The 131,449-nt window shown below is 49.0% G+C and overlaps 4 protein-coding genes across 10 annotated transcripts; all 4 read left to right on the forward strand.

The window, feature by feature from the left end:
- The first annotated feature begins 7,851 nt into the window (after positions 1 to 7,851).
- Positions 7,852 to 23,655, forward strand: CD79B (CD79b molecule). The gene is made up of 6 exons (XM_073325680.1): positions 7,852 to 8,006; positions 10,828 to 10,869; positions 14,682 to 14,993; positions 19,920 to 20,038; positions 21,581 to 21,622; positions 22,817 to 23,655. The coding sequence occupies exons 1-6, from the start codon at positions 7,913 to 7,915 to the stop codon at positions 22,913 to 22,915; spliced, it is 708 nt and encodes a 235-aa protein (XP_073181781.1). The 5' UTR covers positions 7,852 to 7,912; the 3' UTR covers positions 22,916 to 23,655.
- Positions 23,656 to 41,536: 17,881 nt separating this feature from the next.
- Positions 41,537 to 45,921, forward strand: LOC140903846 (somatotropin). The gene is made up of 4 exons (XM_073325736.1): positions 41,537 to 41,620; positions 42,442 to 42,558; positions 43,334 to 43,495; positions 45,513 to 45,921. The coding sequence occupies exons 1-4, from the start codon at positions 41,537 to 41,539 to the stop codon at positions 45,711 to 45,713; spliced, it is 564 nt and encodes a 187-aa protein (XP_073181837.1). The 3' UTR covers positions 45,714 to 45,921.
- A 958-nt stretch (positions 45,922 to 46,879) lies between these two features.
- RDM1 (RAD52 motif containing 1) lies at positions 46,880 to 69,717 on the forward strand. Of its 7 annotated transcripts, XR_012156348.1 has the most exons (8): positions 46,880 to 47,011; positions 52,899 to 53,078; positions 54,041 to 54,163; positions 55,058 to 55,220; positions 57,091 to 57,189; positions 57,542 to 57,670; positions 59,216 to 59,438; positions 59,817 to 60,408. XR_012156348.1 is itself a non-coding variant. In XM_073325728.1 (7 exons), the coding sequence occupies exons 1-7, from the start codon at positions 46,916 to 46,918 to the stop codon at positions 69,543 to 69,545; spliced, it is 861 nt and encodes a 286-aa protein (XP_073181829.1). In that variant the 5' UTR covers positions 46,880 to 46,915; the 3' UTR covers positions 69,546 to 69,717. The 7 variants fall into 7 exon arrangements, 6 of the variants coding, with proteins under 6 accessions (XP_073181829.1, XP_073181833.1, XP_073181834.1 ...); XM_073325728.1 differs by lacking the exons at positions 57,542 to 57,670; positions 59,216 to 59,438; positions 59,817 to 60,408 and adding exons at positions 65,194 to 65,282; positions 69,435 to 69,717; XM_073325732.1 differs by lacking the exons at positions 59,216 to 59,438; positions 59,817 to 60,408 and adding an exon at positions 65,194 to 65,282.
- A 50,432-nt stretch (positions 69,718 to 120,149) lies between these two features.
- Positions 120,150 to 126,930, forward strand: LOC140903743 (leucine-rich repeat-containing protein 37B-like). Its single transcript, XM_073325485.1, has 4 exons — positions 120,150 to 120,347; positions 120,440 to 120,544; positions 123,040 to 123,104; positions 126,810 to 126,930. Exons 1-4 carry the CDS (start codon positions 120,150 to 120,152, stop codon positions 126,928 to 126,930), a joined length of 489 nt encoding a protein of 162 aa, XP_073181586.1.
- The last annotated feature ends 4,519 nt before the right edge of the window (positions 126,931 to 131,449 follow it).

Here is a 131,449-nt window from a genome sequence, read left to right on the forward strand (position 1 = left end):
ATCTGATGAGGTTCAATAAGGATAAGTGCAGGGTCCTGCACTTAGGACGGAAGAACCCAATGCACAGCTACAGACTAGGGACCGAATGGCTAGGCAGCAGTTCTGCGGAAAAGGACCTAGGGGTGACAGTGGACGAGAAGCTGGATATGAGTCAGCAGTGTGCCCTTGTTGCCAAGAAGGCCAATGGCATTTTGGGATGTATAAGTAGGGGCATAGCGAGCAGATCGAGGAACGTGATCGTTCCCCTCTATTCGACATTGGTGAGGCCTCATCTGGAGTACTGTGTCCAGTTTTGGGCCCCACACTTCAAGAAGGATGTGGATAAATTGGAGAGAGTCCAGCGAAGGGCAACAAAAATGATTAGGGGACTGGAACACATGAGTTATGAGGAGAGGCTGAGGGAGCTGGGATTGTTTAGCCTGCAGAAGAGAAGAATGAGGGGGGATTTGATAGCTGCTTTCAACTACCTGAAAGGGGGTTCCAAAGAGGATGGCTCTAGACTGTTCTCAATGGTAGCAGATGACAGAACGAGGAGTAATGGTCTCAAGTTGCAGTGGGGGAGGTTTAGATTGGATATTAGGAAAAACTTTTTCACTAAGAGGGTGGTGAAACACTGGAATGCGTTACCTAGGGAGGTGGTAGAATCTCCTTCCTTAGAGGTTTTTAAGGTCAGGCTTGACAAAGCCCTGGCTGGGATGATTTAACTGGGAATTGGTCCTGCTTTGAGCAGGGGGTTGGACTAGATGACCTTCTGGGGTCCCTTCCAACCCTGATATTCTATGATTCTATGATTCTATGACATTGGTGAGGCCTCATCTGGAGTACTGTGTCCAGTTTTGGGCCCCACACTACAAGAAGGATGTGGAAAAATTGGAGAGAGTCCAGCGAAGGGCAACAAAAATTATTAGGGGTCTGGAATACATGACTTACGAGGAGAGGCTGAGGGAACTGGGATTGTTTAGTCTGCAGAAGAGAAGAATGAGGGGGGATTTGATAGCTGCTTTCAACTACCTGAGAGGTGGTTCCAGAGAGGATGGTTCTAGACTATTCTCAGTGGTAGAAGAGGACAGGACAAGGAGTAATGGTCTCAAGTTGCAGTGGGGGAGGTTTAGGTTAGATATTAGGAAAAAAAATTTCACTAGGAGGGTGGTGAAACACTGGAATGCGTTACCTAGGGAGGTGGTAGAATCTCCTTCCTTAGAAGTTTTAAGGTCAGGCTTGACAAAGCCCTGGCTGGGATGATTTAATTGGGGATTGGTCCTGCTTTGAGCAGGGGGTTGGACTAGATGACCCCCTGAGGTCCCTTCCAACCCTGATATTCTATGATTCTATGATTCTAAGGAGCTGGGGGAAGCTCGGGGAAGCTCAGGGGGGCTGTTTCAGGTATTGGGCAGGCAGCAAAGGCAAGGATGGCATGGGCTACACCTCAGCCAGCCCCTCCCAGATCTGTACCTTGGGGTGCTCAGTACAGGGGTCACGGGGAAGGTCTCGGTCTCTGCTGTGCAGGAGGCTGACGCGCCAATCCAGTGGGCCCGTCTGGCCTTAGACTCAGTGGCTGTAAGGATTCCTGTGGTAACCAGCGCTGACCCCCACCCTTGGGTGCCAAAATCCTCCTAGCTCTCCCACATGTACCCAGATCCTAATCCCTCCTCCCACAGCTGCCCAGACCCTCGGACTCCCCCTGGCATTCACTCCCGAGCCTCCATCTCCTACAGCCCAGCAGCCAAGTCCCTCTCAGCCCCGTCCAGCTTCTCATAGCCCCCCGCGTCTCCAGCAGTGAGCAGCCCAGATGTCTCCCACCCACTGAATCCTCATCAGTTGCTCGTTTGGGCAGCTCTGCGGGGAGTCCGACAACTGGGTCAGGACAGACCTAGGGTTGCCAGCGTGATAATATTTAAAAACTGGACACTCCAGTAGGACTGCTGGAACCTTTCCTGCCCTGAACCTTCCCCCAAGGCCCCACTCCAGCCCTGCCTCTTCCCCCAAAACCCAGCCCCTGCCCTGCCTCTTCCCCTGAGGCCCCGCCCCGTCCACTCCTCTTCCCCTCTCCCCCCATCGGTCAATGCTTTTCCCCTCCCACCCACTCCGCCCGGGTCAGGAGGGACTCACCAGCGGAGCCGTGGCTGGGAGCCACAACCACCCGACGCAAGTAGAAGGCAGCCCCGGCCGAGTAGGGGCTGAAGCAGATGATGACCCAGCGCCTCCCCCGCTTGAAGTAACCGGACTTTGGGTATCCAGTCAGTAGATCTGCCTGGACACTGCCAGGTCCCCTTTTTGACCGGACTTTCTGGCCAAAACTCGGGCACCTGACCACCCTAGGCAGAGCAAGTGTCTGTACTGGTCCAGTTCAGCCATGTCAGGCCAGGAGAGGGTCAGTGTGATGGGGGCACTGGGCATATTTCTGCCTGAAATGGGACAGGAGCAGGCCAAACCAACTTCACATGGGGTAGGATGCTCTTCCCATAATGCCACTGGCAGGACTGACCGGGAAGCCTCCTGATAAACAGATCCTGGTGAATTGTTTTCTTCTTTCAATGGCACAGCATGTCCCCTGGGGCCAGTGGCATTCAAGTTCAGAACAGAAGGCTCTGGAGCAAACCGTGTGGTGGGGTGGAGGATGCAGTCTTCTCTGTGTCACACTGCAGCTGCCAAAAGGACACAAGTGAAATCCAACTCCATGATGAATAGGCATGGCCCAGCAAAGGTCACATCTGCATACGCTGCCTGGAGCACAGAGACCTAAAGGGCAGGTAACACTGTGTTTCTTTCCACTGAAGACACAAACACACTCTCTTAGCTCTTGCAGTAAACAGCTAGGAGAACCCTGGGCTCACTCATGATCTGGGTGCCATCAAAATGGGCTAGGAAGGTCCAAACAACAAGGGAAAGCCCTGAAGAACTGCTCCAAGAATGAGAGCTTTTCTGAAGAATCCACAACCTCCCTGGGTGAGTCTCCCGGCGGGGGGCAGCATTCTCTGTTCAGTCACACAGGCTGCTTACAATAGATGGCTGGAAGCACTGCTCCGGTTGGCGAGGCAATGTGCACCACCTGGTATTTTTGTCATGGTGTCTCCTCTGCCCCAGACCACTTGTGCATCTCATGCGCTTGTTCAATCTTGTCTCGTGGATTGGACGCTCTTTGGAGCAGGGATTGTCACTGGTTCTATGTTTGCCCAGCGCAATGGGGCCCAAAACCGGTTGGTCTCTAGGAACTAGCATTATCTGAATGTTAAATAGTGTAAGCCCTGTGGCCAGAAACTCCAGACAGGAAAAAGCTCACTACTCCCTCTATTGATGAAGAAGGAAAAGTCATGCCATAAAGAACTTTGTTTGCATAAGCTATCTACTCACAATTCCTCTAGTGACACTCAGGGAGTCACCATAACTACACTTGAACTTGGATGTTGGGGGGCAGTGGTCTCCAAAAGAAGGCCAAAAGAAAAGAAAAGAGTTTTTACTTTATAATAAAAAGCTTTTAACTAAGGACCCAGAATTCTGCTCCAGAGTCAAGAGTGCTTTTTGGTTCTTCTGTGGGGACTTCACTGTGAGAGAAAAGGCAGGATGAGAACTTTGCTATGAGAGATGATACAATAAACAGCTATATAGTTACCCAGAGCTAGCACCTTAATAAGTCTGAGCTACTAAGGGTCAGGCAGTGACATCTCCAGACAAGCAGCCCCCTCAGGAATGAAGATGGACCTGCACAAAGAAACACGGACACTGCTATTTCCTGATCCCAAGCGTGCATGGTGCGGTGGGTGGGTGCAGTGGTGCAGCTACAGTAACTCCTCGCGTAACGCTGTAGTTATGTTCCTGAAAAATCCAACTTTAAGCAAAACAATGTTAAGCAAATCCCATTTCCCCATAAGAATTAATGTGAATAGGGGGGTTAGGTTCCAGGGAAAAATTTTCACCAGACAAAAGACTGTATTTTTATGTATATATATATATATATATATAGTGACAAAGTTCCTCCTCTGCCTTAGTGGGTCCTGCGCTTATTGGTGGATTTTCTCGCCTCAGAGGTTCACGGCAGCCCTCAGTTTGGACACTTTCGTGGCTCAGATCTGCCGTTCGCTCAGTTAGCCTCATCACTGGCCAGCATGAGGAAAGGAAGAAGAACAATGCCCGCAGTCTCTGCTGATCCACCTAGTGGATCGGGGAACAGGCCAGAGACCTTCCCCTCCGGTGGAACCCACAGTCCAGTTCAGCTCCTCCAGTATCAAGTAGGGAACTGGGGGGATGGAGGGATGGGGGGAACCCAGGCCCGCCCTTTACTCCGGGTTCCAGCCCAGGGCCCTGTGGATTGCAGCTGTCTACAGTGGCTCCTGGAACAGCTGCGTGACAGCTACAACTCCCTGGGCTACTTCCCCATGGCCTCCTCCCGACAATATATATACAGTACAAGTTTTAAACAAACAATTTAATACTGTACACAGCAATGATGATCGTGAAGCCTGGTTGAGGTGGTGGAGTCAGAGGGTGGAAGAAGGTGGGATGTTTCCCAGGGAATGCCTTGCTGCTAAATGATGAACTAGAACAGCTGAGCCCTCAAGAGTTAACACGTTGTTAATGTAGCCTCACACTCTACAAGGCAGCACAAATGGAGGAAGGGGAGGCAGCAGGGCAGACAGAGACAGAGACACCCTGTGTGTGAGAGAGAGAGAGAGAGATGTGCATTGCCCCTTTAAGTATGCTGACCCCACTCTATGTACACTGCCTTTTTAAGTAGATCAGCAAGTTGAGACAGTCCCTGCTGCCAGCACGCTCCCTCCGTCCTGAGCCCTGTCACGTGTCTCCCCCGGCTGTATGGAAATGGGGTAAGCGAGGGGCAGAAGCAGGGAAGAGGAGGACACCCTGACATTAGCCCCTCTGCACAGCAAGGAAGAGGCTCCCGGGAGCAGCACAGTGGGGGGAGGGACAGCTGAACTGCCGGCAATTGGAAGCCCGCTGGGCGGCTGCCGCAAGGGAACTTAGGGGAGCTGATGCGGGACTGCCAGTCCACCCTGGTTCCAAGCCCCCACCAGCTCACTCCAAGGGGCTGCTCTTCCTGCAAGCAGTGGACAAAGCAGGCGGCTGCCAAACGTTATAAGGGAGCATTGCGCAACTTTAAACGAGCATGTTCCCTAATTGATCAGCAACGTAACAACGATACATTAACCGGGACGACATTAAGTGAGGAGTTACTGAAAAGGACAATCATCTGGGGGATATTCTCATCGGCAGGTTACTGCTCAAAAGTTACTGGAAAGGGGGAGGGTATGTTGCTCTTATTTTGACCGCATGTTCTGTTGCTGTGTTTTCCCAAGTTCATGACTGTTCCCTTTCCTCTTGTCCAGATTTCCTCGTCTGCTCACAGTCCCAGAGAACTTGCAAGTGAAGACATTCTGCCTATCAAGGGTATCCACAGAGGGTCTAATTTCCCCAGGTTTCTGGGAGGGTTGGTTTAGTTATTTGTCCAGAGAGACCAGAGCTCTATTGAAACTGGCTGAGTGCTGCCGTTCCCCCCCAGGCAGGAGTGTTACCTGATAAAAAGAAAGAAGCACTTCAGAGCTATTTCCAGAGACCCCTCTTTCATTTCTATCGGGCCATATTCGGCTCACCTCGGAAGCGCTCCAGGGCTTTCCCAGAAGGTTCCGATGGATTAGAGACAGGAGGACTCTGCAGGATATCAGCGATTCCAGCCTGTATTTCACACCCACACGCAGCGGCGCGGCACAGTGGACACCCGTCAGAGACGGTGCATGGCTACAGCTGGTCAGAGGTTTTCCCGTGAAACATTCTTCCCTTGGAAAATATCAATTCACCAGCCTCAAGGCATTCTGTGGAAACGTGGATTCCCATGAAATTTCAGTGGAAAGCAGGCAGCTTTCCTGCCAGCTCAGCCATCTCCCCGAATCCTAGGCAGCCTGCCTGGTGGGCTTCCAGGCTCCCAGCAGCCTGCCCAATCTGGGGCTCTCAGGACTTCCAGTCTCCCCAGTTCCTGGGGCAGTTGGCTCCCTGTGTAGCCCCAACTCCCAGTTGATTGGTGGTTTACCAGGCGGGCTGCTGCAAGGCCAGGTGGGACTGGAAATTTTTGAATTCAAGCATCGGCCCCCCCTTGGCCATTGGGGCATCACATTTTTATAAAAGCCTTTGTTTAAATATTCCCCACGCACTGCAGCTGAATGCTGGTGCTGCTGTAACCTACCCCCAGAGGGGCACTCTGCCCAGGGGCTGCGTAGAGAGGTTGAGGGGTGTCAATCCCTCAGTCACCATGTGTAACACCACACCCCTGGGGGGCTGTCGGCGGCAGGCAGAGAACATGGGGCCTTGAGCCTTCACTGCCTGAGCTAAAAGCCCCCACTCTCTTAGCTAAAGCTGCAGCAGACTCCTCAAGGCCTGTAGGCCCCAGCCACCACTACAGGGGCCAGAGCCCCGCATGGAGTGGGCACAGGTCACACCCTGAGCTCGCCTAACCAGACGATCCAGCAGCAACTAGCACAAACATGAAATGACCCCTCCAGCCGCTGCAGAAAACGACACGTTACAGTGCACATGGGGTGGGAGCTGACCACCAGCACCTTTGGCGGCAGCGGGGAAGAGAGAAATTGTGGGATTGCCCTGCCCCCTGCGTTCCATCGGCACCGCATCAGTGCAGGGAAAGCCTGTGGCATTGGGGGGGGAGCTGTGCCTTTAAGGTCTGAGCTTCCCAAACAGAGGGTCTGGCCAGGGCGCTGGGAAGATCTTGTTGTTATGGACAGCCAATTGGAACCAGACCCAGAACAAAGCAGACCTAGGGCAAGCACTGAGCAATCACTTCACACCACAGGGCAAAGGCAGGGGGCATCAGAACTGGGGGTGCAACAATGCTCCCTGGCTTGAAGCAATAACAGCAACTAAATGCATGGCTTCAATCCCAGGCAGTGTTTGTGGTTTTGTTCGGGGCTTTCAGCACACCCCAGCAAAGGCCAGGCAGAAGTGCCACAAGTCTGTCTGAAACATGCGAAGCTGGAGAGGGAAGTGCCTGCCCAGTGCTGCGGGAGGTGGCTCAATGAATCCAGACTCATGCTGTTGCCTGCAGGAGGATCTGGCCCAAGGAATAGAATCATAGAATCATAGAATATCAGGGTTGGAAGGGACCCCTGAAGGTCATCTAGTCCAACCCCCTGCTCGAAGCAGGACCAATTCCCAGTTAAATCATCCCAGCCAGGGCTTTGTCAAGCCTGACCTTAAAAACCTCTAAGGAAGGAGATTCTACCACCTCCCTAGGTAACGCATTCCAGTGTTTCACCACCCTCCTAGTGAAAAAAGTTTTTCCTAATATCTAATCTAAACCTCCCCCACTGCAACTTGAAGGAGGCTACGCTTGTGTCACTTACACCTTTGTCGGTGTGCAAGGGTATGTCTGCACTGCAGTGGGAAGGTGTCCGTCCTAGCTGGAGGAGCCATACCCACGCTAGCTCTGATCAAGGTGCTAAACACAGATGTGTAGCATAGCGGCAGGAGGGGCTGGCCGCCCTGAGTCCTGATGGGCCCTCCCGTCGCTCCTGCCACCATGGAGACACTGTAGTGGTTAGTGCGTTAGCACAATCAACGCTAGCGTGGGCCGGGCTCCTTGACCTGGAAATCACACCTCCAGCTCGGGTGTACTGCGACCCGAAGGGAGACTTCTTTACACTCCCCTGCTCCTGCTGACACATCTCTGCATCTGGCCCAGGGGTGGGGAAGATGCACTCAGCTGCATAGCCACGGCCCACATCTGAGTCTGTGCTAAACCAAGCCCCTGGGGCTGTCCCGGCAGGGCCAGATTTACATCGACAGGAAAGTCCTGTCTTGCTTCGCCAAAGCGTTGTCATTTTTAGCACTAAAGAAGAAGCCAGTCGGAGAGTTAGCAGTGTTTCTGCAGCCGCAGCTCAAGGCCGGGGCGTTGATGTTTTCCTGCCATTTTATCTCAGAAATGGCTTCTCCTTGCAAGAGCCTGGCAGCTCTCCGCACCCAGCTCTGCCTGTTAGTCCTGATCACAGGTAGGGTTTTCACGTGTTCTTTAATCTTACCAGGGCTATCGGCTGGTGCCGTCAGCATTAACTCTTTATGGGAATTATTCCTAAATGCAGATTCTGCCAACAGAGTATTGAAATCTCTCCCATTGCACCCGGTCCTGGGTTGGAACACTGAAGAACTTCACCCAGAAACGGGATCTCAGCTATCACTCACTTGTTTCTAAGCTTTTCAGCCCAAATGCCTTCCATCTTTCAAATCATTTCAGCATCCGTTTGCACACAGCAAACATTTCCCAGGAAGGCAGGACCTGGATTTCACAGCACATGCAACAAGGCAGGAACTCTGGCTGCAGGGCTGCCCAGTACGGTGAGACCCCAGGGAAAGAAATCAATAGCCTAGGTGATGCCCTTGGCATGTCCAGGCTCTGCTTGGTTTCAGCCCTTTGTTCGCTAAGGCGATAGCCGCGTTTTCACTGTTGGGCTCTGCAGTTCTAACCCACAAAACAACCAGCCAGCAGAGAGAAGGCTGGTGCCCCAGTTTAGGTCCCTGGCTTAAGATGTGTGAGATCCTGCTTCAATTCCTTGCTGTGCTACAGGCATCCTGTGTGTCCTTGGCCAAGGTATGTCCGGTTTCTGTGTGTTCTGTACAAGGGGTCTGGAGCCCTGGCCTGCTTCCCAGGGTGGAGGCTAGAGCCCCTGAAGCTTGGGGGATGTTCAGATGCTGCGGTGATGGGAGCCAGGTAAGAGAAGCGAGACCCTGCCGAGTTTTTTCTTGGGAACCTTGCTAAGTATGCAGTGTGCCATCCCCCTTGTGCATAGAGCCGGAGCCCCTCCAGGGCTGGGAAATGCTGGGCAGCTACAACTTGCTGTCCAATGTGGCTGGTGTATTGAGCTCTTGCTGTTAGAAACCTGGAGTAGCAGTGCATGAGCACTGGGCAGCTGTTGCTTGAATTAACTGGAAGCCCCACTCTTCCCACAGAAGGAGGAGGTGACAGGTGGTTCGGGAACATTAATACACAGAGGCGTCCGCTCATACAAACTTTCACAAACAAGGTGAACAGCAGGGGCACAGCTATAGCCTGTCAACATTCACTTTCTATGATTAAACCATGACTATGAATTGTTATTACCGCAGCCGAAGGGGCAGGGAGCTGGCAGATAACCACGGAGCAAAGCTACATGTCATTTTGCACCTGACCACCCAGATCAATTTTCATAGAAATAGCAAAGGAGCGAGCCGGGCACTGGAGCGACTCAGTAAACAGAACAGCACTTCCTGCCCACCTGCCCCACGGGGGAAGTGGTGCAGCCGCTGTAGGATGTCGGGGGAGATGCTGGGTTGGGGCTGGCTAGCTCAGGTTGCAGGGCGCAGGTGCTTGGCTAGGGAGGAGAGTTGCGGGCTACTTTGGGAGTTGCTGGTGTAGGGCACAATTGCTGCTAGGAGTCCAAGGGTGTGTCTACACAGTGATAAAAAACCTGTGGCTCTGAGTCCAGGGCAGTTGATTCAGACTAGGGCTGTGGGGCTAAAAATAGCAGTGTAGATGGTGCGGCTCGGGCTGGAGCCCAAACACCTATGCTGCATTCTCTAGCCCTGCAGCCAGAGCCCCGTGAGCCCGAGTCAGCTGACCTGGGCCAGTCGCAGCCACGCTGTGGGTCTTTTATCACAGTGTCGCCATGCCCTGCATTCCAGTCCCACACCAGCCCCTCCTGGGGGACGCAGCCACGTTAATGATTTATTTACACAGTGCCCGCCAGGGCATTAGCACTTTGCACAACCAAGAGAGAGACTTGGCCTGGGCCCTAAAGAACTGAGTCTGTGCTTCTAAGTCAATTAAGCTAAACCAAATTCAGGCCACTTTAATTCTGAATAAGAGTGTCCACACAGGGATTAAATACGGTTTAACTAATTCACTGTAGAAGTTAATTTGGATTAACTTTGTGAGTGGCCCCATGTAGACAGGCCCTAAGACATACAAGGGGTGTGGGGTAAGGGTCATGGTAGGGAGACCAGGCAATTCCTGCCCTATGGGCTCCACTTATCTTGACGAGTCTGTTAAAGTTGGTTTTTGCAATGCTGGAGCTGTTGAAATAAGGCTGGAGCCAGACTCTAGAGAAGCTAGTGATGTGGGGTGCTTAGCTGGGCTCATGTGCTAATGGCTTTATCCTCACATCCCCCTGGGGGAGAAGGGCTCTCAGCCCTGGTTTACAGCTGGGGAGCCAAGGCCCAGACGGACTCAGTGACTTGCCCAAGGTCACGCAGTCTGTAGCAGAGCAGGAGACGGCTCCCAGTCTCCAAAGTCCCAGGCTAGTGGCTGAACCATCATGCTAGCCAGCCTATATCAACCCCAGCACGGTGCAGTCCTGAGTTCACTCAAGCCCCAGGCCTGGCCTGCGTCCCACCCTGAGTCTCAGCCCTGTGGCAGAGGACTGGAGCAGCTCCGCCCCGGGGCCGTGGCTGCTCAGTGCAGTGTGTGCTCACAGGTGTTAGCTAGTTAATGCTCAGGGCACCCGCTGAAGGTAGGTGAGCAAGGACTGTCCCCTTCCCAAACGCCAAAGCCAGCCAGTGAGTCAGTCCTGGAGCACACCTGACCCTCAGCCCCAGATGTGTTCCCCCAGCCCACGCTGCCTGCTGCCCCGGAGGAAGATTAGAGCCAGAATGTCTGGGAGAGTCAGGCCCCTGGCTCCCATAGCCCCTTGAGCCTCCAAATGCCAGTGACGTTTGCATGGTCCCTGCTGAGCCCGGGAATATCTGGCAGTGGAGGCTGCTTGCTGAGTGCTTCCAGAGAGACCTCTCTGTACTACACCAGCTCTGAGCTGCTTTTTCTGTTGTTCTCCTGTCTTTCAGGTGAGATCTCGGCCTCAAGAAACAACAGCCCGCGGAAGTCAGGTCAGTACAGCTGAATAATACTGTTACAGTGAATGCCCTCGTTTGTGACACTTGTGTTTTGCCTAGTGCACCTCTGAAAATGCAGCAAGGTTAAGAGAAAATGAGTGTCCCAGTGAAAATCCTCTAAAGCTGAAACTCAGCTGGTGGCTCCAACCTCTAGTCCCCAGCTGCAGCCACCTGGTGGACCCTAAGGGCCAGATCTTCCATTGGAGTGCTGCTTTACACCAGCTGAGGGTCTGACCCTCAGAGCTTGGGACTGGAGAGATTTGTCATTGCCTGGATCACTTTTATTCTGTTCTGCAACAGAGTGATTACACTGATGCAGTCCAGTGGAAAAGATGAAATGCTCTGCTACAAAGTACAGGACAGAAAAGCACCCAATCAAACGGAATTAGTAATGATCAAAAGTGATTTTAAAATACCCAGAATGACTGCTATAACACTACATGAAAACCACTCCTCGAGATATTTTGAGAGGATGAGTTAGCTAAGGTTCCTAGCTACTGCCTGTCTCTTTCCCATTATAGTAAATTCCCTATTTTATTCTTAAATATGTTTAATGCTTAAGCTGTTGCAAAAACTTATAACCCAAACCACTACCCATTTCTCTATTAACAATTTATAATCAATATGTTCCTTTTTGAATAGCCCTAATAATGTGAAAGCAATTCCCAGCCTCTGTAAAATTTGCATATTTTCCCTTACATTTCAGTTCCTTCAGCTCCACTTGTTGGTCACATGTGGACTTTGGCTACAGAATTTGCCATTTCCTTAGAGGAGGGGAACCACAGAAGACATTTGTATCTGAACCGGTTTTTGCTCTGAGACGGTGTTTACACGGGAAAGTTGCAACTATTTAACATAAATCTGTTCTTAATCCAATTTAATTAAATCGATGCAACCCCCTGTGTGGATGCTCTTATTTCAAGTTAAGGGACTGGCTTATTTTGGTTTAGCTTAAACCTGTTCCCCATTGACATAAGCAAAGCTGAAAAAAGCCACTGTACCAAAATAAGGATGTCTACAAGGGGTTTGCATTGGCTTAACTTTATCGGTTTAAATTCACTCCTTAGCTTAAATCAGTGCAACCTTCCCATGCAGACAAGCGATGAGACAGCCGCATTCATGAGTCTACATCTACTATGCTGCTGAGCAATGTTTGTACCAATGCATGCTGAGGAAATCAGGGCAGCTCGCCCAGAGTGCCTGGGGGACATGCACACAGAGCAGCATGGAGGACAACGCACTCTGGGCTGTCTGGCTCTCTGCCTGCGGAGTCGGGGGGAGGAAATTTTCTGGGGTACAGAAAATCTCCCTTCAGTTCCCATATCAGCCAGTGGTCTCCTGTATGCCCTCAGGCAAGTCACTTGCCTTGCCTCGCACCTGAGCTGCCCCTCTGTAAAATGGGGGTAAGAGTCCCAGCTCAGGGGTGTTGGGAGGCTAAGCTCTATTAGTGATTTGCTCTGGGTTTGTGCGGTGCCCAGGAGGGCCATGACTGGGGCTTCTAGATGCTACTAAAAAAAACACAGTGAGGGGAGCTGTGTAACTCCTGGCCACATAAGTTACACAGGCTGAGTTAGAGTCTCATCTGCATACTACCACTGCTACAGGCTGGCTACAGGAGGTCTGGCATGTGACTGGCAAGGGAGGCATGACTGGACTTTTCCCGGGGTGTTGATCCCAGGGCCAGCCTGGCTGGGGAGGGCAGATAACTACGGTAAGAACCAGAGACCCAGCTCTTTGTTCTGTGTTGGTACAGCAACACCTGGCACCATGCAGCCCCATGACTAGCCACAATGCAAATCAATAACAATGATCATAATAACAGAATTAGGGCCAATTCATATACCAGTGTTCCCTATGGTTCCTCTCCTCAGAGAAAATAAACACTGCAGTCCCAGTCAGCCTGGGACCGAAACGTCTTCAAGAGCTGCAGAGCTGCTCGTGAGCCAGGAATGCTGGGAACGAGCTCTGACAGATTGTTCTAGTTCCATTTAAGGATCGTCAAAGGGAACTGCAGTGCACATTTGAATGACTCGGGTTCTAGGCGGTGGTATCTTGCACCAAAGGACCCTTAATGAGACACACTCCATAACAGAGAACTGAGCTAAGACTACTGATGATAAACGTAACTTTATGGTGCTTTTCGTTTGATACTGTTTAAGGCTTAAGCTTTGTTCTGTTGGTAGTGTCCTGCGAGATATCACGGGGGCGAGTAATAGAGGTTTTTCCTCTCTAATGCAAGCTGCTCGCAGTTACTAATTTAGCTATTTGACTTTCTGTCTTTTCCAAATTATTTGTTGTTTTATAATTATGAAAGGCAGGAATAACTTGGAAGCGATAAAATCAAATAGCTAAATTAGCAACTGCAAGCAGCTTGCATTAGAAAGGAGAAGCCTCCTTGAGTGTTTCAAATGAGTAGTGGTTATTCATGATTTTCTGAAGCAGCTGAATTAAATGCTACTTATAAGGAATAATTGAATAAAAGTACAAGACTGTGTATATGTAACGCAGCAATTTAGTATTTAACTGCTAAAAATTCCTATGAATGGCTTCAGAATAAGCACAGAATGGATATATTTCTTCGCCACTTCATGGAAATGTAACCGTTGTGCAAACTGTAAATAATTAAACGTAGAGCTGGTCAAAAATTTTCCATTGAAAGTTTGTAATGGTGCTGTGCAGTGTAAGATGCAGTGAACACGAGTTAATTGTGCTGTGCAGTGCAGCGTGCAGTGCAGCATGCAGTGGGGTGTTCAGTGGCAGGGAGTTAATGGTGCTGTGCAGTATAAGATGCAGTGGACACGAGTTAATTGTGCTGTGCAGTGCAGCATGCAGTGCAGCATGCAGTGGGGTGTTCAGTGGCAGGGAGTTAATGGTGCTGTGCAGTGTAAGATGCAGTGAACATGAGTTAATTGTGCTGTGCAGTGCAGCATGCAGTGGGGTGTTCAGTGGCAGGGAGTTAATGGTGCTGTGCAGTGTAAGATGCAGTGAACACGAGTTAATTGTGCAGTGCAGTGCAGCGTGCAGTGCAGCATGCAGTGGGGTGTTCAGTGGCAGGGAGTTAATGGTGCTGTGCAGTGTAAGATGCAGTGGACACGAGTTAATTCTGCTGTGCAGTGCAGCATGCAGTGCAGCATGCAGTGCAGCATGCAGTGGGGTGTTCAGTGGCAGGGAGTTAATGGTGCTGTGCAGTGTAAGATGCAGTGGACACGAGTTAATTCTGCTGTGCAGTGCAGCATGCAGTGCAGCATGCAGTGGGGTGTTCAGTGGCAGGGAGTTAATGGTGCTGTGCAGTGTAAGATGCAGTGGACACGAGTTAATTGTGCTGTGCAGTGCAGCGTGCAGTGCAGCATGCAGTTGGGTGTTCAGTGGCAGGGAGTTAATGGTGCTGGGCAGTGTAATAGCAAGTATGTGTGGTGTGGGGGAGTCACATCAGTGGTCTTGTGAGAACCTCATGCACATCTTGACTTTCTTTGCATTTAAGGCCCTAACTGCCAAGAGTGCTGACAAGCTTTGGCACATGCCCTGTGCCTGATGCACACCCGAAGCTGGAGCTGTGCTTGGTGCACACAGAAGCAAAGCCACAGTTTGCACACGCACAGCATTGTAGTCCTTCTTATTGCATTTTATGTCAACCTACATTTCTGCATTCGGTGAGAGTTTGCCAGTCGTTTGCCAGGAAGCATGCTGTGTTAGTAGCCCTAGGATGATCCCTGTTAGCCCACAGGCATCACAGGGAACCACTGGAGGAGCTAATAAGATGCAATGTTATCAATTTACCTCCTGGCCTGGTTTTGTCTCCTCCTCAGATATGTTCTGTTCAAACTTCCGGCAGCACCCTCGTTACATAGCTGCCAAAAAGAACACCCAAGTTCACTTCATCTGCCATTCCCGCAACTCAGCCGATGTGCAGTGGTACAAAATGACTGGACATGACAAAACCCCCCAGATGATCAATATGAATGACCCGAGGGTGAACGAGAACAGGAGTGAGTCATTTGTAATGATCACCTTCAGCAAAATCCAGCCTGAAGACAACGGCATTTACTTGTGTGAAAATAAGAGCCTGGCTCGTGATCTGGGACGGATACGCACGTGTGGGAGTGAACTGAGAGTAATAGGTGAGATGTGCTATCACTGTCCCTGCCTAGCCCCAGCCACACACCCATCTGTCCCCATGCACACTCGTCTCTCTCTCTCTATCTATCCCTATACACACCCATCCATCTATCCCCATACACCCTATCTATCTATCTATCTCTTATGGATCTTTTCAAGTTTTCTACTTAAAACCTTTGGGCAGGATTTTCAGGGGCACCAAAGGGATGTTGGCATCTAGCTCCCACTCCAATGGGATCCCTTATGATTAAGGCTATGATTTTTTCAGGGAGGTCGACGAAGTCACGGAATCTGTGACTTAATGCATCCGATGAAGTGAGCTGTAGCTCACGAAAGCTTATGCTCAAATAAATTTGTTAGTCTCTAAGGTGCCACAAGTCCTCCTTTCCAGTCACCTCAGTGACTTCAGCCCATGGCGGCCAGGAGCTGCGGGGTAGTCCTGAAGCTCCTGACTGCCACAGGTGGCAGAGGGGACCCTGGCGCTCCAAGCGGCCCCCACACATAGGTGCGGGAAGTAGGGGTGCGGGGGGTGCTGCAGCACCCCCAGGTTTTATGCAGGATCCCAGGTGCCAGCTGAGCATGTGGGGTCCCAGCTGCTGGCCCCGCTCCCAGCCACGCACATGGGGTCCTGCATCATGGCTGCTGTCCCGGTGCCTGGGGGCCCTGGGCAGGATCCTGCTGTCCCACTCCTGGCTCCACACATGGGGTCCCAGCTTCCAGCACCACTCCTGGCCACATATGCAGGGTCCTGGCTGCCAGCCCCATGCATGGGGCTCCGGTACTGGCCCCGCCCCTGCCCCAAGCCTTGGCCCCCTTATCCCTGTCTTTGTCCCCCTCCCCTCCTGGAGCCACGGCCCTGCTCCTGCCCTCAGCTCTGGTGGGGGCGGGGCATGAGGTAAAAAGTTTGGGGATAGTTTTGCTGGTTTTCAGCACCTCCACTATAAAAAGCATTTCAGCACCACGGTCCCCGCAGCGGCCTAGCTGCTGCACGCAATGTGGGGACCCCGCAGCTGAGCTCTCCATTTTGTCATAGCGATTTTTAGTAAAAGTCATGGACAGACCACAGGCTTTTTTTACTAAAAACAGCCATGACAAAATCTTAGCCTTAATGATGGTGCTTTGAAAATCCCCGTCTGACCCATTTACACAGCAATACAGAACCCCCTGAACACATTAGCAGCCACGCAGCAAGAAGGGGCTGCGACCCACATCCCAACAGCAAAGGAGCCCTGCATCTGACGCCGGGTATGTCAGGCTGGGTTTGAATTTCAGTAATGCGTTAGGCTCTTCCCAACCCTGGTTAATTAAAGGGACCGTTTGGGTCTTCAGCCATTCCCATTGTGGCAATTGAGCCCCCAAGGTTCTTTGCATGTTTTCTGACTTATTTCAGCTCTCATTTCTTTCTCTCAAACCCCCTTCAGAATATGTTCTCGTTCAACCACAAGCTATTGGGCTAGATGCAGGAATCCATGGGTCAGTTTCTCTGGCTTGTATGATGCAGGAGGGCAGACTAGAGGATCTAATGGCCTTTCCTGCTCTTAAAATCTATGGATGTATGTGACTCTATGAATCTATGTGCTGGAAGCTATGAAACACAGGAACAAATGAGCAAACCATTGCTGCGACTCTCAGCTGTTTCGGGCAGGGACTGTGTCTGCCTCTATTTCTGTACAGCACCTTGCATAATGGGGCCAAGCAGGAATGAGGCCCATGTGCGCAATCCCAGGATACACAGGAAATGATAAGACTATTATCATTCCAGAAAGGTTGTGTAAAAAAGCCCCTTTTCACACTGTAAAATACAAGAAGTGCAGAGAACTCGCATTACGGGTGTGAATACTCACACTACAGGTCTAACTTACACCTACCAACCTGAGGACGTTCAGCCTGGAGCACCAGGTGTCTACCTGAGAACAGGCTGCTTACCCTGGAGAATGAAGGTGCCAGTCATCTCTGCAGGTCAATGGGGCAAGTACCATTGCTGGCACGTCCCCCATACTGTAAGCTCTTTAGGGCAGGGACCATCCCTCTGTTCTGCATTTGTTCAGCGCCTGGCACAATGGGGTCCTGGTCCATGATAGGAGCACCCAAGTGCTACCACAATCTTCTTCCTTTCTTGCCACTTCCCTATTTGGGGTTGGGGACTTTTATAGCCTTCTTCCAAAACTCGTGATTGTACGGCTGGCTGTCATGCAAATTGGTGTCTCTAACATCCGCTGATGTCTGCTCCACGTACCTAGTCTTTGGCCTCCTCCTTGCTCGTCTTCCATCCACAATCACTGCAAGAGTCACCCTACCAATAGCACTCCCAGATCTCCACTGGACACAACCACACCAACATATCCTAGCTTCCATCAACTTGTCCTCAATTGGGGCAATCCGCATTAGGTCCTTCACAACCTCATTTCATTTCCTATCATAGAATCATAGAACATCAGGGTTGGAAGGGACCTCAGGAGGTCATCTAGTCCAACCCCCTGCTCAAAGCAGGACCAAGCCCCAACTAAATCATCCCAGCCAGGGCTTTGTCAAGCCCGACCTTAAAAACTTCTAAGGAAGGAGATTCCACCACCTCCCTAGGTAACTCATTCCAGTGTTTCACCACCCTCCTAGTGAAAAAGTTTTTCCTAATATCCAACCTAAATCTCCCCCACTGTAACTTGAGACCATTACTCCATTACTATCACAGCATGTCCATCCATTTAACCATCTCAACATCTTCATTCCCATGGTAGGGAACATACTTCCCCGTAATTGGCCAAGTCTCTGTCCCCTACATGAGGATGGGTTGAATTGCAATGTTTATACACCCTACCTTTTAACTTGATTGCCATATTTTTATCACAGAGAACTGTGGTTAGCTCTTGCCATTCGCACCAACCAGCTAGTCACTCCCGCAATACAGGTAATAAATAAATGAATAGATTCCCCAGGCCAAGAGGGACCACTGTGATCATCCAGTCTGACCTCCCACATAACACGGGCCAGAGCACTGCCCCAAAATAACTCCTAGAGCAGATCTTGTAGAAAAACATCCAATCCTGATTTAAAAGCTGCCAGTGATAACCAGGACCCTTGGTAGGTTGTTCCAATGGTTAATTACTCTCACTGTTAAAAACGTGCCCCTTATTTCCAGGCGGAATCTGTCTAGCTTCAACTTTTCCACCCATTGGATCCTGTTAGACCTTTCTCTGCTAGATTGTCTATTACCAGGCATTTGGTCCCCATGTAGGTACTTACAGACTGTGATCAAGTCACCCTGAATCTTCTCTTTGTTAAGCTACATAGATTAGGCTTCTTGAGTCTATTGCTACAAGGCAGGTTTTCTAAACCTTTAGTCATTCTCATGGCTCCTCTCTGAACCCTCTCCAATTTTCAACATCCTCCTGGAATTGTGAACACCAGAACTGGACATGGTATTCCAGCCGTGGTCACACCAGTGCCAAATACAGAGGTAAAATAACCTGTCTGCTCCTACTCAGAATTACCTTGTGTATACAGCCCAGGATCCCATCAGCTCTTTTGGCCACAGTGTCACACTGGGAGTTCATGTTTAGCTGATTAACTACCATGACTCTCAAACCCTTTTCAGAGTCCCTGCTTCTCAGGGTAGCCCCCCTCCCCCATCCTGTAAGTATGGCCGACATTCTTTGTTCCTAGACGTGCACATTTACATTTAGCTGTATTAAAATGCATATGGTTTGTATGTGCCCAGCTTACCAAGTGATCCAACTCTGCTGAAGCAGTGCCCTGTCCCCATCATTATGTACCAGTCCCCATGTCATCTCAAACATCATCAGTGATGATTTTATGTTTTCTTCCAGGTCATTAATAGTATCATGGTAATTAGTGTAAGACCAAGAACCAATTCTTGCAGGACTCTGCTGGAAACACACCTGCTCGATGCTGATTCCCTGTTCACAGTTACATTTTGAGACCTATCAGTTACCCAGGTAATAGGGAACCCTAGCTCTCCTGGCCAATGGCTCTGTGACTGCCTCCAGTCGCTCACACTTCATGGTGCTGCCGTCACACACACATGGGAGTAGCATGCCCAAGGCACTGTGCTGAGGGGACAGCGCCTGCTTTATGTCGGTGCCAGGTCTCTGGTGCAGATACCACCAGTTCACCTGGAAGGCCAAGAAAAGTCATTTGGACACCTTGCACTTGTTGCCGTCCAAGCATGTCATGTTCAGAAAGAGCTGTTTGCTGCCCTGAGTGACCCATGACCTGGCTGCCCATGTGGTGGTGCTGACAAGGACCTTCCACTTGCAAGCCCAGCTCTATGTGGCATGGGGAGGCCGCTTGCTTTGCTCTCTGGGCAGCATTTCAGGGAGACGTTCCCCATCCCCAGAGCAGGGCTACCCATGGAGCTGGCCATCCCTCAGCACTCACAGATCATCTGCCATGCCCCCAGATCACAAGATGGGCTTAAAATCATGAGATTTTAAACTGGAGTTCTTTTTATTTCCCTTCTGGGTCTGGATCCTTTAGGGTTCATGTCTTCAGGCTTTTATCCATGACCAGGAGGGCATGTACTTACTTTTAAAAACAAACCAAGCAAACATAAAACCCCCCAAAGCTGACACTCTTATGTATTCACCTGACTCCCAGAGCTGGGATTAGCACCAAATATCATGAGACTCATGAGAAAATCGCAATAGCAGGTGACATTGCAGGCTAGTGGCTCCGTCCCACCCTTCAAAGTGGAGCCCTAAAAGTTCTTCACTTATTTAAGGCTAAAAGTCTGTGTCTTTATATCCCTATGTCAGATTATGAGTGCCCCCCATCCTGCCATGTTGCAGACAAACTGAGCTGGCTTCCTGCACTCGTGGAGAGCCAGACAGTGTTTTGGAAAGCACTCAGGACTTTAGGGCACCCAGTGGCAGCATTTTGGCAGGGATCACTATCTCCTGCCCCGTTTGTAGGTTTCAGCACCATTAAGCAGGTCCAGAGACGGAACAGCGTGAAAGACATCATCATCATGATCCAGACCATTCTCCTGGTCATCTTCGTGAGCGTCCCCATGCTCCTGCTCCTGGAGAAAGTGAGTATTGGGCGCCTCCTACTGAAATGTGCCTTGACCGCCCCACACTGCGAGGCATCTTGGAATGTCTCAGCACGACGTCTTGGGGGACCATGTTCCTAGGCCTGTCTGGGCACCGTCATCCCAGGCTCCCAGCCATCGCTCTGAGAACTGCTGAGAATGGGGAGAGGTCTCCTGTATTTCCTAAGGGGCGGGGAGCTAATGGCCCTGGAGCCAGGGCAGGCATATCGCCTTCGCTGGGGGGTATATAGCTGTGTCACAAGAGGCTTCATTTCCATGGTGTCTATTCAATCAATGCGCTCTTCCTGACAGCCTCCTCTGAGAAGTGGGTACCTGGGCTAGGTCCCCAAGACAATGCAAAAGATGGAGGAGGATAGCTAGTCCCTTCCACCCACTGCTTCGCAGCTGCGGGGGAGTTATACAGGATATTGCCATCTGGGCCCCACCCCAGCTGGCAGAGCCATGGAGGAACAGCAAGGGGTTGCACTGCCTCACCCTGGTGGCCCCTCGTGGCTGTCGAAAGGTGTAGGCCAGGGACGTCTACACTCCAGGGGCTACAGAGCCACAGCTACATCGCGGGAAGCCTGTAGTGTAGACACACCACAGTGACAGAAGCGGTTTTTCCGTCGCAGTGGGAACTCTACCTGACATGACGTTAGCATGACGGAAGCAGTCTGCTATCGATCTCGCTGCGGCTACACTGCGGGTTAGCCTGGCACCGCTGCGGCACTCAGCGGCTGTGGATTTGTCACATCCCGAGCACCGCAGCTATGTTGACCTGAGTTTTAAGTGTAGACCAGGCCTCAGGGTGGAACATCTATCTTCCTTTGCTTGGAGGAATAAAGCGTTTAGCCCCAGGGAGCCCTGGAAGCATCTGGAATGCCCCTGGGAAGCTCTGGGTCTAGTGGGTTAGGGGGATAGGGCAGAGATAGTGGGGAGAAGGGGGCAGAGTGAGGGCAGCCGGCTTCAGCAGTGTTACTGAGCATGCTCAGCCCATGTGAGCAAATCTGGGGGACGCATGACCCTGCATGCCCCCCCATGTGTCGCCTCTGATAGGGGTTCAGTGATGTCTCCTGGCTCTTCCAAGGGAAACTGTCATCAAGCGTCTGGGCACTGGCGGTGCATACCTCAGGCTTAGATCTGGGATGGGGCTGGCATGGCTGGGAGCGGAAGCAGGCCCCCGGTACCCAGGCTGCTCACTGTTATCCCTGGCACCTGGGTTGTTCTGAGGGCATCGCGTGGCTTAACCCGGGTTGGTTTACATCAAGGACTCAGTGTAAATCCAGGACATCGCAATAGGAGACACGCCCAGGCCATTCACACACAACCGTGCTGAGCGGGTCTGTTCTTGGACAGCCCCACTTCACCGAGGGCACAGCTGCTTGGCCATGCCCTGGTTTTACACCCACTTGGGACACCTTTGGGGGAAACATTTAACGACACAGACATTCTGATAGCAGCCCACGGAAGAGCCCAGAAATGGCAGGACACGGTGGTAAGGAATATCACTGTATTTACCCTGCGCTTCTCCCCTCCCACTAGGGTGACGGCAAGGCCAGCTCTGATGAGGACCATACCTACGAGGTAAGTTAACAATATCATGTTAATTAGGTTAATAGTAGTTAATATAATAGGAATATTTTTGAAGCAGTGAGCTGGGCAGGGCGGCTCATTTGTTAGGGGTTTCAGATGTACATTGCGAGCTGAAGGGGAGGAGGAGTGGATCTTTAAGACTGACGTCCTTTCTCCCAAGTGTGTGTTGTGTATTGGAAAAGTGGTGCTGAACAGTTTTTGGAGTGGGGGTGCTGAGCTGCACCACCACTTATCCCTGTCTGCACCCCTCACCGTTCCCTAGAGCTGGGACCGGGAGCAGGGCTGTGGCTCTGGGAGCGGGGCGGGACACAGACAGGGGTAAGGTGGCAGAGGCTGGGGCCACAGCTAGGAATGGGTGTGGAGCCCCTGGTGTGGGGCCAGCGGCTGGGCAGGACCCCCAGGGCCGGCAGTGGAGCCCCCGGGCATGGGGCCAGTGGCTGAGTGAAACCCCGGGCTGGCAGCCAGAACCCTGCATGCAGGTGCCAGCAGCCGGTCCCACCCCCGGGTGGTACCCTGGAGCTAGCGGCCGGGACACCACATGCGGGGCCAGCAGCTGTGCAGGGACATGGGCCGGCGGCCAGGACCCCAGGCAGCAGGGACCGGCGGCCGGTGGCCAGGACACTGGGCATAAAATCTGGGGGTGATGCAGCATCCCACGCACCCCTACTTCCCATGCCTATGTATTGGAGTTAAATAAATGCTAACAAAACCATGCAAAACTAAGCGTTTCAAACGGCCTGCCTCAAAATCCCCTCTCAGATGCAGCTCCCTGCCTTTTGGGCAATCATAGTGACACTAGTTCTCCGGTCATCCACAGAGTCGGCCAGGGTAGAGAAGGCCTGAATTTCTGTCTAAAATAAGCCGAGGGAAACAAATAAACCCTTTCAGGTTCTCTGTAAATCATGAAGGAGGAAAAAGAGGCACCAATCCATTATATCCCTGGGAATGAGCCTGAAGATGGCACTGCCAGGCCAGCCTTGGAGATGGGAGGGAGGGAGGGCTGGGGGCGAGGCGTCAGCTTTGGTAAAGCTCTTCTGCCAACTAACGTCACACTGAATTCCCAATTCTGCCCTAAGCTCAGTTTGTGCAGCAACAGGTGAGCCAAGGGAGGCGCCTGGGCATATCTCAGGGCCGAACCAGGTCTCTGGGAACGTTTCCTTCTCAGTGTCCCTCTTCTTTGCACAGGGCTTAGAGATCGAACAAACTGCCACCTACGAAGACATTGCACCTCTGCGGGATGTAAAAGCCAAGTGGACAGTTGGGGAGCATCCAGGCCAGGAGTGAGGGGCTCTGCACCCAGGCGACTTGCCTACCTTAGTGGCACAGCTTCTTGCACCCGCTGTGCCTGCGAGCTACCCACTGATGCCGGAGGGGATGGGATTCCTGGCTTCCTGCCATGGGCTGTGGCTGTTACAGACTGACGTGTGGCAGGAGCACATCACAAACTGCAACGAGATGATGGGACGCTGCCAGGAGCTCCCACCTCCCTGCCGCACGCAGCTGCCTCCCATGACTGTTAGTAGAGCTTGCTTGAGTTTTTGGTGTTATATATTCAGTGCTTGCTTTTCTGAGTCTGTACCCAGGTCTGGATGGGAACTGGCCAGGATGATTTTAGCCTGGAAGTTGCTGTTCTTATCTCAACCCACAAGCCCCTAGGTGCATGTACCGAAATTAGTAGCAAGCTGCCACTGACTGGCAGCAAACAGTGAGTTTACCTCAGCCTGAGTTAGGCAGCAAAAAGAAACTGGTACGTTTAAAGCAGCAAATCACTTGAATCTCTTAGGCCCTGGGCCTAGGAAGGAGAGACAGGTTTGCAGAGACAACACATTCACAGAGGGCTGGAATGTGATCGCTTTAGTCATGTTGAACCGAACCTTACACCACGCGTGAAGTTATTACAACTCCTTGTAGCAAGGTGCTACTCAGCAGGAATGAAGTTCTACCAAGTGTGAGTTAGGGCATCCCAGAAAAGTGTGGAAATTGTGGGATCAAAATGTCCAACTGCTTTTTAAAGTTTTAATAAACACAATAAATCAGTGTCCTGCTCATCCTGTTACCACCAGCCGGAGTCAGACTGGCTCCTTACTGCACAGTGCGGGGTGAGATGCACAGTCCAGGGGCTCTCTCATTGAGCCGCTTGTCTAGGTGCGTGGGCCATTATCATGATGCTGGGATCTCAGAGAGGTGCTGTACTAAGGAACACCAACGATTATTTCACATCAACTCACACACCAGAAGAGGTTTTCCATGGACCGGAGCATGGAACATTCCTTCAGTGCTAATAATAAGCCTGCTTAATGTCAATTAAAATTCACTGATTTCCTGCTCCGAGCAGCACTTTAGGCCCAGTCCTACGGTTTCTGCTGCACAGGCCTGTGACAGGTTGGGTCACAGAAACCCCCTTGGGACTGCCACCTGATGTGCTGAGACTGCCTCTGAGCCCGTTTTCCCTGGCAGCCTGGGACTCCGACACCCTGCCTGGCTGTGCCAGACACACTCGCCTGCTGCAACACGGACCCAGGTCTGAACCACATCCCCCAAAAGCTGCAGGCTTAACTGAAAACACCTTAAGAAGTGCTCCTGTCTCCAGCACCCAGATACCTAGTTCCCAGTGGGGTGCAAACCCCAAATAAAACTGTTTTACTCTGTATAAAGCTTATACAGGGTAAACTCATAAATTGTTCACCCTCTATAACACTGATAGAGAGATATGCATGGCTGTTTGCTCCCCCAGGAATTAATTACTTGCTCTGGGTTAATTAATAAGCAAAAAGTAATTTTATTAAATATAAAAAGTAGGATATTTTTTCATAGATGTTAAGGTCAGAAGGGACCATTATGATCATCTAGTCTCACAACGCAGGCCACAGAATCTCACCCACCCACTCCTGCGAAAAACCTCTCACCTATGTCTGAGCTATTGAAGTCCTCAAATCGTGGTTTAAAGACTTCAAGGAGCAGAGAATCCTCCAGCAAGTGACCTGTGCCCCATGCTACAGAGGAAGGCGAAAAACCTCCAGGGCCTCTTCCAATCTGCTCTGGGGAAAAATTCCTTCCCGACCCCAAATATGGCGATCAGCTAAACCCTGAGCATATGGGCAAGATTCACCAGCCAGATACCCAGGAAAGAATTTTCTGTAGTAACTCAGATCCCACCCCATCTAATATCCCATCACAGGGCATTGGGCCTATTTATCATGAATATTTAAAGATCAATTAATTGCCAAAATCATGTTATCCCATCATACCATCTCCTCCATAAACTTATTGAGTCGATTTAAGTGGTTCCAAGTAATAACAGTCAGAACGAAGTAAGTTACCAAGCAAAATAAAATAAAACACACAAATCTAAGCCTAATACAGTAGGAAACTAAATGCAGGTAAATCTCACCCTCAAAGATGTTCTAATAAGCTTCTTTGACAGACTAGACTCCTTCCTAGTCCGGGTCCAGCAATCACTCACACACCCGTAATAACTGTCCTTTGTTCCAGTTTCTTTCAGGCATCTCTTTGGAGTGGAGAGGCTATCTTTCAAGCCAGCTGAAGATAAAATGGAGGGGTTTCCAGGACCTTATATAGTCTTTCTCTTGTGGGTGGAAATCCCCTTTTTTCCTGTGTAAAATACCCTCCACAAGATGGAGTATGCAGTCACCTGGGCAAGTCACATGTCTATGAATGATTCGGCTTTTTGCAGGCCGACGCCATTGTTTACGTTAGTTTAAACATTCCCAGGAAAGCTCAGATGTGGATTGGCGTCTCCCAAAGTCCATTGTAGGTTAAGTGTTTCTTGACTGGGCACTTACTGAGAATAGTCCTTTCTCAAGAAGCTGAGAAAATGATTCACTGAGGCTACTTAGAATCAAAACACTTCAAGAAGTACATAGCCAATATTCATAACTTCAACTACAAAAATGATACACACATGCAGACAGCATAATCATAACCAGCAAACTACAACCTTCCCATAGACACCCCACTTGGCTTCCTCTGTACAAGACCTGGTGCAACCATAGGACCTTGGTTGCAACAATGATCTATATGATCACAATTCATGTCAATAACGTCACAGGACCTTCCATTGCAAGAGGAGAAATTTTACTGGGTGGAACGATACCAGCAAAATTTTGCATCTCGCTCACCTCCCCAGGCCCTTTAGGTTTGCCTGTACAGTCTGTTTAGAGCAGCTGCTCTTTGTAGCAGGGGCGTGTCTGTGAAGTGCCATGCAGGCTGGTGGGGCTGTATAGGCAGGGACCAAAATACAGTCGTGGGCACTGAGCTCTTATGAGACACATTCGAGCAGATGTTCCCCACACTGCACCAGTAAGATGCACACACCCATGCCAGTGATTTTGGAGGGGCTGGCTGGGAAGGGAGTGCTGGGCCTGTTTGCAGCTGCTTCTACAGGCTTTTGCTGCCAGGTGAGCCAGGAGGTCTCTAGCACCGCCTTGTATTCGTGGAGGGCCCAGCAGCCCTGGCCAGGAACAAAGCCTCGTTGACCTAGGTGCTATACCGACACATGGAAAGGACAGTGCCTGCCCCAAAGAACGACGAGGCACAAAAAGTAAATGGAACAAACCACTGACCTGGGACAGAGCGGGGGGGTCTGTCATCAGAATATACAATCCTTTGCTGGTCGCCTGCCAACCCTCATGGCCCATTTACCATCGGCTGCCAGCAGCAGTGAGGAGAGATCTGAAGGGAGACATGGCAGAGGCTTGTGGGATCTGGTCAGGGATGTTGCTTCCTGCACAAGGGGCAGTGCACAAGAGGCTGCAGAACTGCCGATGGGCGCATCAAAGAAGCAGCTGGTGTAGTGGAAGAGCAAAGGAAGTAAAGGAAGGCGGCGAGAGATGACATTTTACACAAGCAGGGGGATGGGCGAAGCTGTGCAGGGCCTTCCAAGTACGGCCCAGAAGCTTGTGTGTGAGACGCATGGATCAAGAGGGAGCAAGTGGGAGTCTCAAGGAGGGGTGTGACACAGCAGGGCAATGGGCCAGGAGGGTGACTGTAGCAGAATGGGCCGTATGAGGACCAGGCAGGTACCAGGGCGGTGGAGAAGAGGCTGCCCTGCTGCAGGCAGGAGGTGATGAGCGTTCTAGCCGCAGGACAGGAAAGGGTTGCTCTTCGGGAGGATCTGCAGGAAGAAGCTGTAGGATTTGGAGGCATCCTGGAAATTCTTGGCTGCATTTTCTCTCCAACGGCGCACATCCGCCCACAGCCAATACCTCGCTGTGGCTCTAAGGGATCCAAAGAGCTGCAGTTTCGGAAGCTTGTGCCTGGTTGCACTGAAGGGAGCTAAGCACCCGTCTGTGCTCTCCTAAGAACCTTTCCATGGGAGCCATTGCTATGTGGTTGTCCCAGAGAAGCTTTGTGATTGCAAACATGTATGGGGAGGCGGTGTCCAGGAGATGCAGCCCACCCCAGGGCAATTTCCACAACCCTTGCCTACAGAACTGACTGAAAACTGGCCTCCACTTTGGTGAGTTTGTTTTCAGCCTGGGGTAGGTCACGTGACAGAAAGTCCGGCTCTCAAGGCACGAGAAACCGAGTGTAACATTAAGCAGCTTTGGCTAAAGCATCTGGCCCTTTACACCGCCACCGTCTGTCGTTACTGCTCACTGTTGAAAGGGTCCTGGCCAGATGGTCCCATGCACACACTCCTCTCTTGGATTTACCCAGCACTTCCCAAATACAGCAGAGGTGAGGCTGCTGACACAGTATCTGGTTTCCACGGAATGGGGCTTCTGGCAGATGGGTGGACGATGTCTTATTTCTGGAGCACAGATTTTATATTAACAGAACAATAACATGCAAACAACCTGTAATTGCACCTGTACCCTATCTGTCAGCAGCTGCCCACAACAACAGTGTGTAACCCTCCCCCCTCAGACACATGGGCCACATGCTGCCTTTGCTGCTACCTGTGTGGCCCTGCGAACTACCGGACCGAGAACATCTGCCAGAGAAGCAACTAGAAAGCCGGAAGCAAATGGAGTCAGCCAGCCAGGGCCTGCTTTGCACAGTGCTGAGCACTCCAGGCTCCCAGCCTGGACAGACAGATGCTAGCTCTGCTCAAGTTAGAATTACAAACGGAAGCGTGGCCGTTGTGGCCCAGGCAGTGACAACAACTAGTCACCCGAGTACAAGCCCTCCTGACCCCCCGGGGCTGAGCTCTGGTGGCTAGCCCATACCGTCTCCCAGCTGCAATGGCCAGTGGAGCTGGCATGTGGCTGTCTGCCCGGTGTGAGAGGCACATGCCCAGCTGCGGTGCAGATGTACCCACTGAGGCCAGCTTGCACCTTCAGTGTCGAGAGTCAGGCCCCAGCTGCGCCCACTGGCCAGTAAACAGAGCATTTTCCCCTGGGCTTTCCCAGCACAATGTCTGCTTGGAGAGCAGAGGGTGGAGAGTTTGTCATTCAGAGCCTACCCCAGCCCCATTACCCAGCTGGGATCTTCGAGCCGGCTGCGGGGACGGCAGCACCAGCTGGAGAAAGGGGGGCTCTCCCCAGACAAGGGGCAGAGTGGAAACCTCGGGGCTGCAACGGCCCCACACTCACACATGCCATGATAAGGTACCCACAGGTCTGGGATACTGAGACGTGAGAGAACAGACTTGACCCAGCCCCAGTGTGAACAGCTAATAAGGCACGGACTGACCCCTGCTCACACCGCGGCTACGCTGTGCTAAAGCAGATCAAAACAGCACCCTGGCATGTGCGATCCCCAGGGGTGGGGGAGGGGAGGGTCCCTGCTCTGTGCAGTGCCCAGGCTGGGGGAGGGGAGGGTCCCTGCTCTGTGCAGTGCCCACGCTGGGGGAGGGGCAGGTCCCTGCTCTGTGCAGTGCCCAGGCTGGGGGAGGGGAGGGTCCCTGCTCTGTGCAGTGCCCACGCTGGGGGAGGGGAGGGTCCCTGCTCTGTGCAGTGCCCAGGCTGGGGGAGGGGAGGGTCCCTGCTCTGTGCAGTGCCCAGGCTGGGGGAGGGGCAGGTCCCTGCTCTGTGCAGTGCCCAGGCTGGGGGAGGGGAGGGTCCCTGCTCTGTGCAGTGCCCAGGCTGGGGGAGGGGAGGGTCCCTGCTCTGTGCAGTGCCCAGGCTGAGGGAGGGGAGGGTCCCTGCTCTGTGCAGTGCCCACGCTGGGGGAGGGGAGGGTCCCTGCTCTGTGCAGTGCCCAGGCTGGGGGAGGGGAGGGTCCCTGCCCTGTGCAGTGCCCAGGCTGGGGGAGGGGCAGGTCCCTGCTCTGTGCAGTGCCCAGGCTGGGGGAGGGGAGGGTCCCTGCTCTGTGCAGTGCCCAGGCTGAGGGAGGGGCAGGTCCCTGCCCTGTGCAGTGCCCAGGCTGGGGGAGGGGAGGGTCCCTGCCCTGTGCAGTGCCCAGGCTGGGGGAGGGGAGGGTCCCTGCTCTGTGCAGTACCCAGGGTGGGGGAGGGGAGGGTCCCTACTCTGTGCGATGCCCAGGAGTGCGAGGGGGGCAGGTGTGATGGGTTTCCCGGGGTGCAATCTAGAACTGGGGTACTGCTGAGCCCTCTGTATCACCAACCTGGACTCCCTCTCAGACTGTAATGCTGTGACACGCTACAATCCTCTCCAGGTCCTGCACTTGCACAGCCATCCACAGGTGGGCACACAACCAGCGGAGTTACATGAATGATCTCCGAGACACTCATGAACCAACAATAGAGAGGCTCCAGACAATACCCCCAGCTCCCCAGGCTAGGACCCCACACCTGTACCATCTTGCCCTGGTCAGAAGCCTGGCCAGTGTAAGTTTATTTCCCAGTCCGCCACAGGTAGTGATCAATGGCTCCATGTCTACTCGGCAGCCAGTATCAAGTGGAGTGCCCCAAGAGTCGGTCCTCGGGGCCGGTTTTGTTCTATATCTTCATTAATGATCTGGAGGATGGCGTGGATTGCACCCTCAGCAAGTTTGCAGATGACACTAAACTGAGAGGAGAGGTAGATACGCTGGAGGTTAGGGACATGATACAGAGGGACCTAGACAAATTGGAAGATTGGGTCAAAAGAAATTTCAACAAGGACAAGTGCAGAGTCCTGCACTTAGGACGGAAGAACCCAATGCACCGCTACAGACTAGGGACCAAGTGGCTCGGCAGCAGTTCTGCAGAAAAGGACCTAGGGGTGACAGTGGACGAGAAGCTGGATATGAGTCAGCAGTGTGCCCTTGTTGCCAAGAAGGCTAACGGCATTTTGGGCTGTATAAGTAGGGGCATTGCCAGCAGATCAAGGGATGTGATCGTCCCCCTCTATTCGGCATTGGTGAGGCTTCATCTGGAGTACTGTGTCCAATTTTTGGCCCCACACTACGAGAAGGATGTGGAAAAATTGGAAAACGTCCAGCGGAGGGCAACAAAAATGATTAGGGGACTGGAACACATGACTTATGAGGAGAGGCTGAGGGAACCGGGATTATTTAGTCTGCAGAAGAGAAGAGTGAGGGGGGATTTGATAGCTGCTTTCAACTACCTGAGAGGTGGTTCCAAGAGGATGGTTCTAGACTGTTCTCAGTGGTACCAGATGACAGAACGAGGAGTAATGGTCTCAAGTTGCAGTGGGGGAGGTTTAAGTTGGATATTAGGAAAATCTTTTTCACTAGGAGGGTGGTGAAGCACTGGAATGGGTTACCTAGGGAGGTGGTGGAATCTCCTTCCTTAGAGGTTTTTAAGGTCAGGCTTGACAAAGCCCTGGCTGGGATGATTTAGGTGGGGATTGGTCCTGCTTTGAGCAGGGGGTTGGACTAGATGACCTCCTGAGGTCCCTTCCAACCCTGAGATTCTATGATTCTAAAAAAGGAAGTGGAGGTGCACCAGCTTTTGTACACTGAGCAGATTCCCCAGGCACTTCAACCAAAACACACTGTTTTAAGTAAGATATAAAGCCAGGTTTATTAACTACAGAAAGAGATTTTTAGTGATTATAAGTAATAAATGTACAGATCAAAGTTAGTTACCTAAGAAATGAAAGTAAAACCGCAATCTGAATTCTATAAACTAGACAGGATTTGAATCAAGCAGTGTCTCACCCTGGTAGATGGTATAGTTCCTGAATATATAGGTTGGGATTCTCCTTTCCAGCCTGGGACCACCTCCCCCATTCAGCCTTTGTCCTCCGGAGGTGTTTCCAGGTGTTGAGTTGTGGGGGGAAGTGAGGCCAAATGATTAGGTCATTTCCCTCCTTTATAGGAGGAACTGTAGATCTTTTGCTAGGATTTGAGTCAAGCTATGTCCATTGTTTATGTGCTATCACTGAGAGGTTTTCATTGTACATAGAATCATAGAATATCAGGGTTGGAAGGGACCTCAGGAGGTCATCTAGTCCAACCCCCTGCTCAAAGCAGGACCAATCCCCAATTTTTGCCCCAGATCCCTAAATGGCCCCCTCAAGGATTGAACTCACAACCCTGGGTTTAGCAGGCCAAAGCTCAAACCACTGAGCTATCCCTCCCCCCCTACACAGCTCCTGTGATAGTCCTTGGTAGTGTGGATTCCCCTTAATGGGCCATCAGCAGCATCTGGCTGTTACATTATTGTACCTGAAGGGTTGGTTGTTGGTGTTCCCAACCTTACACCATATTTCAGTAACACACACATAGCAAAACTTCACATACAATGATAGCGCATATAATCCAACAGGATATTAATGTTCAACAGATCAAGACTTTTAGAATGATACCTCACAAGGCATACTTCGTAGCAAGTATATCATAATCATATCACCATGATAAATATGGGGGTGCCAGGGTGTTGATTTGGGTACAGAGTGTCACAGTGGGTCCCTGCTCTGTGCGATGCCCAAGGATGGGGGAGGGGCATACTCCAGCTCTGTGCAATGAGGGAGGGAGGGGGAGAGGAGGGTCCCTGCTCTGTGAGATGCACAGGGGTGGGGGAGGGCCAGTATCAGAACTTCTCAACATTGTTTTAACTCTATAGCTGAATTAGTCAGTAATTCGTTGTAATTAAACGGTCACTGGTTCACACACCCAGTAATTGAGCACTGACTGATTCTGTAATGTAGTATGTAAATACTACAAGTCACTTATGGATGGGCAAATTCTTTCACCCAGAGTCCAGCCTGGGATTTGCAAGGGCCCCAAAGGAGTTAGGCACACAGCTGCCTGTGCAGGGCAATGGGATTGGGTACCTGAATCCCTTAGGCCTTGTCTGTGCATCCAAGTTGCACCAGTTCAACTCAGTCATTTTAGAACTGGACTCAACAAGGCTGCTGTGAACGCTTTGCTCACTTCACATTGCGGGCATCCTGGAGCCATTGGTTTCACTGGGAAAGCTATGCTGAACTGAGGTGCTCTTCACCTGAGATAGGAGCATCCACTGGGAGCTGGTGCGGATCTGACTCAACCAGCCCAACCCTTTCTCACCTCCACGGGCTTCCTTCAGTCTTTCCTTCAGACTGGTGGGGCCAGACGCTCATTAACGTGCAGGCCCCTTCACACTCTCCAGCAGCCTCAAAGGATGTGTTACCTGGGATTAGCTAATTTGGGGTAGAACAGCAGCGAGGCTCAGCAACTCACTTCTGGCTCAAATTCAGCGCCAGGCTGCCCCACAGGTTTTGGCACGAGTTGCTAACCTGTGTTAAAAGCCAAGTTGCCGGGTCTTCACTTCTATTGTAACCTGGGCGCTAACCCAAGTTAAATACACAGCAGCTCTCTTTGCAGCGCAGACCTGCCCTTGCAGTGAGCGTACATGGCCCCGGGATGGCCTTTGCCATTCACCCTCACTGCAAAGATCTCGCTGCCCGCTCCCCACCTGCTAACTGGAAGCAACCTGAGGCAGGGCTGACTCTTCCTGTGTGTGCACAGCACCCTGCCCAGCGGGCCCTGTTCCCGGGAGGAGCCTGTAGTCGCTGCTGTCACACAAATATACTGCGCCCCCACCCACCAGCGTGCTAGAGTGTTGGGGGCAGGTCGGAAAGATGCAAGAGAGATTTTGCACTGACAGTTGCTTCACGGGCTGGGCTCGTTTCCTGCGACTCACTGAACCCAAACCATTTCTTTCCTGTTGTTTCACTTAGCAGGGCTAACTCTGTCCCTTCCGCAGGCAGGAAACAGAGAGAAACTGCAACACGCCCTGTGTGTGCAGCACATCCTGTGTGTGCAGTGCGGCATCGCTGGGGGAAGAGACAAGGAGCAGCCACCTGCCCGCTTCCCCCCAACCTGGGCCAGCAGGGGCCCAAAGCAGCCCAGGAGCCGCTAGGGCCTCTCTCCCATCCCCATCCCAGACACACCCTATCCGGAGCCTGGGGAGCGGATGGCACAGAACCTGCCTCAGGGTCACTAACGCCACACATTCAAAAACCCCGAGGATGGCTTACAAATCATGAGATTTTTAACAAGCAACGAATGTGGGGTTCCCCGTCTTCGCCTTGATTGTGGAGCCCTTAGGGGCCATGTTTTCATCCTTTTCTCCAGATCTGGAAGGGGGGTTCAATGAGATTCTCATGTGCTTACATCATTCCTGGACCTGCGGCTTTAAGAAAAACACTAAACAGCATGAGACTCATGCAAACTGCAAAAGCTCGCAGCAATGCCAGGGGGATCTGGCAGCAGTCCCTATACTTGGGTTGCCGATTACTTTCCATTAGAAAGGATTCTTGTCGCCTCTCCTTTGAGAAGCTCTCCCGCCTTCCTTGTTTGCAGCAAGTCTTTGATCCTCAGCCGGGGGACAGCCTTGGGACTCGTCTTTGTTTCATAAAATCCTGTTCTGCTATTGCTGAGATATAAACTGGAAAACAGCCTTTCTCAGGAAATTTTTGGCACCCCGCAAAAATAAGAACTAAATCCACATCCATTCAAGAGGGCTGGGCTCCTGCCTCCCCCAAAGCAGCAGCAGCAACATGCGCTGGGCTGGGCACAGCTGGGAGCTGCCAGACGAGCTGCAGTGCCGAGGCTGGAGAGAGAGCGGGACTGGAAACCTCCCCCAGGACCGAGCCCTTGGCCCCAGTGGCCCATTCCCACCCTCTTGGGATAACACAAGGGTCTGGAGTTCCCCCAGTTCTGGAAGTCAGGGGAGACAGAGAGCACAGTGAGCCAGCTCCCCCCCAGCCCCAACCAATCAACCACCTTTAGATCAAGCACCTGGGCCCAGCAGTCCATTCCCGCTGGAATAACCCCTTGCCTGGCCCCAGATAATGTAATCCTGTAGCCCCAGTGTGAGCAATCTGTGCGGAAATGCTGATGGCTCAGAGTTAAAACTCTGCTGATGATGCACAGTGAGGGGCTCATCACTGTGCATAACAGAATCTGGTTTTTCTTTGTAAAAAACCCCCTAGGATGTTGCCTGCAGTAAATCGACGTTACAAGACAGTTATTTCGGGTGCTTACAAGTTTGGAAATGCCAGCTGTACAGCTTCTGGTTGCTTGTACAGCCCTTGTTCTGCCCTTTGGGCGCACACACCCGGTACAGTCTATGATTACACGATCCCACACGGGTTTCCCATTGCACTCCTGCCTCATTCAATACCCAGGACACACGCACAAGGGGAAAGAATGAAGGTTGCATCAATCTGGCACTTCCAAGTGCTTGACTTAGCAACCTACAGAATGTCCTTGTAACGCAGGTCGCTGCCTTGGTGGTGTATTTTCAGTACACTGCCGCTGAGTGACCCCCACTGCGTGAAGTGCCATACACACACAGTTATGCTGGCTGGACTTCCCAGCGGGTTTCCTCTCCCCAGGAGCTGAGTCTTACCCAGCACCTGACAGCTGGGCAGGGCATCTCCTGTCCTACATGCACCTGACACAGCCTGACATCTGCAAACACACTCTGGAGTGGCAGGAGAAAAACACCCCCAGATGCTGCTGGCTCCAGAGTTACCAGATACGCGGTGGCACTTTCCCTGCCGGGGGCCCTGACATTTACTCTCTGACGTTGTCGCGCCTACAGGATACAAACACCGAGTGGCTTCCAGGAACACACCATACTCATCCTCCCAACAGTGTTTTTATTAACGAGCCTACGTCAAACCTTGCGTCCCTGGATCCAGCACCTGGGGGGCTGCTTGCCCTGGATGATGAGCCCAAAGGAGAGTTGGATCACATGTGGGGGTGCAGACCAAACCAGATGGCCCCCAGTGCTTTTGTCAGTAATGTCTGGTGGGCCCAGGACATTGCATGGGAGTGCCATGAGAAGGGCCCCAGTTCAATGGCCAGAAGCAGGGAAGACAGGGGCAGGGGGCCTGCAGGAGAGACCAAGAGAAGGGTGGCAAGAGATGGTGACTGCCATGCAGACCTTCTAACACCCCCCACCTCTCCGCTGCTCCCCCAGCTTCACCTGAATAGCAGAGGCACATGTAGATTCCCGTCCCCGCACTCTCTGAAATGAGGCCTAGCAGCTACTTTGACCAGCCACCTTCCCTCCCTCACTAGCCCTCTGTTTAGACTCAGTGAAATTTCACACTCATGGATGGAAGACTGGAAATTGCTTCTGAACTAGTCCTTTTTTCCCACTGAGCAAATACCAGGAAACCTGGGCAGACCCCCCTGCTGTGATGCCCCCAACACTCTGTATTCCTGATAACATGTCTTGCGCTGGGCTCTGGGAATTGCTTCGGGAAGAAGGAAGCTCACTGGCTGGTTTTGCCCTCAATTCACATTGCCTCCTGAAGAACAATGCGAGTCCGGCTGGCTGGGAGACTCCATCCCGCCCTGGCAGATGAAGACCTGGCCTCAGTTACTCATGTCTTCGTCACCTCTCGGCTGGACAGCAACAATGTCATATTCCTGGGCATGGAGACTTCTGCATGCAGAGAACTCCAACGAGCATCACACACTGCAACGCCTCCCCTCAGCCACACAGGCTACGTACGACCAGTCCGCCACTCTCCATGCTGGCTTCCCTACAAGAGCAAATCACAGTCAGATCCTCACGGCGCTCCATAGCCTAGGCCCAGGATATCTAAAAGGCTGCCTGAAACTCCGGGGTGAAGACTGTAGTCCACACCTTCACTCCTCTGGCCCAGTGGAACTCTCTACAACGAGAGTAAAGCTTATTTGTGCAGGAGACGGAACTTTCTGTCAGTACTGATGCAAGACTGTCAAGCGAACTCCCCCAGGAACTAAAGCCCATCGCAAACCTCCCCACCTTCTGTTCCAAGTGCATGGTACATTTCTTTGACCTGCCATCTCTTACAAACACACAGCAACAGATGTATTTCAGAACAAAAACAAATCAACAAAGAAACAAAACAAAACCGTCCTCCAGAAATCCAAAACACCCTACCAAAGCAAGACACTCCTCTGCCCCTCTTCTCCCCTGGGGAGAGGATGAGAGAACAAACAGCACATGACAGATGTTAGCCATGTCATTTCATGCACTACTGGAAGATGCTCAGATACAATGGTGATGAGCACAGTATCCCAAGCACTGATATAGACTAAAACAGAAGTCCCCATTTGCAGTGAAACTCAGTGCAGCTCCGCTACATAAATCCAAGGCTTTGTAACAGAATTTAGGTCTAAAGTGCTTTAGAATACCAGGGGCCTAACTAATAGGTTTTGGATCTGGTTTTGCAATGTACAGGGTGAACAATAGACAAGCACGTGGGGGGAAGCGGGGGCCCCTTTTGCTGGATCTGTCCCTCCATCCACACTGCCCATGTTTTAATACACAGTCATTCTGCTCTGGAGAGCGGCTGACGTGTTGTCCCAAGCAACAAATACTGCGCAGTATCCCATTTGCTTCTTCTGAAGGCTGCCTTGAGAAATCAGCTGTCCCTGTCAGGTCAGAGCAAGGTTTGCCCCATCCAGCTAGGAGGAGGGTACATTTTCTACACGGCACAGTGAACAATGTGGAGGATGAGTTACTCAGTGGTTGCTGAAATTGGGGATGAACATCTCTGTTAGATGACCTCTATTTACAATAAACAGAACATGGGGGGATCATTCAGTGCTAAATTTAGCACTAGGCAAACATCCATGATACACTTTACATTTATGTATAATACAATTCTGAGTAGGTAACACCATTGTGAACACCTGTGCATTTATGCATAGACCAATATGGCAGGGGGGAATGGTGTCTCACGTTCATGGGAACATGCATAAATATTACAATGACCCCCAGTATATAAGAATGGCTCAAAGGTTCCCACTATCAGCCTAGAAACATCCAGCTTCAAACAGCACCTGAGCAACTGCAACTTACCAAAGAGAAATGGCTTCAGGTACCTTTTTATATCTGAATTGTAAAGTACTGTGAACATCAGTGCAGGCTGGTGGGACCCAGTGCAGAGAGAGGACAGTATTGCCGTGTAAACTCAATGTCTATGGTAAAAGATGGGACTTTCAAACCCGATAAAGGAAATATGTTTTCACACAATGCGTAATTAGCTTGTGGAACTCACTGCCACAGGAAGATGTGGAGGCCAAGAATTTAGCAATTTTAAAAGGGGATTGGACATTTCTATGGACACAGGAATATCCAGAGTTATAATTTCTATTACTAACAAAAATTATGAAGGCATATTAAATCTGCTGCTTCAGGGCTTAAGCCAATCTCTCACTATTAGAGACCAGGACCTTTATGTGGGGGCAGATTATTTTGTACCTGCTAATGCAGGGTCCTTGCACCTTCCTCTGAAGCAGCTGGTGCTGGGCAGTGTTAGAGCCAGGATACTGGAACAGAGGGGCCTCAGGTCTGATCCCCCCTGGTGATTTCTGTGTTCCTAAGCAACAGGGAGGTTATCATTTTAATCACACAAGTCAGGAAGTTCTAAATTATGTTTTTTAAAGCTCAGCTCCATTGCACTAATCCTAAGGACCTTAGCCAATGTCGAGGGGGTTGTAAGCTTACTGGGGCAGGGATCATCTCTCCTGTGTTTGTACAGTGCCTGGCACAAGGAGGTCCTGGCCCATGACAGATAATAAAACAGCTGGTTTGCTGGGGCGTGTGGGTATGTTCAGAGGTGCTGGAGCAACCGGGCATAGCTGCCCCATCTATCACATCCACACCCCTGCTGCAGAGAAGCCTTGCTCCACCCCTTGCTGATCCCCAGCCCTGCAGCTGTGGGAGGTCAGCAGCATCTGGGATGAATACTGCCTGGCTCCATGCTGACCAAGATGGCTGATGGGGTAGGTCTGGCAGGTGGGGTGCAGGAGGCTCTCTCCCTTTCGTCAGCTCCTGTGCGGGAAGGGGCTCTCATTCAAGGAAGAGGCATGAAAGGGGAAGGAGGAGGGAAACTGCAGGAGACTAATAAGACTCATTTGCTCCACTCCTATCCCTCACCTTAAACTCATCTTCAGGCTCCTAAGGGTTAAACCCTGCTCCATATGTGCCAAGAGAGCCAATCTGGCAGTCTTAGAAGACAACGCTCGAGTGGGTGTTTTCCCCCTTTCATTAGCAACACGTATTTACTCCGATTCCAGGTGTTTTGTCTGGGAACATCCTTTGTTCTGGGCTCAGTGATACCTCATGTTCACTATGGTTCGGGATATACCCTTAGCTCTGCCCTGCCTCAGCCCCACTCTTCAAGTTTTATCTCCTTTCTCAAGCCATATACACTTTGTCTGGGCTGGATCTGCTGGGCTGGGGCCCTCCAGGTTCAGACGCCGGCTGATCTCAGATACAGGGAGAGTTGCCGGCTTTCCATGGCACTGCATTACTCTGCCCAGCAGAGTAGTTCAGTCTGCTGGGATGCTGGGATGCCTCTCTGGGAAATGGTTTGTGATGATCTGGGGTTTTGTCCGGTTTGAAGAGCCTGTGACAGTTTCAAAGGCGTGACTGACAGACACGAATGTGATCCCACATGAGGAAGCTGAGCCGTAGCAGTAGAGCAGGTGCTCTATGCTGGCTCACAAGACATCAGACCTCAGGCATCCCATTATTCTGACTACACCTTTATCACTCCACTTCAGTTCCGAGCTGCTTCTCAAGGCCCCTCTCTCAAGACCTCAGGGCTAAAAGCAATGCCTCATGCAACCTGGCAGACTAGAATCCCAGGGTACAAAGCAGCATGGACAGGTTTTGGGGATGGAAACGAAGGCTACAAATAACTGCCTGCTATTTTGCTCCTGCAGGTATTCTCACACGATTTAGATCACCCAGACGTCTGTGGCCACAATACGTGGAATAATCAATGGCTTGGGTGTCTAAGTGACACAAATTGTGGGGTCAAAATTGTGCCCCAAAATATTTGCACCTGAAAAAATGGCAGCTAGGTGAAGACCAACCTGTACATATGCGCATTAATCCCTGACTCAGGGAACTCATGAAATCTTTACCTGCTACAAAGTAGCTGGAACTGAAGCCAGTCCTCCGAATGACCAGTTTATGAAGCCTGGCTCTTGTCTCATTTGTTATTGTAAGGACTGTGCTCATTATTACCAAATATTAACAATGCAAGATTGCTCGGTAATTTCACTAACCCGAAAATGCTTGTATTTGTCCCTCACTTACTGTTCCCTTGCCCAAAGAAGCCATTTGAGACTCATGGTGTCGAGGGATGAGAATTTCCTCTTTTTTATGAGGAAATCCACACTCAGGTACACACTAGGAGAAAGGTGTGTTCTTCTCTGGTGTTAGCTAACACAAGGTAAAATCACAGTGAAACCATTGCTGTGTATAGTTTTCACATGCATTAGCAGGTTGAGAGAAACAGGATTAACATCTGTTAATCCTACAACTGGCTCGTCCTCACTAGGAGTTTACCTCATATTAGTCGCCAGCTGTTAGCTATACACCCTTCTTCTGAGTGCAGACAAGGCCTGATGGAGAAAATATTGGACACAGTGCGGGAGGGATGATGAAACCCCTTAGGTTTCATAGGGCCATGACGGCTCCTCCTCAGCTGGGAAAGAACAGCGGCTTACAGAAACAATGTCAGCTGCGTAAGACTCAAAGGGCTTTGGTGGGAGAGGGGCGAAGAGATTTTCAGTGTGTTTTGAGGAACTTTTGAACACAGTTAACATCCAATAAAACAAAAATATTGAGAAGAGGAATGTAGCCAGTGAGATGACAGCCAGGCTTTCAGGTCTGGTGCTCTAGGATTTGCCAGGGCCGAGATGCACTCCCCTGGAACCTGTACACATGATGTCAGGATCAATAAACATTTCTAAGCAGTAGTCTTTAGATCATTGATCAGACAGAAACATAGTTTATCCCAAAGCCCCAGTACCACCCACTGGCAACACCAACTCCCCTTTGCATCCATAATGCCTTAGTGTCACCCAGCTCCCACCTGTACCCAGAACTTCCAGCACCACCTACTGGCATCACCCACCTCACCTCGGAACCCATGACCTTCAGCACCATCCATTGGCATTAGACTTTGCACCTGGCACCACTCGCCAGCCTTACACCCCCCACACACACACCCACACACCTGCCCCAGCACCCAAGAACCTCATTAGAGCTGTTTCTGCTTGCCCTGGACAGGCACGGGTGAAAGAGACTGGCTTTATTTCTGCCCTTGGGGGGGAAGAAGAGGAGGTGGGTGTTTTTCTGGCTGCAATGCTGGGGAGTATGTGTCCACTGAAGCCTGTGATCGTAATGTGCAATCCACTCCACCCCTCGAACCAGTGTGTGCTCCAATAACAATTACAGAATGTCTTACATTTTCAAAGCACTGCCCCAATATTAACCAAACCTTCCCCAGTCCCCCAGGAAGATGTGTATCGGTAACCCAGCTGGCAAGGGGGAACTAGGACACAGAGATTAGGACCAAGACGTTTAAATCTGGCTGTCTAAAGTCAGGCATTGTAAATCCATATTGAGGCTCCTAAAGAAGCGCCCTGAATTTCAGGCATGCTGGGTGCTGCCACTGATTGCAGGGGAAGCTGTGGGGGCTCGGCCCTTCGGAGCCAGCCCACTCGTATTTAGGCGCCCATGTTTGAAAGTTTTGGCTTTCATCTCTCAAAGGCTGTTTCCCCATCTGTAAAATGGAGGCAAGGATTCTCTGCCCCTTTGTAAAGCACCAGGCGAGCCCTGGGTAAGGAGGAGGGCATGCTGGCTCAGCAACTCTGGAACAGAATTTCCACAGTCACCACAGAACAGGCCAGAGGGAGAGAGTGGGGGTGGGGGATGAGCATGAGAGAATCTTAAAAATACAAGAAAAGGTCTGTCTCTTGGCATTGTACTTGCATATTGGTGTCTAATCTGGTTTATTTTATGCAGAAATAACCTCATGGTAATACGAATGGGTAAGTACAATGAGTGCAAAGGCCAGGGTTCAGAAAAGAGCTACAAGAATGATTCGAGGTCTGGAAGACCGGCCTCTCAGTGAAAGATTCAGTCTGTTTAGTTTGTCCAAGAAAAGGCTAAAAGGTGACTTGATCCTGATCTGTAAAGATCTCCAGGAGGTGAAGATTTCTGGTCGTAGAGGGCTCTTTAATCCAACAGACAAGGCAGAACAAGAGCCAATGGATGGAAGCTGAAGCTGGATAAATTCAGACTAGAAATAAGGCGCACATTTGTAATGGCAAGGGTAATTAATCATGGGAACAGCTTATCCAGGGAGGTGGGGGATTCTCCGTCACTTGCTGTCAGTCAGTCAGGACTGGATGTCTTTTGGAGAGATACTCTTGAGCTCAACCAGAAGTTCTGGGCGTGATGCAGGAATCCCTGGTTGAGGTTGTTTGGCCTGTGCTACGCAGGAGTTGAAACAAGATGATCAGAATGGTCTTAAATGTATGAAGCAGTCACCAGCCGCCTCTTTGAACCCCAAGACACCATCAGCTTACCCTATGTGCCAGCCCTAGAAAGAACAAAGAGGATGAAAGGGGCTTCATTGTAGCCTTCCACCCCCCACCCCAACAGTAATTAGGACACTGCCCCCAGAATCACTGACACCTCCCCTTTCTTTTGCAGGGTCATATTTTTCTCCTCTGCTCTTTGCTGCAATCATCCTGGGGCTGCAGTGGCCCCGGGGGGCAGCAGCGTTCCCTGCCATGCCCCTCTCCAGTCTGTTTGCCAATGCCGTGCTGAGGGCCCAGCACCTCCACCTGCTGGCTGCTGACACATACAAAGAGTTTGTAAGTATCACAGGGTTGTGACATTGGACTCCCATGTTATTTGAAAATGGGATAATCTTTCCCCACAGACGCAGACATGTTCAGTTTGTGGAGTTCTCTCCAATCCTGGGCAGGGGTTCTGAACTCATTTATGTCCCAATCTCCATATTCCCGTGCATCTCTCATGTCCCCCACCTTCTCCCCACCTTTCCCAGCAACAACCATTAGTCTCCTTCCTGCACCCCAGTTCCCCCTCTTCCTCACATTCCCCTGCCCTTCCCCCATTTCTCTTTCTCATCTGCCACATTTGCTTGTCCCCTCATGGTGACCGGCATTACAGTCAGTTTCCAAAGCCCAGAGTGGCTCAGACACCTTCACTGAGGGGAACCTGGCGTCAATGCCCCTGGAAGCCATGGGAGATGACACATCTTTACAAGACTTACTGTGTCCAAGGAGTGTATAATTTACTTATGGAGCTGGCAGACCGTGGGCTTTCCAAAATTGTCTGGTTTTCTGCTACCTTAGCTTGCAGAAATACAAATGGGATTACATGTCCATGTCCTTCCTTTGAGAAGCTAAACTGAATACTGCATGTGTTATTCCATAGCACAGACCTAGTCAGAGGCTGATCTTTAGCCTCAGTAACTACTTGGCCAATATGCTGGCTCATCAATGGAATTGCATGCCATTTCCCACCTGCCAGCCCTTCACAGCATCTGTCACCTTTTCTTTCATTTTCCCACCTTGTTAACAGTACGGTTCAGCCTGGGGAGAAGGGTCCCAAGCCCCTTCCCAGGGCACTAGAAAGAGCAGTTCTCAGTATGTTTGCGATGTTTTCACAGGAACGGACCTATATTCCAGAGGAGCAGAGGCATTCCAATAAAATTTCCCAATCAGCATTTTGTTATTCAGAAACCATTCCGGCTCCCACAGGAAAAGATGATGCCCAGCAGAAATCAGTAAGTTCTCTTCACCTGGCAAATACATTCTGACAGCAGAGCCGCTTCTGAAAAGAGGGTTTCCAACGGGACTCTATATTGTCTGAGGTAGCTCCTTAGCGCCTGCCCAGTAAAACTATAGCTAAGCATGATGTGCTAAGCTAAAGAGGGCTGGGCCTGGACAGTACCTGAAGAGGAGACCTCTGAGGATCAAGTTCAGGTTACTGAATGAAGTAGTCAGCTGCACATTCCATCAAAGACAATACTAAATGCAGTGACCAAGCATGGTACTCGGGGGAGGTTGCTAACTTCCCAATGGGAGATAAAAGCAAGAGGCGCTTAGCCACTTGTGCTCATTAACCAGCCTGTGGCATTTTTCTGATCAGGAGTTGTTCCAGGTGTCCTGGCCAAATTCTAGTTTGGAGAATTCCAGTCTGTCTCTTTAAACTCCCCTTGTAGAATCATCAGGATTCCTCACTTCCTTTCCCAAGCTGTCACGTAGCATAGCTCTTAGCCACATTCCACTTCCTTTGAGGGTAAAGCAATTCCGGCATATGTAAGGTGCGTAAAATGCTCTGGGATGAAAGGTGCTTTATGAGAGACGCTGCTCTTTGCATCACCCTTTTCACCATGCGTGACCCTGGAGGGTACTGCATAGGGAGAGGACAGGCTTTAAGCACATCAGTGCTCCAGAGTTCCTTTCAGTCACATTCTGTTTTAGAGTGGAAAGCACATGCCTGTTGCTTAGAAGACACCTTTCCTGCAGAGCTCTGACCCCAATTTATTTTCATTTCAGGACATGGAGCTGCTTCGGTTTTCACTGATTCTCATTCAGTCCTGGTTAAACCCCGTGCAGTTCCTAAGCAGGGTGTTCACCAATAGCCTTGTGTTTGGCACCTCAGACAGAGTCTACGAAAAACTGAGGGACTTAGAAGAAGGTATCCAGGCTCTGATGAGGGTAAGCAGCAGCATGTGACATGGTTACAGAATCATATTGCTCTCCTGGACTCCAGCAGACAGAGCTTTCTTGGGGGCTGGCTCAAGACTATGGAATGAACTCGCCCAGGGACTAGGGACCATCCCAAACCTCCCCACTTCCCGCTCCAAATGCGAGGTGCATTTCTTTGACCTTCCTTCTCTAACATAAATATACGTGTAGACCAGTGTTTTCCCCAAGAAATAAAAGTATAGAGGCAGTGTTTGACTTTATACGGGGGGTTGGAAAATGACTAAATTAGCAACACTGTTAACTAGGGCAAAGAGTCCTGTGGCAGCTTATAGACTAACAGGCATATTGGAGCATAAGCTTTCGTGGGTGAATACCCACTTGGTCGGATGCATGCAGCGGAAATTTCCACAGGCAGGTATAAATATGCAAGCAAGAATCAGGCTAGGGCTAACGAGGTTAGTTCAATCAGGGAGGATGAGGCCCTCTTCTAGCAGTTGAGGTGTGAACACCAAGGGAGGAGAAACGGCTTTTGTAGTTGGCGAGCCAGCCACAGTCTTTGTTTAATCCTGAGCTGATGGTGTCCAGGCTGAGGCTGATGGTGGGTGGCATCTGTTGAAATTGTGGTGGAATTCTTCCAGGGTTTCCTTCCCATGGGTCCAGATGATGAAGATGTCATCAATGTAGCGTAGGCAGATCTACCGCAAACTCAGCCTGGGCTCTGAGGCCCAGATCTGTAAGAATACTTAGGTGCCCAAAGATACAGACAGCAGCTGAGTGGGATTTTCAGAAGTGTCTTGGGAGTCCTGTGGGAGTTAGGCACCTACATATCCAGCTGCATCTTTAGGCAACTAAATGCCTTTGAAAGTCTGGCCCTGAGAGTCAAGCTGGGTTCTTTCCTTCTCACACATCAACAGCACTTCACATACACTTGTGCAACCCCCCCCCCCCACCCTGTTTTCACTTACACTTGTACTCAATTCCTGGGCAGAGTGATGCTGAGAAGCCAGTCAAATAAACAGGTTTCCATTTCAAGCAGTGCTTACCTGGCCAAAAAAGCTCCAGCTGGTGCACAAAGCTTTTCAGTCAGAAGCAGCAGGAACCTGGTAACATCAGCTAAAGATTTCTCCACTGGGACTGCAAAGTGTTAAAGAGAAAAGAGATTTATTTCACAAGTGTACCAGTTCCCCTAAGCCAGCACTTTGGCCAGCTGTGTTACTGAGACACCTAGACAGTCTCCAACCTGTTTCACACATCCCTCCCATCACCGCTGTGTCTTGTCCGGGGCCTGTCCAGCTTTCTTCATGCAGACTATAGTTTAATATGTCCACAATCGTACATGTATAATTGTTCTTCTTGTGAAAATGTGTATGTGAAAGAATGTGCACAAGTGGAACATGAGCTCTGAACAGCAACCCAGTACCCAGCTCCTTTATGGCTAGATGGGAAACTATCTTCTGGTGTAACATGGGGCGCTGGGTTGAGAACCATGGATTTTAAACATATGTGCTTGTAGTCTACAAGAAGAAAACGGAAGTGGGGAGGGAAGCAGCAGGTAAGGGACCATCCCAAGGTTGACAGGAATCCAAAAGAGGAGCTTTCATCCTGCACACCCTTTGGTAACATTCATAGAGGGCGATCCACATCACCTACTCCCTTCTGCCCCTCCTTTCCAGACCCCATCTCTCCCCCATCCTCCCAGTTGCCTGTCTTGGGTAGCTGATGAGCTCACCTATGAGAGGGGGTGTGCTGGGTTTGACAGTAGCTCCTCTCCCCAGCATACTCCCTCTTGCAGGCTAACTCCCAAAAGCACCCATGCAAGTGTGCTAAGCCAGCTCCACACCACCTGCCTGAATCCTGTCTCCGGCTTTCTGTGCCTGTGAAAGCCCCTTCTTCAGGAGTGCTGAGACTGGGAGGCACTCAGCTGTGCAGGTGCCTTGCCATTTGTTTCCATGGTCCCAGGCCTTTGGGCTCTGATGTGCCAGCCCAAGAGCCATTCCCTCCCACCTAAGCTGCCATGTCCCCACAGGAGCTGGAAGATGGAAGCCTCCGGGGATTTCAAGTCCTCAGACCCACTTATGACAAATTTGACATCAATCTCCGGAACGAAGACGCCTTGTTAAAAAACTACGGCCTGTTGTCCTGCTTCAAGAAAGACCTGCACAAGGTGGAGACCTATCTGAAACTGATGAAGTGCCGGCGGTTCGGAGAGAGCAACTGCACCATTTGATGGCAGAAACACAGTTCTGTTATCCCCGAGCACTAACACAAGACGAGGTTAGCATGCTCCTGCCTGTGTGACCCCCTTTGTGAAGAGAACCTCAGAGGCTGATGTGTCTGTGCGTGAACATACTCTCCCACTAGCTGTGGTGTTGTGGAGGGGCTGCATAATGATGCTCCTCCCCCTTTGGAAAGAAACCCCTTTTTGCCTACAGAGAATAAACGAGCTAGAAGCCCCGCGTTGTGCCGCAGCGTCTCATTGCTCGGTGCGCTTGTCCTCTGGCTTCTTGCAGAGGGGATGTCTGAGGAACCACAGCCCGCGGGACGGCAGCCAGGACCCCGCTCCCACGAGTTGGTTCTCCCACCACCACCACGCTCACGTTGCCATTGGATGGAGGGGCCTGGCAGCCCGTTCTCCACCAAGCTGGGCCGAGGGCAGTGAGGACCACGGGCCTGGGCACGTGGAGGGCAGCGGAGGGCGGGCGGAGGCCAGGGCAGCCCGGGGCCGTTCCTGAGACAGGCCATCGAGAGGCCCCTCGCATCCACCCCTTTCTGCCAGTTACAGCTCTTGCGCTCAGGGCCCTGTTCCCCCCGGCGCCCTCCCGCCCCCAGCGTGAAACGCCACGGCCCTCCGAGGGGCGCGCCGCGCCTGGGGTGCACTGGCCCTGCCGGGGGGCGAGGAAGGGGGCTCGCAGCTTCCCGGGCCTGGGAGGCAAGAGGCAGCCAAGGCAGGACCAGGCTGGGGAGGAGGCTGAGCGGGGCCAGGTGGGGGTTGGAGGGGTCGGGCAGGCGGAGGTGGGGCAGGAGGCGGGGCTTAGGCTGGGCGGGGCCAGGCGGGGGGGGTCGAGGGTGGGGTGGGGTGGGGGGGCGGGGCCAGGTGGGGTTGGGGTTGGGGGGCAGGAGGCGGGGCTTAGCCTGGGCCGGGCGGGGCAGGGCCAGGTGGGGTTGGGGGCGGGGCTTAGGCCGGGCGGGGGCGGGGCCAGGCGGGGTCGAGGGTGGGGCGGGGCTTAGGCCGGGCCGGGCGGGGCCAGGTGGGGTTGGGGGCGGGGCTTAGGCCGGGAGGGGGCGGGGCCGGGCGGGGTCGAGGGCGGGGCGGGGCGGGGCCAGGTGGGGTTGGGGGCGGGGCTTAGGCCGGGAGGGGGCGAGGCCGGGCGGGGTCGAGGGCGGGGCGGGGCCAGGCGGGCCGGGCCGCGGGTGCTGCTGGCGGCCCGCATGGCGCTGGCGGGCGGCCCCGAGGTGCTGGGCTTCCGGGTGCCTGCGGAGAGCGGCCAGGCCCTGCTGGTCTGGGGGCTGGAGGAGGGGGCGGAGGTGAGGCCCGGCCCGGCCCGGCCCGCTGGACCCAGGGGAATCCCGCTCCGTGCGCCCGACTGGCCGTGGCCCCCCCCCGGTCACTGCTGGAGTCGCTAAGGCCAGGGGGGATCGGGGCTGGGGCAGGGGTGGGGGTGCGAGCTCTGGGGTGGGCCGGGGATGAGGGGTTCGGGGGGTAGGAGGGGGCTCTAGGCGGGGTTTGGGGGGTAGGAGGGGGATCAGGGCTGGGGCAGGGGGTTGGGTTGTGGGGGGGCTGTTGCGGGCTCTGGCTGAGGCAGGGGGGTAGGGAGGGGGTGAGGGCTCTGGCTGGGGTGCGAGCTCTGGGGTGGGCCGGGGATGAGGGGTTCGGGGGGTAGGAGGGGGCTCTAGGCGGGGTTTGGGGGGTAGGAGGGGGATCAGGGCTGGGGCAGGGGGTTGGGTTGTGGGGGGGCTGTTGCGGGCTCTGGCTGAGGCAGGGGGGTAGGGAGGGGGTGAGGGCTCTGGCTGGGGTCCGAGCTCTGGTGGGGAGCCAGGGATGAGGGGTTCGGGGGGTAGGAGGGGGCTCTAGGTGGGGTTCGGGGGGTAGGAGGGGGATCAGGGCTGGGGCAGGGGGTTGGGTTGTGGGGGGGCTGTTGCGGGCTCTGGCTGAGGCAGGGGGGTAGGGTGGGGGTGAGGGCTCTGGCTGGGGTCTGAGCTCTGGGGTGGGCCAGGGATGAGGGGTTCAGGGGTTAGGAGGGGGATCAGGGCTGGGGCAGGGGGTTGAGGATGTGTGAGGGGGGGTATGGGCTCTGGGCTAGTGGTTGCAGAAATGAGGGGTTCAGGGTGGGGGGGGTCTCTGGGCTTGGGCAGGAGGTTGGGATGCAGGGGGAGGAACGAGGGCTCCAGCTGGGAGTGCAGATTCTGGGGGCGGGCCAGAAATGAGGGGTACAGGGGGGGTGGGGGGGTATCAAGGCTGGGGCAGGGGGTTGGGATGGTGGGGGTGAGGGCTCTGACTGGGGGTGCAGGCCCTGGGGTGGGGCTGGGTATTAGGGGTTTGGGGCATAGGAGAATGCTCTGGGCTGGGACTGAGGGGTTGGGAGGGGGAGTGCAGGCTTCGGGAGGTGCTTATCTCAGGCAACTCCCAGAAGCAGTGGCATGTTCCCCCTCCAGCTCCTACATGGAGGCATGGCCAGGTGGTTCTGTGCACTGCCCTGTCCTCAGGCGCCACCCCCACAGCTCTCATTGGCCACGGTTCCTGGCCAGTGGGATCCGCGGAGCTGGCGCTTGGGGTGCGGGCATCGTGTGGAGCCCCTTGGCTGCCCCTACGCCTAGGAGTTGGAGGGGGCACCTGCTGCTGCTGCTTATGGGAGCTATGGCAGGCAGGGAGCCTGCCTTAGCCCTGCTAAGCCTCCGACCAGACTTTTAACAGCCTGGTCAGCAGTGCTGGCCAGAGCCACCAGATTCCCTTCTCGACTAGGCATTCCGGTTGAAAATCGAACACGTGGCAACCCTAGTTTTACACTGGTCTCTCAATGTTATAGGTGACAATTTCCTAAATCAAAAAGTGTTGTTGTACGTGATGCAAGAGAATACATTAGACCTCGTCATGACACACAGGAATTAATCACAGAACTAAAAATTAATAGTAACTTAGGTACAAGTGATCAAATGTGACTTGACCACATTTGTATTGTGCAAACAGAATGAAGGCCAGATAAGGGGCTTTAAATGGGCCATTTTCACAAAGCTGAAAACAGTTATGAGCCAGATCATCTGGGAGGAAGAATTTAATCAGAAAAATGTGAATGATAATTGGGAATTGAATTCTTTAAGAATGCTTTACTACCTGCCCTAAAAGCCACAATCAAGGAAGTAGGACATAATTGGTTTTGGTTTAGAGGGGAAGTAAAGGCAGCTATTATATATAAATGGAAGAAAAGGGAGGTTGATAGTAATGAATATGAATCATCATACAAGAAGGATGTGGATAAATTGGAGAGAGTCCAGCGAAGGGCAACAAAAATGATTAGGGGTCTAGAACACATGAGTTATGAGGAGAGGCTGAGGGAGCTGGGATTGTTTAGTCTGCAGAAGAGAAGAATGAGGGGGGATTTGATAGTTGCTTTCAACTACCTGAAAGGGGGTTCCAAAGAGGATGGCTCTAGACTGTTCTCAATGGTAGCAGATGACAGAACGAGGAGTAATGGTCTCAAGTTGCAGTGGGGGAGGTTTAGGTTGGATATTAGGAAAAACTTTTTCACTAAGAGGATGGTGAAACACTGGAATGCGTTACCTAGGGAGGTGGTAGAATCTCCTTCCTTAGAGGTTTTTAAGGTCAGGCTTGACAAAGCCCTGGCTGGGATGATTTAACTGGGAATTGGTCCTGCTTCGAGCAGGGGGTTGGACTAGATGACCTTCTGGGGTCCCTTCCAACCCTGATATTCTATGATTCTATGATATACCAGGAGTTGTAGAAAATTAGTAGGGGAGCAAAGGGGACAGAACGAGAAATCTACAACCAGCAGAGTTCAGGACACTAAGGAGGAATATTTTTAAGTATATTAGAAACAAAAAGAATCTTAATAATGGTATTAGGCCATGACTAGATGGCAATAGTAGAATTCTCAATAGTAATACAGAAAAAGCAGAAATATTAGATAAATAGTTCTGTTCTATGTGCGGGGGGGAACAGATGATGGCGTCATGTCATATGATAATACTCTTCCCATTCTACTTGTATCTCAGGAGGGTATTAAACAGCAGCCACTAAAGTTCGACATTTTTAAATAAGTCCATATAACTTGTTCCAAGAGTGTGTTGGTTTTGCCTTTTTTAAATCTGGCTGATGACCTGATGGACAGTTAATGTTGATTTTCAATAGTCTTGAGACACTGGGGAAATTCCAGAAGACTGGAAGAAAGCTAATGTTGCACTAATATTTGTAACGGTTAAATGGGAAGACCTGGATAATTATAGGCTTGTCAATCTGAAACTGATCCCGGGCAAGATAATGGAGAGGCTGATATGGGATTTGATTAATAAAGAATTAATGGAGGGTAATAGGATTAATACCAATCAACGTGGGTTTCTGGAAAATAGATACTGTCATACTAAACTTGATAACACTTTTTTTTTTTTTAAATGAGATTACAAGTTTGGTTGACAAAATTTGGTTGAAGGCATTTGACTTGGAGGCATAGTGCATTTTGATAATTTTATAAAAAGAAAAGGAGGACTTGTGGCACCTTAGAACTAACCAATTTATTTGAGCGTAAGCTTTCGTGACTTACAGCTCACTTCATCGGATGCAGCCTAGAGCTCCCTCCTACACCCCAAACCCCTCATCCCTGGCCCCGATGAAGTGAGCTGTAGCTCACGAAAGCTCATGCTCAAATAAATTGGTTAGTCTCTAAGGTGCCACAAGTCCTCCTTTTCTTTTTGCGAATACAGATTAACACGGCTGTTACTCTGAAACCTGATAATTTTATATCATTCTATTTTTTAACATAAAACACTTGTGACAGGATCCCCAGGGTGCAGCCTGGAACTGTGGGACTGCTGTGCCCCCTTAACTCTCTCCAGCCTGGGCTGTCTCTCACAATGCCTTGCTAGTGACCAGCGGCAAACCCTTTCAGGTGCTGTGATCACTCAGCACAACCGCATGTGGAGCCCCACTCCCAGCTAGAAAGTGGCAGTGTAGACAAGGCCTCAGTTGCTTGCAGTGTAGGTGGGGGCAGGAGAACTCTCCAGTATGTGTCCACTCTATCTGTTTTATACCCTCGGTCCACGTGCTTGGAAAACACAAGTCCAGGCATGTCTGGGGGCATTGCTCAAGGCTTGTCTGTACTGCCAATTTACAGCGCTGCAGCTGTCTCTCTCAGGGGTGTGAAAAAACACTCCCCCTGAGCGCAGCAAGTTTCAGCGCTGTGAAGACAGTGCACCAGCACTGGGAGCTGCACTCGCGGCGCTGGGAGCTATGCCCCTCTTGGAGGTGGTTTTTTAGAACTCTCTCCCACTGCTGCGCCGCGACCACACAAGGCATGTTAAAGCGCTGCCAGTGTAGACTAGCCCTCGGTCTCCAGGCAGTGTTGAGTAATTCCCCTGGTGTGGCCTCGTGCAGCTGAGTCGCTGACTTGTAGCTCCCTTGCTGTGCAATGGTTGTTGATGGGTTGTTTGAAGCCCCGCCCAGATGTTGGTTATTTTCCTTGCTGTTGCCTCTGGGGAGATAATATCTGGCTGATTCCCCAACTTATATCATGTTTTAGTGACGACCATACAACACATTTCTCATGACTTCATATGCATTAATGATATGCATGTGTGGATAGAGAAGAGACTTTCAGCAGGTCATAACCTTTCCCTGATACCTTACAAGGTATGCTTTATATGTAAGATAACGATTATATAAAAATGAGGAATATGGGGGTTACAGGATGCTCCCCCAAGGTATAGAATGTCACAACACTCCAAATAGATTAAAAACTGTCTAACTGATAAGTCTCAATGTAATTATAAATGGGGAATCATCATTGATCAGGTATGTTTATAGTGGGGTCCTGCAGGGAATAGTTCTTAGCTATTTAACATTATTATCAAGAAGAAGAAACAAAATCCTCATTGATAAAAGTTTGCAGATGACACAAAAATCGGGGGAGAGGTAAATAATGACAAGAACAGGTCACTGATACAGAGTGATCTGGATCACTTGGTAAGCTGGGCACAATGTAAATATATACCTATAGAAACAAAGCCTGTAGGCCATGCTTACAGGATGGGGGGCTCTAACCTGGGAAACAGGGACTGTGATACAGATCTGGGGGCCATGGTGGATAATCAACTGAACACCAGCTCCCAGTGCTAATGTGATCCTTGGATGAATAAATGGGGATCTCTTGTGGCCACAGTCTCCAGCAGGGGTTGAGCCTTGTCCCCTCTGAGGAGACAAACACTGGAGGAGCAAGCAGCCAGTGAGTTTCCCCATCTTCCTAGGGGTGGTGGGGGTCAGGCTCCAGCCACAGGGCTTCGGCCTCCATCTCCAGGTTCTGGGGTCTGTCTCCGGGCTCAGGGCTTCTGGCTTTGTCCCCGAGCCGCACAGCGGTGGCTTCAGCTCCTGCCAACGTAGCTACCGCCGCTCATTGGGGGTGGTTTAATTATGCCACCGGGAGACCTTACAGCAGTGCAGCTTCAGCTGTACAGCTCTGCCGCTGTACGATCTGTAGCGTAGCCGTAGCCCTAGTAGCTAGCTGGGTGGCTGGGAAAAGTGATATTAACATACAAGTATCACTTTTCCCAGCAGCAACTTACCAGCCAGCAAGTCTTAAAAAAAAAAAAAAAAAAAGAAAAAGGAAAAAAAAGACGGGGGGGGAGGGGGGCAAAAAAAGCGAAAGAAAAAACAACAAAAAAGACAAGAACATGCAAAGCACCTTACTTGTGTTTCTAGTCTGTTTAGGTCCAGAAAAGAATAGAAACAACTGCACATAATTTGTATTATTGAGTCTGCAAAAAAAAAATACAAGGATCTGGACATGCAGCTGTGCATATTTATTGGTTTTTCCTAAAGTTAATTTAGTATTTTATGAAAAATTGTCAGAGCGGCCACCAGCAAGAATTGGTGGCTGCACTCTGAGGCCACCAAAAATTTGTTGACCACTCCTGCACTGGATGGATGTTGGGTCTGATCCAGCCTGGCAGTTCCTGTAGTCCTGTGTAAAGAGTCAGAGACAATATCTGTCCAAACCAAACACTCAAGTTATATTTTACCCATGTTAATTACTCAAGCAGTTTATTATTGTTAGAGGAAGAAACTGATTGTCGGAAAAATACTCCCTAATTAATAATCAAGGTTGTGCATAGTCCCTGTTCACAGTGCTTCTTGGCTGCTGCTCTATCTCCTTAGCACTGATCTTCGTTTTCCTCTTTTTTTCCTCAGCATTCCCTGTTTTCAGCATTTTCTGAGTTTGGGTTGCTGTATTCAGTTCGAGTTCACAGAAATGCTGCAGTTGCGGGGCCTGGGTATTATGCTCTGGTCAAGTTCTATTCAGCTAGAGATGCCAGCAGAGCCCAGCGCGCATGCCACAGGCAAAGATTATTTCAGAAATCTCCCTTAAAGGTAAGTGAATTAAAACAAGGTGTAACTTCCAGTTATTGGCAGAGAGGTGTCTAGGAATAGGGTGGTATCCTGGATTAATCTTTAATTAGAGATTATGTCATGTAATGGAACCTCCAGGCAGATGTCCAACCAAAACTGGCAACTGCAGGGTATCCCTTTAAATAGTTTTGAACCCTCTAGTGGCACTCAGTATGTTCTGTAGTTTAGACACCACACAGAGCAGTAGTGTGTATATGTAACTAGGTGTTGCATGTTGTGTATAGTTAGTAAACATGGTTCTTTGGCCCCCCGCGATGGCCATGTGGTTCCTTCATATGTATAAAGAGCAGAACACACAACAGACTGTTACCTAATTCCAAGTCAGGACTCCTTCACGTGGTTAGTACGGTCTCTGTCGGGAAGAACGGGGAAGGGACCTAGGCTGGGGACCTGAGATGTCTGCCTTAGAGCCTAGGGTGGTGCTGGCGTAGGGAAACACAAGTAGCTGTCGAGGCTTCTCCATTTGAGGGTGGGGCTCCCAGTCCGTGAAGCCCTGAATCTCAATGGCACGTTAGGGTCTTGCTGGACCCCCACACAGATCCAGCAGTAAATCATTCCCTTTATTTCCGCTCTCTCGAGGGGTAGCTGCTGGAATGCTCAGGGGCGTCTGTTACACTAACATCCGACCGCTCCCTCCTCTAACCACTGCTTCCATGGGGTGGGGCATCATGTCTCACAACCAGGGGTGGCAAGACTGCATTTGCCACCTCCCAGAACCACTGCTGCCTCTGAGGAGGACGGGGAGTGGGGTACCATCACCCTTGTCCTCCCAGAGCTATCAATGCTGGTTCCTCAGTGGGACCCTGGAGCACTAAGGGCCTGGTCATATGGAACAGGGAGAGCAGTGCTAGGGAATACTTACAGCTCCCTGCCTGCAAAGCCAGTCTCACCTAATCCATGTAGGGCTTTTCTCCTCTGGGCAGGTTTGCATTTGCACCAGACAGAAGACCTTTAAGCAGCAAGTCCTTGCTCTGAGGAGTTACAAGTGTAAGGAATTAGCCAATTACTACCTTGGCTTCAATGGCTGGTCAAACCGTATCATTATGGTAAGAAGCCCTTCTTGTATTCTTTTGTTCCCTCCTGGTCCCTTATTCCTGATCTGGGGAGCTGATGGAGGGATTTGAAATGGGGGAGTGACTTGGTCTGATCGGGCAGTGAAGAGAGCCTTAGCAGCTGTGTTTTGGACAAAATGTCAGAGAATTACCTGGCTATTGGGTAGACTGGCCAGAAGGAGTTGCTGTACTGAGCGAGGTAATGAGCACAGAAGCTTATCCTAGCGCTGGGGCCAGACATGGAAGTACCAGATCTTCAAACTGTGGGGAAGAGAGAAGAGCCAAGATTTGGCAATACCCTGCGTGTGACACAAGCGGTCAAAGACAACTTGGAGAATTGCAAGCCTGATTATCAGAGAGGGTGGTGGCTGCTGGAGCTTCTTGAAATAAAATGCATGGCCCTCGGGGTAGAAAGTTTGGACACTCCTGCTATGGCTTCACCATAGTTATTGGGCTCAGTGTTTATATCGCAGCCATCCCTTCTGGTCATAAAAATCTATTCATCTCTTTTTCCTACCATCCCTGCCCTCACCAGGTCTCACCTAACAGACATCCTCTCGTACACAGATAAAACTAGCTCCCTGGATGGACCCCATGCCATCTCTCTGGCTCCCCTCTCTCACTGCTATCTCCAACTCTTCAACCAGTTGCACTGTCACGTGGATACTAAAACACCGGTTTTAGCACCACTTCCAAAGGAAACCACTCTTGAGCCCCACATGCAGCAGCTCCCTTCCATGTATCTGAAGTATCTTTTCTCAGCCACAAAGGTTCCTGTTGCCGATCTCCTAGTCAGTGCCAACATTTATTGTCTAAGTATTGAGAAATGCACAGTAAAAGCTATGTCAAAATCCTTCTGTGATGGTTTGAAAATGCAAATCCCAACAGCTGCAGAATATTTCTGGGTTTGACCTGGAGAATGAGGAGCTGGGAGGCTTGCCAGAGAGGAGGTGCCTGAAATACCTGTGCGTTGTGGAAGTAACGCTGCCCCACCATGGGATCTACACCAGAGGACTTGGCGTTGCTGAGGCATGTGTAGAAAATGGCCGAGGTACGTTGGTAACTTTGTGATTGTTAGTGTTGATCGCTTCCATGCTGCTGGACGCTCAAAGGCACGAGAATGTTGACTGCTGTTGGACTTTCTGCAGGGGGGGCCTGTGGACTACCAGCTTGTTCAGCGAGGTGTTGGTAACAAACGTTGTGGAGTACCAAAGCTACAGGACCACCACTGTTCTCTCCTTTCCTCTCCTCCGTTTTGTGTATCTCTCTCTCTCTCTCTCTCTCGTCTCCTTTCCTTTCACATCTTTCTTTAGTGCTCATTTGCGCTCCATCACAGGCACTTTTCTCGGATGCATTATGTGTAAGGCTAAGTTTTTGTCACGGATACTTTTAGTGAAAGTCAGGGGCAGGTCATGGGCAATAGAAATTCACAGAATCCGTGACCTGTCCCTGACTTTCACTACGAATATCCCTGACAAAAGGGGTAGACAGGTTCAGCACCCACTGCTGCTGGGGCTCCTGGGTCCCCCACCACTGCAGTGCAGGGAACTCTGGGGTCCCCCGGCTTTTGGGGCTGGCTGCTTGGAGTCCACCCACCGGGGCTGGACAGCTGTGGGGGGGTCCCCTCGACCGGCGTGGGAGCTGGGAGCTGCAAAGGCGGGGCTGGCTGGGAACTCCGGCCCTGGGGCAGAAAATGTCACAGAGGTCAATGGAAGTCACGGATTCTGTGACCTCCGTGACATAATTGTTGTACTTAAAGTACTGCAAAGGGTCTTTTCAGGAGGAATAAGGCAAAGCGCCACATTCATTGGTAGTCCGTGTATCAATCAACACTGTATCATATATTACACTCCTGCACTCTCGCATGCATGCACGCACGCACACAAGCACACGCCGTCTTGTTGTTACCAACTAGTTGCTCCCCTTAATTTCACTGGCCAGGTGAGTTAGATGGGGGAGGGGTGGAGCCGGGCTTCTGCCGATCCGGATTGATGTTCCCATGTTGACAAGACAAGACCCAGGGTCCTCTGCAAGACTCCTCCGATTTATAGCAACTTCCCTCTCATGCAAATCTCTGTGTCTGTGTCAGTTGGTCCTTTGTGCTGCTACCTTCTGGGTTTTGTCCCAATGCTGTTCAAAGAGGGTGTTTTCAAAAGAAGGTGATTGCTTCTAACCCCAAAGGTCTGTATGTCTGCTCTTCTTTAGTGAAAACACTTGACGAGTTTTATTGTTCTTGGGTCTGGCTTCCATCTGCTCTCCTCTGGAGGTGCTTGCCTTCCACGCCTTACTCATTCACACCTTGTTCATTCAACAGGACAATTGATTAAAAGGGCGGAGGGGGAGGAAATCTTATTCTACTCCTAGCAAAAAGACATTTTTTTTTAACATTATTCCAAGGCTCAATACAAAGTTTTCTATATAAGGATCTTATACAAAGTTGTGTGAAAATAGAGGCATAATACAAAGTCATATGAAATGTATGTGAAGATGCTTAATGCAGAGATTTATCTACATAATCGTAGCCTTAATTATGTGAAATGGGTTTGATACTCATCCAGTTCTTAGTGGACAGAGTGTCTGCATCACACATGCTAGCTGGCAGCAGGACTCCACGCTGTCAGGTTGGCTGCTATGGGCGTTAGATGTAAACTCTTTGGGGAAGGAATGGTGTGTCACTATATGTCTGTACGGTGCCTAATGCCATAGGGCCCTGATCAGGATTGAGGTTTCACGACACTACCATGTTATAAATAATTTTAAAAGTGCTGCAATAAACAGTCTTCCTACCAGAGTAATATGAGTTACTGGGTGAGCGTCTGCTTATCAGAAGGGATTTAACTGTGCAATAAGCTCTTGCTAGTACTGTATGACCATCATGCTTTCAAATGTAATCTTTGAAAATAACACCTTTTTGGGTTTAGATCCCCTTGAGTTTGTCATGAAAACAGGAAATGTTCAGAAACTTGCAGTTGAGAAAGCTCTGTCGGCTGCATTTCAGAAGATACTTCTCATAGTTTTAGGTAAGGCATTTTTATACATTGATTATAAATATCTGGGGGTTTGGTCTGAGAATAGCTGTGTTGTAGGTTTCATGATAGTGAATATGAACTATTATAAATATATTTTCTCAAAAGTGTTGCTTAGGGTTGAAATTTTCCTTGTTTGGTCTTGGCTCAAAGTTAAATTTGTGTGTGTGTGCAAAGTTTGCAACAAATAAGTCAGCCATTTGAGTTCGCTGAGTGGAAGGAAAATATACTTGGCATATTGTAAAGGAAAAATTAGATATTTTTGGTCTATAGATAGCTGAAACCCCCAAATGTCTGAAAACCTGGAAACTTTCAAGTGCAAACCCTGCATTAATACTATATTAAGGTTGTAATTGGAACAAAAATCCAAGAGTTGAAGAAGCTAAGGCTCCAAAAGCAACGGTAACCCAGCCACACCGATACACATGATTTTTGACTACTGGCTAGCCTTCTGCCATCTCTGGCCTGCAGTGTGGTGAGTTGTGTGTTTTGTAACTGTTTTGCTCGGTGTTGTACCTGTTAACTGGGGCGCTCTCTCCCCCTTGAGCTTTAGAGTTGTAGTTACAGAACCTGGCTCCTAGCCTACATAGGAATTGTGGACACCTTCTCTCTTCTTGACCGGCTGCTCACGAACAGGGAAAAATTGGTAGGGGAAGTAGAAGTGGGTGGAAACCTGGGCAGCAGTGACCATGAGATGGTCGAGTTCAGGATCCTGACACAGGGAAGAAAGGAGAGCAGCAGAATACAGACCCTGGACTTCAGAAAAGCAGACTTTGACTCCCCCAGGGAACTGATGGGCAGGATGTCCTGGGAGGCTAATATGAGGGGGAAAGGAGTCCAGGAGGGCTGGCTGTATTTTAAAGAAGCCTTATTGAGGGCACAGGAACAAACCATCTCGATGTGCAGAAAGAATAGCAAATGTGGCAGGCAACCAGCTTGGCTTAACAGAGAAATCTTCGGTGAGCTTAAACAGAAAAAGGAAGCTTACAAGCAGTGGAAACTTAGACAGATGTCTAGGGAGGAGTATAAAAATATTGCTCGAGCATGCAGGGGTGTAATCAGGAAGACCAAAGCGCAATTGGAGTTGCAGCTAGCAAGGGATGTGAGGGGTAACAAGAAAGGATTCTACAGGTATGTTAGCAACAAGAAGATGATCAGGGAAAGTGTGGGCCCCTTCCTGAATGCTGGGGGTGGGGGGAGGTGGGAGGGGCAACCTAGTGACAGATGGAAAAAGCTGAAGTACTCAGTGCTTTTTTTGTCTTGGCCTTCATAGGTAAGGTCAGCTCCCAGACTGCTGCACTGGGCAGCACAGTATGGGGAGGAGGTGAGCAACCTTCAGTGGTGAAAGAAGAGGTTAAGGACTATTTAGAAAAACTAGACATGCACAATCCATGGGGCCAGATGCTTTGCATCCAAGAGTGCTGAGGGAGTTGGCGGATGTGATTGCAGAGCCATTGGCCATTATCTTTGAAAACTCATGGTAATCGGGGGCGGTCCCGGACAATTGGAAAAAGGCTAATGTAGTGCCCATCTTTAAGAAAGGGAAGAAGGAGAATCCGGGGAAGTACAGACTAGGACTGTCAAGCAATTAAAAAGATTAATCGCGCTATTTAAAAATATTGATCGCGCGATTTAAACAATAATAGAATACCATTTATTTAAATATTTTGCGTGTTTTCTACATTTTCAAATATATTGATTTCAATTACAGCACAGAATACAAAGTGTACAGTACTCACTTTGTAGATATTTTTGATTACAAATATTTGCACTGTTAAAAACAAAAGAAATACCATTTTTCAATTCACCTAATACAAGTATTGTAGTGCAATCTCTTTATCATGAAAGTTGAACTTACAAACAGAATTATGTACAAAAAATAACTGCATTCAAAAACAAAACAATGTAAAACTTTAGAGCCTATAAGTCCGCTCAGTCCTACTTCGTGTCAGCCAATCACTCAGACAAACAAGTTTGTTTACACGTGCAGGACATAATGCTGCCCATTTCTTGTTTACAGTGTCACCTGAAAGCGAGAACAGGTGTTTGCACGGCACTGTTGTAGCCGGCGTCGCAAGTTATTTACGTGCCAGATGTGCTGAAGATTTATATGTCCCTTGATGCTTAAATCATCATTCCAAGGGGCATTCATGCTGATGACCGGTTCTGCTCAATAACAATCCAAAGCAGAGAGGACTGACACGTTCATTTTCATTATCTGAGTCAGATGCCACCAGTAAAAGGTTGGTTTTCTTTTTTGGTGGTTCGGGTTCTGTAGTTTCTACATCAGAGTGCTGCTCTTTTAAGACTTCTGAAAGCATGCTCCACATCTTCTCCCTCTCAGATTTTGGAAGGCACTTCAGATTCTTAACCTTGGGTCAAGTGCTGTAGCTATCTTTTGAAATCTCACATTGGTATCTTCTTTATGCTGTGTCAAATCTGCAGTGAAAGTGTTCTTAAAACGAACAACGTGCTAGGTCATCATCCGAGACTGCTATAAGACGAAATATATGGCAGCATGCGGGTAAAACAGAGTAGGGGACATAAAATTCTCTCCCAAAGAGTTCAGCAACTAATTTAATTAACACTTTTTTTTTTTTTTTTTTACCTAACATCATCAGCATAGAAGCATGTCCTCTGGAATACCTTGCAATGCCGGCTACAAAAATACCATGGGAATGCCTGTTCTCACTTTCAGGTGACATTGTAAATAAGAAGTGGGCAACATTATCTCCTGTAAATGTAAACAAACATGTTTCTCTTAGTGTGACTGAACAAGAAGTAGAGCTGAATGGAGGCTTGGAGGCTCTAAAGTTTTACATTGTTTTGTTTTTGAGTGCGGTTATGTAACAAAAAAAAAATCTACATTTGTAAGTTGGACTTTCAAGGTAAAGAGATCACACTACAGTACTTATATTCCCCCCACCATTCCTCAGACGTTCTTGTCAACTACTGGAAATGGCCCACCTTGATTATCACTGCAAAAGGTTCCCCCCCCCCCCCCCGGCTGGTACTAGCTCATCTTAAGTGATCACTCTCCTTACCGTGTGTATGATAACACCCATTGTTTCATGTTCTCTGTGTATATAAATCTCCCCACTGTATTTTCCACTGAATGCATCCAATGAAGTGAGCTGTAGCTCAAGAAAGCTTATGCTCAAATAAATATTTCTTTATCATTTTTACAGTGCAAATATTTGTAATAAAAAAAAATACAAAGTGTACAATGCTCACTTTACATTATTATTTGTGTTGTAATTGAAATCAATATATTTTAAAATGTAGAAAAAATCCAAAAATTTTTAATAAATTTCAGTTGGTATTCTATTGTTTAACAGTGCGATTAAAACGGCGATTAATGAAGATTAACTTTTTAAAAGGCGATTAATTTTTTTGAGTTAATCACATGAGTTAACTGCAATTAATCGTCAGCCCTACTACAGCCTCACCTCAGTCCCCAGAAAAATCATGGAACAGGTCCTCAAGGAATCCATTTTGAAGCACTTGGAGGAGAGGAAGGTGATCAGGAACAGTCAACATGGTTTCACCAAGGGCAAGTCATGCCTGACTAATCTAATTGCCTTCTATATCCACTGGCTCTGTGGATATGGGGAAAGCGGTGGACGTGATATACCTTGACTTTAGCAAAGCTTTTCATACGGTCTCCCACAGTATTCTTGCCAGCAAGTTAAAGTAGTATGGGCTGGATGAATGGACTATAAGATGGATAGAAAGTTGGCTAGATCAACGGGCTCAGTGGATAGTGATCAACAGCTCGGTGTCTAGTTGGCAGCTGGTATCAAGCGGAGTTCCCCAGGGGTCGGTCCTGGGGCCAGTTTTGTTCAACATCTTCATTAATGATCTGGATGATGGGATGGATTGCACCCTCAGCAAGTTCACGGGTGACACTAATCTGTGGGAAGAGGTGGATATGCTGAAGGTAGGGATAGGATTCAGAGGGACCTAGACAAATTGGAGGATTGGGCCAAAAGAAATCTGATGAGGTTCAACAAGGACAAGTGCACAGTCCTGCACTTAGGATGGAAGAATCCCATGCACCGCTACAGGCTAGGGACCGACTGACTAAGCGGCAGTTCTGCAGAAAAGGACCTGGGGATTACAGTGGACGAGAAGCTGGATATGAGTCAGCAGTGTGCCCTTGTTGCCAAGAAGGCTAACGGCATACTGGGCTGCATTAGTAGGAGCATTGCCAGCAGATCTAGGGAAGTGATTATTCCCCTCTATTTGGCACTGCTGAGGCCACATCTGGAGTATTGCATCCAGTGTTGGGGCCCCCACTACAGAAAGAATATGGACAAATTGGAGAGAGTCCAGCAGAGGATGACGAAAATGATTAGGGGTGGGGCACATGACGTATGAGGAGAGGCTGAGGGAACTGGGCTTATTTAGTCTGCAAAGAGAAGAGTGAAGGAGGATTTGATAGCAGCCTTCAACTACCTCTATATAAAAAAAGATCTCACAAAACTAAGTGATTGGGCAACAAAATGGCAAATGAAATGTAATGTGGATAAATGTAAAGTAATGCACATTGGAAAAAATAACCCCAACTATACGTACAATATGATGGGGGCTAATTTAGCTACAACTAATCAGGAAAGAGATCTTGGAGTCATCGTGGATAGTTCTCCGAAGACATCCACACAGTATGCAGCAACAGTCAGAAAAGCGAACAGGGTGTTAGGAATCATTAAAAAAGGGATAGAGAATAAGACTGAGAATATCTTATTGCCCTCCTATAAATCCATGGTACACTCACATCTTGAATACTGCATACAGATGTGGTCTCCTCATCTCAAAACAGATGTACTGGCATTAGAAAAGGTTCAGAGAAGGGCAACTAAAATGATTAGGGGTTTGGAACGGATCCCATATGAGGAGAGATTAAAGAGGCTAGGACTTTTCAGTTTGGAAAAGAGGAGACTAAGGGGAGATAAGATAGAGGTATATAAACTCATGAGTGGTGTGGAGAAAGTGAATAAGGAAAAGTTATTTACTTGTTCCCATAATATAAGAACTAGGGGCCACCAAATGAAATTAATGGGCAGCAGGTTTAAAACAAATAAAAGGACATTCTTCTTCACTCAGCGCACAGTCAACCTGTGGAACTCCTTGCCTGAGGAGGTTGTGAAGGCTAGGACTATAACAGGGTTTAAAAGAGAACTGGATAAATTCATGGAGGTTAAGTCCATTCATGGCTATTAGCCAGGATGGGTAAGGAATGGTGTCCCTAGCCTCTGTTTGTCAGAGGGTGGAGTTGGATGGCAGGAGAGAGATCACTGGATCATTACCTGTTAGGTGCCCCAGAGGGAGTGAACCTGGCATTGGCCACTGTTGGCAGACAGGATACTGGGCTGGATGAACCTTTGGTCTGACACAATATTGCCATTCTTATGTACCTGAAGGGGGGTTCCAAAGAGGATGAAGCTAGGCTGTTCTCACTGGTGGCAGATGACAGAACAAGGAGCAACGGTCTCAAATTGCAGTGGGGGAGGTCTAGGTTGGATATTAGGAAAAACTATCCCACTAGGAGGGTGGTGAAGCACGGGAATGGGTTCCCTAGGGCGGTGGTGGAATCTCCTTCCTTTGAGGTTTTTAAGGCCCGGCTTGACAAAGCCCTGGCTGGGGTGATTTAGTGGGTGTTGGTCCTGCTTTGAGCAGGGGGTTGGACTAGATGACCTCCTAAGGTCTCTTCCAACCCTAATATTCTATGATTCTATGTGTTTTAGCTTAGCTATCTATTATACTTATATGGCTACCATTATCATAGTACCTGGGTCTACACTCAGAGCTAGGGCTGATATTCTGAGCTCAGGTAAACATATGGTAGGTCTCATCAAGTATAACTAGCAATGTAGCCATGGTAGTGGTCGCGGCAGCATGTGAATACGTACACCCAGCAGTTCCAGGCGGATTTATGCTCGCTGTGTTTCTGTTGCACGTGCTACCGGAGCTGCGCTGCTATTTATGCTTGTGCCCGCTTGATGAGAGCTAGCCCCAGTATGTCTACACAAGCTGGGACTCACGCCCCTAGCTCACAGTCTAGACGTAGCTGAAGGGTGAAATTTTCAGACAGACTTGGGCTGCTGAGTCACTTGGGCTCTCTTTAGAATTTTACTCAAAGGGCCTTGCCCAAGGTTGCAGGTACTCTGTGGCAGAGCGGGGAATCCAACCCAGGTTTCCTGAGTCCCAGGCTCCCTAACCCTGGGCTTTTCTTAACACATACAATAACTGCACCGTCTACAGGGAACCCAGAGAGACAGCCCAGTGTCTGTGTGCTGATACAGAAAGCCTGGCGTGACCTGTGGCGAGGCTTTCAAGATCACTCAGGTGGCCTGTGCTCTCCTCCTTCCCAGGTTTGTCATTAGGGCCAGAGCAGGGCCCTCTCTGTGTTGGGAGCTCCTCCATGGACATTCCTGAAGATGAGTGCTTTTGTCCATGAGCATTTAACTTATGCCTGTCACAAGTTGCATGGAAGGGAAGAGGGTTTGTGGAAGGGCATTTGGACCTGACTTTTGATTAACTATTGAACTGGACACACGCCCACCATCTGAACATAGGTGCCTCATGGGTGCTGATCCGTCAATACTTTGTTTAAATGAATAACTCTTAAACCTGCATTAAATATCAATTATTATTTTTTGCATTTAAGCAACAAAGTCGGTTTCCAGTCTGATGATTTTGATGGAGCAGATTTGGTGTTTAGTATTTTTCATGAGCAGAGGAATACGCAGCAATCTTTCCAGCAAACATTGATTCCCACTCTCGGGCCCTGATAAAGCAAAGCACTTAAACGTGGGCTTAAGTTCCATGAAATCAGTGAAATTTAAATATGTGCTTAAGTGCTGTGCTGAATCAGAGCCTAAATTCCCACGACTGGCTTAGACTTTTAAAATGTCATTTAGGCCATGTCTATCCTACAAAACTTGTGCCGGCATAGCTCCCTAGTGTAGACGCAGTGTATGCTGACACAGGGAGTTCTGCTGCCACGGTGACACCACTTCCCCGAGCGATGTTAGCTAAGCTGACAGAAGCACTCTTCTGTTGACATAACTGCATCTACACTGAGGGTTTTGTCAACATAGTTATGGTTGGTTTTGTGGAGTGACTTTTTTCACACACCTAGCCGCTGTACTCATAGATCAGGTCTGAAGTGTAAATATCTGGTGGATTTCCTGCTGTCAGACCTGACACTTGTGCAGAGGCAGGTAAATAGCATCTTCTTGTTTGTTTGTACCCTGCTTTCCACAGATTCTGGCTCCTCTGCTTTTCCAGTCTCTGCTTGGCCTAGTTAAGTGCCTTTTGTTTTTCTGCCTGATCTGGAAAGCAGATGCTCTAGACCAGCGGAAGGAATGGGGTACGGAGTGTACAAAGTAATTTCACAGCCTGGCATTGTCAGACTAGGTTGTGCAAAGTGTGTTCTCAAATGGGGGGCGTGAGAAGTAGCTTCATAAATCATTGGATTCTCTTCTTAGCAGTGCTCTCAGATCTCCCATATCTCCGACTCCCCACAAAAGTCTAATCCCTTAAAACCTAATCCTGCTCCCACTGAAGTCAGCTGGAGTCTTTCCACTGATGTTAATGGAAGCAAGATTGGGTCCTTAATCCTCAATCCATATGTCAGAGCAGCACCCACAGACTCTTCCTCTTACCCTGCATGCAATGTGGCAGTTACTAGGTTTTATTTGCATCACTGTGGTCAGTTTTATCTTGCACAGTAAAGGCATTTGCATTCCTTAAAGGAATGAATGAGCTATAACCCCCATGCCTAACCCATGCCAACAATGGGAAGATAAAATTAGTACCTGCTCCATCTCTGAACTTTTTAAACTGCCTGTCCCCATGGGATTGATGCTCCTGGCTCTCCAGGCAGTTATAAAGCTCAGTGCAGTCTTGAGACAGTATGGAACCATTTTGTGGTCACTAAATCGAGTGGTAAGAAAACACCTCCTTAATTCTCATGTTGCATGCTTGTTTCAGAGAATGGTAAGGTGGCTGTTGAGTACAACTCTGCCCAAGAGGATCCCATTGACTCCCTAACAGACGAGGAGCTGAAGGGACTTATTCAGGTAAATAGAGGCTGTTTTGCCTTGCACTGGTCCACGACAGGCGAGCTCGGCACTCCACGACGAAGGAAGCAGAACGAGCAAGAGAATAGCGTCGTGCCACCTCAGCCAACAGTAGGAGGGAACATAGACACCAACTTGCCCGGGCACGTCTCCTAAACCCGGCATGTGGGAACTGATTTCCAGTTTTAGTCATACTCAGATATGAGCGGCAATCATTACAAGTCCCTTTATCATGTATCTAGTAGATCCTCAAAATGCATTTCTTCATACCATGTCCTACAGTATGGTTGCAGTACTCAATTCCTGAAATTATTCAGTATACTGAGATTTTAAAACTTTATTTTCTTGATATTATTACGCAAAATTATGTATTTTTTAAATAGCATAGGAGACACTAGGGATGCTGTGTAGAGACCATGTTCTCAGCCACACTGTAATGGCCCCAGCAGTATAACTCATGACAAAGCCAAGGCCCACGCTTCCTGTAGCATTGTGTGGGAGCAACACTCTCATTAAGGTTGAAAAGGCACTTCACTTCCAAATGAGTCTTTAGAGCGGTTTTAAAATAAACCTCTCCTTTGGGTTGCACTTCATCTACTTGCTCTGAAGCTGACAGCAAAGAGTTAACAAAGGGATCTCAGTAAACTGGGTGAATGGGCGACAACATGAAAGTGATTAAGTGCAAAGTGATGCACATTAGAAAAAATAATTCTAACTACACCTAGAGAACGATGCGGTCTAAGTTAGCTCAGGATAGATCTTGGCGTCCTGTGGATGGTTCTCTGAAATATCTGCTCAATGTGCAGCAGCTGTCAGAAAAGCGAACAATGTTAGGAGCCATTAGGAAAGGGATCGATAATAGAAAATATCATCATACAACTAGATAAATCCATGGTGCACCTAAAACTTGAGTCCTGCTTGCAGTTCTGGTCACCCCATCTCAAAAGATATTGGAAACGGTGCACACAAGGGCGACAACATGATTAAGGGGGTGGAACAGCTTCTGCACCCCGAGACATTAAGGCTGGGACTGTTCAGTTGAGAAAAGGTGACGAGGGGGAGGATAAGACAGAGGCGCACAAATTCGTGACTGGTGTGAAGAACGTGACTAGGGGCGTGTTATTTACCCCTTCACATAATGCAAGACCTAGTGGTCACCTTGTGAAATTAGAAGGCTTCCAGTTTAATACAAACATAAGGAAGTTCTTCTTCACGCAACGCACCATCAACCTGTAGAACTTATTGCCAGGGAATGTGTGAAAGCCAAAAGCATAACTAGGTTGAAAAAAGAATTAAGTAAGTTCAGGTCCCTCAATGGCTACTGGCCAAGATGGTTAAGGATGCGACCCCGTGTGCTGGGTGTCCCTAAACCACCAACTGCCAAATCTGGGACTGGACCACTGGGGATGGATCACTGGAAAATGGTCCCATTCTGTTCATTCCCTCTGAAGCATCTGGCACAAGCCACTGTCAGAAGACCGTATACTAGGCTAGATGGACCATTGGTCTGAGTTAGTCTGGCTGTTCTTATGTTCTCTAAGCTCAAAGGTGATTACTTGTAGAGGGTTGAAAGCTGTTAATTGTGAGTTATGTTATCATAAAAAGGAAATCTTTTCAATGTAAAAAAAATCATAATTCTTATGCTGGACTTAAAAAGAGCTGAACTTTTAAATTCAAACTTTACATGTAGGCTTGAATAAGGAATAGTCGCCTTGCTTAATCTGAAAGCAGTGGGACTTGCTGGGGATATTCACCGGATCTGTGACAACACAGTCATCCCACAGCACATCTGGGCATTGTGCAGCACCCCAGCAGTGTGGGTAGAGGAAATGTCTCAGTGAACCTCCTGATGCATTAGTCCTCTTAAGGTGCACGTAGGCAAAGCAGTGTTTTCATAATTACAACATTCAAACATGGTTTGTTTTAGTTCTGGATCTAATATATTTACAGTGCGAAGTGCTGTGGAATTGCCTTAGGTTATTTTTTATCCTTTTTGTTAAAGAAAGATATGGATCTTCTGCTATGTAGAGCTATTTTGTTCTCCATTTAAATCTTCCTTTCCATTGCCCCTTCCGTCTGAGTATATCAAAGGGCTTTAAAGCACCCAGAGTAATTGGTTTACTCATAGTCAATGGGAAGTTTGTGGTAAAGCAAAGAAACAAAACCTAAATCTGATCTGTCCTGTGCTTTAACCACAAAATTGTCTTCCTCCCTTGGTGGCTTGTGGAATTTGAACTAATAACATCTCTCAGGGCTTGTCTTCACTACCGGGGTAAGTCGACCTAAGTTACACTACTCCAGCTACTCTGGAGCACTTAGAGGAGAGGAAAGTGATCAGGAACAGTCAGCATGGATTCACCAAGGGCAAGTCATACCTCACTAATCTAATTGCCTTCTATGACAAGATAACTGGCTCTGTGGATGAGGGGAAAGCAGTGGACGTGTTGTTCCTTGACTTTAGCAAAGCTTTTGACACGGTTTCCCACGGTATTCTTGCCAGCAAGTTAAAGTAGTATGGGCTGGATGAATGGACTGTAAGGTGGATAGAAAGCTGGCTAGATTGTTGGGCTCAACGGGTAGCGATCAATGGCTCCATGTCAAGTTGGCAGCCGGTATCAAGCGGAGTGCCCCAAGGGTCGGTCCTCGGGCCAGTTTTGTTCAATATCTTCGTTAATGATCTGGAGGATGGTGTGGATTGCACCCTCAGCAAGTCTGCAAATGACACTAAACTGGGAGGAGAGGTAGATACGCTGGAGGGTAGGGATAGGATACAGAGGGCCCTAGACAAATTAGAGGATTGGGCCCAAAGAAATCTGATGAGGTTCAACAAGGACAAGTGCAGAGTCCTGCACTTAGGACGGAAGAATCCCATGCACTGCTACAGACTAGGGACCGAATGGCTCGGCAGCTGTTCTGCAGAAAAGGACCTAGGGGTGACAGTGGACAAGAAGCTGGATATGAGTCAACAGTGTGCCCTTGTTGCCAAGAAGGCCAATGGCATTTTGGGATGTATAAGTAGGGGCATTGCCAGCAGATCGAGGGACGTGATAGTTCCCCTCTATTCGACATTGGTGAGGCCTCATCTGGAGTACTGTGTCCAGTTTTGGGCCCCACACTACAAGAAGGATGTGAAAAAATTGGAAAGCATCCAGCGAAGGGCAACAAAATTGATTAGGGGACTGGAACACATGACTTATGAGGAGAGGCTGAGGGAACTGGGATTATTTAGTCTTCAGAAGAGAAGAATGAGAGGGGATTTGATAGCTGCTTTCAACTACCTGAAAGGGGGTTCCAAAGAGGATGGCTCTAGACTGTTCTCAGTGGTAGCAGATGACAGGAAAGGAGTAATGGTCTCAAGTTGCAGTGGGGGAGCTTTAGGTTGGATATTAGGAAAACCGTTTTTACTAGGAGGGTCGTGAAGCACTGATATGGGTTACCTCGAGAGGTGGTGGAATCTCCTTCCTTAGAGGTTTTTAAGGTCAGGCTTGACAAAGCCCTGGCTGGGATGATTTAATTGGGGATTGGTCCTGCTTTGAGCAGGGAGTTGGACTAGATGACCTCCTGAGATCCCTTCCAATCCTGATATTCTATGATTCTATGTGAATAACGTAGCTGAATTCGACATAGCTTAAGTCAATTTACCCTGGTGTCTTAACTGCGCTGTGTCAATGGGAGCCACTCTCTGTTCGTCTTCCTTTACCCTTCTTGGAGGTGGAATACCGGGGTCCACCAGAGAGCGCTCTGCAGTCAATTTAGTGGGACTTCACTAGACCCATTAAATCGACACCCAGCTGCATCAATTCCCCCATAGAGAAGACAAGCCCTCACTCTCAACACACAAACCAGTGAGCCAGCTACTCATGATAAACTTGAAAGGGGCAGCTTGGGAGGAGAGAGATTCCTTTTGTTTCATTGGCTTGTGGCGCTGGTAAGTCAGAGAAATTAGCAGAGATGCTAGCTACCCAGAATGGGAGAGCCGATAGTTGACAGGTTCCCAGTCCAATGTTTTTGCACTGACATGATTCAAGACAGGGAAGTGTTTTCCTAAAATGTGATTAAAATACAATGGTTCATTCTGCATTTCCAGGAAATGGTAAAGAAGGTTGAACTATGGTGCTGAGTAGAAAATACACTCTTAATTTCTCTTTCCAGGTCAATGACTTGTCCTTGGAGCAGCTGAACCTTGAAGAAGAAGAAGAAGAATTTTTGTCTGATTTCAGTTTTGATGAAGAGCACCTGCTGGAGGGGAGACAATCTAATTAGTGTGGTTTAAAGTATTCTGGGAGTTTTATTTCAAATTGTTGCTCAGGAATGAAAGCATAAAGTTTTGACATTGCGCATGCTAAGTGTTTTAGATGCTTTATTTCTTTGGATTATAAAGTGATGGAAATAAATGATTAATCTATTTTTACTAAAATAAAGGTAGACAAACATAGCTAAGGATCGCCCAGTTCATTCCTTCCTTCATGGGCCCTGAGAACACCAGGATTGCCTGCGTTGCCTTCAGCTTGGGCATAACACTTGCAGCTCTGCATTAAGATAGATTATAATCAAATTTCATGCTGCAGGGTTTCAGCAGGTCAACCTGTGGGGGACAGGAAGATATTTTTCCTCTCGGTGTACAATTGGCCAGGTGTAGTCTCTGAGAGAGCAGCAACAGGTGAATGCCCTGCCACAGGAGACCTTAAGTAGCTGCAGAATTTACACACACAGACACCTGTTTGCTCACCTAAGAAACATTTCTTTAACTCTCATGTAACCTACCAAGCCAGTCAGTTGCGAGATAAAAGCGGTTTTTCTATGTGCCCTTTCCTTCTTCGTATTAACCTGCCATAGTGCCAAACAAAGGCCCTTTTTTGCTTAGAAAGTGCAAATTTTGCATTACATTGACATTAAACTGCAGCATGAGGCTTCTTGTTTTAACAGATTCCCTAAATCATAGAAGTGTAAGACTGGAAGGGACCTCAAGAGGTCATCTCGTCCAGGACCCTGCACTCATGGCAGGACTAAGTATTATCTAGACCAGGGGTCCGCAACCTATGGCACACATGCCAAAGATGGCACGCAAGCCGATTTTTTTTTAATGGAATGCTGCTGTCTGCTGGGTCCTAGCCGCTGGACCCGCTCAGCCCGCTGCCGATCCCAGGCCAGCAACGGGCTGAGCGAGGCCGGCGGCTGGGACCCTGGCAGGCAGCAGCGTGCCATTAAAAATCCTGCCCGCCCCGGCCCGCTCCTTTCCACCCCCACCCCTCCGTGTGGGGGCAGGGTGAAGAAGCTTGGTCCTACTGGCTGCTGCTGCAGGGCAGGCGAGCTCCCACCTCCCCCGCCTCTTCCCCCAGCATGCTGGGGTCCTGCCCCTCCTCCTCTCCCTCCCTGCCGCTGATTAGCTGATGGCCCTTGCCAGGGAGGGGGAGAAGCGGGGCTGCAGCCCACTCGCTGCTCCAGGGAGGAGGTGGAGACAAGGTGGGGATGGGGTCTTGGGGAAGGGGGATGGAATCAGGGCATATCCCCTCCAGGCCCCTGCCGTGAGCAATTCTGGGCAGGGGGCTGGGAGCACCCCCACTACCCCAGACCACCCCCCCAGCCCTCTGCCCTGACCTCTGCACCCCCTTCACATACCCCCAGCCCTCTGCCCTAATCCCCGCACCCCCCCACACACACCCCAGCCTCCTGTCCTGACCCCTGCATCCTCCCATGACCCCAGCCCTGACTCCAGCACCCCCCTCACATGCCCCCAGCCCTCTGCCCTGACTCTTGCACCCCCCACATTCCCACCCCCACCCTGAGCACCAAACGGGAGCTCCTGCACCCCCCTCCCTCCCCACATTCCCACGTGCACCCTCGCACCAAATGGGAGCTGCCCAGGTAAGCACTCCACACCCAAACCTCCTGCCGCAACCCTGAGCCCCCTCCCTCATTCTAGCTCCTGGCCAGACCCTACACCCCAACCCCCAGCCTGCTCCTTCACCCCCCGGCCTGTGCTCAGTGCATTCCCACCCTCAGCTCAGTGCAGAGAGAGAGGAAGAGAATAGGCTAGAACCAGGGAGAAGGTAGGTCCCCACTCTGTGTGGGTAGGGCCGGGATCCCAGACTGGCAGCAGGCTGAGCGGGACCGGCAGCCAGGACCCTGGCTGGCAGGAGCCGGCGGACAGAACCGCTCAGCCCACTGCCGGTCTGGGGTCCCGGCCACTGGCCCCGCTCAGCCCACTGCCGGTCTGGGGTTCTGGCTGCCAGCCCCTTGCCAGCCGGGGTCCCGGCCGCAGGCCTCGCTCAGCCTGTTGCCGGCCTAGGTGAACGGAACCCCAGGCTGGCAGCGGGCTGAGCGGGCCGGCGGCATAAGATCAGCATTTTAATTTAATTTTAAATGAAGCTTCTTAAACATTTTGAAAACCTTGTTTACTTTACAAACAACAATAGTTTAGTGTTATAATATATAGACTTATAGAGAGAGACCTTCTAAAAAACGTTACAATGTATGACTGGCACGTGAAACCTTAAATGAAAGTGAATAAATGAAGACTCAGCACACCACTTCTGAAAGGTTGCCGACCCCTGATCTAGACCATCCTGGCAGGTGTTTGTCTAACCTGCTCCTAACCTGCTCTTAAAAGTCTCCCATGATGGAGATTCCACAACCTCCCTAGGCCATTTATTCCAGCGCTTAACCACCCTGACAGGAAGTTTTTCCTAATGTCCAACCTAAACTCCTTTGCTGCAATTTAAGCCCATTGCTTCTTGTCCTAGCCTCAGAAGTTAAGGAGAGCAATTTTTCACTCTCCTCTCCTTGTTACAACTTTTTAGGTACTTGAAAACTGTTATGTCCCCTCTCAGTCTTCTCTTCTCCAGACTAAACAAACCCTTTCCTCCTAGGTCATGTTTTCTAGACCTTTAATCATTCATGGTGCTCTCCACCAGATATTCTCCAGTGTGTCCACATCTTTCCTGAAATTGTTGAGGCCTTGTCAGTGCAGAGTAAAGCAGAAGAATTACTTTTCATGTCTTGCTTACAGCATGCCTGCTGATGCATCCCAGAGTGATGTTTACTTTTTATGCACCAGAGGTACACTGTTGACTCAGTTAGCTTGTGATCCACTATGACTTCCAGATCCGTTTCTGCACAGCACGCCTTCCTAGGCAGTCATTTCCCATTTTGTATGTGTGCAACTGATGGTTCCTTCCTAAGTGGAGTCCTTTGTATTTGTCTGTATTGAATTTCATCCTATTTACTTCAGACCATTTCTCCAGTTTGTCCAGATCATTTTGAATTTTAATCCTATCCTCCAAAGCACTTGCAACCCCTCCCAGTTTGGTATCGTCCACAAACTTTATAAATGTACTCTCTATGCCATTATCCAAATTATTGATGAAGATATTGAGTAGAACCAGACCCAGGACTGATCCCTGCGGGACCCCACTCAATATGCTCTTCCAGCTTGACTGTGAACCATTGATAACTACTTTCTAGGAATAGTTTTCCAACCAGTTATGCACCCACCTTCTAGCAGCTCCATCTAGCTCAGAGGTGGACAAACTATGGCCTGCGGGCCACATCCAGCCTGCAGGACCCTCCTGCCCGGTCCCTGAGCTCCTAGCCTGGGAGGCTCGCCCCCGGCCCCTCCCCTGCTGTTCCCTCTCCCCCCGCAGCCTCAGCTCACTGCACTGCCGGCACAGTTCTAGGATGTATTTCATCAGGCCCTGCCAACTAGAAGACATCTAACTTGTCTAAGGTCTGGTCTGCCTGACAGACCTTTATCGATATAACTACGTCACTGAGGGGTGTTAAAAATCCCCCTCCCTGAGCGACCTAGTTATACTGACCTAACCCCCCGTGTAGATAGTGCTATGACGACAGGAGAGCTTCTCCCGCTGACATAGTTACCACCTCTCAGGGAGGTGGATTAACTCTGCCGATGGGAAAGCTCTCTTCCATTGCCTTAGAGCATCTTCATTAAAGCACTGCAGAGGCACAGCTCGCCAATGCAGCATTTTCATAGAATCCTAGAATATCGGGGTTGGAAGGGACCTCAGGAGGCCACCTAGTCCAATCCCCGACTGTTACATGTAGACTTGCCCTAATTAATTTTTAACTTGTTCTTTCCCTATTTTAGCCTCACGTCCTACCTCATTTTCACTGGTGGTCACTGTGTTAGATGTCCAATCAGTACTAACCTTTTTGGTGAAAACTGAAACAAAAATGGCATTTAGCACTTTTTGCCATTTCCATATTTTCTGTTATTGCCTTTCCTCCCTCACGGAGCGATGGGCCTGCCATGTCCTTGGTCTTCCTCTTGCTTCTATTTATTTGAATGTTTTCTTGTTACCCTTTATGTCTCAAGCTAGTTTAATCTCCTTTCAGAGTAGCAGCCGTGTTAGTCTGTATTTGCAAAAAGAAAAGGAGGACTTGTGGCACCTTAGAGACTAACCAATTTATCTGAGCATAAGCTTTCATGAGCTACAGCTCACTTCATTGGATGCATAGCTCTAGCTCACGAACGTTTATGCTCAAATAAATTTGTTATTCTCTAAAGTGCCACAAGTCCTCCTTTTATTTTTTAATCTCCTTGTGTGCCTTGGCCTTTCTGATTTTGTCCATACATGCTTGTGTTGATTTTTTATATTCATCCTTTGTAATTTGACCTAGTTTCCACTTTTTGTAGGACTCTTGTTTGTTTGTTTTTTCAGATCATTGAAGAGCTCTGTATTAAGCCAGGGTGGTCTCTTGCCAAACTTCCTATCTCTTCTACACAGTGAGATAGTTTGCTCTTGTGCCCTTAAAAAGGTCTCTTTGAAAAACTGCCAACTCTCTTGAACTGTTTTGTCCCTTAGACTTACTTCCCATGGGATCTTACCTACTAACTCCCTGAGTTTGTGAAAGTCTGCCTTCTTGAAATCCATTATCTTTAATCTGCTGTTTTCCCTTCTACCATTCCTTAGCATCATGAACTCTGATCACTTTCACCCAAGCTGCCTTCCACTTTCAAATTCTCAACCAGCTACTCCCTATTTGGCAAAGTCAGGGGGTGAGGGCTCTGGCTGGGGGTGTGGGCTCTGAGGTGGGCCAGGAAGAGAGGTTTGGGTTGTGGGAGGGGGCTCAGGGCTGGGGCAGAGGGTTGGGGTGTGGGGCTGAGGGCTCTGGGATGGGGCTGGGGATGAGAGGTTCAGGGTGCGGGACAGGGCTCATGGGCTGGGGCAGAGCATTGGAGTGGGAGGGGTGAGGGCTCCAGCTGGGGATGCGGGCTTGGGGGTGGGGCCAGGGATGAAGAGTTTGGGGTGAGGGCTGCCCCGGGGCTGGGGCTAGAGGACTCCCCCAGCTCTCTTCCCGCTGGCAGCACAGCTCTCCAGGGGGTGGGGAGGCCCACAACAGCCCTGCATGCCCTAACTTGCTCCCTCCCCAGTCGCCGCCCACCCCCTACCTCTCTCCTCTCCAAGCCCCTGTGGCTGTGCGGCCCTTTATAGCCTGCTGCACAGCTTAGAGGGAACTTAGTTTGTGGGTGTAGCGGGAGTTTAATATACGACCATACACTGGAACACAGTGTTACCAGATTTGCCTGTTACTTTGGGGTATGCTCATTTATTAGGGTTACTCTTCGGGGCGGGGGGTTCGGTATTCTATTCATGTACTGCTTATGTCACTTGTGTGTTCATATGGAGCTCTACTCCTTCCTTCTGCAAGTCCCCTCCCAGTGGAGCTGTCCTGCCGGACCTCGGTTCCCCAGGACTGGGTTCCTCCAGCTCTAGAGCCAGATGAATACGCACACACACACACACACTAACAGAGCAAGTCTGAGCGGACCGGGTCAATCAGCACTCTGAAGCTGACCCCCTTATATGCCACAGGTTTAACACGTCCCTGTCCCCACTTTCACATCACAATTGTACGGGTCGTAACCCACTGGATGAGCAAACCCCACGGTATTTTGGGCGCTGCAGGGATCTTTAGCTTAGGTAAGAGAAGCGTTGCTGCAGAGTAAATGGGGGAAGCTAAAAACACAAAAGAGTAAAGTTCAGAGAGAGAAGCAACCAGCTTAACCATAAAAGTTATTTATTGAATAATAGTGATAACTACCCAAGGAGAGCCTAAACCAACATAACAGTTACATTATTAAAGGTTAATACCCGAGGTAGAAAAGAAAACAGAGAGAGAGAAGAGAGAGGGATCTCACCCACTCCATGGAGCTTGAACTGGTCGGGGTTCCCAGGTGATGGTGGTAGCTCAGGGTCCTGAGGGGAGGAGACAGGCAGAGCCCCCAGCACGATCAGTCAGGAGATGGAGTCTGTTGGAAGAAGAACAGGCTGACTCAGAGGCAGATTTGAGTAGATGGGCTTCTTTATTGCGATACTTGTTCCCCTGGACCCAATTGTCCAGTAAGCCCTGGATTAGTTGCATCATACTCTTTTTATCTATATTAGTATGTAAATTCCTACATTTATTACAACACCCCTGTCATAAACATACAGCTAAGGGTAACATAAAATCCCTCCTTTACCTGTAAGGGGTTAAGAAGCTCAAATAACCTGGTTGGCACCTGACCAAAAGGACCAATAAGGGAAGAAGATCCTTTCAAATCTGTGGTGGGAGGTTTTGTTTGTGCTTCTCTTTGTTGTTCTCTCTCAGACAGAGAGGGACCAGGGCAGAAAAAAACATCTCCTAAAACCCTACCTGAAATAAGCATGTAAGATTACAAAAATTGTAAGGAAAGCAAGGAAATGTGTTAGATTATTTTTTGTTTTAGCTTGTGAATTTTCCCTATGCTAAGAGGTAGGTTTTTTCCTGTTTCTGTAACTTTGAAGTTGAGCCTAGAGGGGAATCCTGTGTGTTTTAAATCTTATTATCCTGTAAAATTACCTTCCATCCTGATTTTACAGAGGTGCTTCTTTTACTTTTTTTTTAATAATAAAATTCTTCCTTTAAGAACCCGATTGGCTTTTAGTGTCCTAAAAACCCAAGGGTTTGGTCTGTGCTCACTTGGTTAACCTATTGGTTGGTATATTATTCTCAAGCCTCCCCAGGAAAGGGGGTGAAGGGGCTTGGGGGAGATATTTTGGGGAAATAGGAACTCCAAGTGGTCCTTTTCCTGAATCTTTGTCTAACTCACTTGGTGATAGCAGCAATACTGTCCAAGGACAAGGAAAGGATTTGTGCCTTAGGGAAGTTTTTAACCTAAGCTGGTAGAAATAAGCTTAGGGGGTCTTTCATGCGGGTCCCCACATCTGTACCCCAGAGTTCAGAGTGGGGAGGAAACCCTGACAACCCCCAAAACCCTTATGGAGTAATATGAACGCCCATACAATGAATATTGATAACCGTATACTGAATATAATCATCCCCGCCCCAATTACTATTTACCTCCTTAGCATATTCTACTCATAAGTTTTACTTTGAAGAGACACTTCTTTGCTATATTTGCAGTCATGGATTCCTTGGATCAGCAGTTTGCAGGGAAGGGGGAAAGGGGCCATGACCCCAAACTCACCTGTGCAGCTGAGAAACAAAGGGAGCGGGAGATAACACTACGTTACCCAAGAAGGCCTCCTTTTGATCCCCACCTTCCTTAGGCAGCTGTAACCTTATCAAACCCTTAACCAGGAGAAGGGAGGGAAGAGAGGTAGCCCTAAATCTATTAAACACAGAAAGACGCTGCACTTTATCAAGCACAGAAGCGGTGCTTGCCTGTGCCTTTTACTCCCCAGTGCCATCTCTGTTCACCAGCAGTTTCCCAGTTTTCTGCTTTAACCCTTACCTATCCCAACAGAGTCCCAGTAGAATTGATGCTGAGTTTGGGTCCATGCATCAGAACCCTTACTTGAACATAGGTAGGGCTTTTTGTAGAGAAACAACAATGGTTCAAGGGAGAACACTAGATTTGATTATAGGTAAACTGATTACTCAAGGGTTTTCTTTAGGCTAGACAGTAGGAGCTGATCACTCCTGGCTATGGGTGGTGTTTTCTTCCAGGAAGCTCACAAGGCAACGAGGCTGCTTCCGTATTTTGGATATCAATCAAGGATTCATTACTAGAATTGGTCTGATAACTGCTGAGCTGGGTGTGTGCAGGTGTAGGTTCATTAACATCTGGAACAGAGGTCCCCCATGATGCAGTGCTTCCCTGCTTTTCTCGTCCCAGAGTTCAGTGCGGTTCTCTGTTCTCCATTCTGAATGCAAATGGAGATGTCTCCCTGTCCCATCTTTAATGCAGATGAGGCTAGGGGAGTTGTCTCTGTATGCTAATAGAGATATCTTAATCTTGTCACCCTTGTCAGGAGGGGTCTAGGTGTGTCTCCCAATGCCCTTCACTGCTCTCTGCAAGCCTTTTCTCTGATCAGTTTGGTACAGTTTGGGGTGTCTTTCATGAGTCAGACAGGCTAGATACTGCGCCCTGGTTCCCTAAAAACACAGAGCTGATTGGTCAGGCTCGCTCCTCTCTCAAGCCAAGGTCAAGCAACCATTTGGGAGGGGTAAGAGGAGATGAGGGGGAGGCATAAGGAAAACTAAAATCCAAAGAAAAGCCGATCCCTGACCGAAGCACAACCTAACTCCTCACCCCTCCCATCGGATATAAAAGAGGTGGTACCAAGCCCACAGACTCACAACCCCCCAGAACAGAACATGACCATAAATTATAAGGGGTGGGGGCAGGGGCGTGCACTGCAGTATATTTGGGCCTGCTAAGAAAGAGGAGGTGGGAATGGGACACAGATAAAGGCTCTGTGGCTTCAGAGCTATGGACATGTTTGCTTGAAGCTGTGAAAGTAGAATGAATTATACTGAAATTATAACTCATTAAAGAAATGCTACTTGAAGGGTTTGTTGAAATATAGTTGTCAGGAAGAAAAACATTAAAGAGTGTGAGACAATGGGTCCTCAAACTAATTAACTTAGCCCTGGTCTACACTAGGACTTTAGGTCGAATTTAGCAGCATTAAATCGATGTAAACCTGCACCCGTCCACACGATGAAGTCCTTTATTTCGACTTAAAGGGCTCTTAAAATTGATTTCCTTACTCCACCCCTGACAAGTGGATTAGCGCTTCAATCGGCCTTGCCAGGTTGAATTTGGGGTACTGTGGACACAATTCGACGGTATTGGCCTCCGGGAGCTATCCCAGAGTGCTCCATTGTGACCACTCTGGACAGCACTCTCAACTCAGAGGCACTGGCCAGGTAGACAGGAAAAGAACCGCGAACTTTAGAATCTCATTTCCTGTTTGGCCAGCGTGGCAAGCTGCAGGTGACCATGCAGAGCTCATCAGCAGAGGGGACCATGCAGAGCTCATCGGCAGAGGTGACCATGATGGAGTCCCAGAATCGCAAAAGAGCTCCAGCATGGACCGAACGGGAGGTACGGGATCTGATCGCTGTATGGGAACAGGAATCCGTGCTATCAGAACTCCGTTCCAGTTTTCGAAATGCCAAAACCTTTGTCAAAATCTCCCAGGGCATGAAGGACAGAGGCCATAACAGGGACCCGAAGCAGTGCCTCGTGAAACTTAAGGAGCTGAGGCAAGCCTACCAGAAAACCAGAGAGGCGAAGGGCCGCTCCGGGTCAGAGCCCCAAACATGCTGCTTCTATGATGAGCTGCATGCCATTTTAGGGGGTTCAGCCACCACTACCCCAGTTGTTTGACTCCTTCAATGGAGATGGAGGCAACACGGAAGCAGGTTTTGGGGACAAAGAAGATGATGATGATGATGAGGTTGTAGATAGCTCACAGCAAGCAAGCGGAGAAACCGGTTTTCCCAACAGCCAGGAACTGTTTCTCACCCTGGACCTGGAGCCAGTATCCCCCGAACCCACCCAAGGCTGCCTCCTGGACCCGGCAGGCGGAGAAGGGACCTCCGGTGAGTGTACCTTTTAAAATACTATACATGGTTTAAAAGTAAGCATGTGAAAGGATTAATTTGCCCTGGAATTTGCGGCTCTCCTGGATGTACTCCTAAAGCCTTTGCAAAAGGTTTCTGGGGAGGGCAGCCTTATTGCGTCCTCCATGGTAGGACACTTTACCACTCCAGGCCAGTAACATGTACTCGGGAATCATTGTACAACAAAGCATTGCAGTGTATGTTTGCTGACGTTCAAACAACATCCGTTCTTTACCTCTCTGAGTTATCCTCAGGAGAGTGAGATATCATTCATGGCCACCTGGTTGAAATAGGGTGCTTTTCTTCAGGGGACACTCAGAGGTGGCTGTTCCTGCTGGGCTGTTTGCCTGTGGCTGAACAGAAATGTTCCCCGCTGTTAGCCACAGGGAGGGGGGAGAGTTGAGGGGGTAGCCACACGGTGGGGGGAGGCAAAATGCAACCTTGTAACGAAAGCACATGTGCTATGTATGTAATGTTAACAGCAAGGTTTACCCTGAAAGAGTGTAGCCACTGTTTTATAAAATGTGTCTTTTTAAATACCGCTGTCCCATTTTTTTCTCCACCAGCTGCACATGTTTCAATGATCACAGGATCTTCTCCTTCCCAGAGGCTAGTGAAGATTAGAAAGAAAAAAAAATGCACTCGTGATGAAATGTTCTCTGAGATCATGCTGTCCTCCCACACTGACAGAGCACAGACGAATGCGTAGAGGCAAATAATGTCAGAGTGCAGGAAAGCACAAAATGACTGGGAGGAGAGGTGGTGGGCTGAAGAGAGTAAGTGGCGGGCTGAAGACAGGGCTGAAGCTCAAATGTGGCGGCAGCGTGATGAGAGGAGGCAGGATTCAGTGCTGAGGATGCTGGAGGACCAAACCAGTATGCTCCAGTGTATGGTTGAGCTGCAGCAAAGGCAGCTAGAGCACAGACTGCCACTACAGCCCCTGTGTAACCAACCACCCTCCTCCTCAAGTTCCATAGCCTCCTCACCCAGACACCCAAGAACGCGGTGGGGGGGCTTCTGGCCAACCAACCACTCCACCACAGAGGATTGCCCAAAAAACAGAAGGCTGGCATTCAATAAATTTTAAAGTTGTAAACTTTTAAAGTGCTGTGTGGCATTTTCCTTCCCTCCTCCACCACCCCTCCTGGGCTACCTTGGTAGTCGTTCCCCTATTTGTGTGATGAATGAATAAAGAATGCATGAATGTGAAGCAACAATGACTTTATTGCCTCTGCAAGCGGGGAGGGAGGAGGGGAGGGTGGTTAGCTTACAGGGAAGTAGAGTGAACCAAGGGTCGGGGGGTTTCATCAAGGAAAAACAAACAGAACTTTCATACCGTAGCCTGGCCAGTCATGAAACTGGTTTTCAAAGCTTCTCTGATGCGTACCGCGCCCTCCTGTGCTCTTCTAACCGCCCTGGTGTCGGGCTGCGTGTAACCATCAGCCAGGCGATTTGCCTCAACCTCCCACCCTGCCATAAACATCTCCCCCTTACTCTCACAGAGATGGTGGAGCGCACAGCAAGCAGTAATAACAGTGGGAATATTGGTTTTGCTGAGGTCTAAGCAAGTCAGTAAACTGCGCCAGCGCGCTTTTAAACGTCCAAATGCACATTCTACCACCATTGTGCACTTGCTCAGCCTGTAGTTGAACAGCTCCTGACTACTGTCCAGGCTGCCTGTGTACGGCTTCATGAGCCATGGCATTATGGGGTAGGCTGGGTCCCCAAGGATAACTATAGGCATTTCAACATCCCCAACAGTTATTTTCTGGTCTGGGAATAAAGTCCCTTCCTGCAGCTTTTGAAACAGACCAGAGTTCCTGAAGATGTGAGTGTCATGTACCTTTCCCGGCCATCCCACCTTGATGTTGGTGAAACGTCCCTTGTGATCCACCAGAGCTTGCAGCACTATTGAAAAGTACCCTTGCGGTTTATGTACTCGCTGGCTTCGTGCTCCGGTGCCAAGATAGGGATATGGGTTCCGTCTATGGCCCCACCACAGTTAGGGAATCCCATTGCAGCAAAGACATCCACTATGACCTGCACATTTCCCAGCGTCACTACCCTTGATATCAGCAGATCTTTGATTGAGTGGGCTACTTGCATCACAGTAGCCCCAACAGTAGATTTGCCCACTCCAAATTGATTCCCGACTGACTGCTAGCTGTCTGGCATTGCAAGCTTCCACAGGGCTATCGTCACTCACTTCTCAACTGTGAGGGCTGCTCTCATCTTGGTATTCTTGTGCCTCAGGGCAGGGGAAAGCAAGTCACAAAGTTCCATGGAAGTGCCCTTACGCATGCAAAAGTTTCGCAGCCACTGGGAATCATCCCAGACCTGCAACACTATGTGGTCCCACCAGTCTGTGCTTGTTTCCCAAGCCCAGAATCGGCGTTCCACAGCATGAACTAGCACCATGGTGCATGCATTGGCAGGGCCCATGCTTTCAGAGAAATCTGTGTCCATGTCCTGATCACTCACGTGACCGCGCTGACGTCGCCTCCTCGCCCGGCATCGCTCTGCCATGTTCTGGTGCTGCATATACTGCTGGATAATGCGTGTGGTGTTTAATGTGCTCCTAATTGCCAAAGTGAGCTGAGCGGCCTCCATGCTTGCCTTGGTATAGCGTCCGCACAGAAAAAAGGCGCGGAACGATTGTCTGCCATTGCTCTGACGGAGGGAGGGGCGACTGACGAAATGGCTTACAGGGTTGGCTTACAGGGAATTAAAATCAACAAAGGGGGTGGCTTTACATCAATGAGTATTTCAGGCAGGACTTCACGGAGGGTTCCAATAAGAAATGGTGCACCTAAGTAACTGTTCTTATTGGAACAAGCAGGTTGGTCTGGCCTCTGATTGATACATGGCTAGATTTACCTCACTGCACCTTCTCTGTGAGTGACTGCAGTGTGACCTAGAGGAATGAGTCCCCCAGACGGGAGGGGGGTGGGGGAAGCAAATGAGTACAAAACAAATCTGGTCTATTTCTTGTTTTGATCCACTCCATCTATCTTTTACATCTTTGGCTGGCAGCAGAAGGTGCAGAAGGATGGCATGCCATCCACATCTCATGGCTGCTCGGCAGAAGATGGTACAATAGGACTGCTAGCCATCCTCATCTCTTGCCTGCCTGGCAGAAGATGGTACAATAGGACTGCTAGCCATCCTCATCTCTTGCCTGCCTGGCAGAAGATGGTACAATAGGACTGCTAGCCATCCTCATCTCTTGCCTGCCTGGCAGAAGATGGTACAATAGGACTGCTAGCCATCCTCATCTCTTGCCTGCCTGGCAGAAGATGGTACAATAGGACTGCTAGCAATCCGTATCGCTTGCCTGCTCACCATAAGATGGTTCAATAGGACTGACTGGAGGACTGAAGAGACTGACCTGGTCAAGTCACTTCTAATGTAGTCCCTGCACCCATGTGTGGCCAGGAGCACCTCGGACATGACGATGACGGCTACCAGTCCTATTGTACCGTCTGCTGCCACAAGGCAAGGGGTTGCTGCTGCTGTGTAGCAATACAGTACCACGTCTGCCAGCACCCAGGAGACATACGGTGATGGTTACCTGAGCGGGTTCCATGCTTGCTGTGGTATGGCGTCTGCACAGGTAACTCAAGAAAAAAGGTGCAAAACGATTGTCTGCTGCTGCTTTCATGGAGGGAGGGAGGGAACGGGGGCCTGACGATATGTACCCAGAACCACCTGTGACAATGTTTTAGCCCCATCAGGCATTGAGATCTCAACCCAGAATTCCAATGGGCAGCGGAGACTGCGGGAACGGTGGGATAGCTACCCACAGTGCAACACTCCGGAAGTCGACGCTTGCTTCGGTACTGTGGAAGCCCTCCGCCGAGTTAATGCACTTAGAGCATTTTCTGTGGGGACACACACACTCGAATATATAAAACCGATTTCTAAAAAAACAAATTCTATAAATTCGACCTAATCTCGTAGTGTAGACATACCCTTAGAGCTCCTACTGAGCTAGGAGATTGGTAAACGTTAGTATGCAAATAAGATATGTATGTATATTTGTCAGTTTCTGCTTCCTTTTGTCTCTTATGTTAAATTGGCTTTGGCTTAATTGTATAAATAAGTTAGCATGAGCCTCAGAGAGAGGCTCACATATATCTGGGTGCATTGGCAAAGCGCTTTGCTAATAAACAGAGTGGTCTGACAAATTCAGTGAGTCTTGAATCTGACTTTGACAAAGCTAACCCAATAAACATTGCATTGCCTGCACTTCGGACTTCTGGTGTTCTGCTTTCTGTCTACATGACAGAACCTGGGGAGGGGTGAAGAGAAAGCACTTAACAAGTAGGGGTCTCTTTAGAAGGCAGAGGCATCACAAGATGGAAGCTGAAGTTAGAAAAATTAAAATTGGAAATAAGATGCAGCTTTTTTAAACGGGATAATTAACTACTGGAACAGACTCCCCCCAGCTGTGGTAAGTTCTTCATGACAAGGAATTTTTCTGAAAGAGAAGCTGTAGTTCAACGTCAAGTTTGTGAACGTTTGCATTCCTATTCCCCATGTTGAAATGTGTGCTGGATTACTGGAGTTAAACTAAAGCTCCTCTTCTCCCCATTTCCTAAGCAGTTTATGGCCTGCTTAAATAACCACGGCCTGTAACACAAGAAGCTGGTAGCCTCCACTGAAGCAACTGGGGATCTACCAACTTCAGTCTCCTTCTATGACAGATTGTAGTCTATTGCACTGGGCATCTGGTAGTTAGCTTCCACTTTCTTTACTGGCATTTACACCTGTGAGGGTCTCTCATGCCCTGTTAGCCGTGCAGTCACAGTTTGATCAGTGAAACTAATCTAATAAAATCATTTTCAGAGCAGCTGGACATTCTTCAGCCTCTTTAGGACTTGAGCTTTTATCAACTACCTCCATTGTTGCCAGCACTTATTTGGTGGTTTTATTAAAGCCAGATTCTTCTTCGAGTGCTTGTTCACATCAATTTAATTAGGTGTGTGTGCTCTGCATGCATGGTCGTTGGAAACTTTTCCCTTAGCAGCTCCCGTTGGGTTGGCTAGGGAGCCCCCTGGAGTGGCACCTTCATGGCGCTCAATATATGACCCAGTTCCCTCTTGGGGCTACTCCGACAGAGGGGAAGGAGGGTGGGTATTGGAATGGACATGAACAACACATCTTGAAGAACAACAGTTACAGGAAGATGAGTAACTGTTTTTTCTTTTTCGAGTGCTTGTTCATGTCGATTCAAATCAGGGGACTCCCAAGCTCTCCCCTGGAGGTGGAGTCAGAGTTAAGGAACCACTGATTGGAGAACTGCCCTGCCAAAAGCTGCATCCTCTCTGGCATGCTGTGTGATGGCATAGTGAGTAGTAAACGTGTCCACAGATGACTAGGTCACCACCCTGCAGATCTCCTGAATGGGCACCTGGGCCAGGAAAATGGTGGATGTGGCTTGAGCCCACGTTGAGTGTGCCATAATAGGGGGGAGCTGGAACCTTGGCGAGGTTGTAGCAAGTACGGATGCAGTCGTGATTCATGATGAATTGAGCATCTCTTTGTATTTGGACGTAGCGTCCCAAGAGTTAAAGTTATACCTGCTGAGGATAGCCTGCTGGTTGGCTGTCCTGAGCTGTAGGCCCCCAGCAGTATACACTTTCCTGCCAAAGAGGTCCATACGTTTGGCCTCCGTAGCCTTGGGAGCCGGTGCCTGTTGCCCCTGGCGCTCTTTTTCATTCACCGCCGAGACCACCGGGGAGCAGGTAGTGGGTGAGAGAATAAAAACTCCAGACTGGAATGGACGTGAACAACACATCTCGAAGAACAACAGTTACAAGAAGGTGAGTAACCATTTTGTCATGTGTGGAACTCCGCTTAAGGACATTTTTGGCCTCAAGGTTGCATAGAAAAGTTTGAAAACATTACCTGAGTGACCCCTAAAGACTCAGAAACTGGAAGGCAAATCAAGAGTCCCCTTCCCCATTTATTATGTTTTAAAATCTCATGATGTGGGCGGTGGGGGCTGACATAATTTTTTAACTCTGGGAGTTGGCAATGCTGTGCCTCATGCTGCAACCCTCAACTCCCTGTTCATCTTGCAGACCCTCCTGGTTTGAGGAGGCCAGGGATTATCAGATTGTCACATGGCATTCTTCCCTTCTGAGTGCCTTTGGGTGAGGGTGGTTTTGGGATCAATCTGTCAGTGTTACCTGAGCAGATATGTAGTCATAGTGACTGTATTCTCCCTCTCCTTGTGCTTAACATTGGGGGTGCTTGGATCCATTACCTTCTACTCCCTTCTCTTTTCTTCATTTATCTTCAGGGTTTAGAAACTGAGGCCCAGGTATTTAGGCACCTAACTCCCATTGATGGGGGTCTGAGCTCTCCTTGAACCATTATTGTGAGAAAGCAACTGAAAAGAGACGAGTCTTACTTCTCTCTTTGCATACAGTGAGATCCATGGTTCCTCTAGGACAGATCCACAGTAGTGGGCCATTGCTGAGAAACCTTGATGCCCTGCTCCCAGGTGTCTCACTGTTGATGCTAGTACTTCCACCATCCCCAGGGCTGTCCCTGATTTGGCAGGCTCAGGTGAGAACAGTATCTGCAGCATGGGGCTTCCCCTATTTGGTACCCTCAGGGAAAATGGGAGTTAGATGGGTTGCCCCCCCCCTGCTTTGATGAGCTCAGGTGAGAGGGCAGTTACACAACTGGATGCTTTTGCTTCGGTATTTTAGTCATTCCTGTTTGTTCATGTAGTGCCCCAAAGTGTGCAAAGCACTGCATGTGAACCTGGGAATGATACAGCCCTTTCCTGGAGGAGCAGACAGTGTAACAAGACAACTCACTGAGAAGGCTGGGGAGAGTGAGGCCTGGTCAGACAAATAATCAAGGTGCTGCTAGGCAAACATTTAGTTAATGCCATTTCTTTTGGTTATGTTTGGTATCCATTCTGCCTCCCACACAGCAATCTGTTCATTCCCTCTCATTAATCTGCCCCAGCCCTGCACTCCACTTTCCCAATGCCCACAAGAGGCAGGGAGCACCAGCCCATCAACAAAGAGAAAACAAAAATGTGAAATATTGCAAAGGCTCTGAGGGCCACCTACCCGCACCCACCCTGCTGCCCAGCTCCCCCTTTTCTGGGCAGGTGCACAAACCCCTCGCATGGCTGGCAACATCCCACTCTGTCCAGTGGGTCTCTGCCATTGCTTACCCTGACTGGAAAGGGGGAGGGACAGGAGCCATCCCTATGGATGCTCCACACATGGCCCTTGTCCACCAGTACCTGAGGCTTCCTTCCCCCTTTTCCATGTGCGTCTCCATCCTTGCAGTGGGGCAGAGGAATCCCACCCCAGCCCCACCCACCACGGCCCAGGAGGCGGCTGGCTACCTGGAGGGATCTACTTCCTTGGTGCCCTCGGGGCAGGGGTATGGGGCTGGGTCCCCTCCCCTTGCTTGCACTGTGGCCCTTCTCCACTGGGGGAGGCTTGTGCAGGTCTCCCAGTCTCTGGAGTGGGGAGACCTGGGGGGCTCTGCTGAGCTCAGGGGCTGCTCTGGAATAGTAGCGACCTCACTGCCGGGGGGGGGTCACCGGCAGGCCATGGCTGTTGATGGGGTCAGAGGCTAGTGGGTCCAGAGGTCACATCGGCGGCAGGGGCAGCCCACGGGGGCCATGCGGTGCCTTGTGCGCGACGAGCGCGAGGGTGTGGTTGCTTGGTAACCACGGGGAGCAGCCGCCGTTCTCCCAACATCCGCTGAGCCCCGATGGGTGAGGTGGGCCCCCGGCCGCCTCTGCTCCTCCTCCTGCCGCTGGTGGCTGCCGCCACCTCCCTCGCTGGGCGGCATGGCAATGCCTGTCCGGCCCCGTGCCTGTGCCCCCGGGGGCTGCTCAACTGCAGCAGGGCTGCCCTGCCCGCCAGGCGCCTTCCCGCCGGGCTCCACCGGCTACTGCCGCCTGGGCCCGCTGCCCGCAACCAGCCCTTCTTCTTCCTGTGAGTACCGGGACGGCGCGCCGAGCGAGAGACCCCCGCGGCAGCCCCCGCCCCCGGAGGGGAGACCCCAGCCGGACCCAGACACCCCGCTCCCGGTCCGCTCGGTGGGGACAGAAACCAGCACCCGGATCGCGCCTGCCCCAGCAGGCATCCTTCCAGCACAGACGCTGTGGAGGCTCATGGCAGTATCCGAGCGTCTCACGCTCACGGGTTCCCCCTCCCAACCCTGTGGGAGGCAGGGGAATATTGCTACTGTCTTCATTTACAGATGAGGCCCAGAAAGCGTCAGGCCAAAATTGCCAAATTTGGGAGTCTAAAGTTAGGCAGCTGAGGGAATTGGGAGCATAAATCTCATTGGCTTTCAGTGGGGCTTGTGGTCCTAAATCCCCTAGGTCCCTAAATCTACATTTGGGGCTGATGGTTGAAGGGCCTGCAGCTCTTGTTGAGGTCAATAGAAGGCAGGCCTGTCTGATTTAGTTCCCTAAACGTGACTTTCAGTGCCTAACTTCAGACACTCGGGTTTGAAAATGTTGGTCTAGCTGATGTGTCCAAGCTCCCCCTCCCACAACCATCTGCTCTTCTTTCGCTTGTTATTACCAGGGTCAGGGTCACGGGCCTGGGTACAGGCTCAGGGGAAGGAGAGAATCTGCCCCTGCCTTGTCCTCCCACACTTAGGCTTGTGTACATGGGGAAATTTACCAGCGTAGCTGTGCGTTTGAACAGGAGATGAGCTAACCTGGAAAAAGGCTCTTCTGGATTAAGAGTGTCCACACAGGGAATTAGACAGGGTATAACTATAGCAGTATATAGCCACACCTTACCTTTACCATCTGCCTGTGTAGATAAGCCCTTTCTCCCCCGCATCCCAACCCCAAAGAAGATTTGGCTGAGCCCGCCAGTAATGGCTGTGGTCCCCAAGGACACCAAGAATCTCTTGGGAGTTGTCATTGCTGCTGTAGCTCACACGAGGGCCATGCCAGCCCCTTGGCAGCTCTGGGGAATGAGGGAGCTTAAAGCTATTATTATTGTTATTATTTACATGTATTACCGCAGCACCTAGGAGCCCTAGTAATGGAGTAAGACCCTACTGTGCTAGACAAATAGAGAACGAAAAGATGGAACTGGCCCAAGGGGCTACTTTTGCTCTCTATCCCCCATTGCACATGCACTCTAGAAAGTGGGACATTTACCATCCTTAAGTTAAATGTAATTGAGCAAAGTACACAGTAGCAAATAGCGAGGCGGAGGAAGCTCCTGCCTTTCCTGTGAGGATGTGAAAACTATCTCCAAAGCTGTAGCAGAAAACTAGGCAGGAGATGGCCTGGGAAAGTTTGAGGCAGAAGCACCAAACAGGGAGAGAGCATGGCAGTATTTGGGATAATACTGTTTCCCAAATACTGGCTGTATTTTAAAGAATCCTTATCAAGGTTACAGGGACAAATCATCCCGATGTGTAGAAAGAATAGTAAATATGGCAGGCAACCAGCTTGGCTTAACAGTGAAATCCTTGCTGATATTAAACACAAAAAAGAAGCTTACAAGAAGTGGAAGATTGGACAAATGACCAGGGAGAGTATAAAAATATTGCTCGGGCATGCAGGAGTGAAATCAGGAAGGCCAAATCACACCTGGAGCTGCAGCTAGCAAGAGATGTTAAGAGTAACAAGAAGGGTTTCTTCAGGTATGTTAGCAACAAGAAGAAAGTCAAGAAAAGTGTGGGCCCCTTACTGAATGAGGGAGGCAACCTAGTGACAGAGGATGTGGAAAAAGCTAATGTATTCAATGCTTTTTTTGCCTCTGTCTTCACGAACAAGGTCAGCTCCCAGACGGCTGCACTGGGCAGCACAGCATGGGGAGGAGATGACCAGCCCTCTGTGAAGGAAGAAGTGGTTCAGGACTATTTAGAAAAGCTGGACAAGCACAAGTCCACGGGGCCGGATGTGCTGCATCCGAGAGTGCTAAAGGAGTTGGCAGATGTGATTGCAGAGCCATTGGCCATTATCTTGGAAAACTCATGGTGATCTGGGGAAGTCCCGGACAACTGAAAAAAGGCTAATGTAATGCCAATTTTTAAAAAAGGGAAGAAGGAGGATCCTAGAACTACAGGCCACTCAGCCTCACCTCAGTCCCTGGAAAAATCATGGAACAGGTCCTCAAGGAATCAATTCTGAAGCACTTAGAGGAGAGGAAAGTGATCAGGAACAGTCAGCATGGATTCACCAAGGGCAAGTCATGCCTGACTAATCTAATTGCCTTCTATGACGAGATAACTGGCTCTGTGGATGAGGGGAAAGCAGAGGACGTGTTGTTCCTTGACTTTAGCAAAGCTTTTGACATGGTCTCCCACAGTATTCTTGCCAACAAGTTAAAGAAGTATGGGCTGGATGAATGGACTATAAGGTGGATAGAAAGTTGGCTAGATTGTCGGGCTCAACAGGTAGTGATCAATGGCTCCATGTCTAGTTAGCAGCCGGTATCAAGTGGAGTAGTGCCCCAAGGGTCAGTCCTCTGGCCGGTTTTGTTCAATATCTTCATAAATGATCTGGGGGCTGGTGTTGAATGCACCCTCAGCAAGTTTGCAGATGACACTAAACCGGGAGGAGAGGTAGATACACTGGAGGGTAGGCATAGGATACAGAGGGACCTAGACAAATTAGAGGATTGGGCCAAAAGAAATCTGATGAGGTTCAACAAGGACAAGTGCAGAGTCCTGCACTTAGGACGGAAGAATCCCATGCACTGCTACAGACTAGGGACCGAATGGCTAGGCAGCAGTTCTGCGGAAAAGGACCTAGGGGTGACAGTGGACGAGAAGCTGGATATGAGTCAACAGTGTGCCCTTGTTGCCAAGAAGGCCAATGGCATTTTGGGATGTATAAGTAGGGGCATTGCCAGCAGATCGAGGGACGTGATCGTTCCCCTCTATTTGACATTGGCGTGGCCTCATCTGGAGTACTGTGTCCAGTTTTGGGCCCCACACTTCAAGAAGGATGTGGATAAATTGGAGAGAGTCCAGCGGAGGGCAACAAAAATGATTAGGGGACTGGAACACATGATTTATGAGGAGAGGCTGAGGGAAATGGGATTGTTTAGTCTGCAGAAGAGAAGAATGAGGGGGGATTTGATAGTTGCTTTCAACTACCTGAGAGGTGGTTCCAGAGAGGATGGTTCTAGACTATTCTCAGTGGTAGAAGAGGATCAGGACAAGGAGAAATGGTCTCAAGTTGCAGTGGGGGAGGTTTAGGTTGGATATTAGGAAAAACTTTTTCACTAGGAGGGTGGTGAAACACTGGAATGCGTTACCTAGGGAGGTGGTAGAATCTCCTTCCTTAGAAGTTTTTAAGGTCAGGCTTGACAAAGCCCTGGCTGGGATGATTTAATTGGGGATTGGTCCTGCTTTGAGCAGGGGGTTGGACTAGATGACCTCCTGAGGTCCCTTCCAACCCTGATATTCTATGATTTTATGATTCCCCATTCTAGTAAAGTTGTTTGTTCAGTGTTAGTACAAATTGACTCATTCTGTGATGCTTTACCACAGTCACATGACAGTACGCTTCCCCAAAGCAGATAACCAGTCATCCACAGATGTACCCAAAAGCAAATCAGAAACTGAAGTTACAGAACTCACATTATCCAATCTACCGCACCACCTGGTACAGCTGTAGCCTTTGTGCAGACCCACACTCTTTTCTTGGCTATCTCCTATTCAGTTAGAAGATAGACTAGATAATCATAATGGTCTCTTCTGGCCTTAAAATCTATGAGTCTATGGAAAACAGCTGAGGGAGCATAATTTAACAATGAAATGGTTCTGATCACTGTGATAAAGGGCAGGCACAGCACATTAACTACCTGACCACTGTCCAGTATTCTGTAGGCATCGCAGCAGAGCGGAGTTTTAAGAAGAGATCTGAAGGAGGACACTGGGCTTTTTGATTTTTACAGGGAGCATCCCCCAAGCACTGGGGTTGGTGTAGGGGAGAGAGCGTGGTGGTGATGCTTGTTGGAAAATCTGACAAATGGTCAGTCCAAACAGGCTTCATTTCCAGAACAAAAGTGGGGGTTAATGTCTCCATACCATAGAAGAGATGGTAGGTAGGGCAGGGACAGGCTGTGAAGAGCCTTAACTCTGAAAACAAGTAGCTGATGATTAATTTTGATGCAGTGGAGAGGGGGGAGCGAGCGGAGGCCTGCAAAGAGGGGGATGGGGTGGTTGAAGCCAAGAGCCAGTAGAATGATCTCTGTAGCAGCATTTTGAAATGAGACCTCCTCAGGTCACGTTGCGTTTGTCCTGCTGCTACTGCAAGATTACTGCCTATGGGACATCTCCAAGAGCTTCATCTAGTCTCGTTTTTAAAGTTCCAAACAATGGAGCTTCCCAGGATACTATTAAACCACCTAATACAGCTCACGGGTGTGATGTTTTCTCCGATTTTCAGCTTCAGTTTTCTCCTTCCATTCCCCTTGTTATACCCCATGGAACATGCTGAATGATGCATCTCCATTCTTTGCATTAACACCCTGGCAAAATTTGTAGTCCCATTATTTCCTCCCCATTAGCCATGCTTGTGGGAGTGGTTGTGACCATCACTTGCCATCTTAACTGCCTGTTTTCAGTCACTCACAACTTTCTGAAACTTTTAGCTCTTGAGCTGAAAGTTTCCAGGTCTGATCTCTGCCCACAGGTGATTTTTATTTTAAATTCTGATCAGAAACAGTGCTGTCAGTTTTGAGAATGAGGTGATTGAAAAAAAGAATACACTCTCCATTAAAAAAGACAAAATCTTTCCCGGATTTCCCCGTTGTCTGAACAGCTCTACAACCACAGTGGCTGGGGGTTGAAAGGTGACATATGGCCTGAAAACAGCCTTCAGTCAGAAGAAGGAATGGATGCAAGGGGCAGAAACAAAGTAACCTAACAAACAGACAAAACTCCCTCCACCCCCAGCCACCCTCAGTGAAATCCAGTGGAGATTTTCAAACTCCCAGATGAGATTTGGGTGGAGTTTCCCCCTGTGATTTCCAGGGCCTTCAGGGAGCTAGGAAGGATTCCATCTAGGCATTGTTGCTGGAGAAGAGATGTCAAGAAAGACATGGTACTGTAGTCTCATTTAGCAGGGGGAAGAAAAGGAATGCTGTTGGCTTGTTAACTGGGGGACCCCAAGAGGATTTCTGAAGCTGGGAGATGGAGTTATGAGCTGTTAACGGATGGCTGGCATCTAAGAGGAGGTTTGTGGGCTTGTCCCGAGGGGAATCAGAGGTGATTTCTACAGCAGGGGCTGATGACTCTTTTGCCTTGGCTCTCAAAGGGCTTGCAGAACATTTTGGGGCTGATCCCACGTGGAGTACTATAAACTGTTGTGCTGAGACCACTGCCTGCCATGCTGACCAGCATTATATGCTCCCCTATCTATCTGTTCCACCTGCAGCCTTTTGCCTCAGATTGTAAGAACCTTGAGATAGGGATCTTTTTGTTGTTTGTTTGTACAGCACCTAGCACCCTGGGGGTACTGGCCCCAATCCTGGGGCCCCTGGCCACTACACAACACAAATAATCCACACCATAAGATTCCAGGATCGTCCCCTTTCTGTGTGTCACTGAAGAAGTGGGTTTTTTACCCATGAAAGCTTATGCCCAAATAAATCTGTTAGTCTTTAAGGTGCCACCGGAATCCTTGTTGTTTTTGTGGATACAGACTAACACAGCTACCCCCTGATACTTGTGTGTCACTGTGCAGCCTAGAATGTCTGCTGAGTCAGTGTGAAGCGACAGTTGAGAGCTCTCTTTGTCTGGAATATCACCAGGTCTAATCCTCAGTGGAATTCGTGGTCTGTTACTGTACAGTTTTTAAGTTCTCAGCCACTTTTGGCATTTTTACCCTTTATGAATTACACATGTACAACCACACGGGCTTTCAGCTCATCAATGATCATAAACTGTAGGCCAGATTCTGCTCCCATTGATGTTTTTTTAAATTAATTTGCTAAATATAATAGTGAAATGGCATTTATTTCTTCACAGAGACTTCAGTGGGAACTCTATTTCTTCCATTGAAAAAAGAGTATGGAAGGGATACCCTTGGGCTGAGTATTTGTGAGTATTTTCTAGCATGTTATATATTGAGGGCTAAAGGTATTTTCCAGGTATTTAATTTAGTTCAGTCTTTGAGCCAGAAACTGTAAGGAAATAAACAACACACACACATACTTCCATCCCAGTTCTGAGTGAGTAGTGATAAAGAAATGGGTGAGGATGTTAGAATGGGTGATAATCAGTTCTCTGATCTAACGTTCATCTTTTCACACAGTGAAATCTGGAAGCCCTGCTAGCTTTATTGGCCCCCGACTCTGATGCCATTGTTTATGAAGACAGAGGCATCTGGAGGGTTAGGTAGTTGGTATCCAAAGCTGAAATTGGCTCAGCTGTGCCCTTAACGAGGCGTTCACCTTAATAGTGAAGAAAATCTAGTATGAACAAGGGAAGTACATGTGGGGGAGGGAGGGAGGTTTGCTTAAATTTTATTTCTTAGTGATGTCTTTTAAAAAACTTACCCAAGTGATTGCCCATTGTGAATAAGCCATATGCTTGTTATATATATTTGTGTGGGTGTCATTTACTAGAGATAAGTTTATGAAAAGAAAAGCACTTTCATATACATTATTGTAGCATAGTTTGATTTTCTCTCTTACTAACTAAAAAAGCAGCTTCTCAAATTTAGCATGTAATTAACTTTCCATGAGCAGTGGGGCACAGACATATCTGAATAGACATACTTAAACATGCTGAGTCTTGGAAGCATGCTGGCATCGGTCCCTGGGACCAGGCACACACCCCCCTCGTGGAACTGAATGTTAGAGTAAAGGTTACAGAAGGACTTTGGGTTATTCCTTCTCTCCCAAGCCACCATACATTGACTTTTAATATATTTTCTCATTTTGTTTGTGCTCATGAGCTCAGTTTACTGTTTTATAGAAGTTGTTAATTGTTACAGTTCTTTTATAAAGAGATTGAATGTGATTTTGCAGCTGTGTTCTCACCATTATGTGGTTAAATTGGACAGAAATGACTGGCCCAGTTAGACATCTCAAGCTGCAAGCAGCGTGCTTCTTTCCAGGATAAGATGTCTGGGAACAATATGCTTAGTGGACCATATCTGGATTTTTCAGAGTATACTTTCCCCGCAGCCATTCTTGTAATTTCTTGGGAGGCTTTCATGGGGCTGCAGGGTGTGATAAGGAAGGGGGAGGTTTAGAACGGTAGATTCACCTTGCATGTTCAGTTCCATGCACACAGCCCCAACAGTTACTGCTTGTAAATAGCTTGAGGACTCACTGCTCCAAGAGTGTGGCTCTGCAGAGCCAACCAGAGAACTCCAGTTACAAGTCATTTTCCTTTATTACTTTCTGAATTCCTTCGGGTGATGCATCCGATGAAGTGAGCTGTAGCTCACAAAAGCTTATGTTCAAATAAATTTGTTAATCTCTAAGGTGCCACAAGTCCTCCTTTTCTTTTTGCGGATACAGACTAACACGGCTGCTACTCTGAAACCTTAGGGTTCAGTTACGCCTCAGTTAGGGCTGAAAACTGGTCTCCATGGTGGATGATAATGTCCATTCTCTCATTCTCACAGGGGACAGGAGACGTTTGCTCCTGTAAAAGCAAATCCTATTTGAAGTATCAGTCCCCCCGCAAACGTGAGACACACACATACACACACATCTCATTTCTTCCACTGTCTGATTTCCTTCAAACTTAAAAAAATAACTTCTGCCTTGAAATTACAGGCTGAAAGGAATAGGGGGAGGAATTTAGCACCAGGTCAACATCCAAGAGTTTAGAATGGGTCTTACCATCTTATCTATGGAGTCACAACCAGGACTGCCAGGTACAGGGACAGACTGGAAACTTTCTCCCTCCTAGCTCTTCTCTCTCTTGCTTCAGTCTGAGGAGCAGGAAGTCCTGTCTATCTTGTGAACTAATACTAGTCAGCAGTTATGGACCTGATCTCTTTTATGGACTAACTAAGAGAGAAAATATAAAATCACCCCTGACCTTTTGAGACATGCAGTCCTGGACAGGAGTGACGTACCCAGACTATCAAGGTATTAATTCAGAACTCATTAAATGTAGCGATGTGATAGATCTAAAGATGAAAGGGGAAAAAATACAAGCAGAGGATCAGATTCTGCTAGTTCTCCACAATTCAAGAAGGATGTTGAAGAGCCATAAGCATGATTAAAGGATGGGAAAACATGCCATATAGGGTGTGTCTACACTGCAGTTGGACACCCAGGGCTGGCCCATGCCAGCTGACTTGGGCTCACAGTGCGGGTCTATTTCATTGCAGTGTAGATGTCCAGGCTTGGGCTGGAGCCTGGGCTCTGGGACCCTCCCACCTCACAGGGTCCTAGAACCTGGACTCCAGAACAAGCCCAAAAGTCTACACAGCAATAAAACAGCCCCAGAGCCCAAAGCCCGTGAGCCCAAGTCAGACATACCCATAGTGATAGACTCAAAGAGCTCAATCTATTTATCTTAACAAAGAAAAGATTAAGGGGTGACTCCATCAGTCTATAAGTCTATAAATACCGACATGGAGAACAAATATTTGATAACAGGCTGATTCCCCACTTTGGCACTTTGAGTGCAGAAGGTGGGGGCCCGCAATGATTTTAAAAATTAATACTGACCACTCCAGGCTTGTATTAAACTCCCAAGGTTACAGGTTTTCTCTGACCTTGGACGGGTAGATGCTGCCACCACCCAAGTGCAAAAACCTCTTTTAGAACCCAGGAAGGCGCACTTGGGAATTCCTTCCTGTGGGGTACCCTCAAGCACCCCCACTCCGGGGAAGAGCTGAGAAAGAAAACAAAGGAAATCAGCTGTTGCCACCAGCTAATTACACAACATGTGCACAAATCTCTTAGGGACACAAAAATTCAATCCTGTTCTTAAAAAGGGTAAATTTTATTAAAAACAAAAAGAAAGAAAATACACCTGGAATTTAGGCTTTTTGCTAGGTTTTTAAAAAAAACAATTACAAGGATTAAGCACCAAGAAAGCTTCTTGAGGTCCAGCTTAAAGGTTACAAGCAAAACAAAAGCACCTGGGATTAACACATAGGAGTCCACAAGCCAAAAAGAAATAAAAGAGAGAAAACTCATCACGTCTCCCTCGACATTTCCTGATCTACTCACATATCTGGGGTTTCAAATGAGTAATTTCTAGGTATGATCTGATGATTTTCCATACCTGGCCCAAAGCTTTTTACAGCATAGTCCCAGCCCTGTCTCTGCTCTGCCCATCTCTCCAGAGAACAACAACAGACAGACAAAAGGGAAGTTTTTTCCCAATTTTAAAAAGTTCAAGTCTTCCCATTGGCTCTTTTGGTCAGCAGTCCACTCCCTTCCTTTTATTTATGGACATTTTTAACCCTTTACAGGTAAAGCGAGTAGAGAATAGCTATTAATAGGGATTTTATAGCTCACTGGCTGGCTGGGTGTCCATAAAAGGGAGCTCCCTTCCCCGCCCCCCTTCATTTATCACACGGGCTATTCAGTCTATTCACAGACAAAGGTATAACACGATCCAATGGCTGTAAGTTGAAGGTAGACTGAGTAATTAAACATTGGAACAAGATTGCTAGTGCACCAACTCAGGGCAACCACCAGGCAAACAAAGAGAGCCTTTGAGAGATGCTATTTTAACATAAAAAGAAAAGGAGGACTTGTGGCACCTTAGAGACTAACAAATTTGTTAGTCTCTAAGGTGCCACAAGTCCTCCTTTTCTTTTTGCAGATACAGACTAACACGGCTGCTACTCTGAAACCTGTCATTATTTTAACATAGTTTTCTTTTGAAGAGATTTGTTTCTCTCTTGATTATTGTTGGTATAGCAAGTAAAATACCATTTTGTCTGTGTTTTCAGAGTTCTCAAGGACAATGACTTAAGCAAACTGCAGAAAGATTCACTGGAGGGCTTGCTGTCGCTAAAGCACCTGTATGTGTTTATTTCCAGTAGTACCTTCATTTACAGAGTAATAGACAGACTGCTATTTGTTCCTGAATCCCTTGCTGCTGTCGGCAGTGCTCCTTTGGGTTATTTTAAAGCAATTAATGGTTTTAAAGCTGGGACCTTGGGGACAACTCAGGTCTGGTCTCCACTACACAGTTAGGTCAATGTAAGGCAGCGTACACACTACAGTGTTGCTACCACTTAATTAAGTACCATACTACACTGACATCATAACTCCACCTTCATGAGAGGCATAAGGCTTATGCTGGTGTAGTTAGGGTGAGGCAGTGTCTGTGTAGACACTGTGTTACTTACATGGGCTGTTGGCTGTCTTGTCAATTTCAGGACTCCATGCTGGAGCTGTGAAATTGACAAGAAAACCAGGCAGCTAGAGACTGGCTGCCTCTGGCTCCCCACTCCCGCCATGCTTTTAACGTAACTTATGGTATATAATATGGTATATAATAAAGAGGTTTTTAAAAGAGAAAATATCATCTTTATCACTTGCAACAATAGCAACTCCAAAGATGAGTCCACTAAGCCTAAGAGAGGAGGTGATGTTCATCATATTATGCCTGGCTTCAACAAGCAGGCAAAGAAAGAGGAGGGGACCTTTTGTGACTGGAGTCCCTTCATGTAACTCCTGTCCACATAATTGCCAAGAGTCACTTGCCACTCATTGGTGTGATGATTAAGAAGTGACAGCCTATGCCCCTTTAAAGGCACAATCTATTCCCATGGAGGAAGGTCAGACCTGAAATCATTTGTGTATTGGAAGCCAAGGAGGTCACTGAGATCAGAGCAAAATAGAAATAATTAAACTGAAAGAGTGACGAATAAGGTCCTTAACAGAGCTGTCCAAATACCAGATGTTTCTATCTTGTGGCCAAACTGAAAAATGGGGGGGAGGGGCAGGAGAATCACTTCAGGTTGGCCTGAAAATAATTTTTTTCAAAATGTTCAGCAAACTGAACAAATTTTGTTCACACTAAAACAAAATATTTTGTTTTGTTTTTGAGATTAGCCTTTTTAAAAATAAAATTGAGGTACAATTCAAACAAAAAGTCATTTCGAACCAGAAAAAATGTTTCAGTCAGCCCAAATTTGCATTTTTCAGCAGAAAAAAGTTTCAGATAAAAACTTTCACTCAGGTCTAGCCCTTGAAGACCTATTTGCTTTAAGTCACATGGGTTATCAGCAGTTATGCATTCATGCAAGCTGATATTGAATAGAAATACCCAATGAAATCATACCTACCTGTAATCTTTGCCATTTGCGTCAAGGTGAATGAAAGTAAATGTTGTTCAAGTGCGATTTCCATAATCTCACTGTGTTATTTTAACAGGGATTTATCCTGCAACAAAATCCTGTTTATTGAGAAACAGGCATTTGAGCCTCTACCTTTTCTGCAGTATATGTAAGTTATAAAAATGACTTTATAGCAGAGGGGGGCAAACTGCGGCCCACGGGCCACATCCGGCCCGTGGGAACCTCCTGCCCGGCCCTTGAGCTCCCGGCCGGGGAGCCTAGCCCCTGTCCCCTCCCTGCTGTCCTCTCTCCCCGCAACCTCAGCTCACTGTCAGCTGCCGGCCTGCCCCGGTCCGCTAGACTGTGCGGTGGCGTGGCTGGTTCCAGCCAAGTGGAGCGGCTGCCAGTCCTGGTGCTTTGAGTGGCATGGAAAGGGGGCAGGGAGAGGGGGTTTGGATAAGGGGCAGGAGGTCCTGGGGGGCAGTCAGGGGACAGGGATCAGGGGGCTGTTGGATGTGGTGGAGGTTGGGGGGGCGGTCAGGGGACGGGGAACAGCGGGGGTTGAATAGGCATGGGAGTCCCAGGGGGCTTGTCAGGGGGTGAGGGTGTGGATAGGGGCCGGGCAGACAGGGGACAGGGAGCGGAGGGGGTTGGATAGGGGGTGGGGTCCAGGGGGGGTACTTAGGGGACAAGGAGCAGGGCGGGTTGGATGGGTCGGGGGTTCTGAGGGAGGCAGGAAGTGGGAGGGGGCAGATACGGGGTGGGGGCCAGGCAGCCTTCCCTACCCGGCCCTCCATACAGTTTCGGAACCCCGATGTGGCCCTCAGGCCAAAAAGTTTGCCCGCCCCTGCTTTATAGTGTACTGCAGGGGTGGGCAGCCTGAAGTTAATATGTGGCTCCTTGTAGAGGCACTGACTCCGAGGCTGGAGCTACAGACACCAACTTTCCAATGTGCCGGGGGGGGCTCACTGCTCAACCCCCTGCTCTGCCCCAGGCCCTGCCCCCACTCCACCCCTTCCCCCAACGCCCCCGCCCCTTCCCTTCCTCCTCCCCTCTACACCGCCCCCCCTCCCCCGAGCCTCCTGCACATGAAAAACAGCTGATCACGGCAGGCGGAAGGCATGGTGGGGTGGGGGAGGTACTGGGGGCTGGAGCAGGGGAGCAGATGGGGGGCTGCTGACGTATTACTGTGGCTCTTTGGCAACGTACATTGGTAAATTCTGGCTCCTTCTCAGGCTCAGGTTGGCCACCCCGGTGTACTGCATAGTAAGCCATGTTTACTGAAGTCTGTCTACATCTATGTAACCTGTCTAGTGGTAGAATCAATTCTAGCGGTAATACTTTGTCCCAATTAGCTTTATAAGTATGACTAAAGTTATACTACTGGAATACAGACTGATATTTAGCTAGAGAGACACCTATAAATGGTTGTCCATATACAGATTTAGCTGAGGTTGTTTCTTAAAGGTTTACTATATCCTGGAATAGAAAGATATTAACTGCATGTGCATTTCACTTCCTCTATTTGATGAGTTAAACAAATGCAAAAAGTAACAGAATTTCCTCACTAATCCACTTGGGATTTGCATATTCCCTACCAACCAAAATTGTTCACTACTAAATTCCTATCCAACAGGCTGGATTTATTTCTACAATTGTTTCTTTTCCCAGAAACCTTGGCGGTAATCTCATTACAGAGCTTCATTATGGGACATTCCAGGCCTGGCATGGGATGCAGTTTTTGCAAAAGTTGTAAGTGTAACAAAATTGACAAATATATCAGGGCATAAGATTGAGATTATTTGAGGGTGGGCTCTTTTTACAAGATCTTTGGTTCTCCAATGGCATTCCTCACATGGCTCAGCACGCTGCCGGACTCATGTGAGACAGCACAGGGAGCTCCTAGCAAATCTGCTGCGGGAATGGGCACTGCCTAGGGTTGTGCCTGTGCCAGGTGGGAGAGTGGAAAAAGGAAAAGGGTGCTCACAAGAAGATAGGGAGGATGGAGGGATACAGAAAAAATCCCCTCCCTCTTGAAAACTAGGAGAAAGCAACAGCCTCTCCCTAGGAGAGTAGTTGCAGAAGGACCACCAGTCTCAGGGCCTTCAGCCCTTGCCTACAGCAGAAGCATTTATTTCATAGCCCTCAGCACCTGGGGGCAGGCCCGTGTTTAAGGCTTCAGTCTCAGGTTTCAGCTCATTCTCAGAAAGGAGCATCCGTGCAGTGCAGAGTGACTTTATACTCTGTGGTGGCTTCCACAGGGTGCGCAGCTCCCTTGTAACAAGGGTCAAGGGCTGACTGTAGCCCCAACCTCCACACAACAGCAGAGAGCGAGAGAAGCTCGGAGGTGGCCAAGGAAGAATGAGGAGAGTCAGTGGGGAGAGATGGAGGATGTGACCCAGATGTCAGAAGCTGCAGGGCAGCCGGCCACCCCAACAGCCCTGCGAAGTGATAGAGGGCCCAACTGGCTAAGTGGGGGAAGCACTAAGGAGGGAGTGGAGACAGGCCAGAGGCTGAGGGAAGCTGAAGGTGTAGGGTGGCTTGCAAATGTTCCATCAAAATGTTTTTTCAACAGGAAATTGGGTTTTTGACTGAAAGAAATTTTCAAGAAAGGTGTCTGCTTTCCTCAAAATGCCAGTATTTCATCAGAAAACCAAAAATATGTGGCCAAAACAAAAACCTATTTTCAACAGCTTTGGGCCAAAACTTTTCATTTTTGTGGTCTTCAGATTTTCAACAAAATGTCCATTTTTTCCACAGAAAACATCAATGAAAACAAATATTTATGTTTTCACTGAAATTTTTTGTGGAAAACCCGCCTCCAATTTTCCAACCAGCTCTATAAAGCAGCATTTTTAAAAGCAAAGATGGCAGTTTTAGACTGCACCCTGAAATATGCAGAGAGTCATTGGACTTTGAAGACTGAGCATGATGTGGCCAAGACTGATATGTACAAGGGGGTAGGCGACAGCTTTCTGCTTGCACTGGAGACTGCAAAGCCGGAATGTGAATTGTTGCAATAAATAGCAGATGAAGGTATGGAGGACAATTCTAGCAGAGGTATGGCATACTTGGGGGACAGGCAGGTTTGCAAACTGGGGAAATGGCTCCATGTCTAGTTGGCAGCCGGTGTCAAGTGGAGTGCCCCAAGGGTCGGTCCTCTGGCCGGTTTTGTTCAATATCTTCATAAATGATCTGGAGGATGGTGTGGATTGCACTCTCAGCAAATTTGCGGATGATACTAAACTGGGAGGAGTGGTAGATACGCTGGAGGGCAGGGATAGGATACAGAGGGACCTAGACAAATTGGAGGATTGAGCCAAAAGAAATCTGATGAGGTTCAATAAGGATACGTGCAGGGTCCTGCATTTAGGACAGAAGAACCCAATGCACAGCTACAGACTAGGGACCGAATGGCTCGGCAGCAGTTCTGCGGAAAAGGACCTAGGGGTGACAGTGGACGAGAAGCTGGATATGAGTCAGCAGTGTGCCCTTGTTGCCAAGAAGGCCAATGGCAGTTTGGGATGTATAAGTAGGGGCATAGCGAGCAGATCGAGGGACGTGATCGTCCCCCTCTATTCGACATTGGTGAGGCCTCATCTGGAGTACTGTGTCCAGTTTTGGGCCCCACACTTCAAGAAGGATGTGGATAAATTGGACAGAGTCCAGCGAAGGGCAACAAAAATGATTAGGGGTCTGGAAAACATGACTTATGAGGAGAGGCTGAGGGAACTGGGATTGTTTAGTCTGCAGAAGAGAAGAATGAGGGGGGATTTGATAGCTGCTTTCAACTACCTGAGAGGTGGTTCCAGAGAGGATGGTTCTAGATTATTCTCAGTGGTAGAAGAGGACAGGACAAGGAGTAATGGTCTCAAGTTGCAGTGGGGGAGGTTTAGGTTGGATATTAGGAAAAACTTTTTCACTAGGAGGGTGGTGAAACACTGGAATGCGTTACCTAGGGAGGTGATAGAATCTCCTTCCTTAGAAGTTTTTAAGGTCAGGCTTGACAAAGCCCTGGCTGGGATGATTTAATTGGGGATTGGTCCTGCTTTGAGCAGGGGGTTGGACTAGATGACCTTCTGGGGTCCCTTCCAACCCTGATATTCTATGATTCTATGAAATGGGGGAAGGCAGAGAGTTCAGAGTCAAAGATGACATCAAAGACATGGACGATGGAAACAAATGAGCTGAGGAGGAAAGTAGAAGAATGTGTATTTTCCAAGAGAAGCATTCTGTTTTTTAGTTCTTTAGCTGAATATACCCAGGGCCAATGTTCCCTCTAATTTTTCCCATCCATGTGCGGAATGAATTTTGCTATGTGCACCAATTTGGAGGTGATGTGTGGTGGGGGTAGGGCTGAGAGGTTCGGAGTGTGGGAGGGGGCTCAGGGCTGGGGAAGAGGGGTGAGGTGCGGGGGGTGAGGGCTACAGCTGTGGGTGCGGGCTCTGGGGTGTGGCCGGAGATGAGGGGTTTGGGGAGGGGCCGGGGAGAGAGGACTCCCCCCAGCCCTCTCTCCCCACAGCAGCACCTGGGCTGGAGCCGGGGGAGAGATGCCTCTCCCCGCCTATGTTCACTCTAAGCTGTGCGGCCATGCAGCAGGCTATAAAGGGCTGTGCAGCCACAGAAGCCTGGAGAGGAGAGAGGTCGGGGGTTGGCGGGCACTGGGGAGGGGAGCATGCTGGGGCATGCAGGGCTGCCGCAGACCTCTCCCCTGGCCCCGGAGCTCTGTGCTGCCCGTGGGGAGAGGGTGGCCCCTCCCCCAGAGCTTGCTGCTGCTGGCGGGGAGAGGGCTGGGAGGAAGTCCTCTGGCCCCAGCCCCAGGGCAGCCTGCACCCCAAACCCCTCATCCCCGGCCCCACCCCAGAGCCTGTACCCCCAGGTGGAGCCCTCACCCCCCACACACACCCCAACACTCTGCCCAAGCCCTTGAGCCCCCTCCCACACCCTGAACCCCTCATCCCTGGCCCTATCCCGGAGCCGTCACCCCCAGCCAGAGCACTCACCCCCCCAGACTCCAACTCTCTGCCCCAGCCCTGAGCCCCCTCCCACACTCTGAACCCCTTGGCCCCACCCTCACCACACATCACCTCCATATCAGTGCACATAATCAAATTCATTCTGCACATTAGAGGGAACATTGCTCCCCGCCACAGCAGCTTCGGGGTTGGGGCTGGGAGAGAGGCAACTCTCCCCACTAAAGCAGCTCTGGGGCTGGGGAGTCCTCCTCTCTCCCCACCACAGCCCTGGGGCTGGGAGGGAGAGGCGTGTCTCCTCCCGGCACCTCAGCCCTGGGATTGTGCGCAGCCCTTAGTGGCCTCCTGCAGGGCCATGCAACTGGGAACTTAGCCTAGGGCCTTGTGTCTTTCCTGATTCTGCATCTGTGAATTCCCTTCTGAAGTCATGCCTCACTGCAGAATTGAGTTCCAGCTTTTAAACTTTCATCCGAAAGCCTTCCTCAGATGCTTAGAACTTAGACAAACTTTTATCTTTCAGGCTAAAATTTCCAGATTGGTTCTCAGTTTGAGAGTGAATTCTTATGGGAAATCTGAGCAAAAACCATGCAGCCATTTTTTAATATAAAAAACCATGAAAAAAACCCCACTTCTACCATTCATACATATAGGCCTTGTTCTCATTGACTTCTTTACATTGCACTGGCAGCATAAAGGAGCATTTACATAGGGCCTTAATCTACATCAGAATCAGATCCTACGTGTACAACGGTTTTTGGAAGCTCTAATTTCAAAGGTTAGAAATTTGCCCTCTGGCAGGGAGGAAGTCCCGGGTCCCAGATGCGCCTCTCAGTGGTTCAGTAGAAATGCACTGTGATTTGGGTGAGTTACAGGGTTTGAAAAGCACCATTGCCTTTGTCCTACACTGAGCTTTTTCTATCTCCTACTTTTACAGTGGCCATGGCACATCTCATGGGACCTGAGTGGATTTTTTGTTTCCAGGCATGCGGATTTGTGTATCGGGGGGAGAAGGGGCGCACATAGATGCAGTCTTCATCACAAACCATACCATACACACGCACAGCATGCAGGCTTCTCCCTATGACACAAACACATGCCATCTGTAGGCACCCATACATAAGCTAGGCAGGCACAAAGCACATGTACACATGCTCCACACACACTATACCTGCCAGCCCATATGCACCATGCTCCCACCACGGTCTCAGCTTCAGCCCTGGGGTTTATCTGTGCAGCGTGAACATGCTGAGGGCGCCGAGCTCTCCGGCCTTCTTGGCCAACAGGCAGGTAGTACTATGGAGGAAGGCTCAGACTCTGGCAGAATGTTTTCCCCAAGATGCTTGCAGGTGATACAGAACATCACACAAGAGGGCATCCACCTGCCCTGGCATCAGATCCACCTGGCCTTTGATGTAGGGGATTTGGTGTGGAGAGTTACTGCCTCTGAGTAGAATGCTGCAGATGCACATGGGTGCAGGCCGCTGACCTTTGCTCTAAGGTTTGGCAGAAGCTCTTGCCTCAGCCCTGCATTATTCTGGACAGAATTTGTTAGGGGAGCAGGGAGAGGCCAGCTGCACAAGACAAAGGAGACCAAGGCTATCCTGCCTTCTCCTGGATCAGGGTATTGCCTCTCCATCCCTAAGCACAGAAGAAGTTCTGCAAAGACGCCAGTTTTTACTCTGGCTGGATTCAAGGTTGTTTCTTACTACCCCTCAAGGAATTCAGCCATAAAAGCAATCGGAGCAAAAGTCAAAGGGCCCTAACCCCCCCCCCCCCCCCCCCAGGCAGCCAAAAAAGGCCAGATGTTTTGAAGTAGGTGGCTAGCATTAAGTTCCAGGATCCATAATTAGGCACCTAAACAAGTGGGCTGATTTCCCCAAGTGCTGAGTGCCCCCCGCTGCCCCAGACCCAGTGATACGTTCATTTTCAGGCAAATGTACAGAAGAAACAAATAAGTAACAGAGGAAAAGGCCTGAGTGATGTGTATGAATGTTGTTAGCCAACACACTTGCTTTCCTAGCTCACTCAGCTCTGGTGCTGTTTCGTTGATTTTTCAGGGTCCTAAGCCATAATCCGTTGTCAATCATTGCTGACACATCATTTTTTGAATTGCCCTCACTGAAGTATCTGTAAGTATTGACTTGACTCAATGTTACCCTCATTTATAAAGCAGATCTTTGGCTCTTTTTCTCCACTCCCATGCATAGGACAGGCCCCCTATCCGCCCCTACAGTCCTCAGAGCACACGGACTGGCACAAATAACTCTGAAGGGAGCAGAGAGAGGTAGGGGCAAAGTCATTCCACTCCATCCCCACGCAGGCCATGCTGTAAATGAATAAGGCTAGCCCAAAGAGATCAGATATCTTGCAGCTGAAGATGGTACTTCACAGCAGGTCTTGGAGACTAGGAGGTCAGTACTGTACTGGACAGGAGGCCTCTGCGAAGGGAATGCTCGTTTTTCTACTTGGGCTGATTGAAAGATGGGAGTCTGGGTACTCTTGACGATTCCAGAGGGTTAATATGAAGGGAAGTACATGCTGCTCTGTGTGTGTTTGGGGGGGGGGGGGATGGCTAATTAGTTTTGCCTTTAGTTTTGTTTTCATACCACTGTTCTTGGTTGGCTACTGTTTTTGTATTGGCGCCCCCTTGTGTCAGTGCATTTTATGCCAGGAGCTCTGGTGATCATGCTCTCCCCATATCACAGACCCAAAGCACTGAAGGGGTACAAGGCGACAACTACCTTTCTGTTGTCCTCGGTTGATGATTATACTGAACATTTTCAGCTCCCACAATCCCGCAGGCCAGGGGTTCAGGCATTCTATTTGCAGAGGTTCTTTTATCTCTGGGATATCTACTTCCACTGCACGAACAGATCATGGGTTTCCATTCTGTGCATTTCTCCTCTTAACTGATATCATTTTGCTGTGGCTGTTGAGAGATGGCATCATACCAGTTTGATCTCACTGCATGGAACTTGATTCAGACAGTGCATGGGGCTCTTGGGAAAAGGTTATTGTTTATAATTTATACAAAGGGGTTAGTAAAAACCATAATCGCACGTGCACAGCTCTGAATTTCTTGGCAGCCTCTGTCTATCTAAGATACTTAAATGGCTCCCATGACCGTGATGCCTGCTCCCCTCACGCTCTCACATATTGATCGGCACACCGCGAGAAGGTAGGACAGCGCTGTTCTCCTCATTGTACAGAGGAGGCAGAGAGAGAATAAATGACTGCCACTGTCATGTACGGAGTCACTGGAAAGCAAGGAACGGAATCTAGGTCTCCTGGCTGGCATCCTAACCAATGAACCATCCTTCTTCCCATAGGCAAGGCTCTGTCACAATAAAAGAAAAGGAGTACTTGTGGCACCTTAGAGACTAACCAGTTTGCTCACAAAAGCTTATGCTCAAATAAATTGGTTAGTCTCTAAGGTGCCACAAGTCCTCCTGTTCTTTCTGTCACAATAGCATTTCTTATTCCTTTCTCAGTCGTCAGCATGCAGTACCCTGGAATAGAAACAGATTCATCATCTTCCTTTACTATTTTCAGAAACTTTGTTCATTCATCTAGGATGTGTAGGAAACTTGAAGCAATGGGTTTTCCTTCACCTTGTCCCATATTTTTTGTTTTGCTCCATGCATGTGAGTCAGTGTCATTTTACTGCATATCTTTTATTTCATTCCCATGTGTAATGTGCCCAGCCCCTTATCTATGGACTCCACACTTATAGCTAGCGGAGAGGGATCTTCAGGGTTGAGTGGAAAAGATTTGTACCTTGTGATTTTGGGGAGTTTCTGCATTCAGACGGAACATAGTGTCCTGTGCAATACAAGTCACATGCCTTCATTTCTCACTCCATTCTGCTGATTCCAAGTCAGGCTTTTGGCTGTGTATCATAGGTCTAGTAACATTAGTGTGACAGATTCTAAGCTGCTCTAAATGGGCATAGCTCCACAGAAGCAGAGAAAGGCTAACATGAGCCAATGGCTGGAACTTGAAGATAGACAAATTCAGACTGGAAATAAGGTGTACATTTTTGACAGTGAGAATAATTAACCATTGGAACAATTTACCAAGAGTGGCGGGGGATTCTACAACCTGACAATTTTTAAATCTAGATTGGACGCTTTTCTAACAGACCTGCTCTAGGGATTATTTTGGAGATGTTCTATGGCCTGGGTTATGCAGGAGGTCGGACTCGATGATCACAATGGTCCCTTCTGGCCTTGAAGTCTGCGAAATCTGTGGAACTAAGCCTGCTACTGCAGCAGTGGCGTAGCCTGGCGGAGAAACCAGGGGGAGCAGAGATAAAAAAAGGCGCCACCCGCCACTTCGGCGTCGGGCCCTTCACTCCGCCACCGCAGTGCCGCCGAGCGAAAGCCCCGCCACCGAAGACCCGCAGCTCCGCCTGACCCGCTGCCCAAGACCCGGCGCGCCACCGGGTGAGTAAAAGTGTAAAAGACGCCAAAGAATTAAAAAGACGCTACTTCTGCCCGGTTGGGGAGCGGCCGCTGCCCCACTCCCTCCCTAGCCTCCCTACTGTGCTCCAGCTGTGGCTCTGTCCTGCTGCCCCTAGTCGCAGTAACAGAGTCGTGCTTGCCACACACTGTCTTCAGCATCTCGGTCACCGTTTTCTTTCCAACCTGTGACTGTTTCTTTTTCTTCCAGGATATCTTCCATGAACATTCTTTTTACCAGACTCTGAATTACGAGACAATGCTCCGTGATCTTTTCAACTCTCTCTGGGATAAAATACAGGCTGTTCTTACATTTCTTATGGATTTTAGTGGTTGGGGTTGGCCATTCGTCTTGTGAGAAAGGATTTGAGAAAATCATTTACTTCTCCTTTGCTTAGCCGTGAGAGAGCCCTCCAAGAGAGGAAGGGGGATCCTGGCAGTAAGGCCCTGCACTGGGTGGGCTGTAGGAGACATCGCTTCTGTTCTCAGCTGTGCCACAGACTCCCTGTGGGAGGCTACACAAGTCACTTCCTCTCTCTGTGCCTCAGTTCCCCATCTGCTAATAGATCTGATACTTCTCCAGGGAGTTGGGTGGGTTTATTCAGTGGCACAGAGGAAGCACTCAGGTGCTGTGGTGGCTGTTAGTCTTCACGTAGATCAAATAGCTACTCTTCCTCCTCCTCCTCAGACTTCCCCTCCTCCTGGGAATTGAATCTGAGGCCTTCTCAAGACACCTTATGAGTCTTTTGCTCCTTGGCTGGAGTGGCCTATGAGGAAAGAAACCGTTTTCTTGAATCATGCCTTGTCTACACACATACGGGCACTGGTTTAACTGAAGGTGTGTTTGTAAACCCATTAAACCAGAGAAAATTTGATGCTCTGATTGTGGATTAAAAGCAGCTAAATAGAGATTATTCCTCTAAAAATGGATTATAATAAACCACAATATAAGGCACTCAAACCAAACTAAGAGCGTTAGTTTGCTCCTTACCCAGTGCCCCTTTAACCACATCAGTTAAGAACACAGCTCTGGTTAAACCAGTGTACATCTGTGTGTGGACAAGACCTCAGCTGGGGTGTGGTCCTTCGGGAAGAGTATTTAAACATGGAGTGTGAAATAACTGGCGAAACTCCCATTGACACAAAGGTTTCACTCTGAGTCCTATTTCCCTTCTTCTGGCTGCCCCAAGGAGAGAGTAGCTTCATCTCCTCCACGAGAAATGTCCTCCTTCAGTCCACTTGGATGATGACCTCTTGGATTCAGGGATGAAGATGAAAAAGAGAGTGGAGCCTACCCCTGTCTCACCTACCTCCCCTATATCAGCAGGATTCTCTCCTCCTCTTCCAGGCCTGATGATTTTAAACAGATCTAATAGGCTGGACCATAAAGGTTTTGAAATATATTGGTGCAGTTCACTATGCAGAGGTAGGTCTAAATGTAAATGATGTTAAGAGCAGATGTTTGTAATTGTCCTCGGGGCAGAATTCCAATAACCAGGGCTGCACTTTTAGTTTTGTTTTTTTTTTTTAATCTTTTTCAGGGACCTAGGTGCCACACAAGTGACTCAAAAGACATTTCAGACTCTTCTCATGACATCGCTTCGGCTAGAAACACTGTAAGTACTCTCTGGATTTTGTTTCTATTCATTGCAGATTGCAGTTGCTAGAAAAATTACTTGCCTGAAAAGCAAAAAAACCAAAAACAAACAAAAGTGCAAAGTAAAAATGGTGCCTTTAAACCCCAACTTCTGACTGCTAGAGTTGTTGATTTTTCTGCAGTAATCAAAGGCTTACAGATGTCAGTTCCCCTGGAGAAATACTGACACTAGCTCCAGTATATCATAACTAAAACATTCCCACAGGGCCTTGGGGAGAGTTTGTTCCAACATACAGCGTCTGCACAGATGAAGTGTGCTTTCTACCACTATTACCTGCCGGTAAACTAGGGCCTGGTTTGCACTTAAAAGTTAGATTGACCTAGCTACATCACTCAAGGCAGTGAAAAATGTTGTGAAAAATGAGTGCCGTAGTTAAGAGGACCTAACCCCCAGTGTAAATGCAGCTACGTCAACAGTATAATTCTTCTGTCCCACTTGCTAACCCTTCTAAAAGGTGAATTAACTACATTGATGGAAAAACCTCTCCTGTCAATTTAGACACATCTATGCTACAGCGGCATAGCTGCAGCCCTGCAGCTGTGCCCCTGTAGCAGCTGTAATGTGGACATAACCTCAACCAAAGCCACCCCCTAAGAGTACATCCCCTTTAAACGTGTCTTAAAGAACAGCCATGTGCGAACATTACCTTTTGGTCTGTCACCTTTTAATCACAGAGGCAAACTGAAAACCAGGCTGCCATCAGCAGTAATGAGCCATTTCTGCAGGAGAATTTGTTTAACTATTTTAAAAAGCCATTTGTAGGTTAAGGAAGTGGGCGGAGCACTAACCTAGGCCTGGGTGCAAGGCTGTGCTCTGCCACAGACTTCCTATGTGCCTTGGATAAGTCACTTGGCCTCTCCATGCAGCCACAGCTCCCCATCTGCACTGTGGGGATAGTAGCAGGGCTCTGCCTCACAGGGCTGCTATGAAGATAAATAATTAAACACTGAGAAGTGCTTTGAGATCTACTGGGGAAAAGCACCCTGTGAGAGCTAGGAATCATTAGAATGCCTGATGATATTATTCTATTAAAAAGTCAATGTCAGATGCCCTTCATCTGGAGCCTGGAAAAACTGTAAGGTTTCCATTCTTATTATTTTTGTTATTATTTTCAGAGGGGTAGCCATGTTAGTCTGTATTAGCAAAAACAATGAGGAGTTTTTGTGGCGCCTTAGAGACTAACAAATTTATTTGGGCATAAGCTTTCGTGGCTATAACCCACTTCATCAGATTCATGGAGTGAAAAATACAGTAGGCAAGTATAAATATACATCACATGGAAAGATGGGAGTTGCGTTACCAAGTGGGGAGGGTCAGTGCTAATGAGGCCAATTCAATCAGGGTGGATGTGGCCCATTCCCAACAGTTGACAACAAGGTGTGAATATCAACAGAGGGAAAATTAGTAGAGGGAAAATTACTTTTTGTATTGACCCAGCCACTCCCAGTCTTTAGTCAGGCCTAATTTGGTGGTGTCAAGTTTGCAAATTAATTCCAGTTCTGCAGTTTCTCATTGAAGTATGTTTTTGAAGTTTTTTTGGTTAAAGAATGGCCATTTTTTTAAAGTCTGTTATTGAGTGTCCAGGGAGATTGAAGTGCTCTCCTACTGGTTTTTGAATGTTACAGTTCTTGATGCCTGATTTGTGTCCATTTATTCTTTTGTGTAACGACTGTCCGGTTTGGTCAATGTACATGGCAGAAGGGCATTGCTGGCACATGATGGCGTATATCACATTGTAGATGTGCAGGTGAACGAGTCTCTGATGGTGTGGCTGATTTGGTTAGATCCCATGATGGTGTCCCTTGAATAGATATGCGGACAGAGTTGGCAACAGGGTTTGTTGCAGGGATCGGCTGCTGGGTTAGTGTTTCTGTTGTGTGGTGTGTAGTTGCTGGTGAGTATTTGCTTCAGGTTGGGGGGCTGTCTGTAGGCGAGGACTGGCCTGTCTCCCAAGGTCTATGAGAGTGTGGGATCGTCCTCCAGGATAGGTTGTAGATCCTTGATGATGCGCTGGAGAAGTTTTAGTTTGTGGCTGTAGGTGCACTACATTGATGACATCTTCATCATCTGGACCCACCATCAACCTCAGCCGGGACCAGTCCACACAAGAGATCCACTTCCTGGACACTATAGTGCAAATAAGTGATCGTCACATAAACACCACCCTATACCGGAAACCTACTGACCGCTATTCCTACCTACATGCCTCCAGCTTTCATCCAGACCATACCACATGATCCATTGTCTACAGCCAAGCCCTAAGATACAACTGCATTTGCTCCGATCCCTCAGACAGAGACAAACACCTACAGGATCTCTACCAAGCGTTCTTAAAACTACAATACCCACCTGGGGAAGTGAAAAATCAGATTGTCAGAGCCAGAAGGGTACCCAAAAGTCACCTACTACAGGACAGGCCAAACAAAGAAAGTAACAGAATGCCACTACAATCACCTACAGCCCCCAACTAAAACACCATCAGGGGTTTGTTCACCTGCACATCTACCAATGTGATATGTGCCATCACATGCCAGCAATGCCCCTCTGACATGTACATTGGCCAAACCGGACAGTCTCTATGCAAAAGAATAAATGGACACAAATCAGACATCAAGAATTGTAACATTCAAAAACAAGGAGAGCACTTCAATCTCCTTGGACACTCAATAACAGACTTAAAAGTGACCATTCTTCAACAAAAAAACTTCAAAAACAGACTTCAATGAGAAACTGCAGAACTGGAATTAATTTGCAAACTTGACACCATCAAATTAGGCCTGACTAAAGACTGGGAGTGGCTGGGTCAATACAAAAAGTAATTTTCCCTCTATTAATTTTCCCTCTGTTGATATTCACACCTTGTTGTCAACTGTTGGGAATGGGCCACATCCACCCTGATTGAATTGGCCTCGTTAGCACTGACCCCCCCCCCACTTGGTAAGGCAAGTCCCATCTTTCCATGTGATGTATATTTATACTTGCCTACTGTATTTTTCACTCCATGAATCTGATGAAGTGGGTTATAGCCACAAAAGCTTATGCCCAAATAAATTTGTTAGTCTCTAAGGTGCCACAAGGACTCCTCGTTGTTATTGTTATTATTTGTATTCTTACTTATTCCTGTAGCATCCAGGAGCCCCATCATGGGCCAGGACCCTATTGTGCTAGGCTCTGCATAAGCCCAGAACAAAAAGATGGTCCCTGGCCCAGAGGAACACCTAGGGCTTGTTAATTGTGCCTAGCAGCACTGCAGAATGCAACCGACGAGGCAAGCTATAAAAATCACACTGAAGCCAAAGACCTGTTTTGTAACATGCTGTAGCATTAAAATAAACCCTTTAATAAAGGACATTCCGTGACATATGGACAATAACACATTAGCTTTTATTCTTCGTTGAGATAAAGACAGAATAATGAAAATAAAATAGCATCCAAAACTCTAACCATTCCTAATGAAATAGCTGGACTCGACAGCTGGCGCCATGCTGAAGGGCTTTTAAGCACCTGCAGCATGATGCAGGCCTGGAGACTTGCCGCGTTGTTCACTTGCCTCACTCTGGTAATGAGGTCAGCGGGAGCTCTATAGGGCCATCTCAGGCCTCTCTAAGGTGGAGTGGCTCTTTGAGGTAAGAGAGCTAGAGGGAAAAGATGTGGGATCAAACAAAGCAACCAAGAGAAAGTTTGGGCAATAAGCTATGGAAAAGCAGGAGTACAGTCCTGTCAGGCATTTGATACAAGGGTTAAGGGTCTGAAGCAACAATCAAACCAAACTCAAGAGCAGACCCAGTTTTGCACAGGAGTCAGATCCTTCAGTCTGGCTGACTGGGGAAGGATGAGGGCAAAGTGACAAAGGTGTCTTAAAGTCTCTCCTGATCACAGGGGTCTCTCTTGTCCCTGACACACCTTCTGTGCTGGGATCAGGGAACTCAGGATAGGGTGAGGTAGAGCCAGTTATGCCAGCTGTCCACCTGCCAGGGATTCCCTACACCTGGGAATTTCCCAGCTCCCTGTTCAGTCAGTTTTCTGGCCCCTTTGCATCACAGGAGCTGTGCAAAGGGTGAAGCAGGTGCTGGGGATCTGGCCCTTTGTGTGAGGGAAGGAGAGAATGGCATGGGGGCCTGACACAGTCACCACACGGAAAACAAGTTAACTAAAAACAACCTTTTGGTGAAAGGGTGACATTGCCAAGTAACTCCCTGAATGGTGAGTGCAAAGGGACACAAACTCCAGGCACACGGCTGGACAGAGGGTTCCACACACCTAGAATCCATGGGTCTCATTACTTAGGTGGCATAAGTGGGGAGACTATGCCTACCTATCCCTTAATAGCTCTGAATGTATACCCTGTCTGGCCTGCGGGCATGCCCCTTCCCAAAGACCCGTCTATACCCTGTCTGGCCTGCGGGCATGCCACTTCCCAAACACTCTGCTATACCCTATCTGGCCTGCAGACATGCCCCTTCCCAAAGACCCTGCTATACCCTGTCTGAGCTGCAGACATGCCCCTTCCCAATGACCCTGCTATACTCTGTCTGAGCTGCAGACATGCCCCTTCCCAATGACCCTGCTATACCTTGTCTGGCCTGTGGGCATTCCCCTTCCCAAAGATCCTGCTATACCCTGTCTGGCCTGCAGACATGCCCCTTCCCAAAGACCCTGCTATACTATGTCGGAGCTGCTGGTATGTGTCAGCTTTTCCATAGGTCCTTTCCCACTGACATGCTACCAAGCACAGGAAGCAGGTATTTAGTCTGAAAAAACAAGTGAAAACCACACACTCACCTGTTCAGCTAACTTAAGAAAGTCGAAGCCTGGGGATGTATACAGAAACGTACACTAAGGAATTCTGGTTTTTCGGTTTGTTTCCTGTACCTAGTCCTCTGATGCTAAACATGCTGGTTTGCCCCTACACTAATTTTAGCTGTTTTTCTGTAAACACTCTAATTTCATTATCTATGCTGATAAGGTTTGCCCGTGGAGATCATTAGCTTTGTATCTAATAACTCAGCAATAACTGAGAGCTGTATGGGATCGAGGCAATGCATTCAGAAAACAAAAGTTATTTCAGTTAGTAACTTTTCTGTACTGTGTTTACAAAACCCTCTTGGACCTTCATTATACATCATAAAAAAGAAAAAGGCAACCAGCCCAGTATCATAGAATATCAGGGTTGGAAGGGACCTCAGGAGGTCATCTAGTCCAACCCCCTGCTCAAAGCAGGACCAATCTCCAATTTTTGCCCCAGATCCCTAAATGGCCCCCTCAAAGATTGAACTCACAACCCTGGGTTTAGACCAATGCTCAAACCACTGAGTTATCCCTCCCCCCAAATATTTCCTTTTGCAAGTCCCTGTTAAAGACAACACATATTTAGATCAGTTAGGTTCTTCTTTTTGTTCTGAGTTTGTTCATCACTATGGCTTCTATGCACTGCTGCAATGCAACTAATAAATAATAGAAATATTATAATCAAATAATAGTAAGAAAAGCTACCTGCTGAATGCGTGGAGTTTTGTCAGAAATGTTGTTTCTGACTACATTTTTCAATGAGAAATTTCTAAAGGAAATGAAAACATTTTTTTGTTTCCAATTGCATTTTTCAGTTCAGTTTTTGAAAAATCAAAATGAAAACTTTGATTCAAACTGAAAATTAATGCTTCCCTTCAGAATGTCACACCATTTTAAAAAAAAATTTCAAATGGAAAATTTTGAACAAAAAAATTTCAGCTGAAATTTTAGTGGGAGGGGAAATAGCTTCCCATGCAGCTCTAGAATAAACACACACACAAATGTATGGCTGGGGTGGCTGGGTATTGCTCAATATGTAACACAAGGGAAGGAATGAAATACTGGGATTTTGTTCAATCATGTTTTTGTCTGCAGCATACTGCCCAACAACATGGCTTGCTGCCTCTGCCAGATGAAAGAGAATATTGAAATTCTGTGTAAGACAATCAAGTTACACTGTGAACATTTGTGTGCCACCAACTCCTCCCTGTGCGGTAGGTTTGCAGTTAACATATATCATTTTGAACATAGACGCCTTAAGTGTGACCATTACTCCATTAGCTGTGAAAGATTCTGTACAGGAAAGGCTCAGTTGGTCCTCCACTCCCAGCACTCAGCACTTCACAAGACTGTGTGCAGCCCTGGTCACTCCATCTCACAAATGATATTGCGGAATTCGAGGGGGTTCAGAAAGGGTGATGAGAATGATCAATGGCCTGTGAAAACTCTTTCACGAAGACTGAAAAGATGAAGATTTCTTATCTTAGAAAGGAGATGATAAGAGCGGACATGATAAGAGTCTATAACATAATGACTGGTCTAGAGAAGGGAGATCAGGAGCTTCTGTTTTCCCTGTGTCATAACACAAGAACAAGGGGCATTCAGTGAGGTAAAAAGAGGCAAATGCAAAATGGAAAAAAAGAAATACTTTTTCACACAATACATGGTTAGACTATGGAACTCACTGCCTCATGAAGTTGAGGCCAAGAAGGTAGCAAGATTCAAAAAGGAACTGGACATGTCTATGTATACCAGAATATTCAGAGTTAGAATACTTACTGATAAACATTTGGGAAGGGATATTAAACCTCGTGCAAGGTGCTTAAGCTGATCTCTAACTATTAGGTTAGGGCTTGTCTACACATGGAATTATTCAAGAGCTATTCCTTATTAACTCCACATGTGGACACTGTTCTACCTCTGTGCCAATTCCAGGGGCATCCCTGCTGGGGTGAGACCAAGGCAGCCTCAGGAGTGACTGGTTTAGAGCCCTGTCAGTGTGAGCCATTTAAACTCCCTGAAAGTCTGCTGAGCAAACAGCCCCAACAGACACCAGCAGCTGGCACCCAAGAAGACATTTAACTAACAGCCCTCTCCCCCACCACCACACACACACAGGGCACGGAGAAATGTGGAGCTTTTCTGACTAGAAAGTGGGTTTGAGGCAATGAAGGCTGAAGAGTGTTTTGGAATTAAAACTTTAGTTGGTGTCAAATATCATCTTGGGAAAACTGGCTTGTTTGGTTAATTGTCTATGGTTGGTTCCATCCAACATGGTGTTTCCTTTAGCACTGGTATCTGCACGCCAATGCGATTCAATTGCACGTGCTGAGTTGCATACCACAGCCTCAGTCGTGCACCTCCCTTGTAAAATATGAGCCTCAGAACTGACAAGAGATGCCATGAATTCTTGTACTCGTAGTCAGGCTGTTCACACTCCCACTCTTACCTGTGACCCGAAATCACAGAGGGGAGCAAGGAAATATCAGTTGCGCCATTGAGGCCTTTTCTCTCCCTCTCTGGACTGCACTAGTGCTACAGTTGCATCTAGTCTACAGGTTTAAATGTCCTGAACAAACAGAGAAGCCGTTCCACAGCCTGATCGGTCTCTGTTACATGGTCACAGGCTGCTCTCAGAGTGCCCCTGTCTCGCACAGTGCGACATGCAGCACCAGGCCACTGCATGCACCACTTTGGTTTGATGTACCTCATGAACAGTGTTGCCTACTAGGTACAGCACTGCACTGGGACTTGGGAGACCCAGGTCATATTCCCAGCTCTGCCGCTGACCTGGTGGATGACCTTGGAAAAGACACTTCCCTGCTCTGTGCCTCAGTTTCCCTACCTGTAAAATGGGGATAACGATGTTGACCTTTGTAAAGCACATTGAGATCTGCTGATGAAAAGTACTATAAAGAGCTAGGGATTATTAATAAGTAAGACTACATTTTAGTTCCGGGTATTTTTAGTAAAAGTCATGGCCAGATCACGGGCAGTAAACAAAAAAATCATGGCCCGTGACCTGTCCATGACTTACTTGTAATATACCCCTAACTAAAACTTGGTCGGGGGGGAGGCCATGGGTGCTCTGAGGGGGTGGCCTGGGACTCCCACTGGTGCAGAGAAGGGGGGCCAGGTGGCAGCACGTGGCCCGGGACCCCCGCTGGTGCTGGGGGGGAGGATTGGCGGGGCTGGCAGGCTCCCTACCCAGCTCTGCGTGTCCCTGCAGCTCCTAGGGGGAGGGGTGGCCAGGGGGCTCCGTGTGCTTCCACCGCCACAAGCTCTGGCTCCGCAGCTCCCATTGGCTGGGAACTGCAGCCAATGGGAGCTGCGGGGGCAGCGCCTGTGGGTGGGGGCAGTGCACAGAGCCCCTTGGCCCCACCGCCTAGGAGCTGAAGGAACACGCCAGCTGCTTCCAAGGAGCCGCCCCCCTCCCTGAGGTAAGCGCCACCCTGAACCTCAACCCACTGCCCCAACCCTGAGCCCCCTCCCAAACCTAAACTGCCCCAGCAGTGGCCAGTGCAGCTGGCCCAGGGGCTGCCTGATATGCTCAGGCCCACTCCTTCCACTTCTACTGGGCGTGGGGGCCACAGATCTGCCTCTGATAGCTGAACACCAGCAGAGAGTCTGCTTGCACTGGGGAGTTCTCAGCTGGCCTGGTGTCTGCTTTCAGGCCACTTTGCACTGGATAATCTAGTCTGTCGTTTTCCGTATGGAATGCTCTATTAGTAGTGACTGCAAGTGGTGACCAATATTTCATCCTCATTCAGCTGGTCTGGTTCCATGCTTTGTCTCGCTTTCCAGGATTTGGGTTTTTTGGTTGGTTTTCAATTTGAGTTAATTTTATTCAGCTGATTCTGAGTTTGGCAAGAGTGAAAAAATACATTTACACTTAGCTAAGGGCAATGAGATATAGCTTTGGAAGAGAAACAACCAGAGAGTGAGAGGTCTTAGGGTGTGGAAAACTCTCCCAAGGAAAGCTTGGTCACATGGGACACTTAAAATGAATGTGGGCAGAGCCCTTTATATATCCTCTGGCTCCAAAAGAGGGACCGGTTGATCTAACAAGTCTTTCCCCCTAACTTATCTACTATACATTTCAAAACGGGTTTCTCTTTAGCACACATTTCCACTGAGTTGTTACACTGTGTCTCTGGGTTAGGGTAACCCTGTGACCCCATATTTTTGAAGCAATCTCTTCTTGACATAGAGAGATACAAATTTGCTCTCTTGTGTTTTGAACAGTTCACGAAGAACCTTTAGAAAAGATGCAAGAGGAATTAATGAAAGTGTTACAGTCCAGGAAACTGAATGCCAGCATTGTGTTAAATCTTGAGCCTGAGGAACCTTTACTCACCAACAGCGATAATAAAATCACAATGCTCACAGATAGCCAGTATCAACCTAAGATTGATATTAATCTTAATAAGTCAGGAGAGCTTCTTCCTGGAGTAAATTACCTTTTCTTTAAACACCTGACCAAGAAGGGAGAAATAAAGGATGTAGGACTGACAGTCCTGCCATATTTTAAACTGTTCAATTTTAATTTACACAAAGGAAAAGTTACCCCAGGCCCTTTCAAACTTCCTACAGCTCAGTCCAGTATGTTGGCATTGACTGACTTTCAGCACGTGGACTGGGCCAATGAAAGTGAATTGAGGAAACTCTATATTTTGGCGAACTTGCTAGCAACAGAGCTCCAAGAAAAATTATATAATGCTGAAAATGGCAATGGTGCAAACAAGATCAAATCTGTGCTCAAGTCATTCCTGAAGACTCCTGCCATGCGCAAAAGCCAAGCACACGGAACTGAGCAGCAAACTCCAGCAATGCCCGGGCGTCTGAGAGAACATTTGAAAACCAGAGGGATGTGTAGGGAACTTGCAGAACAATGCGACAAGGTTTTATCCAGAAACACACATGGAAGGAAGAAAACTCCAGAGAGAACAAAGGAATGTGTGGATTATATGATGAAATGTACAATGGAAGGGAAGGAAAAACAATCAAAGAAGATGAAAAGAGAGACCCTGCAAGCTAAAGAAGAGAGAAGCAAAGGAACAGTTTGCTGTTTTAGCAGAAAAAGAAGAGAAACTAAGAAGGCATTTAAGAGTCAGATGCAAAAGCAAAGTGACTTAGATTTGCACCGTGTAGCACAAAGCAGGAAGAAAGTGGCTAGGAGTTTAAATCCCTCTAGCACAGTTTCTGTCTTCAGACATCACAAAATATCCATTCCCTCCTCCCAGAGACATTCCCTTCCACACTTGCCCACACAGGCCTCTCACTTGACTGTCTCATTTAAGGTTGAAAACAATTCTGAGGACTTAACAGGTAAAATCATTATTTTCTTGGAACATGACAATAAAACTGGTAGGAAGAAAGATCTGGACGCTCTAAAGGCAAAGCATGCACCCCTTAGAGAACCTAAAAAAGTTCTTATTTTCAGAAAACACGGCCAGAAAGGGAGCCCGCATTTCAGTAGAAATAATCATCTTTTCCAGAAGGCATTTCATCGAGTGAATTCAGCTGTAAGCCACATGCTAGTGGAAAGAAAACAAAAGCACAGGATGAATAGTAAAGGTGTAATCAATAGATTATCACACAGAAAGAGTGCTGCTTTGACTGATGCTGTCTTGGAGAAGCCATCAGAAAACAAAGACTCTTCACTGGATGGTATCTTACCCAGCATACACCAAGTCAATGAAACACACTGGAAGCATCAAAAAGAGAGCTCTGGTTTTCCATATGCACTTAGTGGTTCATCATCCCCAGATAATTACTCTGTTCAAGGAGACCTGTTTGAAGCTGAGCTGAATAATCGATTGCACTCCCTCATCCCAAACCAAGCTGTGAGAAACCTCATCTCCCATGTGATCCGAACCCTGAAAATGGACTGCACTGAGCCCAGGGTGCAGCTGGCCTGTGCGAAGCTCATCTCTAAGACAGGCCTGCTCATGAAACTATTCAGTGAGAGAGAAGATATCAAAGAAACCTCCTCTTTGTGGCGAACGTACCTCTGGGAAAACGGGAACGTGCCCAACAAAAGCGCCCACCAGAGGAAAGCCAGCAAGAAAGATTCAGAGGAGGTAAGCATCACACGATACACTGGAAATGAGCAATAGAAAACTCAGAAGTAACTATCATTCCCATTCTGTTTGAATGTCTTTCTGTTACATAGTTATCCCCAGAGCCTCCCCAGTACAGCTACGGCAACAAGCTGCTGCTGGCGATTTCGGTGACAGTGGTCATAATGATTATCATTGCAGTGATTTGTCTCATCGAGGTAAGCCAAAAAAAAATCAATTTTTTGCATAGCCATTGTTCCAGTCGTCCTTGCAGCACTGTGTAGGAGATTGGCAGTATCCCTTCGAACACTGTATGAGCCCTCCGTGGTTTAGAAACTGCCCAGAACCAGCCAGAGCAGCCATATGTCGGTACTTATGCCTCACCTGCTGGGGTCTCTCTGTGCAGCAGTCAGGAGATGTGGCTGCAGCCACAGGCACTGACCCGAACTCTGCCCCCTCCCCAAGGCCCTGCCCGCACTCTGCCTCTTCCTGCCCCCGCTCTGCCCCCTCCCCGAGGCCCTGCCCGCACTCCGTCTCTTCCTGCCCCCGCTCTGCCCCCTCCCCGAGGCCCTGCCCGCACTCTGCCTCTTCCTGCCCCCGCTCTGCCCCCTCCCCAAGGCCCTGCCCGCACTCTGCCTCTTCCTGCCCCCGCTCTGCCCCCTCCCCGAGGCCCTGCCCGCACTCCGTCTCTTCCTGCCCCCGCTCTGCCCCCTCCCCGAGGCCCTGCCCGCACTCCGTCTCTTCCTGCCCCCGCTCTGCCCCCTCCCCGAGGCCCTGCCCGCACTCCGTCTCTTCCTGCCCCCGCTCTGCCCCCTCCCCGAGGCCCTGCCCGCACTCTGCCTCTTCCTGCCCCCGCTCTGCCCCCTCCCCGAGGCCCTGCCCTCACTCCGTCTCTTCCTGCCCCCACCCTGCCCCCTCCCCGAGGCCCTGCCCTCACTCTGCCTCTTCCTGGCCCGGCTCTGCTCCTTCCCCGAGGCCCTGTCCCCACTCCATCTCTTCCTGCCCCCGCCCTCCCCCCAAACACCTCCTGCCAGCCACCTAACAGCTGATTGGTGGGGCTGAAGAGCTGGTCAATGGTCCCACTGAACAGCTGATCCACAGCCCCGCTGAACAGCGGTGGCTGGTGGGTGCTGAGCACCCCTATTTTTCTTCCAGGGGTGCTTGAGCCCTGGAGCACTCACGGAGTTAGCACCTCTGGCTGCAGCCCTGGCAGACACCCCAGCTGGCTTAGATCTAGCTGGGATGTTTTGAGGGCTCATGCTGCCATGGCTGTACAGCTCTTGTTACTCAAGCGAGCTTTGATCCAGCCAGATCACGTTGATCTCACTAAATCATCGCTAGCTCAGGTATATCTGCATGTGCTGCAAACGCACCTCCCAGATGCAGCGTGCGCTTTGGGTCCTCGGTCACTGGGGTATCTGGGACTAGACCGGCCATGCCGGTGTGGTTTCGCGCATTATTTTTGTTGCATAAAGAGCACAGCTATAGCCTACTCCTCCCTTGGGAGGGAAATATTTAATAAGCCCACCCACTTCTTCCACACTACCCACACGCAGGGTCTTAGTTCAGGAGTGCTCAGGGAGGAGCTGAAAGAGGGCACCGTGGTAATGGTTGCAAAGGGGGCTCAACCCTGCAGTCCCTACTCAGGCAGAACTCCCACCATTCATTATCTCACATCCGCCCTTCCATGTGTTGTGTCCAACCATCACCTCTTGACACTTTCATTTGGGCCCGAGACTGTCTTGCTGGTATCTACTGTTTGGACAGTGCCCAGCACAACAGGGCTGCGGGGCAGCTAGGCACTACCAGAGTGCAAATTACAGCAACAGTAGCATTGCACCCATCATTGGGACAGGCGGGTCCCTCCAAGAAAATGGCAGGAATAACTGTCCATTGAAGTCAATGGCAGCTTTACCTGTGTGAAGACTGCAGGATCCGGGCACAGGATCACAAGCAGTGTCCTGATGTCATCACATTGTTGCTTAGATATATCAGTAAAGTGTCCGGTGATAGAACAAAGCCAAGAGCGTCTGTCTCTCTCTCTCTTTCCTGGTGGCTAGAGAACTGGTCTAGACAGGGGTTCAAATTCTGTTCTTACTTCAAATCAGGTTGAGAAAGGACTTGTCTGTCTCGCTCAAGCCAAAAAATTTTCAGGCAGATATTTCATGGAAACGATAGGTTTCAGCTTTAATGAAAGAATATTTCACCAAAGTGACCAGCTCTAGATGGTAGTGGCTCCTCCCTCTTGTTTTCATTCTCCTCTATAGACTCGACTCCTGGTTGGACTATATTTCCCATGATGCACTCTGATCTCTCCTCTTGGAATGAGGACATGGTGCATCATGTGAGTTGCTGGCCGTGGTGCATCATGGGACATGTAGTTCAGCTAGGGAGACCAGTCCATTGAGAAGAATAGGGACATGAGGCAACCTAACTAAAACTATCACAAGGAAGTGTGGCAGCATTTTCAAATAAAAATATTTCAGTTTTGGGTTTTTCAATGAAAAAATCTAACTTTTCTGCAGCAAACACTTTTAGTGAAACATTTTGTTTAGTCGAAGAACAATTTCCCAGTGAAAAATCGTTTAGATAGAAAATTTTTGTTTAGCTCCTATTTAATAACCAGTATCTTGGTGTTTCTTGTATGCAGCATACAGGGAGAAAATGCCTGGCAGCTGTTGTTTAAGAGTCATTTTTTTTTCTTCTTAAGCAGATTTGTTCCCAAAGATCCGCAGCATCTTCTCAATCAACACATGATAACAAACCACAGTCAATATGGTAATTGTTCTCTTTTCCCCTGCCAGTGTTGTGTAACACAGACAGCTGTTTTCTCTCGTTTAGACAATGCCTAATCTTAGACTGTTCCAAACCTTTCAAATATTGCATGTTGGAGAATCACAAGGCACCCACTTGGATATTTAAAAAACAATGCTTCACTTTTAGCAAACACAGAGAAGACACTCCAAAGAGAGAGAGATCCCAGCTGCTGACTAATAAACTTAGACATCTGCAAACCTCTCACCAGCAGCTTGCAAGCTGCTCTTCTCCACAGTAATTATTAATCGCATGTGACAGCTATGCTATTTGCTGTAACAATGTATCACCACTGTCTCTTCCCAGGCCCTACTAGCCAATACTAATGCAGCAGTTTGCCCGGGACCCCAGTGTTGCTCACATGCATATTGTGATTCATTAGCTCTGTGCAGTTAGTATTTACCATATTTATTCAGAAAAAAATAAGTCTTTCCTGCAAATGCCCTCATGATATGATGCCCAGTGGTACCACCTCCATATCAAGTCATGGGAGCGTTTTAATTTAAATAAATGAGCAGATTTCCTTGCCCCTCCCCTTGCACACACTCCTAGGGCTCAGGGTTTGCCACTGGGGAGAAGACAGGATATTTGTGGATGCCCCTTACCAGCGCATCAGTGCTCAGAGCCCCAGGCTTCCCCTGCTGCAGTGTACTAGCTGAAGTCATCCACTCACACTCCTCCTCCAGAGCAGCATGAAAGGAAGGTTGGGTTGATCGACTTGATTGTTTCAGCGTCATTCATTGCAGGGGCTCTAGGAGACGTTGCTCCCGTTTGCTGTGCAGCACTGAAATCTAGGGGGCTTCGAAGAAGGGATTTTCTGAGCCTGTCTGCTTGCTGCTTGTGCCCTGTGTTGGACATAACTGGGGTCACACGGGCACAGCAGGCCTGTAGCACCTCTGACTCTCTTCCTCAGGCATCCGTGGAGGATTCTACTCTTGCCCATTGCATCCACTCAATCCTAGCAATGCTTCTGTCTGGGGCACTGCGGGCAAGCTGAGGGCAGGACCGACTCTAGGCACCAACAAAGCAAGCACGTGCTTGGGACGGCACAATTCCAGCCATCCTTTTTTTTTTTTGCTTGAACAGTTGCACTCTCGGAGCTTGGGGTGGCAAAAAACCTAGAGCCGGCCCTGGCTGAGGGTTCTGAGCCTTGTGTCCCATGTTCACAAGTCAGAGCTGCCTAGCTGAGCCCTATGAAAAGCACACAGGCGTGGACTCATCTGCTGCTTTGCACTGCCCCGGGGGCGGGACCATGCGTTTTCCATTCTGTGGCCTGCGGGCTAGATGGCAGGCCTGCTTCCCCAGGAGTGGCACGGGGACCCATCTTCTCGCTCTCTCCCTCCTACGTGCCCCAACTCCCGACGCCAAGGCATCTGATCTCTGTCTCTCACCCCGAGAGCTGAACCATCTTCAAGTTTCCCCATCTCCCCCTCCAACTCTGTGCTCCCCATTTCTGCCCTCCTGCTCCCTGCCACCCATTCTTGGCCCCGCCATTTCTACTTCCCCTGACCTTTCTATCTGCCCCCACCTTCTTACTCCCACTTTTTTCCCCACCTCAGTTTCCCTCCATTTCTCTGCCCTCCTTTTCACCTGCCTCCCAACCCCAACAAAGGGGTAACCATTTCACTACAAGGGGGGAAAAGGGGCTCGGGGCTGCTGATCTTCCTCGTGGTGAATCGCCCTCTGCAGGGAACTGCAAGAAGTCCTATTGCCACCCCCCTCCCTCACATCATCTTCATCCTCCCTGCCTTCTCCCTGCCCTTCGTCTCTCTGTGAGCTCATCCCCTCCCCGCACAACCAACCCAAACCTTTATTTAAAGTTACTGGTGGCCCTACCTTGCCATTTGCCACTCATGCCACTGGTCGCACTGCTTGGCATCTAGCCTTCTCCCCAGCTCGTGGCATGTGCCTGTTCCAATGGCTGGCTCTTCTGTGCTGGGCCGTCTCTTACGCTGTGTGTGTGCAGAGCCCAGTGCAGCGGGGTCCTGTCAGGGCTGATTCCCCCACTAGCACTTCGAGTGCAGAAGGAGAGGGTCTGCAAGGATTCTAACAATTAATACTGGCCACTCCAGGCTTGTATTAAACTCCCAAGGTTACAGCTTCTCTCTGAGCTTGGATGGGTTGATGCTGCCACCACCCAAGTGCAAAAAGAAAAAAAAAACCCTTAGGACCCAGGAAGGCGCACTTGGGAATTCCTCTCTGTGGGGTACCCTCAAGTCCTTTCACCACCACCCTCTGCGGGGAAGAGCAGAGAAAGAAAACAAAGGAAATCAGCTGTTGTCACCAGCTAATTAAACAACATGCACAAACCTCTCAGGACACAAAAACCCAATCCTGCTCTTAAAAAGGTAAATTTTATTAAAAACAAAAAGAAAGAAAATACATTTGGAACTTAGGCTAGTGCTAGATTTTAAAAGAGCAAATATAATAATTAAGCATCAAGAATGGTTTTCTTGAGATTCAGCTTAATGGTTACAAGCAAAACAAAAGCATTTGGGGGTTAGCACAGAGGAGTCCACAAGCCATAAAGAAATAAAAGAGATAAACCTAATCGCATCTTCCTAGATCTTCCCTGATCTACTTACATATCTAGGATTCAGGTAAGTAATTCCTAGGTATGATCTGATGATTTTTCATACCTGGTTTAAAGCTTCTTACAGCATTGCTGTTCTGTGTCTCCTCTCTCCGGAGAACAACAGACAAAAGGAAAGCTTTTTCCCAATTTTAAAAAGTTCTAGCCCTCCCATTGGCTCTTTTGGTCAGGTGCCCAGTCCCTTCCTAGCTGCTTTTTTAACCCTTTACAAGTAAAGCAAGTAGAAAATAGCTACTAACAGGGATTTTAGAGCTAACTGGCTGGCTGGGTGTCCATAAAAGGGAGCTATCTCCCACCCCTTCATTTATCACAAGCCCTGGTCACAGCTGGGGTCCCAGGCACTGCGATAATACTCACAATTACTAAATACTGTATGAGGCGGCTACACACTGCCATGGGAACAGACACTGGGTCACATCCAAAGCTGACGGCCCGGGAGTCCCACGTTAGCAGGTCACTGCACAAGGGGCTCACTTGCATGCGCAAGGGCCTTCTCGGACAAGCTGAGCCTTGCTTCTCTGCTGCATTGCCCCAGTAATGCCAGTGACATCAGTCCCACTTACACAGGGGAGAAAGCATTGCCTGACAAGGCTGTCTCTCCTCCTGCACGATGGAGGCCCACACAGCGTACGGGGGTGCCCCATGCCACCTTGCTCCCCTGCGTGGGCACGAGGCGGGTTGCTGTTGTGGCCTGTCTTTGTGCTGTGCTTTGGTTGTTTATCTTGTAGATTCAGGATGAAATGTTACCAGTAAGAGAGTGGATGTTTTCGTACTGGCAGGAAAGGGCTACCTGAGGCCATCTGTAGCTGCACCATGGTGAACCTTGTTTGTAAAAGTACTAAAAAGAGGGAATTCTTCAGGGACAAAAATGCTTGGAGGCTTTCCATCTCCCTTGCAGCCCCTTTATTTCCAATCCGTTAAGTCCAAAAGCGTCACAACAGTTTGAGTGGCTATTGGCTGGCTTCCAAACCCACTGCTCACTGTGCCATGTCAGCTGGAGCAGGGTAGCAGCGCATGGGGAGCGAGATTTAGGAGGAGTCACTAACTTGCTTTACGTGATGTTATTTTTTTAAAAGGTCGTTTCAGAAACTCTCCCAAGAAAGAAAGAGCAAAATCTCTTCTGAAGCGATCCATCAGGTAAGCACAGACAGAAGTTTCAATGTGCCAGATAATTGTACTTACCAAATGTGCCAGTAATTGACACTACAGCACAGTATAAATGTCTCTGCTGTCTTCCAGGTCCCTGGTGTATCAGAGACTTCAAGTATGGAGAAACCGCTTTGGCTTAGAGACATGTATCTCCCACTGGATTCTATACGTAAAAAATCCATGGCCCAGAAATTATATGACAGAGACTCTTCGGATGAAGAAGAAATTTTCAACAGGGCTGATGTAAGGTAAATCAGGGAATATTAGCAATGCCTAGAGTTATCACTGCATTTCCCCTTGAGCTCCTGCTTTGGAGCCACACCATCCCCCACCCATGCAGGGACTAGGAGGCTCTGGGACTTCCCCTTTGCTCACTTGCCATCAGATCATCCCTGAAGATGTCCCATGATGCACTGGGAGAGTGGCCATCTTGGGACAGCTCCATAGGACAGTTGCCTTTGCCCATCCTCAAAGCCATATTGCAGTGCCCCTCTCCACATGTGATCCAGAGCCCCCATGGGCTTGAAGAGAGAACACGACAGAGAACTGCTATCTCCTCGGGCCGACCCTTCACGCTCCTCACCAGCCCCACGTGCTGGGACCAGAGGCATCCCTGAGATCAGAGAGAAGGGAAGAGCATGATGCTGAGCTGCTGCTGCTCCTCCCCTCTGCTCATGTGAGTGGGGGCAGAGCACAGAGGCTTTAGTCCCTTTCAGAGGACAACCCATTTTCATCTAAAGGTTGTCATTACAACTGGCTTGTTGCCATGGTGCTCAGCTTCCATCTCCACATCTCAGTAATCAGATAAGGGTTTTCGTGGGACTGTCTAGGGTCCTCTAGAAGAATGAGAACAAGCCACCGAGATGCTAGATGCATATGAGCAGTTGTTCAGTTACGCCTGCTTTCGGCTGGCTAGGGCCGAGGCCTGCAAGATCTCTCTTTTACTCTCAGTGGGGTACACAACTTGAGCTGTAGCTCTGATCCAGCAAAGCCCTTACACAGTTGCTGAAGTCAGTGAGACTAAGGCCCAAGCCCTCAAAGATATTTAGGAGCCTGTTGCCGGCACCCAGTGCCGAGAGGCTGAACAACAGCTTGAGTGGTTCGTTACCCGGTGTGCTACACCCAATAATCACAACGGGGTGGAGAAGCAGAAAAGTTTATTTGCAGCTGCAAAAAGGTACAGGGAGAATAAAATCTCAAATCCTGCACAACAGAGCAGGAAGTTACACAGGCTTTTATACATCCTTTTTCCCAGCATACTTATCCAATAGCAAGCTGCCCCAAGTATCCATATAGCCAGCCAATCCAGTTCCCAGCTAGTTCCCTGATTATCTGTATCATTTGTTAAGCTATACATAAAGCTGCTTTATTCAGCATTGTTCTTCCATATCTCCCCTGTTTGGCCTTGCTTAGTTTCAGGCAGTCTGACTCTGCAACATACTGTTGCAGATTCTCAGCATAACTGCTGTGTGTGCCTCCAGGTGGGGGGGCCAAGGACACTTGGGCCTAGCACACAGAGCTGCTGCGAGTGCCTCCAGGCAGGGGGGGGGGGGCCAAGGACACCGGGGCCTAGTGCGAGGGGGTTTCATCGACACTTGTGGTCTTGCATCCCCTCGAGTTACCTAGTGGCCATGCCCCAGTGTTCCCAACAAGCCTAACTCCCAGGAGAGTCAGGTGCCTAATACCTTGAGGATCTGGGCCTTAGCCCACAACTTTGCTGGATCAAGGCCTTAGGTCCTGGTCCAAAGCTCATTGGACTTTGAATCAGACCCTTCCAGAGCTTTTATCCTGCGTAGAGAGAGCTCCTCAAGCTGAGCTCAGGGGCAGGAGCAGTGCTGCATTTTGCATCAGTAGCACGTACTGATGAAGTGGCAGCACTGGAAGAGGGGAGCTGAACAGTTTCTAGTCTCCCGTAGTGGCAGCCCTGCATCTTACTCTGATACTTAGGTAACAGAAGGAAGAAAATATTGCTGTGCATTAAATGAAAATCCAGCTTTTCCTGTAGCTAGACAGAAACTTTTTAAATCTTTCCATGTTTGTCTTTTTCTATTTAGAAGACAATATGAGTGGTCGTCCAGCAAAGAAAGCTACTAACTTGTATTTTTGTGAATACTACTGTATATCAAGAGTACTGTATAAAGTTATAATGTTGCTCTGTGTGACATAGATAAAACGGGAAGCCATCCTCTCTGTCGCCTTCAGAACTGATGATTAAAATGCATACTTTTTCACAGAACAAGTGTGGACTTAGTGCTAACCCTGCGAGCTGGGAGGGTCCCAGAGCTTGGGCTCCAACCTGAGCAAAGTAGACACAGCAATGAAGCAGCCCCGTGAGCCCGAGTCGGCTGACATGGGCCAGCCGCAGATTTTTCTTCCCTGTGTAGACATAACCTATGTGTCCCCCATTCCCCACTTTTCCCCATACCACGTCCGGCATTCTCTTCCTCCATGCCAGAGCTCTGTGTACTGCCCCATTCCCCCTATGCCAGGGGTTCTGTGTGCCCCCCTACCAGGGTCACCCCTTCTCTCCCCCATGCCAAAGACTTTGTGTGCTCCCCCATTCTCCCTACCAGGGTCTCCCTTTCTCCCCTCCCCCACCACCCAATGCCAGGCCTTTCCATTCCCCACTTCTCCCTCACGATTATTATTTCTTTTCTTCCTGCCTGGGAGATACATTATTTAAGGTGTCACCACTTTTAACCCTACTGAGACAACGGGCAGAACTGACATGGGGGGCTCGGTTATGCTGGAAGGTGTTAATGGCTGTCATCAACCAGTTCTTTGATCTGTAATCAATTACAGCCCTGGCTAAAGGCAATGGGTCTGCTAACCCGCTGCCAGGGGCCCCAAGTGTCCCTCCTTTCCCTCTGCTGTTCTCTAATGGTCACCAAAAGGAATAGGGTTCTGCCCACTGATACCGTGAAATATTGGAGTTGATCCTATGCTCTGTTCAAACCTGACTGTATTATGTCCAAACAGACAGAGAAATGCCATCAAGTTGAGCACCGGCCTTGATTCCCTTAGCCAGCTAGAGAGAGAGCAGGTCCATTAATCCATGAGTGATGACTGAAAGGTTTGAGAGGCTGCACTGGCTTGAAATCAGTCATTCACAAGAAGAGAGGTCTAGCCAAGCAGAGATTGTTGGAGGCCTGGTCAAAATAGGTGTTTTGAGGAAACACAAAGGGTAATTTAGAAACTATGATCCTATAACAGGTTTCAGAGAAGCAGCCGTGTTAGTCTGTATTCGCAAAAAGAAAAAGGAGTACTTGTGGCACCTTAGGTCCTCCTTTTCTTTCTATGATCCTATAAAACTCCCTGAGCCTGGCTGTTGGCTCTCTACTGATGCATAGTAGCACTATAGTGCCAGAGTGCCTCACAAGCATTAATGGATTGCTTGTCCCAAGGGCGGAAAGGTAACTTTCTCATCCTTAAAAAGAACAGGAGGACTTGTGGCACTTTAGAGACTCACCAATTTATTTGAGGATAAGCTTTCGTGAGCTACAGCTCACTTCATCGGATGCTGTAGCTCACGAAAGCTCATGCTCAAATAAATTGGTTAGTCTCTAAGGTACCACAAGTCCTCCTTTTCTTTTTGTGAATACAGACTAACACGGCTGCTACTCTGAAATTTCTCATCCTTGGTACAGAGGGAGAGCTAGGGCTCAAGACATTAAATGATTTCCCCAACGTAACACAAGGAGCCTGTGATAAAGTTGGGAATCTAGTCCAACCCCCTGCTCAAAGCAGGGCCAATCCCCAACTAAATCATCCCAGCCAGGGCTTTGTCAAGCCTGACCTTAAAAACCTCAAAGGAAGGAGATTCCACCACCTCCCTAGGTAACGCATTCCAGTGCTTCACCACCCTCCTAGTGAAAAAGTTTTTCCTAATATCCAATCTAAACCTCCCCCACTGCAACTTGAGACCATTACTCCTTGTTCTGTCATCTGCTACCACTGAGAGCAGCCTAGATCAATCCTCTAGCAGATCGAGGGACGTGATCGTCCTGTGATCGTTCCCCTCTATTCGACATTGGTGAGGCCTCATTTGGAGTACTGTGTCCAATTTTGGGCCCCACACTACAAGAAGGATGTGGATAAATTGGAGAGTCCAGCGAAGGGCAACAAAAATTATTAGGAGTCTGGGGCACATGACTTATGAGGACAGGCTGAGGGAACTGGGCTTCTTTAGTCTGCAGAAGAGAAGAGTGAGGGGAGATTTGATTGTAACCTTCAACTACCTGAAGGGGGGTTCCAAAGAGGATGGAGCTTGGCTGTTCTCAGTGGTGGCAGATGACAGAACAAGGAGCAATGGTCTCAAGTTGCAGTGGGGGAGGTTTAGGTTGGATATTAGGAAAAACTTTTTCACTAGGAGGGTAGTGAAACACTGAAATGCGTTACCTAGGGAGGTGGTAGAATCTCCTTCCTTAGAGGTTTTTAAGGTCCGGCTTGACAAAGGCTTGGGTGGGATGTTTTAGTTGAGGATTGGTCCTGCTTTGAGCAGGGGGTTGGACTAGATGACCTCCTGAGGTCCCTTCCAACCCTGATAGTCTACTCTGAGATAGCGCGT

Source organism: Lepidochelys kempii, chromosome 27 (genome assembly GCF_965140265.1).
Source record: "Lepidochelys kempii isolate rLepKem1 chromosome 27, rLepKem1.hap2, whole genome shotgun sequence".
NCBI classification, from domain to species: Eukaryota; Metazoa; Chordata; order Testudines; family Cheloniidae; genus Lepidochelys; species Lepidochelys kempii.

Bases quoted from the DNA above. Each gene is read 5' to 3' on its own strand.
- LOC140903743 (XM_073325485.1), top strand. From the start codon at position 120,150: ATGGACTGCACTGAGCCCAGGGTGCAGCTGGCCTGTGCGAAGCTCATC. The intron at 120,348-120,439 runs GTAAGCATCACA...TCTGTTACATAG, and splicing joins GCAAGAAAGATTCAGAGGAG to TTATCCCCAGAGCCTCCCCA. The intron at 120,545-123,039 runs GTAAGCCAAAAA...CTTCTTAAGCAG, and splicing joins CAGTGATTTGTCTCATCGAG to ATTTGTTCCCAAAGATCCGC.
- RDM1 (XM_073325728.1), top strand. From the start codon at position 46,916: ATGGCGCTGGCGGGCGGCCCCGAGGTGCTGGGCTTCCGGGTGCCTGCG. The intron at 55,221-57,090 runs GTACGTTGGTAA...TTTTGGGTTTAG, and splicing joins ATGTGTAGAAAATGGCCGAG to ATCCCCTTGAGTTTGTCATG. The intron at 65,283-69,434 runs GTAAATAGAGGC...TTCTCTTTCCAG, and splicing joins AGCTGAAGGGACTTATTCAG to GTCAATGACTTGTCCTTGGA.
- LOC140903846 (XM_073325736.1), top strand. From the start codon at position 41,537: ATGCCCCTCTCCAGTCTGTTTGCCAATGCCGTGCTGAGGGCCCAGCAC. The intron at 41,621-42,441 runs GTAAGTATCACA...ATGTTTTCACAG, and splicing joins CTGACACATACAAAGAGTTT to GAACGGACCTATATTCCAGA. The intron at 43,496-45,512 runs GTAAGCAGCAGC...ATGTCCCCACAG, and splicing joins GTATCCAGGCTCTGATGAGG to GAGCTGGAAGATGGAAGCCT.
- CD79B (XM_073325680.1), top strand. From the start codon at position 7,913: ATGTTTTCCTGCCATTTTATCTCAGAAATGGCTTCTCCTTGCAAGAGC. The intron at 10,870-14,681 runs GTCAGTACAGCT...TCTCCTCCTCAG, and splicing joins CAACAGCCCGCGGAAGTCAG to ATATGTTCTGTTCAAACTTC. The intron at 21,623-22,816 runs GTAAGTTAACAA...TTCTTTGCACAG, and splicing joins ATGAGGACCATACCTACGAG to GGCTTAGAGATCGAACAAAC.